This window comes from Zosterops lateralis (assembly GCF_965231275.1).
Source record: "Zosterops lateralis genome assembly, chromosome: 2".
Classification (NCBI taxonomy): Eukaryota; Metazoa; Chordata; class Aves; order Passeriformes; family Zosteropidae; genus Zosterops; species Zosterops lateralis.
Genome location: NC_139763.1, coordinates 5514761 through 5631913, shown reverse-complemented (window position 1 = coordinate 5631913; position 117153 = coordinate 5514761). Strand labels below are relative to the sequence as shown.

General features: G+C 45.0%; 3 protein-coding genes across 10 annotated transcripts; 1 reads left to right on the top strand and 2 right to left on the bottom strand.

The window, feature by feature from the left end:
- Positions 1-14777: 14777 nt before the first annotated feature.
- NDUFV3 (NADH:ubiquinone oxidoreductase subunit V3) lies at positions 14778-23082 on the bottom strand. Of its 2 annotated transcripts, XM_083855712.1 has the most exons (4): positions 23000-23082; positions 22829-22895; positions 18731-19612; positions 14778-15046 (listed from the first exon to the last, which is right to left on the bottom strand). In XM_083855712.1, exons 1-4 carry the CDS (start codon positions 23048-23050, stop codon positions 14886-14888), a joined length of 1161 nt encoding a protein of 386 aa, XP_083711838.1. In that variant the 5' UTR covers positions 23051-23082; the 3' UTR covers positions 14778-14885. The 2 variants fall into 2 exon arrangements, with proteins under 2 accessions (XP_083711838.1, XP_083711839.1); XM_083855713.1 differs by lacking the exons at positions 22829-22895; positions 23000-23082 and adding an exon at positions 20910-21035.
- Positions 23083-23143: 61 nt separating this feature from the next.
- On the top strand, positions 23144-43653 carry WDR4 (WDR4 tRNA N7-guanosine methyltransferase non-catalytic subunit). Its single transcript, XM_083855711.1, has 11 exons — positions 23144-23286; positions 24983-25045; positions 25784-25930; positions 28189-28345; positions 28903-29015; positions 31508-31568; positions 32529-32627; positions 37625-37689; positions 38335-38518; positions 39403-39472; positions 42514-43653. The coding sequence occupies exons 1-11, from the start codon at positions 23159-23161 to the stop codon at positions 42693-42695; spliced, it is 1269 nt and encodes a 422-aa protein (XP_083711837.1). The 5' UTR covers positions 23144-23158; the 3' UTR covers positions 42696-43653.
- Positions 43654-61556: 17903 nt separating this feature from the next.
- PDE9A (phosphodiesterase 9A) lies at positions 61557-113544 on the bottom strand. 7 transcript variants are annotated; one of them, XM_083855420.1, is made up of 18 exons: positions 113359-113544; positions 99122-99192; positions 97216-97293; positions 96308-96351; positions 89581-89635; positions 88660-88730; positions 84262-84346; positions 80019-80100; positions 77780-77854; positions 74643-74729; positions 71605-71709; positions 70425-70507; positions 67699-67855; positions 66464-66577; positions 65719-65823; positions 64857-64985; positions 64016-64111; positions 61557-62455 (listed from the first exon to the last, which is right to left on the bottom strand). In XM_083855420.1, the coding sequence occupies exons 1-18, from the start codon at positions 113425-113427 to the stop codon at positions 62405-62407; spliced, it is 1557 nt and encodes a 518-aa protein (XP_083711546.1). In that variant the 5' UTR covers positions 113428-113544; the 3' UTR covers positions 61557-62404. The 7 variants fall into 7 exon arrangements, with proteins under 7 accessions (XP_083711546.1, XP_083711549.1, XP_083711547.1 ...); XM_083855423.1 differs by lacking the exons at positions 96308-96351; positions 97216-97293; positions 99122-99192; positions 113359-113544 and adding an exon at positions 91258-91658 and having other exon boundaries at positions 88656-88730; XM_083855421.1 differs by lacking the exons at positions 96308-96351; positions 97216-97293; positions 99122-99192; positions 113359-113544 and adding an exon at positions 91258-91657.
- Between the last annotated feature and the right edge of the window lie 3609 nt (positions 113545-117153).

Here is a 117153-nt window from a genome sequence, read left to right as displayed (position 1 = left end):
ATGCTGTTGCCCAAAAGTTCCTGCTGCAGATTTTTCCATGATTCAGGGAGAACATGATACATCCTCCCTGCTCCACAACTTATTTTCATGAAAGTCACAGGAACTAAATTATTCTGTCAGCTTTAATCCTGTCTGGAGTAAGCCAGTAGATTCAAACATTATTAAACAACATGGATATACCCTCAGATATACCTCTACCTACATGACATGACCATGTAAACCTCATTCCCACAAGAAAGTAACCTAAAAATAATTCCTGATCAAACTCGTGACTTCCAGCTCACTAAAAACTCTGATCCCACTCCCTGTCAAGAGGTCCTTTCTTTTCAGTTTGTCTTCAGTCATCTCTGATACAGCTTCTGCAGGCTTAATTTTTAAAGCTTAAGCTTAATTTTTTTTAAATATCACAGCTGAAATGGCTCCGGGAGATGAAGATTTAAGAAAAGCCCTAAAAATCACAGGACCCTTGAGAGAAGCCAGCAACTTGGAAAACAGGAGCATCAGGGGAAAAGAATGAAGAAGTAACTGAGATGAATGATCCAAAGGAAAACAACAAAAAATCCCAACAAAGCGAAACAGAGAGAGAAAGGACAGGTGCCTTTTCTTTCTGTTTCTGATTGTCCAAACAGTTTTGCAAAAGAACAAGAATCCTATCCATAGGATGGAAGACAGCACTCCTGAGGAAATTCTCCATACTACAAATCTTATAAGGGTTATTACACAGCTGATGAGGTTTTATGCTCTGAGCTCCCATTGGTATGGGTGCACTCGCTCCAATGCAGTGGTGAGAGGACTGCTTTTCTTTCTAAAAAAGCAAAAGTTACATGCCAGGGTGAATGCAATGTCACTTTAATACTTTGTAATAGCAAATTGCAAATACATAAAAATGGAGTTTGACAGTCTTCAGGCAAATAACAGAATGCTCAGAGTCTTTAACTTTTGTTACCTTTTTCACATTGTACATATTAAATAAAATTATTAAGTATTATAAAGTATTATAAGTATTATTATTTAAAGCATGCCCAGATAGGTTTGTGGGGTTAGGACCTTACTTGACTACTTAGAACAGTCCTCAATATATAAGAGCACTCCTCACAGCTGGCAGAAATAATTGCAGACACTGAACTATTGAGGTCCTGCCTCATCAAATGAGACAAGCACTTTCCCAAATCTCTTCTCTGAAATACACTTTCAGCATCAATTTAGGCACAGTAGGATTGTGTAAGTGTATTGGGGGGCAAAACTCCATCCTACATACATCTGCTAGAGGAATTAAGCTTACTCTAACATCCTGCAGCAATTACCACGTTATGAATATTACAACTGTGTGCAAAACATAACATTCACCTGCATTTAACCTGTTCAGATCACTTCTCCTGCCTCTTGATTATGTACGTGACAACTCTTTCATAATGAAGCTTTCAAAGGCAGCATTTACATAGGGATGAAGGGATGGGCTTCCATGCAGGTGGCAGTAATCTGTACTCATAACTTGTGAAATAAAGCCTGTAATTGCAGTGATAAGGCTGGAATAATCTAAAGAGAACAGGGTTTCCCCCAGATTTCCATAAAATCAGGTGAGTTTTTAAGTGTTGATCTCCTAACAATGGGAGGCCTCTGCAGAAAACCAGTTTCTCCTTTCATCACTCCAGAGGGAATAAAAAGGATGTAGTAAGACATGTCAACAACTTAGATGTCCTCTGGCTGTTTGGAGAGCATTCCCAAGAGCAGCCTTGGTGTGCCCTGTTTGCAGGCACAGCACATTCACATCTGCAACATTCACAACTTTACGCGGTACAGGAGGAGCCTGGAAAAAACGTGTGATTTACTTTACAGCTTTTAAGATTTTAAAGCTGAAATTAATGAGTTAACTCAGTCTAAATAAATGCTAAGCTTTGCTTGAACTAGATCATGGAGATCTGCGTAACTGGCTGGGAACACTCCCACTGGAGAAATTAGGAGCTCGTGTCCCACAGCAGGACTTGGGCTTCAGACCAAGAGCTGGCACTGCAGTGCAGCACTACTGCAAGGAGTTTCTGTGCAGGGACCAGAGATGCCATCCTTTGAATCAAGCCCTTATTGGCTTATGTTTTTCTACTCTCTCTGTTCGGTAGAAAAACCAACCTACTTAAAGCTTCCTTAAACAAAAGGAAAAACTCGAAATGTCTTATTCAATATTTCTCCTGATGTCAAATCAAATTTGAATTTTCCAGAGCTGTACATTAGCTGAATCACTGGCTGCACGCTACTCAGTCCATCTGTTTATATGGTTGAGTCACTGCATTACCAATATTTTAACACGTTACTTGGAAAGAATTTTGGGCGATCTGGAGGACAACCCCCCAGAGCTCTGTAAGATAATGTTCCTTTCTCAGTGTTCTGTAGCACCATACTCTACTCATTGCTCCCTTTGTGCTCCCAGAAAGATGTTAATTGGAACAAACAGCTATTTTAGGAATAAAAGCACAGCTTCCTCTTAAAAGCTGAAGATTGAGCTGTGATGTAGAAATCCACTGTCACCTCCCTGTGTGCCATGGCTTGCCCTGGGAACTGTGCAAGGAGTTCCATGGTGATGGAACAAACATCTTTCACAACCTAGCATATCTTTTTTCCACTTGAGATACTACAAACAGGTTATTGAGATACTACAAAAAGGTTATTTTCTGTCTGCCTCTAACAATCTCAAAAGCTGAGGGTATTTTACTGTTCAAAGCTTCTTTAAAAATGTGCTATATGTAAAAAGAAATTTTTATTTACCTCCATGTAGAATGTCAGGAGGGTGGAAGGGGGGAAAAACGGTGGAAGAACAGAGTCAGAAGGACAGAGGTGGAATTGCTGATACACATTTTTATTTTATGAAAAACATTAAAAGAGAAAATTTTGTATGTCACCATGGAGGACTATGAATGCATTCATGTTATTCTGGGAGTTGAGAAGCAGAAAGTGAAACCAACTGAAATAAAAGAAAACCAGTGAGACTAGTTTTCCTTTTCAGACTAGAGGTTGGATCCAACTCTCGCAGAAGTCGGTGGAACAATTCCCACCGGCTTGAGCGGGATTTGGATTCAGCAGAGTGAAATGCAGAAAAAATAACCAGGAAGCACTAATGAAAGGTTCTCAAACACTGGCCTACAGAACACTTTCTTCAGTCCACAGAGACGTGACTTCCCTCTCCATTACTCATTTACTTCCAGCTGCTTTTATGGGTTTCTGCATTTGGGAGCCATGAAGGACTGAGAGGTGTTGGTAACCAGGAACGAGAATGGCCGGCCAGCAGAGCTGGCTCCTTTGGAGATGGAAGAGGAAAGAATTCTGATTAAATAGGGAAGGAATAAAGAAGGGACTATCTGAAGGAGCAGAAGGCCATTAAGCTGAGAGGATTAGATGGCCTTCAGTGAGGATTAGGTGCTTTGCTGCCTAATGCAACTGTCTAGCCAGGCACCTGAGCTCCCAGCACAAAGCAGGAGCAAAGCTGAGCCCCACACAGCCATCTGCACAGAGCTAAAAGCAAATAGGAAATGCCAAGGGCAGAAGCCTTCCACAAACATTCCCCTTCTCGTCTCTGCCAAGGTGGGATTTGTGGAAACTACCAAGCACCCCCAGCCTGGAGTGAAGGTGGCCAAGCCCATCTCTGATGGTTCACACTGCAGCACATCACCATCTCCTCCAGGCCCACATCCACACTGACATCCCAGAGCTGACACACATTCCTACCACCACATCTGGCTGAAGCCCACATCTTTGGAGCTGTCAGACTGCTGGATCAGCTGATGGGTTATATTTGGGGCAGCATTCCCATTAATGCTTTCAGGCTTTTCCTCAACACAAGGGGCTGCTGTCATCTGAGTGCAAGGACAACACATGCATTTAGGTTGGAAAAGATCTCCCAGATCATCAAGTTCCACCTTTATGGATCTCCATCTTTGTCAGCCAGAGCAAAGCACTGAGTGCCACATCCAGATGTTTCTTGAACACCTCCAGGGATGAGGACTTTAACACCTCCCTGGGCAGCCCCTTTCAATGCTTGTCAGCCCTTTCCATGAAGAAATTCTCCCTGATGTCCAACCTGAACCTCCCCCTGGCACAGCTTGCACCTTTCTGAATCAGAAGTTGCAACCAGACCATCATATTCAATGGCCACCGGCAGACTTCTTCTCCATTAATTCCTTTATTCCCATTTTTTAACAGATTGCAATTCTGTAATGTCCTTTTGCCTGCCAATAAGTCTCTCCTGGAGTCAGATTACCCAAGCTAGCCTTTCCCCACAAGAAAGAAGAGATACAAGAGACTTTCTAGACAGTTTTTCTAAGATTTACTGATAAGAAAACATTCTAGGAAAGAAAGGCTGTGTCAACACCTTGCAGAGCAGTAAGGTACAGAGATCCCCATACTAGCTCTGCATGAAATAGCTTTGGATTTGGAACAGCTTTGGACCTGGAAGCAGCAGAAGAAATACCAACTTTACACTGTGCCTGGGTTAGCTGGTGGGCTGGGAGGCAAACTGGCTTGAGACTGAATGCTCTGCCAGCAAGGCAGTGCTTCCTCTGGGATCCAGACTTGTATCTCTGCCAAGCTCTGCTTCTTCCTCTGAGGAAGACTGGCCCATTCAGCCCTGGGCTGGGGAAGGGCAGCACAGTGATGCTTTGTGCATGGCATTCTCCCAAAGCTCTGCAATGCCTCCAGCTACAGACCCACCTCCCCCATGGATCACCAAACCGGGCAGTGCAAACTTCCAGCCCTTTTCCGTTTGCAACATCCTGTTTATTTCCCAGGGCAGGTGCAGATTCCCAGGGAGGGACTCAAGCCTCCTCCCACAGAAGGGGTGCACAAAACCCCACAGACCACACAGCACATAATATCACTGTAGGGCCTCGTGGGACAGGGGCTGTGCCCATCCAGCACTGGGATTCTTCCTCAGCACACACAATATTTATTCATTGACCAGCACAGAAAACAATGGAACAATGCTCAGTTAGGGGGAGGTTTAGGTTGGATATCAGGAAAAAGCTTTTCACCCAGAGAGTGGCTGGGCACTGGAACAGGCTCCTCTGGGCAGTGGCTACAGCCCCAAGCCTGACAGAGCTCAAGAAGCCTTTGGACAATGCTCTCAGGGCCATGGTGGGATTCTTGGTGTCCCATCTCACAGCTCCTACCAACAGCCAGTGCAGCCCTGGAGAAGAGAGCTGTTAGCAACTCATTCCCTTTTACTCATGTAAGGAATAAATCACATCAGTAAGATTTTTCTTTTTTAAATCTAGTAAGTGAAGTTCATGTACACTGCATGTCTTTTTTTAATTATCTGTATATTTTCAAAGAAACAAAGAATCCCAGAATGGTGTGAGTTGGAAGAGACCTCAAAGATCCTCTTGTTTCACTCCCCTGCCATGGGCAGGGACACCTTCCACCATCCCAGGTTGCTCAGAGCTCCATCAAATCTGGTCTTGAACACTTTCAGAGATGGGGCAGCCACAGCTTCTCTGGACAACCTGTGCCAGGGCCTCAGCAACCTCACAGGGGAGAAATTCTTCCTAATATCCAGTCTAAACCTACTCTCTGTCAGTCTGAAGCCATTCCCCCTAGTCCTGTCATTCCAGGCCCTTGTGAAAAGTCCCTCTCCAGCTCTCTTGTAGGCTCCCTTCAGGTACTGAAAAGCCACAATTAGGTCACCCAGCATATTATGATAGCTTTACTGTCATAAATACAGTATTGATCATGGGCAGAGAAAACACACTGGAATCAGCAGAGACCCTTCAAAAGGTGCCACAAACAATACTGCTTCTGGCTTTGTAGGTTCATAGAGCAGGAGCAGCTCTGCAGTCCATTTCATGACTAAACCCTGCTCTCCATAAGTGGTTTAAAGTAACAGAAAAGGCAGCAATGAAATCTGCTCTTCATTGAGAGGTGACTCTTGCTCTGCTCCCTCCCCATTTCAGGGATTTACAGTTCAGCTGCCTCCAGGGTTTGATTCCCTCAGTTCTGCTTTCTGACAACTATCACCAAAGCCGGTCAAAATTGTGCTTTTGTTTTGCACTGCCTTCTCCAATTCTCTTCTAAAAATGGTCATGCTTTTGCTTTTCCAGTCACACAGGAATCAAAAAGCTGTTTCAAACCCAGCATGTTTGTCTCAGTACAACATCCCACGAATAAAACGTGTGCCTACTTTGCATGTCAGTCTTCATTATTTTCTTTGCAGATACAGGGGAAACAATCATGAGACACTTAGAGGATTTTTTTTTCCTCAGTGCTTTTTCAGGATGCTGGCATTCCTTTGGCTGCCAAGGAAGATATTCCCTGACTCCACAGTCTCCACAGGCAGCAAGCAGCCAAGCTCCCATGCTGCACAGTTTGTGCAACAGACTACACAGTGAGATTCAATCCTGCCTGCTTTTAGGGACATCCTTTCTTTTTGAGAACTTGGGAATGAAGTTTTACATTATCAAAGGTTTGGTGGTTTTTTTTTGTTTTTTTTTTTTTTTGTTTTTTTTTTTTTTTTTTTTTTTTTTTTTTTTTTGTTTTGTTTTTTTTTTTTTTTTTTTTTTTTTTTTTGTTTTGTTTTGTTTTGTTTTGTTTTTTTTGTTTTGTTTTTTTTTTTTTTGTTTTTTTTTTTTTGTTTTTTTTTTTTGGTTTTTTTTTTGTTTTTTTTGTTTTTTTTTTGTTTTTTTTTTTGTTTTTTTTTTTTTTTTGTTAGTGTAACACAAGCTGCATGTAGCCAGAATCTGTGGTGACTATAAATTCCAGCTCCTTCCCTGGTCAGTGCAGTGATAGGATGCTGCCGAGGCAGTTAAACATGGAAAAATGGAAGCTTTCAGAACCTCCATTTTCCTGTCATACTCAGAGCCAGCCTTGCCCCTTTCTCATCCTTCTGTTCCGTTTTGTATCACCACCTCCACTGCTGACAGTCCTTTTTTCAATGGGAATATCACAGCTGCAGCCACTGCCAGAATCTCTTGGCAAAGGAGCTGCTCTCTGAGTCAGAGCCTAATGCCATTACAAGGTCTGCAACAGCTGCAGCAGTCAGACATCTGCAAGTCATTTGAACATTTTATGATGAATAAAAACTATCCATTACATAGACCTATACATTATATATTAACCCTAATACTTATTCAGTTACACTAACAATAACCTTTTCCCTCTGCATGCTGTAAACTTCTTTGGCTGCAGCACATGGTAACAGAGATACTCAGAGCTCCAGTCTGGTGGAGCAGTCCCTGTGTACATATTACCTAACTTTTCTACCTATTTAACCATGAAATGATGGAAAGAAAGAAAGAAAATTAATGCAAAGCTATAAAAACGCATACCATGCATAAGGAAACAATTTTTATATAATTACATGAGTCTGCATACAAATGGAGAGGATACAAAACAATGAGAAATGCAGAAGAAAAATGAGAACATGGACTCAAAATGTATTGTGAAGAGATCTGATTGTGATATACACAGATCTCAGACCCATCCAGATGTTTCCAGCCATCAACCTGATCCTCAACACCACAGCTAAACCATTTGAAATCTAAAAAAATCAAAATACCAAAGACAGGGGAGCGAGGCTTATGGAAAAAGAAACTGGAGTTGTGAGTAGTTAAAATCCTTTAAAATAGTAACGACAATAAAGAAACATCAGTGTGGTTTCATGAAGGAAATATATCCACAGCCACAAATTATGAAGTCAGCCCTCCAGGACATTACATTCCTCATGCAACCTGCTGAGCCCACTGCACATAAAGAGGTGTAAAATACACTCACCGGCTGGGTGACTTCAGGGATGGAGCCCCATGTGTGATTCCCTGACACTGAGTCCTCCACATATGTACACTTTACAACTCTAGATGCAAACTGGGCAAGACATACCTCTCCCTCAGTTTCACCAGAAGAGTTTTAAAGAGACAAGGCGAAAGTCTGGCATGACAGAAATTACCATAAATTCTCCATGAGGTGAATCCAGAGCCAGAATTTTCCTAGCAGTCCATATGCATGTCAATGTGATTTCATGTTTGTTCATTTGTATCATTTGCAAACTCTTTGGATTCTCAGAATTGCACCCCTACTGCTTCCCATTCACTTTTACTCTGTATTTCATGTGGGAGTTTGGTGCCCATCATAATACCAGGATTGCTTTGGAGGCAGAATGTCAATTAACTTCCACTTTCACACCAAGTTAAATGCGTGGATTAATAAACTGGAGAACAGTGTAGGCTTAAGTAAGAAACAGCCTTTAGAATTGCCTTACAGTTAGAAAAGTGACTTTCAGGAAATGTTCTCTTGACTTGATCTGCTTCCTTTGTGCAGTCAGAGGCCAAACTGTTTATTTTACTGGCAATCCATCTTTATTGCTTGTGTTGGCTTTAATGTTTCCATTCAGACAATCCACACATTAAATATGAGAAAGGTCCTAATATCCTAAACTCCTAATAAGTTTACAAACCACTCATTTAAAGGGGATTCAAATGGAGCCCAGCAAAATTCTTTTTTTTTTTTTTTTTTAAAGCATTACATTTCAAGGATGAAAACCCACTTTGCCTCTGACAGATGGGACGCTTCACTCGACGTCACCAAATCTCCACCATCAATTTGTGGAGCAACTACCTCCCACAAAATTAAAAAAAAAAAAAAAAAAAAAAAAAAGGGAAAATGAAAATCCTGGCCCTTCTGATGGCAAAGATAACTTACCCAGCGTGACGTGACGCAATGATGCCTTTCTAAGTCAGCAGCCAGCCAGCTGTCTCCCTGCTGCTGCTCCTGCTTTTCCCATGCTCTGGAGGAGAGGGGCTGGAGCAGCCAGGCCACTTGCACAGCCGCTGTCAAGTCAAAGGGCAAGAGCAAAGCTTAGAATAAACACGTTGTTTTCACCCGCTCGCTTGAAGTGCTGCCAAATCTCTGAACATCAGCGCACATAAATCGAGGAGGATCACGGAGCCCGAGGCCCGAGCAGCAGCTGGAATCCTGGAGCTGTTACCTGGGATCCTAACATCCCAATAAACAGCTTCCCCATTCCTTGGGGCTACGTGGAAAAATCTCAAAAAAACCCCACAATCATCAAAGTGCAGCCAACACCAAGGAAAAGAACCCCCGATTATTTCTTTCTTCGGTTCTGGTTTTTTACAGTCATCTCAAATTTGCAGCGATGGAAGCAGAGGGGGGAGGAGTGGGGTGTTCTTTCTGAGATCTTTAAAGATGCTGGTTTTCCAAGACTGTGCAGAAGAAAGCAGCCATTGATTCTAGAGATAAATACTGAAGTTATTCAGAGGGGAAGAAGACTATGAAGATAAGCAGCTCTGGGCCCAGCAGTAAAACCCAAACAGCAGGAGCTGAGCAGCTGCAGGAAGGCTGGACTGCTCGATTTTTCTCAGTCCAATGGTGACCTTCAAGAGGCAGGAATGGGGCAGAGCAGTGAAGTTCCTTCCCTGAACTCCAAAATTCAACAGGCTTTGAAATGGTTCTTCAGCAAGGACTTGAGAGAAAAAGCTCCTTCTCCACATCCAGCTGCCAAGAGAAAAGGAGTTGAAAAACACCGATTTCTTATGGCTAACGGGAGGGTGATATAAAAGATGGAGTCCATTGACTGGTGTCCAGAGACAACAACCTGGTATGAATTCCAGCACCATTCCACTTCCCAGCAGCTGGATTTCTCACCAGGGTGGATTGCTGGTTTTGGACACCTCCCCATTTTTTCCTGTCTGTTAACAGTCTTCCACTAGTAAGTATTTGGAACAGTTGTAAAGCTTTTTTTGTATCTCAACGGCCTTGCCATTGCCTGAATGCAGTTTCAAAATCTCTGGCATTTCTGCCCAGCCTATCTGAAGTGTATTTTTGTCACGCTGTTAATAAGCACTGCATCTCCAGGGAGAACCTCAGCTAGCTCAGAGCTCTTAAATGATGTGTGCCTCCAGGACAGAAGTTGTAAGGAAAAAAATCTTTCTCATTTTTTACTCATTTTTATTCTGCTTAAATAGATGTGATGTACAAAGAGAAAGCTGGGACCACTAACTCCTCATCTACAAAGTAGGGATGAGAGCCTAAGGAATTATGCAACTTGCCAGGCAGCCAGAGGTCTCACAAATGATCCAGTCCAACACCTGAGTTGTAAGAACCATCCTTGCTCTCAGTTCCTCCATTTTCCTCCTGTATTTTGAGTTTCTTTCCAGCTCCCCTCACATTTCTCCCAGTCCTTAAACTATAGGATGGAGCTCACTTTTAGGAATACCCCAGGAGAGTTTGGGAAACATCCATGCACTTCAGAATGGCCTTGTCTGGCATGAATTTAAGCTAAATTAAAAAAAGCATGGGAGATGCCTTTTGGAAAAGGAGCACCTGGAAATGACGAAAGGGAACATGGAGGGGTGGTGCTCCCAAGTCCCTTTCCAGGTCTCCAGGGAAGAGTAACTCTTGCTCCCTTCTTTGGGGCATGACATGAACATTTGTGTAGTACAAGGTGTGGCATGGTTTTTATGTTCCCTCTCCCCTGACAGAGAGATGCTGTCACACATTTTAGAAACCAAGTGTATCCCCATGGCCAAATGGAATAGCAAGAGCACCTCACTATCATGGACAGACGTGAGAGAGAAACAGAAAACAAAGCGAAATTTCAACTAACAAAAACAAAAAAAGCAAGTATAAATAATCTACATTAGCTCATTTTTTACATGACTGCTTTAGGAAGTGTCTGTTTGGGAAAGGGCGCTGCCATTTGAACCACATTTCAGTCTGGAGTAACAAAAACAACCCCAGTAAGAATTGTAGGTGTTGATTTTAACAAAGACTCGTGGCATGGGTTCTGTGAGTGTTAGAAGTTAAAATGCAGAATGTATTCTGTGATGCTACAGATTTACTGAAACATGTTCCTGTCAGTCTATTTTGCAGTTAAAAGTTTGTAAATAGCGGAGAAGAGACCAAAATAAATTTTGAGAGTTGACCCACTGAGCCAAAGTTTTTGGGATATTTCATTATAAATACATGCACTTAGAGTTTAATGTCTCTAACTATGCATTAATACATTCTACCCCAAAACTGCCACATATCCAAGACTTCCAGATGTGGGTGTGAATTTCCAAGTGTAATTGAATGTGTAGGCAAAAATAAAAAAAAAGGAGCTCAAAAATATTTGTAGATTGTATTAGGAGTGATCCTGAACTGAACACTGAGGATAATATCTAAGCACTGAAACCACAGAATCATAGAAAAAAGTATTTACAATTCCATTAAAAAGAGGAGAAGACAAGGATGATCTGAAAATTTTGTGGGATATTTTGTTTCAAATCCTAAGAGTTTAATTAATGTTACTCAGAGTTGAGAGGATCTCTGGTAATGGAATTAATCACTCTGGTGTTACAGAAGTGATCTGGTCTGAAGGGGAGAATAAGGGGGATTCCTACCTTTAATCACCTCCTTGGAGTGTGCAGAAAGGACAAAGCCAGGCTTGTCAGAAATGTGGAGTAAGGATCAGCATCAGGAAACAAAAAAAATTCCAATTAGACAATAGGTAAAGGGGTTTTTTTTGTCTTTTAAATCACAAGAGTGCCCAAATGCTGGAGAAGGTGAGCAGAGAGCCTGTAGGATCTCCATCCTTGAACTCAGAACTCAACTGGACAAGGTCCAGGACAACCTGATCTAATTGCAGCTTCTGCAGAGCAGAGGACTGATCATCTCAGGGCTTCCAACCTCAGTTTGCACAATCCTGATGTTATGATGATACACAGGATACTGGGAGTGTATTTTCTTCTCCCTCACTGCACATCAGCCACTGACTGGACCCACCAGGAATTCAAACTGTTTAAAACGGACAAGCAATGGCATCTCTTGTGGTGAGAGAAAAGACCTGGGGCAGGTTTTTAGGGCTGAGTGTTCTGATTGTTGAACACTAGGGATGTACTGTGGAAGATCTGTCAGTGCACTCAGTGAAAAGTCTCATTCCCCAGTTTGAAAGAAAACTTGAAGATATTCTTATAATTTCAGTTCTCATTGCAACTGGAGGCCACAGGAAGCACCAGAAGGACCAAAAAAAGTCTTGAACTTGTAATACCTAAAGCTGTAATACTACAGGCTGTGTTTGCAGTACCACTTCTGGACCTTGGATTAGTGGGTTTCCAATGGCTGTCCAGAACCTTCTGGGTTCCAAGTCAATTTTAAAAAAATCTAAGTGTGAGAAAATTGTGAAAAGCAATTTTGCTAGCAGTTTATAAAAAAAAAAGTTCACACTTATTTAAAAAAAAAAAAAGGGATGTAAAGTTTCAAACCCATTCCCTTTGATAAGGGAAGTGGTTGCTTCATCTTTTCAATGAGAGGTTTCAATGAGAGGAAAGTGAATTCCACTTTCCAGATTTTCTTGTACTCCCCCAGTAATGCAATTTCCATGAAAAACCCCACTTCTGAAGTCTGTGCTGGGCCTGAACAGCTGGTTTTCACAGTAACTAAGCTGAGACTTAATTTCTTTCACATTTGAGGTTTTCCAGGAATTATTTTAGTATCCTGGATTATACATTCTTCCAAACAAGATCCCTGACTTATCAGACAAGTGCCTAGCACAGCAAGACAAAGTTACTAACGTTACAGAATTTAAGCAGATTGTGTCACATCCTGCTTGAAATTTAAATGTTACCCTATGACTCAGCATAGCAACATCTGATAATAACCAAGGACAAAAACATGAAGCCTTTTTCATTGAAGTACAGGAAAACACAACAGTGGGAAAAAAGCCTTGGTGCCTTCCTTGCATTATCTGCCCTTCCCAGAGCAGACTGGTTCACTGAGCAGGGCAAAACTAAGACATGCACCACAAGAGTTATGAGGTTATTTGACTTCCAGCTTCATTTTAGAGGTGCAGAAAGATCACCAGAAGACACCAAGGCAGAAAATGGATAGAAAATGCATCCACCATTAATTTTTGCTGCGATCATGAAACAATGGTAGGAAAATGCCTGTCCCAGAACGAGATTAGAATCTTTTTAGTTAGAAATGTAGCTGAGCAGAAGGTGGGAGTTGAGTGAAAGCAAGATACATTTCTACCTCAATCCACTCCTCCTGGGCTGATTCAGTCCCTGTTTAGAACACCAAACCCTCCTGAGAAATAAAAAAGGCACGAGGTGAGCAAGTCTGACTCCCAACAGCCCCCAGTGACAGCTACCGTGGGCAGGCTGAGTAAATACACATCTCACTTTTACTGCGGAGAGTCTGACAATGTGCAGCCTCCTCCTGCAGCCACAGAGCAGCTCAGAGCACAGCTCAGCACCAGCTCTGAGCTCCGGGGCTCAGGTTACTCCGTGCAGCCTCAGGTAATAACAAACCACAGCTGAGTTACTGGGGCCCTCCCGTGGGCCTTTCACAAAGGAAGACCCCGACTCTTTCATGTTTTTAATGCTGGCAGCAAATTTCTCTCCCTTTTACAAGTGCAGAGTACATGGGACCATTGGTGTCTCCAAGTGACTTTCTGCTCTTTATTCCTCACCACGTGGATTTATACACCAACAGATTTCTAAATTTCAGTTGGAGTCACTAACATGCTCTTTTTATTTTTTTACAGGACAATAAAATTGCTTGCCAGGGGTTTCTGACTTAAAATTCTACACAGCAAATTGATGTAGGCCTCTTGATCCTTCTCACCACATTTTTGCCAAGTTACAGTATAAAATATCTGCTCTACTAATTGCACCCAGGGATTCACATCCAATATCCAGATAGACTCCTAAAGCTGACTCTGTTTTCCCTTTGATCTTGCCTGGTCTGTTGCTTGAAAGAATACAGACAGGTGATGGAAAATGCTGGAGTTATTGCAAGAACTGCTTAAAGGCCAATTAACTCCAAAAAAGCCCAAAATGAAGGAGAAGCCAAAATGGAACTAAACCCACAACAGCTGGTGGCCATCAAGGCGATTTTCCCAGAAGGCAGAAGACTGTTACTAATAGGATGGAAATACAAAATTTACTGAGACCAACTGGAACTGCTGATAACGTGTATTGAGAAGTGCCTCATGGCTCACATTTTCTGCAGAGCAAGACTGAGGCTGGACAGCAATTTTAAGTTTTAGTGTAGGGAAAAAAAAGAAGTGGGAAATTAAATATACTCCCAACAATTAGTACCAGGAGCTGTTTTTATCCTTATGGTATTTTCATCACATTTAAAAATATCCATTCAAGTGTTTCTAGCCATAGAAATAGGTTTTTTTCTTCAAAGTTTAATCAACACAGTAAAAGTCTATTAGCAACTGCCCACTGAGATTCTCTTACATTTTAAATTATTTCAATTACTGCAGAACCTGAATGCTGGAGCCCCCAGCAGATGATTAAATAAAGTTGTATGTTCTGTTCTCCCTTTACAAGAGCACAGGTTTTGAGATGTTTCAATCACATTACATAAACTTGCATTCCTCCACTAACACAAAACATTCACTCTTGCCACAGGAGACAAATACTTCTTGTGCTGCTCCCAGCCAATGATTTTAACTCCCAAATCCAGAGTAAACATTACCTCTTCAGAGCTGGGAACATGTTTGCAAGGAGCACAGCCCACTGCACTACAGATACAACACCACCAAATTAAACATGGCACAAACTCCACAGGCAGTTGAATCCCACAGGATTCTTTGATGTGGTCCCATAAAAATGGTCAGTATCAAAAATTTGGAGACACTGAAAAGTCAGGACTTTTTTTTACACTACCACCAAATAATATTTATGGAGAGGTAGAAAATATATTTTTATTCAGTGATGATTCATTTGCAGTTCACTCACAGAAGTCAAGAAGTGAGGGACTCCAAGAGCCAAGAAGAACTGTCCAAAAGGCCAGGTTATTATGTCTTTATTATTTATTATCTGATTTCAATTACACAGGTGAAGCAACAGTGCTAGACAGAACAATTCATCATAGTGCCTGGGTGTTGTGTGGCTCTCTCAGTGCCTTGGTGATGGTCTCCCAGAGGAGGGCTGAGGCTGCCTGTACTTTGCCAGGACGGCGATGTAATCGTGGAAGGTGAAGGTGTGATACTCGTGGTGCTGCAGGTTCTTGTAGGTGGAATTGTCAAACTCCTCTGGAGCAGGCTGAGCTGTGGGCTCTGTGAAAACAAAACAGCAACTGGTGACTATGAGGATGCTACACCAGAGGACAATGTTTTTAAGCACTGACTCAGCTTTCATAAGCTGTCAGATCCCTCATCCAGTCAACTTTGGAAAGGAAAAAAAAAAGCAACTTTAACACAAGGAGAAGTTCACTAAGCCCAGCTGGTGCCTTGTCTGGCCCTAAAGCAGCACAGGACTGTGCAGTGGGAAACAGGGATCAGCACAAGACACCTCACACAGCACAGGTTTTAAACCCAAACCACCACCTAATGCTGGGGGTGGACAGGGCAGAACATTCCATTTCTCCCTGGAAGACATATGTCTGCATTTCCTGGCTTTCTCAGAGTTGCCTGGGTTTTCATTCCAGCCAGAACAGCAGGTGACATTCCTGGCAAACCAGGAGGGGCAAAGGAGCAGTACAAATGATGTATCATCCTGTCAGACCACGAGATACAGCTCTTAGAGCTACTTTACAGATTGAATTTTTGCCATGGGGACAAGTGATGGAATTAGCAAGATCTCCACCATTTAATTTCAAATGTGCTTATAACAAACAGTAATCTATCAAGAGCCTTTGATGTAAATTCATTTTCTTGTAAATATAATCTTCTAACAATTGTATTAGCTTTCCTTCAAAAAAGGAATAACCCAACAAAGTTATTTAGAACTCCTTACTTCCTGTTAAAGCCAACATTAATTCTTATGCTTATAGAATATTATGCAAATCTAGGCAGTATCATTTACATAAAAGGTTCCTGTTACATGCTGATTTTACAACCAAGCAAATTGCAAGAAATAAAACTTTACTCCCAATATTAATTTATTGTTGTGCATCCAGAGTTTTAACAATAGAAGAAGACACAGAGTGTAGTGAAAAGCTTTGTCATATAAATTTGTTTGTGGTGGTTCAGGTTAAATTGTATTAAGCCCTTATTTTAACAGGTCCATCTACAATAAAAACACAAGAACTTGAACACCAGGATTTCCCTTATGACATAATTACTGCAGTGTGCAGCTATCAGATTAAGAGAAATATCCATAGCATTTAGCAAAGCTTGCTCATAAAACTCAAAGTATTAAGTCATGGTTTCAGCAAAACACGAGAGGAAATATCCCTGTGCCCAGTGCTCAGTTCCTCCTGACACAGCTCATAGGAGATGACACTCCAGAGAGAAAAGCCAGATGTTCTTTGCTGCAAAGAGCCCCAAGAACAGGCAAGGGGAGGCAAGAGAACAGGCAAACCTGCAAGAGCCAGTTCTGAATTTGGAGCCAGATGTGCAGGAAGGAAAGCAGATGGAGCCCCATTTCTCTTACCCAAATACAGTGCACTTGGCTTCTCCAAGGAAAAATTTATTCCTGAATTCACCCTCCCCACAGTTCATCCTTCATCTCTGCTTTGTCTCTTAAGGAGAAAGCACTTCACGGGATGTTCTTCCGAAATGAATCACGGGCCTATTTCTGAGTTACCAGCTACAACTTTGCTCCTCACTCAGCAGTTCAAGGCAGCAGCTTTTGCTGACTGCTCTGCAAAGGGATGACATCACCTCAACACCCAGGTTTGCATTGAGAAAAATTCTTTTGACATCTTTTGTGCGGCTGCTGCAGAGTTTGCAGACAAAAGGGCACAGGGGCAGGGCAGGAGGAGGAATTACAGGTGGTGCAGTCAGCTGGGAATGTTAAACAAGAAAAAGCAGTGGCTGTTCTTAAAGAAGGAAGAGAGAACAAGATACATCTGGAAACACAAGAAAAAATGATGTTTGAGCATCTGGAACTCCACTGTGGATGAATGGTGAGAAAATGGATGAATGGTGGTTTTATCTGTAGATAAAAACAAAGAGCTCTTCCCAAATTTTTTTTTTGTATTTAAAAGAAAGCTTATGCTGTTGACTACAAGAAGGAACAAACAAATCAAAATCTCACTTGCAAACAGAACTGCATTTTGGTTTTTAAATTGCAGAATTATTTAGGTTGGAAAAAAGACCTCCAAGATGGAGTCCAACCTTTGGCTGATGACTACCTTGTCAACTGGACCACAGCACAGAGTGTCACTACCAGTCACCCGAGATACCATCAAGGCAGAAGGTAAGGAAACAGATGGAATTATGAGCCAACTAAGCCCTCAAAGAGAAGACAGGCCTTTTATCAGCCCCATCTCCTGGAAGCTGACACACAAATGCAGTTATTTTGCCTCTTAACCTGGTCAGGCACTTCAGAGTCACAGAATGGCTGAGGTTGGAAGGCACCTCTGCAGGTCAGCTGGTCCAACCCCAAATGCTCAGGCAGGGTCAGCCACAGCAGGAGGCCCAGGGCCCTGTCCAGACAGTGTCCCCAAGGATGGAGACCCCACCACCTCCCTGTACAACCTGTGCTCCATCACTTACAGTAAAAAAAGTGTTTACTGATGTTCAGGCAAAACCCTGCGTGTCAGTTTGTACCCACTGCTTCTTGTCCCATCACTGTGGACCACTGAAAAGCCTTGCCTGTCTTCTTTGCACTCTCCTGCTATTTCCACACATTTCTCTTTTCTGGGCTGGACAGTCCCAGCTCTCTCTGGAGATATACTCCAGTCCCTCCATCATTTCAGTGCTGCTTTGCTGGTCTCTGTCCAGCAGCCCCACACCTCCCTTGCACTGAGGAGCCCCAAACTGAACTGCACTCCCAGGGAACATCAGCAGAGAGGAGCTGCAGCTCCCTCAGCCTGCTCCTCCCTTGGTGGCCTTTGCTGCAAGGGCACACTGCTGGCCAATTTCAATTTGCTGTTTCCTTGGCCCCCAGGGCCTTTCCTGAAGGATGATACCCAAATAACCTTCCAATTAATGCTGCTTTTACTTCCAAACAGGCAAATTCTTTAATTCAATGAGAAGGGTCTCAAGAATGGCAGATTTGTACTGCCTAAGATGAAAGGCAGAATCTCAACAGATCAGGACAGAGAGACATCTGCTGCTGAGATATACAAAATGAGATCAGCAGGACCATTAATTAACAGGATGGCAGTAAATAAGAAGGGTAGGTCAGATAGGGAAGCACAGCTGAGGAGATGATTACATGATGCATGATGGTCTTTCCTGAAAACACATCACTGTCTCCTCCCCAGCTCTCTACAAAACTGACTCACTACTTCCACACGAGCTGCTTGCAACCTTCCAGTCACAGAATCAACAACTCTTGTTTCTGGCACTGCAGTGTGATTTCTCAAAGTCTTCTGAAATCTGAAACACTGACAGATTGAAAATAACACCATCAAAACAAAAACCAAAAAAAACCCCCAAAACAAAACCAGAAAGATGGCAGGGTTTAAGCAACAATGGCATCAAATTTGACTCATGAGAATGGCAGCTACCAAATCCTTCCAAGAAAAGAGAAGAATGAAAACAAGTGTTGTCATATAAACCCCATGGTTTTGCTCACAGTGGAAACAATCTTGTTTCCATTTTATAAGTGACTGTTTTATGAAACTATAAATATAGAGAAATGAAACAGTTTCCTTCCACAGCATAGCTGGGGACTGAGTATTACTGACAGCTTAGAACAATTAGCAATGAACAATTTATCTTCCAGAAAGTCACTGCCACTCTGCCAGTTTCAGTACAAAGATCAGAGAAGATGTGGAAACCTTCTAAAAAAAAAGTCAAACCCTAGCCCAGATGAATCAATACAGTTCAAACAATTTAAAGCTGTACCCTCTGTTGTGCTGCCTTCTCCAGCCTGGACTCCTGCTGCCTGCGTGGTCTCCTCCTTTGCTGTGGTGCCCATCACCAACATTGTGCTTCCAGAAGTTTTTTCCACTTTTGGAGCAGTTACTCCTTTTGCTTTCAACTCCTGTGCCTTCTTCACTTCTTCCTTCTCTCCTGCTGCTCCCTGGGTTCCAATGGACTTTTCCTCCCCACGGTCAGATTTACGAGTGATGTCGGTCAGGTCCAGACTTCTCACCACACGTGGTTCGACCGACTTCTGCCCTTTTGGGCTGGGTTTTACTTTGGGGTCTCTTGCTTTGGACTTCGATGTTTCCTGGCCGACTGATGTTTTAGAAAATTTCCCCTGCTTTACAGGAGACACGTTAATTTCTGGTTTGCGTGGCAGCTTCTTAATTCCATAGTCCTTGAGAGATTTCTGGGACAATTGCTGTTTTGCCACCATAGAGGCTGCCACTGCTATGTTCTCATAAAAGACGGGATCTCGTCTGGGAAACTCAACTTTTGTTTTAGGGGCAACTTTTGAAACGTTTTCATCCTCAGAATCTGAGCTAGACTCTGAGCTGGATGAAGATGAAGTCTCTCTCTCAGCTAACTCTTTCCTCAGGCCTCTTCCTGCTGCAGGTGTGCTGAGGTTTTCCTCCTCACGGGAGGAAACGGCTCCTCGCTGAGGAAACGCAACCACGGTTTTTCTTGCCACGGGCGTCCCCGTGTCTTCAGCAGGTTTTGCAGCTTCCTTGAGGTTGGTACTAGATGTGCTCTCACCTTTGTCTGCAGACAGCAGGAGAGAGCTAGAAGACAACATTTTACGAGATTCAACTGGTGCCTTCATGGCAAGCAGCTTGGTGCTTCCCTGTCGTGCCACTACATCTGGGAAACGGCATAAAGAGGATTATCATCATTGTATCTGACACGGCTGTTACTGATCATACTAACACAGTTTTAACTCTCAGAAATAATCTGCTACAAAAATAAACTGCAGGTAATTATAATGCTAAATACAGGCGCTGCTAAGCAGAAAGTTTTTAGAGTTTTTTAATTTAAGGAAGCTGGAGTTCTAGTAGCACGTAACAGTTTTTGCTGCTGCCATGCCAACATTGAAGAGATAAACGCTCATGTTCCTCACTCTGCCAGACTCCTCCAAGAGTGGGTTTTCCCTGTGCTTCAACTCTACATCACTGGAAAAGGTTTGCAGACACTTCCCTACTTCAAGTGAGCTTTAGGATGGCCTGTTAGCCAAGCTCTTCAAACACTGGTCTGTGACCAAGCCAGCAAAGCAGAGACAGTGAAGAGACACAGCCACAGCTGCTGGCAAGAGCTACCCTGGAAGCAGAAGGGAGGGAGTACTCCCAAAAGACAAAGCAGCAGAGAAAGAGATACCTGAGGCCATCCAGGAAAGGATTACTTGTTCATTGCCCATCTGAGCTGTGTCCCCACAGTTCAGCACTATTTCCCCAAGACCTCATCTCCTCCAGCCCTCATTTCCTATTTCTGCTCTGAGACCTCTTTGTTAAAGAAGTCTTACAAGATCTCCTGATGCTTCACATTTCTTTCTGTCTCTGTTTCTTCTCCCCCGTGGATACCTGCATTAACCTAAACTCTCCAGACAAGGAACCAACAGCTGAAAGAGAAGGCAGCAATTTTCAGGTCCTTTCAGGGAACACATAACACCCCTTGGATGCTTATCATCATCCTCAAGAGGCTGAGCAACAGCAAATACTGTTGTGGTCACAGAAAACAGGATGTCAAGGAGCACTGGGAGCACATCAGGAAGATTCACCATGGCTGAAATTTGCTATAGCAAAGCCAACTCCATTATGAGTTGCACCACTTCCAACCAGCAGCAAAATCCAACAGATTTCCAGCCCATTATGCAGATTTTTTCTGCAGAGTTTGGAAATCCAGATCTACTTTATATGCCCACAAATCAGACACAGCTTTCCCCTCACTGGTACTTTATGGTACCACCTTGTATGACTCAAGGAGTTATTACCATTAGCTCTGAACAGAAGCAAGTTTTTAGCAATGAAAACATCACAGAAGAGACAAGAAAATGAAAGCAAAGTATTTAAGAAAGAAAGACAAAGTTTTTACCACAACAAAATACAATGAAAAAGAAAAGGTATCAAGTTTACAGGTAGTATTTTGAGTAATTTCAAGCACATACTTCTCTCTGCCAGATGGAAGGTGCAGGATTGGGAAGGAAAGGCAGGGGGAGGCAGGAGGATGGGCAGCTCCCTTTGGAAGAGGTCTGACTCCCAAAGTCACAGAATGGCCCAGCCAAGCAGCAGCCTGGAGAAACTAACAGGTGAGGAGGAAGTGTCACTCAGGATGGAAGAGAAGAGGTTAAACTAAGACAAGAATGGCCAAAGGGAGGACAGACAAGGGAAAAGCTGAGCAAAACCTGAAGAAGTACTAATGTTAAAACATCCTAAGGAACCAAGAAGGCAAGGAAAATTCAACTTGACCATTAGTTACTGGAATAATGCTTTAAACAGTTCAGTTTGGATAAGTGAGAGAGATAAGACTTTATGATTAAAAGCTGAAACATCCAATACAAGCGACAGACTTTAATTAGAGAACTTCAAACTTTGCACCAGCTAATCTGTACCTGCATCACTTTACCAAAATAACAACACATCCAAATCAGTCACAGAAATATCATTCCCAGATGTGTTTGTTCTTCCTGAAGCCTGGAACACCAGCATCATTCCCAGCATGTATTTATTTAAAGCCTGTTCACACTCAGAGAGGTGACAGGCAGAAATTACAGGTCTATTTCCCATCACTGGCTCTGTATGTAAACACCAGCATTTTATCAAAGCAAGGAAAATTTGCACATCCTGTTTCCAGCCACAATCTGGCAAAGGGAGCTGCATCCCACAAATCTTAATTAACCTGGAGTGTTTGCAGGGGGAGCAGCTGCCTGAGAGGGCTCCTGACACAAATCAGAGCTGCAGGACACTGAATCCAGAAACCAATATTAAAGCACACCTCAAACACACTTAGTGCAAAAAAAATAAATCATAATAAAGAGCAATTTGCTGTCCAATCAATCAGTGCAGTGAAGGTTTTCTTAATGGAACAGCCAGGCTTTTATTTGCTTTGGCATTTAAGAAGGTGGCAGAAGTCTGCCTTCAGCTGCTCTTTCAGTGATCTTTTCAACAGCAGTCAACAAGTCTGATCACTCCTACATATGGCTCCATGGAGCTTTCCTGTTTCAGCACCTGGATCTCCAATTTGGGACAGGAAACCTCACTGAACCACGGAGCCTCCAGTTACACAAACAAGGCATCAGGCCTTGAAATTGGTATTCCTGTTTTGACTGAGGTCAGGGACAAAAGGGGTTCAAATACTCCTCAATGCAGGAGGCAGGGCAGCATCCAAACCAAGGTCTGGGCTTCCAAATCTATGGGGCAAGACGAATTATGACCAAAATTAACACAGCAGGGCCATGGCAGCTTCTTACACCGCTGCCTGGAGCTGCTATTGGGCATATTTGGATCTTGGAAGTCTTTCTCTAAGCCTTTCTATTCTTTAACCTTGACAGCACAAACATTTCAAATAACAAGGGCGAATATCTAAAGTTAAAAACTAATTTTGAACCTCATTAAAAACATTTCCAGGGATGGGGCATCCACAGCTTCTCTGAGCAACCTGTGCCAGGGCCTCACCACCCTCACACTAAACTATTTTCCCCTGATATGTAATCTAACCCTACTTTCTTTCAGTTTGAAGCCATTCACCCTCCTCCTACACCCTGAACAGTCTGACACTGGCCCCATCCAGCCTGGCCTTGAATATTAATGTGAAGGGAAACAGGAAAGAAGCGACAAGCTTATAAATATAATCCTATATATATATGTGGTCTATAAATATATTCCACACAGCCAGACCTTTATACTTTTACTTTTATTACCACACGGTACACCTTATCAGAAACCCTGGTTTACACAGCGGTGACCTTTCAGTCCTTGTTTTTCCCCAGCTCATGCAGCGCCTCTCCCGAGGCGTGACCCTTCCCCAGCTCCCCTCACCCCTTCGTTTTATCGACACCCCGACATTTCTCACAAACCACCCTCTTACTCTTTGGCGGCGCCGTCCCGCTGCCCACCGGCTTCGTGCAAAGCCCCCGCGCCTCCAGCTGCAACACCTGCACGGCACAACACGACAAAGAGTTAACAGAGGGGGAGGAAATCCCGACAGCTGAGAGGGTGGGCTGTATGGGCAGTAAATCTCCCCGAGGAGCCGCTTTACCTCGCGGGTCACCGCCCGCCCGCCGCCCCTCAGCGCCGCGGCCGCCGCCATCTTGCCCGGAACCCTCCCGGCAACGTCCTGGCGGTGGGCGGGGCTGAGCGGGGTGACGTCACGCGGGGGGCGCGGTGACGCCATCGCGCACGTGGCGGCGCGGGGCGCATGGCGGGCGGCGATGGCGGCGGGCGCAGTCCCGGGGCCCGCCCGGCGCTGTCGCTGTCGCTGCGGGGGGCCGCGGCCGTGGCGAGCGGCGGGGGGCGGCTGCTGGCGGCGCGGCGCGGCCACGGAGGGTCAGTGTAGGACGGGAGGGCTCGGGGCACGGCGGGGGATGGCGGGTGGAGCGGTGGAGGCCGCCCGGTGCTGCCTGAGGGGGATCGCGGGGGCCCGGGGAGGTGGTGGGGCGGTGCGGGAGCCGCTGGCCCGGCTGAGGTTTGTGCCTTTCTGTGCTCCTTGTCAGCGTTTTCTGTTACAGCAAAATCACTTTTAAACTTTCTGCCCTTGGCGGTTTTCTGTCACGGTTGTGCTCCCCGAGTTGGACTATATATAGCATAGAAAAAAAATACACACACATATATATGCACGTATACGTGTGTGTAAAATGTGTACACACATATGTACTCATATATGTTTATATATATATAACATACGTGTTTTATGTATATAAAAGTATATCTATAAATATATATAGTATATATACTATATATAGTGTATATGTATTATATATATGTAGTATATATATAGTATATATACTATATAGTACATATTATATAGTATATACAATGTCTATATAGTGTGTATCTATAGTATATATACTATATAGTACATATACTATATGCTATATGCTACGTATACTTATATATGTAGTATATATATACTGTATATATGTACATAACTTATAAAAGACATGTATCTATATGTAACATGTGTATATATTTAACATATATATAGCACATGTATTACATGTATATGTATAATGTTATATGTAAAACTAAATACGTAGAACATGTAGAATATTATTTTATGTATATACCCATACATACATAGGTGATAATGGTTTATTTTTTGTCTATAAGGAAGGTGCATATAAATAACTCCAAGGTGGGTGCCAAGAGGATGGTCCCAGATTCTTTTCAACTCCTGTTGCCCAGTGACAGGAGGAGGAGCAGTGGCCATAAAATAAAACACAAGAAGTTGCACCTCAACACAAGGAAGAATTTCTTTATGTTGAGAGTGGCAGGGCTCTGGAGCAGTGCCCAGGGAGAGTGTGGAGTGTTCCTCTCTACAGACATTCCAGACCCACCTGGATGTGTTCCTGTGTCACTGTTCCAGTTGACCCTGCCTGGGCTGAGTGATCTCCAGAGATATTATCCAGCCCAAATGATCCTGAGGTTCTGTGTGGTGTCTGCAGGGAGGTGTCAGAGGATGGGCCGGGCTCTGCTCAGTGCTGCCCAGCAATGGGGCAGAAACTGATGCTCAGGAAGTTCCACCTGAGCATGAGGAAGAACTGAACCGAGCACTGGATCAGATTGTCCAGAGAGGGTGAGGAGTCTCCCTCACTGGAGATATTCCAGAACCATCTGGTCACAATCCTGTGCCATGTGTGCTCTGGGATGTCCCTGCTTTTGAGCAGGGAGGTGGGACCAGATAACCCACTGTGGGTTCAGCCTGACCCATCCTGTGATTCTGTGGCTGGGTAAATGCTGCTGACTCATCTGCTGAGTCTGACAGAAGTAAAGTTTATGCAAAATACAGGGTTACTTCACCAGCAGAGGAGGATTTCCTCTTTGACATGTGCACACAGTCCAAAGTTATAAATTCCTATAACACTTGGGGAGCCCACTTGGGCAGAGGTGGTTCCTCAGGATGGGGGACAGCTGTGCCAATAATTTTGAAATAAGAGCATCTTACAGAAGAGTTGCCACTCTTCATAGTTAAGCTCCTGGTTGTTCTGGTCCCACTAATTTTGGGTTTGTGTTTCCCTTGCAGTGATGAGAGTCTCTTCGTGTACGACTGCAGCAGTGCAGAAAAGCAGCCCCTAGGAGAGAAAGGGTGAGAAAATCTGCTCTTTTCCTGGAGGGTGAATCTCTGAGCTTGTGTGGCAGTGAAGGCAATAAAAGAAAGCCACAGGATAACTCCTTGAGCAGGTGAAGGGTTGGTTTTGCTAACCCTGATGGATATATATGGATCTATATTTCTTTTTCTATTTCATCCAGAGTTTCATTCCACTGTGCACCTTTTTCTCTCTCTTTTTTTTTTAGAGAAACAGCAGAGACAAAATCAATAATTCTCTCTCTCATCAGTCAAGATATTTGTGGAAAAGTCCTGCATTTTTTGTTAGACATCTAAGACCAAAAAACTCACAAAGCACTTACATAAGTTTTCCTCAAGATCTGTTCTTTAAGTCATGAGAGTTCAAAACACACACACACACACATACACACACACACACACACACACACAAAAAAAGTATTTTTCTTAGCTTAGATTCAACCACTGGCCCTTGTTTTACTTGTAGCCAAACAGGAAACATTCTACTGTTTTCCTCATAATTTATATCAAGATGTGCCGGCACAAACTTGTTTTCTAAAAACGTTTTGATACAGGTTTAGACCTTCTGTCAGTTTCCTTTGCCTTGGCTTATTTCTTCATGTTGGCTCAACATTTTAAGCAGAAATAAAACCTTTTTAAAGTTTTACTTTGTTCCTCATGCTCCTGGTGGTTTGGGATCAACCTCCTCAGGAAATGTAGTAGCTCTCAGGTTGTGAACTGTTGGTATCTCTCTATTAGACAGGATGGAAAAGGGACAGATAAAGGAAGTGATGACATCCTGGCTTTTGCCTTCTCCCCATCAGGAGATTATTTTGTCCTGACAGATGACAACAAACGCCTGATCCTGTTCCGTACAAAGCCTTCCTGGGAATGTGTCAGTGTCAGGTAAGGAAAGCAGGATGGTGCATGCTGGTCTGGAGTTATGGCTGATGGATTTAGGCTTCTAAAATGGGAGGATTTGGGATGTTGATAGTTGTTTTTGCTTAGCTTCCTTATTTATTTATTTATTTATTTATTTATAATTCCCTTGCTCAAACAAATTTAATGTTTTTGGGAATTCAGAGTATTTGTCAAGAATTGATGTGTGGTCTTCCCCTCCCTAAGAATGGGAGTGCAAATGTTCAATATCACTGTCCAAGAAAGGATAATCTCTCCTTATTCCAAACCCAGTGTTTTTTATCTTTAAGAACTAAAACTTTACCCACTCCTGGTACACTGGGGTTGGGCCTGTAAGAGTGATGCCAGGCAGTTCAGCGAGTGCATTCTCTGTTCTTCTGATCTTGAGGGGTTTTGGGGAGTTTGTGAACTTTCTAAAAAGTTGTGATCTTTTCAAAAAGCACATCTTTAGAGATGCTGCAGCTGCTTTTCTTCAGTACATTCCTCTTGAGGGAGCAGCCTGTAGCTGTCCACCAGAGGTCCTCCAGTTCCAAGTTTTCTGCTGCTGCTGGTGACAATTCTCTGTAGAAAAACCAGGATCATGAAGGGCTTCCTGAGAAAGTGCCTGAGCATGTGACATCTCTGCTTCTGTTGGTCTCTGACAAATGTGAGACTCTGGTTGCAAAAAAAAATCAAGTGTCTGTAGCTTGACTCTGTGTGTAGGATACAGGATGGACCAGTGGGGTTAACAGTGTTGTAGTGAGGAAATGGGGATGGCACAAAGCTGTGCCAGGGGATGTTTAGGTTGGATATTAGGAAAAGGTGTTTCACCCAGAGTGGTTGAGCACTGGAGCAGCTCCCCAGGGAATGGTCACAGCACCAGGGCTGGCAGAGCTCAAGAAGGGTTTGGACAACACTCTCAGGCAACAATTTGGGGTGTTCTTTGCAAGACCAGGAGTTGGACTCAATGATCCTTGTGGGTCCCATCCAACTCAGGGTGTTCTGTGTCAAAACCAGAAATGCCCAATTCTGTTCATTCTGCCTTCCCTGCTGCCCTGCCTTGTGTGTCTTACCTGTGACATGCCATTGGATGTTTGGTGTTTTAGTTTCTGCTGAAAGTTTAACTAGGACCACAACTGGATTTTTTACGAATGTCATTACCTCATATTGGGAAACTAGGAGGCAAAAGGCTTTTCTGCATGGATAACAATGCCAAACTTTGAGCTGTGTGACTTGTGTTGGTATTTTTGGCGAGCTGTTTAAAGGTCTCACACAGTGATGGCCTTTGTAGTCAGCTTGTGTCAGACAGAGGGGAATTTTGAATATTTGTGCTCAGGATCACAAGTGGTACAATGAACTTGGAGCAAGACTTTCTGATTGGCAAAGTAACCTTTTCTGGAACTGTGTTGTCTGTTGTTTATGGTATTGCTTTAAACAGCCACTAAAACGTCTGGGAATTTCTCTCTTCCTACTCGAAGCACAGTGTATTGTCCTCTTGCCTCCACATGGCCACTCAGTTTCAGAGTAGGTGAACATAAATATCCATTTCCTATGATCCTTGGTGCCCACAGTCCTGTGCAACACACGGGATGTGTTTTCTGGCTTCTCTGGTCCTTATGTTTATCTCAGTAGTTGTAAGAAAACTATTACCTGTTACACTGGCAACTGGAACTATGAGGTGATGGCAGATGATGAGAGAAACTCAGAGTTCAGGTTCAGAGCTTTGTGTGGACCAGGAACATGGAGCCTGTGGCTCTGTGACTTGGGATATGAGGAGAAAAGAGCTCCAAGGCTCTCCATGAAGCCTTTACAATACAGAGTGGTGACTGGAGGAGTAGTTCCGACACAGTTTTTTAAAGGTGTTGCTGCAAAGGACTCCTAATAGGACAAATCCTGCCTTGTCTTTTCTATGTGTTTAACTCATGTTTTTATGATGTAGAATGCAAGGAAGTCTCCCAGCCTTCATTAGAGTCCTGGCATGCTGCCTGGGTGAGGTGCTCAGTGGAGAAAATACCAAAGCAAAATGCAGTCATGCAGCTTTTAATGGTCTCCTGTTCCTCTCCCCACCCCAGGTGTTTGCTATTACATAATTCACTCATTTACTAGACTCAAAAGTGCCATTTCAGCCCCATAATGTTACTCTCATCACTGCCATTTCTGTAATGTTACATCTGAGAACTTTCTGCCCGGCCTCTTGGTCTGTTCAGCTTCCAGACTCGCTGAAGCTGCCATGCAGAGCTGTTCAAGCTGTGCCATTTGTCTTTCAGGTTTGTGAACAGGAGATGCACATCCCTGGTTATCACAGCTGCAGAGGATAAGATTTTTGTTGCAGACAAGTCTGGTGATGTCTATTCTTACTCAATAACAGAACCTAAGGCAGATGGAAAACTTGAGCTGGGTCATGTCTCTCTGCTGTTGGATGTGGTAAGTGTCTGCCTCTGTGTATTTACAAACCTGCTTGGGTCTCTCATTGTTGCTCTTGTCCCAGATTTGTGGTTTCCTTCCTTTTTTTTTTTTTTTTCTTTTTTCTTTCTTTTTTTTTTTTTTAATTATATGAATGAAATGTGGTCCCGATTTCTTGCTACTGAGTTTGTGTTGGCAGAGTTTGGTAAGGAAACAAGCTTATGAGTGTTGAAAAAGCCTTTATGTTGCAATCACAGAAGTCTTGGGGGACAGAGTGTCCATGGCAGTTCAGCCACTGCCATGAGAGCTGAGCTCTTCAATGTGATAAGATTTTTTTAAAGATCTTCCAGCTGTACTGTTGGGGCTCAGTGGCTTTCACTGGACCTGCAAGTCAGTGTTGCTCATCTTAGTGAGTAAGAAAGTTACTGTCACAAAGATTCAGGCTTCCCTTGTTGGTGGAAAAGACTGGCTTAGTGTTTGTACCTGCCTTTTGAGGTGAGGAGATACTTTTTTTCTTAGTTAAGAAGAATTTTGAGCCTTGAACTGCTGGGCACTAAAGGTCTCCCTTTTCCCCACAGGCCCTGAGTCCTGATGACCAGTACATCCTCACTGCAGACAGGGATGAGAAGATCAGAGTCAGCTTGACCAAGGCTCCCTACAGCATTGTGTCCTACTGCATGGGGCACAGAGAGTGAGTGCCCTGTGTGCCAGAGCCACTCCCTGCACAGCCACCTTCATCCACTGAAATCCTCTCCTCAAATCACAGTAAACAGCAGCTTGGTCTGTGATAGAACCATGGAATGGCCTGAGTGGAAAAAAACCTTTAAAGGTCATCCAGTGCAACATCCCTGCCATGAGTAGGGACAACTTCAGTGAGATCTTGTTGCTTAGAGCCCTGTCCAAGTTGGCCTTGAATGTTTCCAGAGATCGGGCTCTACCACGTCTCTGTGTTTCACTAGCCTCGTTCTAAAAAAAAATTCCTTCCTTATATCTAGTCTGAGTCTACAGTGAGTTTAAAGCTGTTACCACTCCTCCTATTGCAAGAAGTCCTTCTTAAAAAGTCTGTCTCCATTTTGTGAGAAATGGATTTGTACACAATTCTTAAAGCCTGACAGAAGGCTCACACAGTCTTGTGCATCTGTATGCAAACTCTGAGATAAAGTATGATGACTTAGAAAGGCCAAGGAATAGGACAGACATTTTTGAGAGAGAAACTGAACTAAAAACAAGTTTCAAATGGTGATCTTGCAAATAGACCAGATATTTTGGAGAAATAGAACTATGAAAGATGTATTGTACCAAACCCACGTGAGGTATTTTTATAGATGACTGGCTTAGCAGCATTAGCAGCATTGTGTGGCAAAAGCTGATAGGCCAAAAAACACTAAAATGCATTGTAATTAAGAAATAGTTTGGCTTCTGATTGTGATGGTGTGAATTGTAACATCTGTACCATCTCACCCTTCTCGTGAGACTGAAAATGGATTAAAAGTCTTTAAAACATCTCTCAGGAGCCCCATCTCTAGCTCAGAAAAAGGGTTTTTCTGACACCATCTTTTATAAGACCCCTTTAAGAACTGGAAGGCTGTAGGAAGGTCTGTCCAGAGCCTTCTCTTCTTCAGGCTGAACAACCCCCAGTTCTCTCAGCCTTTGCTCACATCAGAGGTGCTCCTGCACACTACTTGTTTTTCTGGCCTCCTCTGGACCTGCTCCAACAGCTCCATGTCCTTCTTGTACCAGGACTCCAGAGCTGGACACAACCTCCTCTGGGGCCTCACCAGAGCAGAGCAGAGGAGCAAAATCATCTGCCTCCACTTGCTGCTCACAAGAAGCTCCAGAAACTTAGCTCAGGATGGAGCCTGCCTCAGTCTTAGGAAGGGAAGTCTTAGCAACTGTCTTTTGAGTTTTCAACATATGCTAATTAAATTAATGTCATCTCAGTGCAGAATTCAGACTTGTTGGTTCTGTGGTAATACAAAAATAACCCTGTCTGTGTCACCAGGATGGATAGAGCTTGCCTGCCTGGACACCAGACTGCAGTGTGCTGGAGCCTGCACTATAAAATACTCAAGGAAGGGAGCCTACAAGGAAAATAGAGAAATTCTGTAAGAGCTTGCAGTGACAGGACGAGGGGGAATGGCTTTGAACTGACAGTGAGGAGGATTAGATTAGATATTAGGAAAAAATTCTTTATTGTAAGGGTGGTGAGGCACTGGCACAGGTTGCCCAGAGAAGTTGTGGCTGCCCGTGGATCCCTGGAAGCATCCAAGATGTTCATTAGTGGTGGCAAAGTGAAAAGCAGTGTAAATTAATTGAAATATATTCAAAAGTTGAAATCTTAAATTAGAAATTAATTTTTAAAGGGTTACATAAAACAATAATTGTCTCATTTCACAGTCCTGGATTTTCTTCTCTCAGTGAGGCTCATGATGATTCTTGCTGGATCTCTTGTGCCTGCTTTGTCCTGGAAGAATGTATTGCAATGACCAAATCTCTTCTTTTATTTTTTCACTCTGTGGCTTTAAGGCTAAGCCTGTTTTCAAAGGCAAGACTGTCCCATTCAGGTCAGGTCACTGTATTTGAGATTGGTGAGCTCCGAGGTAATGATGATCCCCGGAAATTCAGGTCTTCATTGCTCACCAAAGACAAAGCAGGATCACCAGCTTCTGGAAAACAGAACTTCTGGCTGAATGTAGACACTGGTAAACTGCCACATTAAAAATTCTGTAAAGATTGCTTTTAAATGATCTCCCAAGTGTGGCTGGAGAGATGTGGCACTCTGGAGGCTGAGCCATCACTTATGTGCTTTAAAGGACCTGTTGATTCATGTTTTGAATGAGAACTCTCATCATAAACTGAGAAAGGGAAATGTGCTACCTGAGTAAATCTGTCTCCATTGGCGTTTTTTGATCTAAATGACAATGTTCTCAGCTGGGAGGAAGTCAGTAGAATTCCCTGAGTGCAAATGGGGAAATGTAGCTCTTTATTAAGTAGAAGGTGAATAATTTGTGTAGTGCATATTTAACTGATGACATTTTCTTCTTCCTCCCAATTATCTTGATGTGGAAAATCTGTTTGTTTATTGTAAAGTTCTCTTTAAACCTGCTGTTTTCTCTTACTCTGTGTGTTTAAAGACCAGGGTGTCAAGCAAGAAAGTTCAACTTTTGACTGTTTTTCCTTTAGGTTTGTAAGCAAAATACTTGTAATACCCAACTGTCCTGACCTGCTGTTGTCAGCTTCTGGGGTATGTATCGCAATTTCTTCCAAAAAAGTGTTGGTTTTTTGTATGTTTGGGAGTTTTTATTATTATTTATACTTGTGTTTTGGCCAAATTCCTTGGTATGCTTGGAATAATCTCTCATGGTTTATAGCATGGTCTCCCTCCTCCTGCTGCCCCCTTTTTCTTGGTTCTGTTCTCAGCCCTTCTGTTGCTGGATCACCTAAGAACCTTTTACTGTGCTTATAGTAAAAGGCATCTTTGGAATGGTGAAATTACCATTAACTCTTGCTCTGGGGCATAGACTTTGTCTGCTTGGATGAGAACTGTAGAAATAAATGTTCCTTCCCTCCCCAACCCTTTTCCTGAACTGATGGCATCTTCAGACTACCAAAACTGCACAAGAAACAAATTATGTTTCTCGTGAAGATGTGAGGATCACAGTATCTCCTGTCATTTGGTTTCAGCTGCTGTTCTTGCTTCCCTTTATCTTGTCCCTCTAATTATTGAAGCAGTTCTTGTGCTAGTGCTGCACATGGCTGTATTTCACTCTTGGCAAATGCTCTTGGCTTTGTTTTTCCAGAGAGGTGTTTAACCTCTCCTCAGGAGGTTGCTAAATCAAATGAGAATTTGGTTGATGACAAGAGCATGGGGCAGAGAAGGGCAGCCTGAAAGAAGTGCCATTAAAATGCTGAGCACACGTGTGACTGTGCTGTTGGAGACAGGCTTAAAATACCCTCCTCCAGCTACCCAATTTCCACTTCAAAAGGAGAATTAAAATTAGCATGATTGAATAATTTAGAATGCAGGGGGAAATTATGTTAATTAAAATGCTTTATCTGCAATTTGAGGTCTTAACTAAGTGACTATTTAGCAGCTTCTGTGGGGAGCTTTTCAGGGAAACAGGGTTTAGCTGAAGGCCAGGAGTGGCCTCTCTTTGCTTGAGTGCTGGAAGTAATAGATTTGTGTCCACTTCCATCTGTCCAGGACTCCACTCTGAGGCTTTGGGAGTATAAAAGTGGAGAAGAGGTGCACTGCTGTCAGCTGGGTGCCATCTGTGGGCCTCAGGCAACCAAACCAGACCAGGTATGTCCGTGTGTGCCAGGACTTTTGCTGTGCTCCTCATCCTTAGGACTGCCAAACCTGTTGGATACATTTTGTTAGCAGTGCTTCCCTTCTGTCACTGGTTTTAGACCTTAAAAAACTGCTGCAATAGTCTGGGGTTTTGGGAAGACAGTCCCTGAAATCCATTCCTGTGTTTTGTGTGAATTTCTAAAATGTGCCAAGCAGTGACCAAAAGAAGCTGCTTCTAATTCTTCCCAAGTTTAAGTTCTGCACAGGGGACAGAGTCTTCACTTGATTTTTTTTTTTCCCCCAAACCACAGGTGTTGTAGTCCCCTAGGCGGAAAACCTCCTGTGACACTGGGAAGATCTAAACATTCACCCATTTTTAAAAAAATGCTTGGACTTTCAAGTGTTAAAGTTGAATTTTCCCTGAGCAAAAAGAAGCTTTGCAATATTTTTAGCCAGTGACCTGCAGTCACTGACCCTGTGGAGTCAAAATGATGGGCTTGTTATTTTAGGTTTTCTTGCAACTGGACAGTGTCCAAAATTTAAATGTACGAGTCGTACAGAAAAACTGAACACCCCAGGAGCTCTCCTGAGGCTCCAGCTTGTACATCAGCAGTCTCACACACACAAATTTGGGGTGCTGCTGTGATTTGAGATGCTCACCTGATGTGAGCAGTCCTTCTGCTAGTGCTTGAAATCTAGTTTTGTTTTTTGTTTATTTCCTTGCCTTTTAATGTGCCATAAGACCAATTAGCAGTGAAATAGCACTTGTCTTTGTCCCTGCTGCGTGCATGGAATTGAACCTCCTACTCATCTGCTGGGTTATTTGAGTTCACCTCACCACCCATCCTGCTGTGTGAGATTTTTCATGTGCATCTCTAAAAAACACTTCTTTCCCTGCAGACCGCAGCTGCCTCCCACTTTTCAGGTGACTAGGAAGCTTCTTGAGGCAAATCCACTGTGGAATCCATATCCAGGCAGAAACTGAATTGAAAACTTCTGCCTTCCCTCCTCTGTGCTGTGGTTTTGGCAGTAGGAGTGTGTTGTGCTTCACCTCCCTGCAGTTGGGGAGCCACTTTTATCACAGTTTTCCCATTTAGATACTGGAAATCTTGGGTTTGGCCTAGAGTTCCTGTCAGCAGGAATTCAGGGTGATAGCCATGTGGACAATTTAACCTGCTCCTTGGACTTGAGAGTCTTCTTGAAAACACACCTGAGCCACACACAATCACCAGGTCTCTGCCTCATTTCAGCTTGATGTCAGTGTTTGAAATCTTTGAAAAAGCTGTTCTTGGGGTTTTTGACAAGTGGAAAAGGTACAAGATTGAGTGACAAGCCCACCTAACTGGTGTCCACTGATACTCTGGCTGCAGCAGGATTTGAGCATTTGTTTTAGAGGGAATAATGGGTTTATTTTAAAACACTTTGCCTTCTGGATTTATAGGATCACTGAGGACAAGTAAATAACTGAAGTGGGGAATTCTATGATTAATACTAAAAATGCTGTTGGTTGCTTAGACTGGCTTAGCATTATTAAGATGGCTTGTGTGTAAATTAGCAGTGCTTGGTCTGACACTGAACCCTAATTCCACTGATTACAAACAAGTTAATCAAAAATAATATTAAACTATATAATAAACCCTTGAATGTAGCACTGGATAAACTAACAAATGTCAAAAAGCTTGTTGCTGCAGGTAGGAACTGATCTAAGAAAACCTCTCCAACTCTCTTAGAATGTTTTTAAATGTAATCTAATAATACTTATCTTGTCTCCTAATAAAATCCCTTCTATGAGATATTCTTCATGCTGATGTAGCCTCAGGAGAAATTGCAGGTGCCCTTTGCTTGAGGAGTCTCCATTTGGCTTCTTCACCTCAGTGTGAGTAAGCAAAGACAGAAAGGGAAAGCCCACAGACTGTGGGTTAATAAATAGAACACAGCAATTAACTGATAAACCTTATTCCTACAGTGCTTTGCAGATCCACTGCCACATGTGGTGGTGTTGGAAGCCACATGAGACTTGAATCAGTGAAATCCTGGATGCTGCTCACTCTCACAGGTGTTCTGCAGTGAAAGGGACACTTGTGTTCTGCTGCCATCACAGTGCTAGAAATGCCAGAGGTGGCATCTGGTGACAGTGTTTAGTCATGCTCTGCATCCAGGGATGTCACAGATCATCTCCACAACCCAGAGTGACATTTGTGGTCTGAATTTAAGGACACAATCTCTTGATTCAGCACTTTGGAGCTTGTAACAAGCACAGGGATCAGATGGGGACATAAATGCTTTTTTTTTTTTTTTTTTTTGTATTGTTACATTTCATTTGTACCATTGATAGCCAGTGTGAATGCACTGGAGCTTTAAACACAGCTTGGAGCTCAATGAGGATGGAATAATCACTAATGGTGGGTCGTGTGAGCACAAAAATGTGGGCTTATTTTGCTTGGCAGATGATGAATATGTGTCTGTTTGGGGAATGTAGGAGTGTTTGGAGCAGTGAGGCATTGGTTTCAGCTGATGGCTTACAGATCCTCAGTTCATTTTCCCACTAGAATGGGAGTAATTCTCTTAATTCCATAGTGCTATATAAATATTTTCCTGCTTCAGAGCTTTCACCTCATCTGATCCTCTTGACAGCAGAAGCTTGTTTAAAGTCCAGGACATGAATTGCACAACTCTACCCCAATGCACCAGTACATTAATTTTTTATAGGGTCACTTCTTCTCACAGATGACATCAAAAGTTAATTTTAAGGTGTTGGCAGGCTGATAACAGTGTCATATAAACACTGACTTGAGTTCAGAGAGTATCAAGTGAACATCTGTTTATCACAGAATGTTCTTGTAGCCCTTCCTTAACTGATTTCATAGCCTTGCCCTTGACCACGATACTGCTGTGGGTCTTGCATTCATTTTGCTGATTTTTTTAACTTACCCACACATGCAAAGAACTTGGAAAGAAGATGCATTTTCCTGTCTCTTTCCAGCTGTGAATAAAACTTGGTTTAAATCAAAACAGCCTCCTCCTCCCTCCTCCAGTGGGGTTGGGAGAGAGCTGGTGCCTAATTGAAGTTCACAGAACCCTTTGTCTCTCTAACAAAGCACTTGGCTGTGTAGGTGGGCACTTCCCTGCATGTTTGTCAGGCAACAGGCAGAGAGGCAGAGCTTTGTTATTAGAAATAAATAGCACAGCTTTCAGCTTTTAAATATATATATATGTATATATATGTATGTATGTATCTTGGCTTGTTCCTTTAAGTGTCTGAAGAACCCACTCATGGCTCACAGTAAATAGGAGCTGTCAGTTGTACTCCAGAGCTGTGGTGTAAGTGGCTCCATCCTGCAGAAACAGCTTTTAGCCACAGAGAACCTTTCTAGTTCAGCCCACTCATCCTACCTGGTACTTGGAACCATCTTTTAGGTCTGTGTGAAACAGGGGTCCTGGGTCCCAGGGCTAAATATGGATTAATAACTTCATATTTCTGCAGAGTAGCAGGAGATCAGTCCCATCTGTTCCCAGGAGCTTTGAGCCTTATCAGTCCTTCTGATAATGTTTTTTATTAAGTGCTCCTCTTCTGTCCAAACAGGTGGTTGAGATGAGTGAGAAGTCGTTCATGCCGTTCTTGCTTCCCCCTATGAAATCATTTCACACCGTTTTTCTCATGTGCTGGAGGAAAAAAAAATTGTTTTCAGCTCTGTTATACCATGAATTAATTTTCTTTCCCACAGTTGGTTTATCTCTTAGTGGTTGCATCATGTGCTGTTGACAAAATAGTTAGCTTCTGGTGTTAAACTTGCTGACTTGGATTTTTGGAAGCTGTACAGCTTGTTTTGCTTTCCTACATGGATTGCAAAACTGTGAAACAAGCACCCTGACAATGCCTATACATCAGCTGGTAGCTGCAAGGGTAAAATCCTGTGGTAACTCCCAAATTTACCCTGACTTAATGAACCAGAGGTTCTGTCCAGTCACCACTGTCATGTTAGGGAAAGAGGTGGAGGTTAAAATAAAGAATACTTGAGGATACATCAGAATTCTGCCAGCAGAGTGTCAAAAAGATGTATTTTCCCTGCCCTGAAGGAAATAACTCTCTGCTTCTCTTCTTGGAAGGTTTTAGTCATCAGCAGGGTTGGTGTTGTCGCTGCTTATAAAATACACATGAGAACCAGCCTTTTGCTGTTGCAGTTTTGCCATTCACATTATATAATAGATACTTTTGAAAAAGCACCCCAGGACATCATTTTGCAGTTTCTCTGTTCCTTCCAAGTTCTTCCCACTCCAGGAGGCTCAAATCCAGTTGTTTTATATTTCAAGTAGAATTATTTGTGCAGCAAAGGTGCTGCTTCTCTTCTAGATAAAATGTGCAACTTCTAAATTAGGAGTGTGATGTGGTTTTTTTTTTGTTGTTGTTGTTCTGTTGGTTTTGTTGGGTTCTTTTTTAATGAGGAAAATGGCCTCAGGCAGGCCTTCCTTGTTGTTGAGAACACATTTTCTGTGGAGCAGGATGGCTTCACCCCAGACTCAGGTTGAAATAGAGGCAGCACAGCAGGGATATTAGGGATATTAGCTATGCATCACTATCTTTGTTTTTTAACAAACAGAGCAGCAGCTAATGGCTTGTGTTTGTAATATCTGAGCTGCTGGAGTGATATTCTGCCTGAGCAGGCTTAATGTCAATGTTTTTGCCATTAGCATGGCAGGAGAGAATGTTTGAAGGTTGTGTATTTTCCTTCAGCTGTTGGTTTGTCTGCTAAGAGTAGTTCATCCAAACCTTTACATTTGATCTCTGGACAGTGTGGAAGCGAGAAGTGTGGAAAACTTCATAAAACAGCAAACACTGATACAAAAATAACCTTGACTGCAGTTAGAAGGCAATTAAGTTGCTTAACTTGCTGTAAATTAAGACATCTGCTAAATTTTAAAGGCTCATAGTGAAATGGAATGTGAATTTTCTGCCCATAAATGGTCTAAACTTACAAGGATGTGTTGTTTTTTTTTTCTATTCCTCACAGAAATACACCGTGTCAAGAATAACCTACTGCTGTCAAGGTGGTTATGTTGCCATTCTGTGTGACAGGTAAGAATAGATGGAATAAGGCCTAAAATCATCCCAGCTGCTGCAAAGGCATGAACAGCTTTCCCTTCTGGCTGTCCTGGCTTTCCCTGAGCCTGGAGTTCTTGGTACTGTGGATTTCCAGATGTCCACGAATGCCTGTGGCCTCTCAGAGAGCCTCTGTGCAGAGGGAAGTGCAAGGCTTACCTGGCTGAGTTAATTTTTGTAGAGTTTGTGATGCCTTTCCCTCAGTGGAGGAAACAAAAGGCTGGGCTGTACCAGAGCTAGGTGATGTTTTATTTTGGCTGGTGCTCAGCTGTATATTCCTTCAAGTGCAGCCCTGTAGGCCAGTGTGTCACAGTGCAACACTCCTCATAAAAGTCCTTAGTAATCCTCATGAAATTCCCTTTACTACCCTTTCTTTTAAAGAGGAGGCAGCACTGTCTGCTTTTTCTTTCACATAACACTTGAAAAGCTGTTTGGCACTTGGGGTATTTACAGCGTGTGACTCAGATCATGTAAGCAAACAGCATTTGAAGTGCTCATCCTAACTAACCACTTGGCTTTGGCTCTGTTTGGAGTTAGAGTGGGTGTTTGTAGTGTGCTTGTACAAGTGATGTCTGTAGGTGGATTTGGTAATAATGGTAATTAAGTTTTTCCTCTTAAAAGTATTCCCACAGTCTACATCTTTCAGCTGGACATCACTGCCCGGCAGCTGGTTTACAAACAGCAAATCCCTCTGCAACACAAAGGCTGGGACATTGCATTAGAGGAAACAGGAGACCTGTGGATTTTGCAGGAAGACAAGGAAGCTCCTCTTCTTCTGTACAGAGCATGTGATGGACAGTGGAAGGTATTTTTAATGCTGGAAATCCTGAGTGTTTGGTGATATTTTGAGGCCACAGCAGAAGTGGAGTTTGCTGTTCCATGAAAGCTAAAAAGGCACCTTTCTCTCTGTCTTGAGATGGAGTGAAAGCCATAGATACACATCTCATTCTTCTTCTCACCTGTGTATGGTGCAAAGGTGTCAAGAGCTTCTTCTGAACACCAGTGTCTGTTCCCAGCTAAAGGTGCCATCTGGCACAGCAGGATCAGAGTCAGCACTCAGGACTTCAAACCATTGCCTGAGCTTTCTGTGGGCTACACTTGATGATTTTAAGAAAAACGAAACCACAAACCAACAAATCCCCTTGAGTTTGCTCAGGAATGCTTTCCACACAGCTTTCCTTCTGCCTGCCTCTGAGGGATCCTTTGCAGGACAAGGCATTCTGGGAGCAGTAAGGGAATTACTTTCTTTTCAGTGAGAACAGGGAATCAAATTTGGGGTATGTGCTATCAAGTTCTCTTTTATTGCCTATTAAACAACTCAACTCATTTGTTATCCCTGTAAGTCCCCAGCTAATTATGGTCTGGTTGTGAAATGGTTTTAAATGAAACTTCTGAGTGTGTTCTTTGACCCTAATGTGTTCCCTGGGATATTTCTTTTCCTCACGGATTAGTAAGTGGGAATCAATTTCTTTGTTCAAATTGCAAAGCTTTCCTAGCAGAACTTGAGCTCTCAGGCCAGATTTCAATAACAGTTCTAGAAAAAAGGAGCCTGGAGGAGATCATGGAAGTTTTACACTTACTCTGTTTCACTACACTCCTTCTGAGAGCTGTTGCATTTTTCAGCATGCTGTGAAACACTAAATTGTCTATTAATCCCAAAATAATGTGCAGCCTTTCTTCTTTTCCCAGCCTGTAACTGATGACAAAGGATTACAGAAGATGACAAAACACATTCAAGACAACTGGACAGTGTTTGAAGGTGAGAAATTTGGCCTAAAGATTTAGAGAATGCAGTTTTTACAGCTGAAGCACAATATGTAGAACATGATTAGGGTTCAGGTCAGTTCAGATGGCTGTTGAAGTCACTCAGTCTTTTCTCAGATTCATCACTGTCTGGTCTGGAAGTCAGTGCAGATAATGAAGTGTGTTCAGGTCACTGTTATCACAGAACCATGTAGGTATTTAAAGCTGAATTGCAGCCTTATGACTTTTCCATGGACACCTTATCACAGGGATGCATCCAAACAGCCTCAGGCAGAGCTGCTGGAGTCTGTCTTACTGCTGTGGTATCAAATCCTGGTGTTTGTTGTCTTGTCTCCTGCCTGGGTGTGAGACTTTTATCACAGGTCCAGTGGAGACAGTCAGGATGGAACAGCTGTGGGAGCAGCAGCTCTGTTATTAAGATGGACTGTTGTGTCCACCTTGGCAGGGCAGATAAAGTGGAGCCTGCTGTGGCTGGAAGGTGTGACCCTGGATGGGACAACAGATGACATTGCTTCGTGTCAGGGCTGGCTGGTTTAGTTCTTGCTTCCTGCCCCACTCCCAGTCTCTGTCAGAAAAATAATGCCTGGTTTCCTCATTCAGAAGTGTCCTGTGTTTCCAGGATTTTTTGTATTATTAAAAAAAAAAAACAGCTGAAGTTATAGCAGTGGTTGTGGCTGCAGGGTAGAGAAGGGCTGTGGCATGTGCTAAAACCTCAATTATGTATTGAAACTTCATTCATAGAAATTTCTGTCCTGTACTTTGCTGGGAGACTGGAATCTTCCTTAAAACATGTTATAGTTCCCACCAGTCCTATGGTCTGTTCATGGTGGCCATATATAAAGGTGGAAGAGCTGCAGAAATGCTCAGTCTGGTGTAAAGTCTCCTTAATATCTGCTACTGGATGATTTAGCATGTAACTGTCATTAAGTTGGTCATTAAAGTGTAATTAAGGTGCTGCAGTCTTTGCAAGTCAGGTGTTCCTTTGGAAGGGAGATGTTTGCAGGGAGATATTGCAGACTCCATAGTTACAGCCAGGCAGATAATTAGGGGGATGAGGTGTGAGTGAAAATGAGCTCAGAGAAGGAAAGGGAGCAGGCAGGGGGAGAGGTTCTGGGCATAATTAGCCCGTGGAACAAACAAGTGTGAAACCAGTCGCGGGCTCATCTGCAGCTGGGAAAGGATCAGGGCTCACATGACAGGCTTCATTATCCTTAATTAGTCAGGGGAGGCTCACTTGAGGAGCACTTACTCCAGTGCATAATTAGTGCTTCAAAGGTAGTTCCATCTTCTGAAACAAGTGATCATTACATTGTTTGAATCCAGTCCTAATCCCTGCACATTGTCCTTTATAAACTTTTCTCACCTGGGGTTTCTGTAGGATTTAAGGTGCAATCGTCAATCCAGAAGTATCATAGAACCCTAGGATGGTTTGGGTTGAAAGGAACCTTAAAGACAACCCAATTCCAACCCTCTGCTGTGGGCAGGGACATGTTCCACTAGTCCAGGTTGGCCAGAGCCTCATCCAGCATGGCCTTGAACACTTCCAGGGATGGTACATCCACAGCTTCTCTGGGCAACCTGTTCCAAGTGCCTCACCACCCTCACAAGGGAGAATTTCTTCCTAATATTGAATATAAACCCACTCTCAGTTTGAAGCCATTCCCCCTTGTACACATTAAACAGTTTGACATTGTGCTGTAAGTGATGCCAGAACAGGATTTAGTGCAGACTGATCCCTGGAGAGCAGCATGGCTATTCAAACTGGCAGCATGCAATTTCTCCCAGGGCCAATGGCCAATAAAGCCTCTATGAGTGCAACACCCCTGAAAGTGAAAGCTTCTGCTTTGCTGTGGGTACCACAGAGAGAAATTTGCCTTGTTTGCCTGCCAAGAAACAGGGGGGTGCTGTGTGTTCCTGTTGGAGCAGCACACTTAGTTTCAGGACCAAACCTCAGCAGGTGCTGGATTTCTCTTCATTTGTCCTTTAAAGATTGTGAATTTTGGTAAGTGGGCAAAGGTGAGAACTGGAGATGACTGGCTTTGGCAGGTGCCATTCCAACAATGTTTTAGAAACATGGACTGAGGCAGTTGGTCTCATTCTGTGTTCTCTACAGAAACAATCTGATTAGGGATTTTTGGATAGCAGTTAGTTCCCTGCTAGACTCATCTGAACCTGCAGTCTTGGGGATGCTGTGAGGAATACTGCCCTGAATTCACAGAAGCTGTAACAAAGCCATTCAAACAAATGCTTAGCAATCTGTGTGCTGTAAACATGACCATTTGAAGCCTACTCCTTTATCCTTCTTTTAAGTTAATACTTTAGGAGAAAAGCCAACTAACATCATTAGGTGGCAACTCCCTTTGTAGTGCTTGGGTCTCAGGGAACAACTTTAGTGGTTCAAAAGCAGAAGCCCTAAAGTTTGCAAGTGTCCAGTGTGTGAGGAGAGCTGTGTCTTCTCTTTGCTTCCCTGTGAGGTGCTTAACTCTGTGTGAATTTTTTAGCCTAAAAATGGAGGCTATGCCTGGCTGTTGAAAGCTGAACAAGTGTTTGCCAACACAAATCAGGCTTACACAGTGTAAATGTTGATATTTAATCACAGAGTGGTTTGGGTTGGAAGGGACATTAAAGATGATCTCATTCCATTCCCCTGCCATGGGCAGAGACACCTTCCACTGCTCCAAGCCCCATCCAGCCCGGCCTAGGACACTGCCAGGGATCCAGGGACAGCCACAGTTTCTCTGGGGAGCCTGTGTCAGGGCGTCCCCACCCTCACAGTCAAGAATTTCTTCCCAATATTTAATCTAAATCTGCCCACCTTTACCTTAAGACCATCCCCTCTTATCCTGTCACTACATGCTTTTGTGAAAATCCTTCTCCAGCTCTCCTGAAGCCCCCTGAGGTATTGGAAGGCTGACACAGTGGATAGGAACACAGTAAATGAATTGGAATGCCACTATCTAAAATTACAGTGCAGGAAGTAATCAATGAGACCTCTGAGGGAATTAACTCCTGTGTTCTTGCTTTGCCCAACTACAGGTTTTGTTGGTGCAGGGAGCTACTACAGCCACCTCTACAAGGCCTCCTTTGATAACATGGATGAGTACCTGCAGAGGAAGGAGGAAAGGTTGCAGCAGCAGAAGAAGAAAAAGCAGGATCTGCAGCATGGTTCCAGTGGACAAGCAAAAAAAAAGATGAAGACTGAAGAGCCATCCCTGTGACTGCTGTGAGCTTGTGACCTTTGCCTTGAGGGAAGGAAGTGATCCAACTGTGGATTGTTTTTTACATAAAAAGTGAATTATGCAAAAGGACTGGTTCAAAATTTTATTCAGGTTTTCAGGCAGGCTGATATGACAATATCCTGTTTGCAGCAAATAATGCATTTACAACATACCTAAACTTTTTAGCAGAGTACAGTGTTAGTGGCTCAGTCCTGGGAATCTCTGATGCATGTTATATGAATATTGGAGATGGTATTTTCCTTGAAACAGGATTTTCTTTTTGCCTACTATGTTCAGGCTTTCTTTTTCAGGTGTAAACACACCGATTAAAGTGGATGCAACTTCGTTTTAATTACTTTTGGGTTGTTTTGGGGGTTTTTTTAAAACTTTTTTTAAAAACTCTGGTAATTAATGTAACTAACTTGGTGTACCTGGGTATGGGAAAGGGAATGCAGAAAAAATCCTTGCTGGGTATGAGAGGTTTAAGCTGAGACTTTGCCTTTTCTGTTTTTATCCTTTAACTTGGGTACATATGGTTGGGATTTTGCCTAGCTTCTAATCCATTACTTCTTACTTGTGGAATATCTCTGCAGGAAGAAGTGCAAAAGTTAATTTTGTATGCTGCAAAGTAAAAGCAAAACGTGTCAGTCAACATTGTGTTATTGGAAGCTCCTTCCATTGCAATATGATCCTGCTGGTGTCTGTGAAAATCATTCCAGAGGCCTGGGAGCAAAATTTGGAGTGCATCCTGCTTTTTTTTCATCGAGAACTTTTCCATACTTTAATTATCCAAGAGATCCATCTTCTTGAGAAGTTATCAGTAAGAGCCTTATGGGGCCACTTGCTGCTGCATCACGGGGCAGAAAATGTGTTCATCTGCCAGGTGGTATCATGTTCACATGGAATACAATGTCCTGCACAAAACCAGGTGTGGAAATCTGTACAGTCCATTAAAAGTACTCAGAATTAACCTGTGCACTGTGAGTGGTTCTCTCTGGAGTATCTGGACACGTGAAATTTTTGCAGGTGTGTGATCCAGCTGCTTGGTTTACTGGCAGCTTCTCTCCTCCCTTTCTCTCAAAGAAGATGCTGGATGTCAATAACAGAGCTCAGCAACGGGTAAATCTTGGCAGATCACCTAAATCCCATGCTGATGGGAAGCTGGGATGAAAAACCCCTGTAATTTCAGTCTTCTGAAGGAACATGTGGGGTGAAAACCTGGGCTGTACCTGGAGCAGCCAGTACAGTGGTACAACACTGGTGATGAGTATTTTTCTTGGTTCTCAGGAAAGGGTGAGAAGCTGCCACCTGAAGTGCTTTGTTATTAGGTGGTTTGGACACTGAGGCACCTGTGGTGTGATGGTGACTTTTAAAACTTTGTAGTTCTTGTGTTCATTTCATTGAAGAGACGCTCTAGGGAAAGCAGTTTGGGAAGCATTTAAGGAAGCTCAGCCTCAGAGTGTAGCTTTTATTTAAGAGTAGAGTTTGCTGGTGTGCAGATTCTGTCAAATACCACCAGAAACAGGATTGTTATTCGCACTGTGTGTGAACCAGACAGGACAGGAGGAAAAGGTTCTGACCAGATCTTTTGTGATTAGCTGTGAAAAAGAAATGATCCCATGATGAGGCTTGCAGACACCATGCAAACTCCAAAATTTTACAACAAATTTGTATCTGCAGCAGGAGCCTGTATTGGGTCACTTCCAATCCATTTTCTCACTGGAGGAAAATCTGAGGAGGACACAGGTAACTGCCTTCAGTGGCTGGTTGCAGATCCTGTATGTCAGTATTGTTAAACTCCTAAAGGATCAGAGCCTGCCATGGCAATTCCTCTTCCTGAGGGATATTTTTCCTCAGCACAAGATAGACCTTGACAGTGATCTCCACTGGCTGGAGGCACTCCTGTGATCCTCACCCTGCTGCTCTCCTGGAAGAAATCCACATTTTCCTCCAACACTTGAACTCATGACAGATTGCAGTGTGTGGGAGTGACATGAGATGTGATATCTGGCAGATGGCTCAGGCCTTTTTGTTCTTCTTGCAAGTTCTCCTTTCCTATTCCATTTCTTGTTTCCTTTTCTGCACACAGCAGTTCCTGAGCTTCAGTTGTGAGACCACGTGTGCCTGTGCATTGCTTTGAAGGGCTCTGTGCAGAGTGATCAGAGAAAATCTTTGCTGCAAGGTCTAAATCCTTCCTTTAGATGTTTTCCAGTCTGCCTTGTCTAACTGAAAAACACACAAATCATTTAAAAGGAGTGGATGCCACTGCTGCAGAGAGGAACAAAACACTCCTCTCCCTGGTATTTGAACTATTTATTTCTGGTGGTTAAACCTGATGTCACTTGCTTGTGTTTATTTTCTGAACTTGAACCAGGGCCTGTCCATGTGTCTGGCAGAAGGGGGTGGGTCACTGAGGGTGTAGTTTTATAGCAGGACTGGAAACCCTCAAACCATTCCAGGAATATTTGTAGGCCACATAAGTTCACCCCACTCTGCACTGCAGCTTTTTGTGGCGATTGTGCAACTCCCCTGCTTCTCTCCAGAGAACTGACAATCCAAGGAGCTTTTTAAAATGCAGGTAGGGGAAAAAGGTGTTTCTTTTCCTCAGTATTTCAAACCAAAACATACCCTTCCTTGGGGATTTCACAAAACCCCCCTTCAGCAGCACATAGTTGAACAGAGTGACCTTTTATCTGTCATAGCAGGAAGGAACCCTAATCAAATGCAGCCCAGAACTATGCTTTGGAACAGTCCTTACATTTTCAAGAAAACTTTGAAAACAAGCTTGTTCTATAAACAAAAATGTCTGTAAACAAGGATGTTCCTTTCTTTAAAAAGAAAAAAAAACCCAATACAATGTAGTTGCTTTATCTCCAGGCTAATAAAAAGTTGCTGCCAATTTCAGTGCATTCCAAAATCTGCTTCAGTTTTCTTTGCTGAGCTGTTTTGTGTGGAGTGTTTTGATCTGAGGGGGAAACACCCTGTGGGTTTAACTCTTACTGGTTGTCCCTGCTGGCATCAGTCCTGGTGACGTGATGTTAAAGCAGACCAGGGTCACTTGGAGTGTGGTGAGGGAAAGCACAAGGTGATTTGTCAGTAGTTGTGGATGCAGAGGCTAGAAAGCCAATTAAATGTTGATTTTAAATGTATTTGCACAGGTTATTCTCCACTACTGCACACCCAATACTTCTTTCAATATTCTATTTTTTCCCTTCTTTTCTATTAATGGATGTGTTTTTCTATTAATGGACGTGTTTTTCTATTAATTGATGTGTTTGCACAGATAGATGAGCCCATGGGCATGACTTGAACATCCAGAGGAATCCCTGCCCCTCATTTCCTAACCAGCGCTTACAGCCTGGACTTGGAACAGCTTTTGGGAAATTTATCAGTCAGTGCCCAATAGAAATGGGTGCTGTTGGTTGCTTAATTCAACATTGAATCCAAACAGCTCTTTATAGCTGGGTGGAGATATTAACTCCAGAGAATCAGCACCAAGCAAATACAGGCAGAAGCAAATGAAACTCAGCCAGGGAACCTCCCCTGCTTCTGTCAACATCAAGGTTCCATCTGTCCATGGAAAAGCTTTGTGCAATTACTCACCTGTCTGAGATTCATCAGATTTACACCTGCAGCCAGGATGTAATATTTCTGCATGTTGCCCATGAGGATAATAAGAGTTTAATAATCTTACCTGGCATGGAAATTCTGATTTTGGACTGTCAGACCTAATAATATAAATATATGTATATATGTGTATGTATGTATGTATATACACACATACAGATAGAAAAATATACATATATACACATATAGAAATAAATATGTATTGAAATATATATTGATAAATATATATATGCATAAATATTTATGAATATATGTATAAAACTTTTTTCTTAAATACATGTCTTTCTTATATATAAGTATTTTTATACATATATCCCTATGTATCCAGAGGGATATATGTATATATGTATATACTAAATATATATATATATATATATAATATATATGTAAGAAATCCCCCACCAAACAAAAGAAAACCCCAACTATTCATAGACCCAAACTCCTTTCTAACACAAAATAAGGAGATCCTCACCATGTGTTGTATCTTGCTATTGTATCATCCTTTGGCTTAAGCTTCATTTGTACATGGGAAAGGAATTCTAGTGCATTCTGCACGTGGCCCTCACTTCTTCAGCCTCTATGGGAGAAAGAGACAACCTCAGTCCTGTGAAATGTCCAGGGAGCAGCACAGGTTGGCACTTTTTCCATGTTTTCCATGTTTTCCATGCCTTGTGTTAAAGAAAATACGGTATAAACAAGTAGCTGTGCTGTTAATCCTTTCTGAAGTGACTATTCGAGGGAGGCAGTTATGAAACACAATATTCAACATGAAAAGACAATTAAAGCATCCATTTTTGGCATTCCATCTGTGCAGGTTTTCAGGCTTGCAGCTTAATTCACTGCCTTTACAGCTGTGCTGCAACCCAACAGCTTTTTGTGCTTTTAAATAAGAGCTGTGTTACTGGGTTTTCTCATCAGCATGTCAAGATGGCAGCATCCCATATAAATTCTGGTTAGTTTTTTGCAGTGCTGGATGTCTTGGACGTCTCCACTGACATTTCCCCTTTATCACTGCAATATTTCACATGGCAGTGCTCTCTTTGCTTTGTAGTATTTCAAAGCTCAAGAAAGGCAGAATGTGACACACTAGCTATATCAAATTATTAACATTACTCTGATTTTTTTCCTGTTTCCTGGCCTGTGGAAGAATTCATATTATTATCTACATGCATTTAGTTTTACCTGAAGTAATAACTCATCATTGCCTCTAAAGCTAACAGTACTCAGCAAATAAACCAGCAATTTGAAAGTGAAAGCTTCTTATTTCCAAGGAAATTATGATTGTACTAATTAGTCACTAAGATTTGCATGTGCTGTGTTTCTGGAATGCTTTACTGGGAAATTCCTTTAGTAAACAAGGCAGAACTCTTCTGTGTCAGGCAACTTCTAGTAAGAGAAATATAAATCAACTGGCACTTCTCAGCTTCCCTGAAATCTGTGAGAGTCTCTTTAGGGAAAAGAGCAGCTTTTACCTGCTTGTTTTAATACAGAGGCACAGGGACTTTGATCATCACATCATAAAATTGAATTTTAAGCCTTTTCCCTCTCTTGCCACTGCCTTCATTAAAAGCCAAAAAAGCTCTCCAAAACCCCAAAGTAACCAAACAAAACCCCCAAATGGCAAATTAGAACAAAAACTCCAGTTATCCCTCTACTCAGTGCAAAGCCACCTAAGTAAGATTTTAACTTTTTTAGTCAAAAGAAGTAATCAAATCAAGCTCTGTCCTTTCTTTCCTCTCCATGGTGCAGCCAGGAGGAAGTTTCAGTCACTGCTGGTTTTGCTTCAGCACAGGTACAATCTACAATAAAAAGAAAAAAAAGTAAATAAAATAAAATAAAATAAAATAAAACAAAATATAGTGTTTCACCTTTGCAGCTGCAGAGACCCCTGAACACTCACAGCAGCTCCGTTTGGATGTGTCAGGCACCAGCACGGAAAAGCTGCTGCTGCATTTTCATTTCCTGTAAATAAGCAGTGGGTATATCCAGGAAGGCACTGCAAAGGAGTTGCCTAAAATCAAAAAGCAAGAGGTTCTTTTCACCCTCTCAGCTTTTAGCTGTGCTTGCTGGGAAGCCCAGCAGCGTTGTTGAGGTAGCAAAAGGGGAATCCAGGCATGAATTAAGCACAGCTGCTGTGGTTCTTAGGAGGTTCCCAGGACACTTCTTGCCCTGTGCCCTCACAAGTGGCTTTTCTGCCACCACAGAGGCAATGCCCTGTCTCACTCCTTGCCTGCCCTGTGCCACCCTGCCCTGGCTCCTGGATTGTCCCCCAGACAGAGGTTGAGGGATGCTCTCTGTGCCTGGGGTTTGTGCTGCTCCCCTTTTTGGGGAGACAAGGCATGGCAAGAGCTGCTCTCTTCACTGCCTGGGTGTGTGTGATGGTTCTAATTTCTTTTTTCTTCTGCTAAGGTCAGGATCAATATTACCTGGGAAATGTAGATGTTGAGTTTGGAGTTGTTTATTTATTATGCCTTATCTATTTACAGACTCATGAGCAGTGAGCTTAACTAGCAAGCTAGAAAAATGAGGTAAAATGGAGTGCTTTTAACTCTTTCTAAGGTTATTTAAGTGATAATCCTCTAATAATGAGGTGACATGTGTATTATTTATATTTTTGACCCAATAATGACCACCCAAGGCCTGCAATGTGGACCTTTTTCACCCAATTACAGAAAACCACCCAAACCCATGAAGAAGACTCAGACAATGCCTAAAGTCCTCCATCTTGAGCCCCATGTATCACTGTACACTAAAATCTTAAATATAAGTTTTACACCCTGTGAGATCACACAATACTATTCAAACTACACACCCATAACCCCAGTGTTATCACTTAATCTCCTGTCCTAAGGCCTCAAGTCAAATCTGGTGCTTGCTTGAGGGTCAGCACCTTTTAGCACAGAAAGCCTGAAATTTTCAGCCTCCAGGGTTCCAATAGATGTGGAAAAGAGGCTCCAGTGCCTGCTGAGGGATGTGTGAGCCATCAGAATCCTACACTCAGCTCTCCCCTGTGGTTTGATGTGTCTTCTCTCCCCAATTCCCCTCACTACATCCCCCCTGTGCTCTGACACCGTGCCCAGTGCTCCTGCCTCAGCCTGGCTTCTGGCACCTTGTGTCACACTGACAGGAGTGACAAGTGCCAGGCTCTCTCTCTCCACAAGTGTCACTGGCATGACTGCACCAAATGGTTCAGTGATGAGGAACAGAGAAGCTGCTCTCCTGACAGGGCTCTCCAGGAGCTACAGCTGCCTCTTCTTTCCCACACCCATCCGTCATCACTCCCTGAGAGATGCCACCTCTTTTTTCTGCAGGTGTGGGCAGGTCCATGGACTCTGTGTGCATGGGCAGATAGAGGGAAGAAATTCCTCCCTGTGAGGGTGCTGAGGCACTGGAACAGGTTGCCCAGACAAGTTGTGGATGCCTCAACCCTGGAAGTGTTCAGAGCCAGGCTGGATGGGGCTTGGAGCAACCTGGTCAGAAGGTGTCTTTGCTCATGGCAGAGGGTTGGGAAGAGATGATTGTGGGGATTCACGAGAGTGAGACAGACTTAATTAGCATATCTAGTCTGGTGACTAGGATGCCTAAGAGAGGACAAACAGAACTTTGAGCTCATGAGAAGATGGAATTAGAAACCTGCTTAAAGAAGAAAATTCAATCAACCCCCTACGATGAAGATGTTGAAAAATGCATGAGTTATTTGTATGATCTTTTAACCTAATTATTGTAGTAGAAATTATTAACCTTACTGAAATGGTATATAAGTTCTTGGAAAACCTGAGTAAAATCAGATTCTAATCATGGTCAGTCTTCCCGTCTCTCCTTCAATTGCCGATAGATGATCTTTAAAGTTCCTTCCAACCCAAACCATGTGCGATTCCTTTTTTTAATATAGATCACATCAAAGTTGCAAGAGATGAAGAAAGGGTCAGAAAATGGTAAGCAAAGAGCTCTGCTGCCTTTATTCCTGACTGGCAGATATTAGGGATGAGAAGGTATTTCACCACTTGGACATTCAGTCCTTGGTGCTGCCCTGGGGAATGGGCTGGCAGGGAGAGAGCTCCCTACCCACTGCCCTTGCTGATCAGCTCCCCTTGGTCACAGCAGGTCTGTGGGAGTGAGCCTGGCAAAGACAAACACATGGGGACAGGAGAGTGGCAGGCTGGGGCAGCTGGACACATACTGCAGGAAGTGTGGCTGTGTCCCTAACTCACTGCAGACATATTTTTACAGGACTTTTTAAAATGGGCATGAAGTGATAGGTCAAGGGATAATGGGTTTAAAGTGAAAGAGGGAGGGGTTAGATTAGGTTTTAGGAAGAAATGCTTTAATGTGAGGCACAGTGAGGTGGAGAGGCCCTGGTGCAGGATGCCCAGAGAAGCTGTGGTTCATCCCTGGAAGGGTCCAAGGCCAGGCTGGATGGGGCTCTGAGCAACCTGGGGTAGTGCAAGGTGTCCCTGTCCATAGCAGGGGTGTTTAAAATGAGTTTTAAAATCCTTTCCAGCTCAAACTCTTCTGTGATTCTGTGATGTTTTCCTGCCCCTGGGCAGGAGGCAGAGGGACAGGTGGTGTCACTGAGGCTGGGAGCTGATCCTACCCTGGCCAGCTCTAAGCCACAGAGAACATTTGCAGAAGCAGATGCCAGAGAAGCCAACCTGCCCTCGGGCTTTGCTGGCAGAGCTGGGGGAACACTGTGTTTGCAGCACTCAGAACATGCACAGCCACTGCCCACACCCACCTCACCCTGGCTGGGCTCTGTATGGGACAGAGAAAGCTCCTGTCCACCTGCAACACATCACACACACCCATCCCCGTCTGCTCTGGCTCAATCAGGTCCTTCAGAGCCTCCAAACAAAGGGGATTGATCCATAGTGAGCACCCACTGCTCATTTTTAGCCTTGACAGGAGGAAAGCCAGCCCCTCTTGGAAAAGACACCACCCCTGTGGTGGGCACTGCTTTACCAGCCCTCACTCACCCAGGAGAGGGTGAGGTGAGTGTGACCTGTGAGGGCATTCTGCTCTGCTCCTGAGGCAGCACTGGGCACTGATTTCCAGAGAAATCATATGTGGTGAGTAAAGTACAGCCCATGGAAAGGAAAAGCCTTTCCTGGAATGGCAGATGCTGCCTGGTCCTGCCCCAGCATTCTTTGCTTTGTGCCCATGAGTTCAATGGGCTCTTTGCACTCAGCGGGGCTGAGCACGGTGTTCCCAACTCAGCTCATCCACTCACAATAAAATGACTAATTCATGAGGAAATCATATCTAAATTATCCTGGTTTAAATCCATCAGAGGAGCTGGACATGTGGGGGAACACAGAGATCTAGGGCAGGAAGGGAAAGTCTTCCTGGAGCTGAGGTTTCAGCCAAGCTCCCCTGGGAAGTGAGCAGATCCCCTCTGCAGAGTTTCCAAGCAGGTTTCTGTCTGTGGAGGAGCTGCAGCAGTTCCTGCACACTCTGCCATGGGCAAGAGTTGTGCAATCAGTGAATCATTCCTGAACTACATCTGGAGAAACTGTGGCCATCACTGCCCCTGCCACAAGCCAAGAAAGAAAATTCAGCTGAAAAAGAAAAAAAAAAAAGTGCAAATGGGTTTGCACTGGCAGCTTCTTTCTGGAGGAATGTAATTAGTGTTTTACTGGTTGGGTTCTGCATGCCAATGACTTTCCTGGCTTCTCTCTCAGATGATCTTGGTGACCAGAGGTGGCACCAGCACTATGCTCACACAGAGGTTCAGAGCAGGACCTGCAGAAGGAATTGAGGTGGGAGGAGGAGTTTGTGTCCCTGCAGGACATTCAGCACCAGCACTGGCATAATCTGCTGACTTACCCTAGGGCATGCAGTGCGTCACTGGAATTCATGAATGTCCCATTAAGGGTTATGTGGTCAGCTCCTCGGGGCAGGAACTGTGCTTCACTTAACACTTGCAGACTGCCCAGCAGTTTGGAGCTGCCATGGTGTGAAGCCTTCTCCCAGAGAAAGTAACATGCAGGATTAGAAGTGGAAAGAAAATTAAAGACATCTGCTCGAAGGAGGAAATTGTCCTTCTCCCTCCTTCTCCAAGGAAAAGGAGGCACCCATTCCCATCTTATCCTGACAGATCTGTCTCCTGGTGGATGAATTTTAAACTGAGAAGTTCCCAGTGCAATGTGACAGTTTTATGTACCCATGTGGATAAGCACTGTGGAAGTGTTATTAGAGCTGGACTGGAGAAGCAGTGTTTAGATTTGAGAGATTTAGTCCAAGATTTGAGGTCAAAGTTGCAACTTGAGCCAAACCCATTTGGGATGATTCACATCAGAGACCCTCACTGGGATCTGTGATTATTGTAAAATTGCCAACTGGTAAATCTCAGCTTGATATGGAGGAAGAAAATCCTGGAAAAACTTCATGGTAAACTCAGTGTTGAGAGGGTAAGCTCTGGCTCGACTTCAGCTGTTGTGGTTTTAGGGGCTTGTTTTTCTTTCTGGTGGCTGTGCCTGTGGGAACACTCAGGGCTGGATGGCTGATGTACATTTCCTCTGGATTCATATTCCTGGCAGAGGTGTTTGAAGTGATCAGTGGCTTTTGATAGTTGCAACATTTACTGCCAGCACCATGTAATCACTGAGAAAAGTGGCTTTTATCCTCTCCACCCTGCTGACTCCTTGAGGATAAAAAAAATAATCTAAAATTTTTGTGTAATTTTCTTCTTTGATCCTCCCTTGGCAATTCTTTAGAACAGTGGTTGTGCAGCTGGGAGTGGGGAGACTGATGTGGGTGTCATGTGAAGGATCTCAATGTGTTTTGTGAAGGGATAATGAAAGAGGCCTCAAAGATGGGGAGTCCTTTCAAATGATTAGTCCCCTTCACCTGTGTAAAGACAGACATCAGTAATATTCTTCTGGGACTTTGTGAACAGTATGTACCAGCATGAAAAGAAACTTCAGCCTCTTATACGTGTCCTTATTACTATGCTGCTTTTCCTTACATGAGAATAGATTTAGATGGGCTAAAATGAGGCTCACAATAGACTGGAGTAGCTAGTGCCATAATGCTGAAAAAATGAGATTGTGGAGAAGATAAAATGTTCCAGCTTTGGGCAGTGTGGGACATGGCTGGAGCTGATGCCAGCTGATGAATCTGTGTTTGGGCAGAAGGAGGAATAATCCTGCCTGATGTAAATGCTGCAGGAATACACCTGTTAGGCCTCTTTCATCCACGAATAACTGGAATTTTGTCTGATGAGCCTGGTCTGCAAATCTGTGTGCAAATGGAACTGCCAAACCTACCTTGTTAAAGGTTGTATTGCAACTTGAGAGACACACCAGCAGTGTCATGGAGACATTTCACTGGTGTCCAGGTGACCTTATCCTAGTATTGGCAGCAGTGCCTGGCACTTGCTCCTAGCTAAAGCCAGCCCAGCCCTCAGTTTTATCCTTTACACACAGGTCCAGGTGAGGAGTGTCAGTGTCCTGTGTCCCTGTGTCCCAGCTCCTGCCTCTGCTGCCCTGGGGGCTGCACCTTGCATGGACCCCCTGCAGCAGGAGGGACCCCAGTGCCCTTCTCCAGCCTAAAACACAATCCCAGCATGGTTTGGGTTGGAGGGAACCCTTAAGATTGTCTTGTCCCACTCCCCGGCCATGAGCAGGGACACCCTGGACTATCCCAGGCTGCTCCAAGCCTCAGTGTCCAACCTGGCCTTGGACACTCCCAGGGGTGGATCAGCCACAGCTTCTCTGGGCACCCTGTTCCCATATTAGGAAAGGATTTGAGTTTCACCCCTTGTCTTACTTAGAAGGTCAAACCCAGAGATTTGGATGTTTTATGTGACCTTGTGGCAAGGCAAAGACACCTATTGGATCCTTGAATCTGCCCCTCAAGACCTGTAGGTATTCTCTATTGAGCAAGATGCCAAAAACCTCTCCTAGATCGTTACATACTTCAAGGAGAGCAGGGAAACTCTCCCTGCATTTTCTGGGGAGTCTTAGCAGGTGTAAGGGATCTCGTTGCACCTTGCATGATTTATTCTCATTTGTTGTGTATAGTTTGTTATTTTTGTCTTAATTAAAATCTTCTGCTTTTCCAAATACCTCTGATCATGCCATCTCACTGTTTTTATAAGCCATTTTATGAGGCTGCGGCAACCCTCATGTGGTGATGCACCTTTGTGGGGCTAACAACATTCTCACCCTGCTGTGCCAGGGCCTCAGCACCCTCACAGGAACACAGGGAATAATTTCTTTCCAATATCTAATCTAAACCTGTTCCATTCTGGTTTGAAGCCACTTCTCCCTTGTCCTGTCACTCTCTAAAGGGACTGGCCTTGCTGGAAGTGCAGATTGGAGCATGAGCTCCCTGTCCTGGAGGTCAAAATTCTCCTGTTGTACACCCAGGGAAATGGCAGAAGGATTTGGCTACAGATCTTCTGTGAGTCCTCCTCCTCCGAAGGGAAGGGAAGGGAAGGGAAGGGAAGGGAAGGGAAGGGAAGGGAAGGGAAGGGAAGGGAAGGGAAGGGAAGGGAAGGGAAGGGAAGGGAAGGGAAGGGAAGGGAAGGGAAGGGAAGGGAAGGGAAGGGAAGGGAAGGGAAGGGAAGAGGATCCCCACAGCATGGAGCATCCGTGGCTGTGCTGCCAGGCAATAGAGGAATAGCAGCAGCTGGGATAGGGGAGGAAGGGCAGCATGTGCCACAAACCCAGAGCTAATCCAGGCACTTTCATCTGCCTTGGTGTGTTTACAGAGAAGCTCATGCTCATTTTCCAGGCAGTTTGTTGGAGGCACTAGCCTGCAGCTTTAGGAATTCTGCCCTGTGTAAATGCACGTTCAGAGGTGCAGTGTGTTCTGATCTGACTCAGGGTGATGAAATGAACTTTTTGCTGAGCTCTGAAGAATACAGGGCTCAAAATAAAATTTAAAAACCTCAGGCAAACCCCATCTGGTAAGCAGGCTTTGATTTTGACTCCACTGTATGGAGTAATAAATTCATCCATGAAGCACAGGACAGGATTCAGTTCTTTTCTGAAAGAATGTCCCAGGGGTTGTTATTCACTTTTACGGTCTGCAAACACCATTTCTCACTCTGCAAACTCTGAGTTCCTCCTGCAAGTCACGCCATGGAACCCCTCTCCATGTACAGTGTGTCTTTCAGAGTGATTACTGTCTCCCTAGTTAAATGTTAATGACTGGGATGAGAAAAGACCTTTGTCCCAGAGATAAATTCAGAGGTGTTACAAGGTTGTTGCCCTGGAAATAATGGACTTGATCTCAGCATTGAAAGTAGTAAACACTCTGAGCTGCCTTGCATAGTTCATGTCTGAAAGAAGGAGTTGTACCATACTAATTGGTACAAGCTTTTAATACTAATCAGCTTGTAACCCTTTCAGTTTAATTTTAGGTATTTTCATGCAAAAGATGCCTGAATCTGTAGGACACCTACGTGAAGCCATGTGAATGTCTATAATTCAGTGCAGTTGAAAGCTGTGGGAGCTGCTGAGTGTTCACAATTTTCTCCTCAGTAGAAACAGCTAGATAAATACATACATACAAATGTAGGCTCAGAAATACATTTTTTTCCCTGCCTTTTGCATGTAGTTGCCAGTGGATGAAGCTGGGTGACCTGTCCTAGCTCAGTTTTATGATGCTTCCTGCATGGGTGGGAAAAGCAGCCTGAAGCACAGGTCAGGGAATAAATAAATCACCATGCAGGGTGCAGGAATGACACAGCTGGTAGGATAAAATGGAGCACTGCAAATAAAAGAGGAGATTCCTGTACTTTTTGTCCACTGCAAGCCAGGATCTCCCTGGCTCTGGATGGTGCAGCCTTGGCTCAACAACCCTAAAATGGGTGATGTGCCCTCTGCAAGAGCTGGGAAGTGTCACTGCCCCTGGAGATCTGCCCTTGGCAACACTCACAGCAGGCAAGAGGAGGAGGAGGATCAAAGTTTTGAGTGAGACGGGGAAAAATTTACAGCTTGGAGGAAATGAAATTGTCCTTTATGACACACACGTTGCCCCAGTGAGCTGTCAGGAGTAATAGTTGTCAGGCTGTAATAGTTTTGTCAGCATCTAAATATGTCAGTATCTAAAAATGACCTCTGATAGGTGCCTGTCCCTTCCACAGGAAATTAACAAGTCCTGACAGGGCAGAACTCTTCTTTAACCAAAACAAAGCTATGCTGACCCATGACAACAGTGTTTTACACCTGTCACCCCATAACCTTTAACATATTTACAATATAACATATTTCTTCAGCTCTTCCCCACAATAAGAAATCCCCTCCCTGCAGCCAGTCCTGGAGGCACCAGTGAGTCCAGTTGCCCTGGGGAGTGGTGGGAGAGGAGGAACCACTGGGGAAACACCAAATTCCCAATGTGAGAATGGTTTGGTGGGTTCTTAACCTGCTGCCTGCACAGCTCCCTGTGCCTTATCCATGTCTTTGCTGCCCACCACACCCCACAGGACCCAAGGGATCCCAGCCACAACCATGACTTTCCATGGCTGTTTCAAAGCCTGGCAAGGAAAAGTGGTGGAAAACACTTCTAAAAGGCATGTTGGGGGTTTGTTTTTTTAATATAACTCTGCCTGAAATGAATAATTTTTGGTTTTGGAAGAGAAGTAATAGCTCAAACACATAAGCACTGCTCTGAATGCTCATTTCATTTAGCTAAATTAAGAAAATGAATTTTCGAGCTTTCAAGTTTTTACTGTTTTTTGGGGGTTTTTTGGTGGGGAAAGGGAAATCTTTCCACCTTCCTTGGTTAGTGCCTCAAGCCTGTTGGTGCTCAAGATGTGTTTTGTCAATGCCCTGAGAAACAAGCTGTAATTTTGGCCAGCCCTGAAGTGGTAGCACCAGCCCTGAGGGACAAATTGGCCTCCAGGGCTTACTCAGGGCAGCTGCTCACTGGGCATTCCAGAAGGCATGGCTTGGGCACACAAATTTCAGGAGGATTTCTATGTTTTTGTGTTGATTTTCTCACGCCATTTTCCAGCCTGGAGCGTGTCCCAGCTGTCCTGAGCCCAGAACACCATCAGTGGGCTGAGAAGAAGGGGATTTTTTTCTGTATTAAATGACAGAGCTGCTCCAAGTCCCTGTCAGTTTGGAGCTTTAGGGCAGAGGATCTGCTGGCTCTGCCAGCCAGGCTGTAACTGTGCTTCCACACAGTTTGGAAAACAGAGATTTTTTTTCCTCAGAGACTTTATAGCAAACGTTGGCTGTGACAACACAGGTTTGCACTTTCCAAACCCTCCTGGTTCTGAGTTTGTCTTGCAACAGAGCCAAGAGTGGTGTTACAAAAATGTCTACAGATAGCTGCTTTATGTGTGTGCTGGTGCCTGAGTACACCTGTGATTCCTGATTAGGTGCCAAAATAGCCAGAAAGCTTTTTTTGTCTGTGTGAGTTTGACTTCTCACTAACCAAGAGCCAGGTCTGCTGCACCACAATGTCTGACCTGTTGGTTACAGCCCCTTCATTTATGAGGACTTCTAATAAGTGGGTTTGGCCAGACATTTTTTTATTTTCTGGTAATGGGAACTGTTGGTTTTTGCATCCAAAAAACCACAAGGTGCTTTACAAAATGTGGGTCTCCCTGTTTGAAAGGAGAGGGAAGCCCTGGCTTGCTGGCTCGATCTAGAAGGGATTTGAAACCAGTGGCAGATTATTAAGTTTATTATTGTGAGTTATTGGGTTTTTTTGTGCTATCACAGCATTCACACACAGACCTCCAATGTCCCATTTTTTCAGAGCCCAAACTAAATCTCTGCCCTGGAGAGCTGAGAGAAAGGAGAGGTCACCTGCTGCTCTGCCATCTAGAAAAGGAGCACCCAAGCTCTTTGATTTTCAACACACTTCAGAAAGTTCTTGCTGTATTTTTCTGGTACTGAACCATCCTGTTGACAAGGGAGCTGTGTGGAAGAGGGTGGTGCATACACAAGGGTGGCTCAGGAGGTCTCAGAACAACCTCTTTGACAGTAATTTTTTTGAGTTGGTAGCAGCAGCTGGATGGTCCTACATGAGGCTCCTTTCACATAAACTCTTCCTGTGGGCTGGGGGTTGAGTGCTGCTCATCCCTGGCAGGCATATTCCTTTCTTTTATAGCCACAGATAAGCCAAGGAGATGGGAAACAGACAAATAAAGGGAGATTTTGCATTAGTGGGGTAGAGGATTTGCCCACTCTGTTTGCTCTCTCACAGAAATTTTTACAGTGTGACAGGAGAATAAAAGCAGTGTATGTGCTCTTAATCCCACGGACCAGGCACGAAGGTAAGACTTGTTCTTCTGGTGGTTTTAGGGAGAAGTTTGCAGCAAAAACCTTTAAAAAAGCTGTTTAAAATGGGAAAATCCAACAGTGCATGAGAGTGCTTCTCCTGACAGGCTCCAGCTCCCACATGGAGTAGCTGCTGTTGTTATTTCTGCTCAGAGGCAGCTCTGAGATGAACAATTTCCATGTACAGGTACTCCTGTGTCATTACATGACTCCTGTATTAACAGACACTAAACTTCCCTTGTTGTAAATTGTTGTAAATTGGCTGCTCTGGGGGTACTCACATTTTTAAAAAGCTGTTTCTCTCCCAGGACATGCAGACCCAGTTTGATCTGATTATCAAACCACACTGAAAAAACAGAGTAATGAGCTGTGGGATCTCACAGCTTAAAAAAAAAAAAAAAAAAAAAAAAAAAAAAAAAAAAAAAAAAAAAAAGAAGGAGTAAAATCCCAGAGCTCATCATTAGTTTCCCAGGCTAACTGGTGTGGAATTGTTATAACCCATTTCATGTTCAGCTTTGATCAGAAGTGTGGGATAGCAATGCAAGGCTGGGCTGAACCTGGCACTGTCATGATGCTGAAAGAAAATTCTCTGTTAGACACCTACTGTAAACTGGAACAACATTGAGGCACAATACCCACCCTTATTCATTGGTATAGGGGGAAAAAAGATTAACTCACACTCGAGAGACATCTGTCTCCCTGCCACAAAAAAAATTCATTCTCATGCTAAGTCTGGTTTTAAAATGTCACCTTGAAAATGTGTGACATTTTAATGGGCTGATTGCCGAGATTCTCAAATCCTTTAATTAGCATATGAATCACAATGTTAAATATTGTGGGAAAAGCATAAGAAACTAGAATTATGAGAGAATGCCTTGCATTTCCCTTGGTTAAACACATCTTGGGAGGACTGTCTCATAGAAATCTAATATTACAAAGATAAATGAGATTTAAAAAAATACTGTGGTATTCCCATTAATACCATTAGCTGGTGGTGATTGCTTGGTTTGGTTGGGTTTTTTTTATTTTACAGCTGCCTGTGAAAGCAGGCTGGGTGTTGCCTGTTCTTTTAATAACCCTCAGCACATTACAGCATCACTGCAGTCACTACTGCAGCCTTGAGGATGGGTTGCATTCCCTTTTTCCACCTTTCTCATCCATCTCCAAAAAAATTCAGCAGGATTTCATTAATCCCTTTTGTTCCTCTCTCTCCAGTAAACAGCTTTTTGGTTGCTCCTAAAAATGGTGGAGGCCAAAACAAACCATCAATTCCCAAAAATCCTTCATTTAGAGAAAGCCAAGGAGCAAAAAGCTGCTTTGTGCCAGGGTCCATGGCTAGGCTGGCTGGAGTTGAGTACATGGATAAATACTTGCTGGATCAGGGTTTGTGGTTAGAGAAAATCCTTCCAGCTGAAACAAAACTTCCTGTAAGGATCTAACTCTTGGGAAGTTTTAGTGGGAGGAGGCTGCAGTCAAGTCTGTACAGCAGGTTTTCTCATCTAAAGTGAGTAGCTCAGTGCAGGAGCTGGCAAGGCCCAAGCAATTGTTCATGACTCATCTGCTCTGGGAGCTGATTTGTGACGGAAATCCGCTTGAATGGAGACAGTGAAATCGATTTACTTGTGCCAAAGTAGTGAAGAATTCCACAGAGGAACAATCCGTGTCGCAACGTACTTTGGACAATAAGATTCAGTAAAGGAAAAGGGGCACAAACCATGTAATTCAAATTCAGCTTTCAAGCATCAGAAGTTTGAGGTTAATTGAAACTAGGCTGTAGTTCATCCATTCATGAAGATGTCTCTGTGGGTTGGAGCTGACCCTATGCTTGGATCTTTCCATTTCCCTTGGGATCTGCTCAAATCCAGGGATCAGAGCCCTTTCCAGTTTGCAGCACAAAGCCCAAAACCACACACAAAAAGCTGCTTAAAGGAGGAGGCACCAGCAGACAGAACTAGCTGTGAGTCTATCCTGGGTCTCTGGAAACTTCCAGGTAGGAACAGAGCAGAGGGATGGAAGTTTTGAGGTAATTTGGATCTCCCTGAGAGATTGGAGAGTAACTGAAATAATAGTTTTGTGCTAATGAAAGAAACCAAACATGGGAAATGGCACTGGGGGAGAAATGAGAGTTAAATTCAGGATTAATGTGCAGAAACAACAGGAGAATGAATCTGAATTTCATTGGTATAGGGGGAGAAAAGATTAAATCACACTCAAGACATCTTTCTCCCTGCCTCAAAAAAGCAGGACGATGAGCAGGAGGCAGGATTTGCTGTTCAGGGTTGGTACTGGAGACCTGCCAGAGAGGCTGAGCTGCCTAAAGTGTTATTTGGGCCATGGGGGGAAAGGTTGGGCCCCTCCTGCTCATCCTTCTGACAAACCAGCTGCAGCTTTGGGCTTTGCAGAGCTGGGGAGACAAGAGGAATCTGAGCAACATCCATGCCTGTCACTGCCAGTGTGGGTGATGCCAGCACACCTGGGTGCATGGAACCCCTGTCCCAGCAGCCACACCATGATGGGGCCTGAAACCCTCAGGGACGACGACCTTTCCCAGCTGGGGGAAACCAGGTGAGCAGCATGGCTGTGGCTTGATTCTGGTGGGGGGATTTATCCCAGCCTTCCCTTTGGTGAGGTGGTGCACAGGAATTAATCCCAGCACTGTCTGTTCACACAGCTGCAACACCCGGATAGAGCTTGGCTCCCAACCATCACAAAGCCATCAATGGAACTGAAGCTCTTCATGATGTACCACAGGAATCATTCTAAGGCTTCTCCTACAAGGAAAACCATCCCTCCCCTCTCCTTCCCTTGCATTCAACAGCCCAACAGCCCCTTCCCTTGCATTCATTATGGGACATTAGTCTTTAGGAACATGGGCAGTTCTCATGTCAACACATACACAAAATGAAACAATAACACCCATTTCTGTAGAAGAATATATTATTTAGCAGATCAGTTTAAAAGTAATAATAATAATAATAAAAAAAAATCTGTACATCTTTGAAGGTGTCTCTTGTTGGGTTTTTTTTTTGCATCAACAAGGATAAAAACGTGTTTGCACCATCGTTTTTTCAGCTTTGTGCTCCCTTCTCTGCTTGTGCTGAAGGATCCCATGGTGTCCATCTGTACCAGGTCACAAAGTGACCCTGCAAACTCACTAAGGTTTCTTCTGATTTCTTCTAGTGTAGAAAAAAAAAAGAAAATTGCATCCACTATGCTGGGCTTCTGAATGTACTGTGAACACTATAAAATTCAGGGAATAACGAGGAGAAATGTGTCATTAGAGCCTACCAGGCAAACAAAAAATGTATGCCAGGAACCCTTGTCAGTGTATAAGCATCTGGTGAGCTATGCTGCCATTAGCATACTGCTGTACACATAGAGAGAGTGTCTTGACTAAAACAACTCCTGGTGCCAGTGCATCATTTCCCAGAAAAGGCTCCTGAGCTAAATTCTGCTTTGTCTCTACAGGCTGCAGGCAGCTGGGTCGCCAAGAAGGCAGATCTGCTGAAGGTTGGAGTGTCCACAGGGAGAATCCTGCTGGGAGGCTGTTGTGGGAATGCTGGAGCCTGGGAAATCCTGCCAGGAGGCTGTGGAAGGAATTCTGGAGCGTGGGGAGTCCTGCCAGGAGGCTGTGCAGGGAATGGCAGAGGCTGGGGAGTGCGCAGTGTCCGACGGCAGCAGCACCTCTGTGGGGAGGCTGTGGATCCATCCCTGCCACCTCTCCCTGTATGGCTCCACTTGGATTTTGACGTAGCCACCACGTCTGCCTGGCTAATACAGTGTTTCTCAAACCAGAGTAGAGCCTCCAGGCTTGTGGTTGATTTGTTCAAAGGCTGTTTGGTCTCACTTTTCAGTGCTGCCGGTCGTCAAACCTTCACTTTTCTGTTTCTGCATCTGGAAAGAGGAGCAGAGCAGGATTAATCCCCCCTGACTCACACTCACAGTGCTGCTGTGAGTCCCACGCTCAGCTCTCCACAAGGCATGTGCAACATTTCCTGGGAAATAATAGGCAGCAGCTTGGAATATCACAGGCATTGTTCCAGCCAAACAGCTCTGGATGAATGTCCTGGGCAAACAGAACTCAATCTTTCTCATCAGCAATTGTACTAGGCTCTCAGATTATTAATTAAGTCCTCTTGTTTCAGAATATTTCTGAATTCAAGCACCTCCTATTTTTTTTTTTAAGACTTCTTCTGCCAATACACTGTAATTAAAGCTCCATCAGTTTGTATAAAAATGCTGTTTTGACAGCTTCTGTAAACCAGAAGTAAAATCTCAGCTCAACTTGAAAGATGAGTAAGACTCAGAAAGTCTGGCAGTCAGATTTGAGTTCTTTTGCCCTCGTTTGAGAAATGCTCCTGTCTAAATGGAAAAACGCCTAAAAGACTTTGTTCTCTTTTAAAATTTACTGCCCTCAGAGCCTGAGCTCTTTGATCAACAAGCCTCAGTACTTGAGCCGCTGAGGGGCTTTTCCTCCAAAGAACTTGGGAGGAGATGGGAGCTACAGCAAAGCTCCCGTTCCAGTCAATGGATGATCAAGTGAAGGAACCTTCATTACCCACATATCAAACAATATCAGCACAATTGGTGCTCCAGGGCACTTCCCAACTCATTTTAATGATGGAGTGGCTCACACTACCCTGCCTGCATGATGAATTTCTTCATGTCAGAAAACTCCCTACTCTGTGATTTACATTAGGACAAGTTTTGTCACAGATCTTGGCAGGGAAAAGAGGCACTGGGAGAGATGTGCAAGAAAGGAGTGCAGGGCAATTGTTACAGGCTGCAGGGAGCTGGACCAGCACTGATGCTGCCCTGGGCACTGCTCTCTGCCCTGCCAGGCTCCCGAGGCAACGCAGACATGCTGAGACAGCAAATGTGGGTACCTGGAACTCCCACCTCTCCTGAGCCTTAAAAAATGAGAGATGCTCTGTACATAGAAGTCCTCAATGAGCAACAAAAGGGCTTCACTGGTCATGTGTTTAATCCTCTTGGGTGCTTTGCCATAACAGAGTGATTCCTCATAAAATGCCAAGCACATCCTTGATAACACACACGTGGCTGAAGTTCCATCCCAGAAAATAAACTCCTGCACTGGTGCTGCAGAGCCTCAAACTGCCCAGCCCCAGAACATTTTGCTGCATTGTAACCCAGACAAGCTCCTTCCCAAAGGAGGGCAGATCCCTCCAGGGGGTTATCCTTGGGGTCTGTGCCTTGCAAGCAGCTCCTTTCCCATGTCCATACTCGTGTGGTTCCTGGTGGACTCTGCAAGGACAAGTTTTTACTGCTTGTGGCACACACCCCTCTCCAGCCAGGTGTAATGAATGTGTTTCTCAGGATAATGATTACACCACAAGCATTCCCACTGTTTCAGAATTAAGCTGCTGCTTAATTAAAATGTTTGGCTTATTCAATTATAATGTTCGCTGTATCAAGGAGATAACTGGAGTTTACCTCTTTCATAGCATCATCTATCTGTTTTAACCCCTCGTAGTGGTCCCTGGATTCCCACAGGGGCTGGAGCATCACCTCCTCCACTTCTGGGAATAGCTAGGTGGAAACAAGAGAGAGAATATCAGCATTTCCTCTTGAATTCCTTAACCTGCTGCATCATTTAGCAGTGCACACCGAAAACGGGCTGGCAGGTGGGGTGTGGAAGGGACACCCCCATTTCTCTGGGTAACCAAACACCTGGTGGGGCAAACACTGAAGCTCTGCTGTAACAGTGGGTCTTTACTGGAGTGCAGCTAGGGGCTCTCTATATCCCAGTCAGCCTCTCCAGTAGAGAAACTGCTTGAGGAGAACTCAGGCAGCAAATCAAGCTCACACATCCGCACACATTATAAGGCTGGCTCAGCAGAGAGGCAGAAGGCTCTCAGCCCCAGCTCAATTTCCAGTAAGTGTTTATTCCATGTGCTGAAGGTGGATCCCAGAGGCCGAAGAGGGGGACCATGTGGTTTTCCTCAGTTATATACAGTCTCAGGTTTGTAGGTGGTACAGGGGGCAGGGCAGGGGGCAAGCGACCATAGGGAAGAGAGGAACAGGACACCAGGCCCCATAGCCAGTGGGGAAACAGGGAAAGGGGATACCATAGGAGGAGTGATGGACTTGCCAAACTCAAAGAGAAGATTGCACAATGTCTGCAAGGATTCATGGGGGAGAAGCCTTTTTTACACCTGGGGTATCTTTAATCTTCGCTTTCCCAGGGCAGGGCAGTTGGAAATTCCTTTAATGGCACAAGGCACTCCACACTCTGCTGTCCCCCTCTTTGGTTTCTGGCCCTGGGTGGATTTACCTTTGTCACTGTTTCAAACATGGGGATGAGGACGAACTTGAGGAACCCGATCTGTGCCGTGGGTTTGGTCACTTTGTCACGGTCCATGAACGGGGCCACCGGGAGCCCCTCGGATTTTTCTCGATCACTCTGGAACAAACCCAGAGACACCAAAGGTTAATCCTGTCTAGGAGGCTGCCAGGTGCTCCAAGCAGATCAGCAGCCCCTCAGATACAGATCACAGAGGTGTTTGAAGATAGCACAGAATAGGGATGTGCTTCCCTCAGGCCAATGTCTGTGCTTTGTGGAGAACAACATCTGAATAAAGAGAATTCTGTTCAGTTATTTCTGCTCAGCACCAGCATCAAAGTGTTCACCTCCAGGCTTACAGGGCAGCTGATTCCCTTTGCAAACCCACTGGACTTGTGAGGTAAAATATATCAGAGCATCCAGAAAGCTGGTAATGGCTCTTGCTGCTCTCAAAGAAAAGGAATAATTCTGTGGTTTCCTCATCATTCTCCAGAGAGTAATTATTTTCAGGTATTCAACCAGAAATTATATCTTCTTCTTTACTAATGATTAAAAGAAAAAATCTGTTGCATCCACTTGCTTACTGAGCAGGTTCTTTTGCTGGCATCCTTCTCCAACTTTCTGTAGTAGAAGCTTTCATAGAATTTTTTTAGGTTGGAAAGGACCTTAAAGATGGAAAGGACCTTAAAGATCACCCAGTTCCAACCTCCTGCCATGGGCAGGGAAACTTCCATTAAACCAGGTAGTTCAGAGCTAGAACCAGACTGGGCTCTCAGATAGTGAAGCACGTGTGGGATTTGAAAATAGCAGAAAATGGTGAAATTGTGCAATTGCACCTCTCCCTCACTCTTACCTGCATAAAATACTCCTCCAGCAAACAATCTACCCAGGGCTCTGCTACTTCCATTGGGCGGACTTCGTTGGAGATGTCACAGCATTTTATCAGTACCATCTTCAGCTGAAAGAGGAAAGAGCATTAAAGTATGCTGCAGCCCTAAAGCCAGTGGGAGGCAATGCTTTCAACCAGGAAGGGCAATTTCAGGATTAAACCAGGGGTCTTAGATGATCTGGATCCTTTTCCCCTCTCTCAGCTGCTCTGTGTAAATCACTTATCCCCTCTCTGCCTTGGTTTCCCCCTCTGCAGCACTGGGATGTGTCACAGTGGGACTTGCACTTATCTGCTGCATGAAGAGATCCAGCCACAAGTGACCATTAAGTTTTTTGTGGAGCACTCAGTGGCAGCTGGGAAGAGATTTCTCTGGAAATTAAAGACAACTGCATTGGGAAATAGAGGAAACTAGAGGTTTTACTCTTACGGAATTTTTTTTGCCCCACAGTAAAGGATAATAAGAATTTTTAGCCTAATAGAGTAAATTTTTTTATTTTCCTGATGGGACTTCAGGATTTCTAAAGCTGGAATAATCTATTTAATATAGAGCACTTCCAAATTCTGATTATTCTTTGGTGGGGCAGAGAATATAGGGAGGATTCTTTTTTTTGATAATATATATTAAATCTCAGTTTTTAAACAAACAAATGTTAATCTATAAGCTTCCACTCCATGCACAGAAAAATAACAATCCACAAAACCGCCTTACACAGGTCATGTGTTCTTCATTTGTGTAATCGAAGTTTTCCATTTTTTCCTTGAAAGAATCCAGTATTTCTGCGTGTCTCGCCATGTCTGTAGCCAGGATTAACGTAATTATCCCCTAGCAAAGAAAACATGTTCACATATTAACTTGACATTCCTGACAAAGTCTGCTAATGCAAAGCCAAGTAGGGTCTGTCTTGCACACAAAATGCCTCAGATGCACTGAATTGTTCATGCTGGAAGGGGAAGTTTCTGAGCTGGCAAGGAAATGGGAAGAGGGTTATAAAGAGTTTGTGGTACATGAGGATCATGGTTTTCTGTGGTGTTCCAGAGACACTGAGGTTTTTCCTTTCTGATTGACTAATTGTAGAAAAGCAAACTGTACAACAGGATGTTAAGAGCCACACTCTGGCTGCCAAGATCCACTTTCATCTCCTTGGAAGGCACTGTGGGTTTTGCTGCTGACTCTTAGTGGCCCTGAGACAAAAATCACGGTGTGGATGCCAGCTGTGCCCATCCTCTTTGGATTAAGGGCTTTGAAACACTGACATGTGGACAAGGAGTTCTGTATCCTCCTTCTGTGCAGAGGTTACGATGGGAAAACATGTGGTTAATTTAAAGTTGTGGGTTTTCATACAGAATAGTCCATTTTGGGCCCGTGCCAGTTTCCCATACACTGGCAGAATCAGGAACCCCAACCAGCCCTTATACTGCTTTTTCTCTCAGTGTGTAAGGAAGGTGTAAGATGGAAATTAAGACTGAATTTTGGCCCTTAGAGCCCTAATGGGAATTGTAACATTGTTCAGTGCCTCAGAGATAACTGTGATGACTCCCAGTGCACCAGGGCCTCTTCCAGCAGTACAAAGTGATCTGCTGTTGCAAATCTTTTCGCACTTTGAAGCCCCTCTTAAAATTAATGCAGTGTTCCCTTAAAGCATAAACTTCTGCCATGAAAGCTTAATCCTTCCCCAGTCAGAGCTAATTGGCTCCTCCAACAATATAAATATCTCATCCCCAAAATGTCATAGGCTTTATTAGTCAGGATGTGCTCATTATTCCTCAGCAGCGCATTCCAGGGAGTGCTGCTGTGGAAATTTTCCAAGAATCCCTCTTGGATCTTTCCAGTGTGAGGGGCTTTTTCATCCCTGCCCTCCAGGGAGAATGAATCACCCTCATTGTGGGACAGAGATGGGTGTTTATAACCTCAGGAACAGTGTGTGCAGGAGCAGCATTCCTCACCTGCCTTATCTGCTTGAACTGCTCCTGGTCCACGTTGGAGAAGATGTTGAACTCAGGCTGGGAGATGATCTGGAAGGCCACGGCGCAGTGGTGGTTCTCCAGCGGGGAGATGTCGTTGTAGCGCACGGCCAGCTCCGTCCGCGCATTGATCTGGTACCTGAGGGCAGGGAAAGCAGTGAGGGGAAAATAACCTCCTGAAGATGTTGTAATTTTCTAGGAGAATGGTTTCTCCCTTCTGACTCCCTGGAATTCCTTACCATTTAGAGTGACCCTTCCTTCCTTCTTTGACCCCATTGGCTGTGGTCCAGCTATCTCTTCCCTGACCAGGAGGCTATAAATTGTCTCCCCTTCCTTTGTTCTACCTCTTTCCCCCTTGGAATTTCAGAGAATAAATGCCTGGGATAAAGGTCCCGGGGAAAGGGCCTCTTCTGAAATCTTACCTTGTCCTTGGTATAATTCTCTCCAAATCCTCCTAATAACTGAGCTAGCTAAAGCCCTCGGGAGGAGGGCAGGAGAGTGAATTATACATGCAGACACCCTCCTGTTGGGACACTCTTCAATACTACTGCTCCTTTATGGGGGTGTGACACAGTCCCCCAGGGCCCAGTGTGTTCCAGGCAGTCACAGGTGGATGAGGATAAAGAATGCGGGATGAGCCTCCCTTGCAACTCTGAGATTTGTTTATTACAAAAGCATAACATAAAACACAACCTAACTCAAAGACAGAGCACAAGCTAGGACCTTAAAAATCTCTAAACGAAAGTGAAAGAAAAAGTTCTCTCTAAAAGAAAAATGAAAGGAAAAGTCTTTCCCTCAGGGCAGGACAGTGAGTTTTAAGGGACTCCTCTGGGGGCTGAGTTCAGGGTAAGGATCCAATAGGGAGAGGGGAACATGGCAGGGATTTCAGTACTGAAACCAATGAAGAAGCACAGAGGGACAGGAACAATCTAATAAGGCATCAAAAATCGGGAGATTCATAGGGAACATTCTGGAAGAAAAGGCAGGGTTAGGGAAGGATTGATAGCTACATAGGTGAATGCAATCTAGACAGTACTAACAGTACAGGGAAGGGAGGTGGTACAATTTAGGACTAAATTATTAATATAAGAGACAGCAAAACAACCCATTTAACATAAAACCATACTGCAACAGCCGCCAGCTGCTCCAAACTGTGGATTCCCTTGGAACCTTTTGGGGGAATTCCCAGAGTCTTGCCTTGGAAGGACCTACCATGGAGTTTCCCTGTGTAGGCTGAAAGAGGATTTCCCACATGGTGCCCTGCAGAACTACTGCCAGTCTACCTTGGATTGCTTCTCCCTTTGGCCACTTAACCCTGCCCACTCCAATTGTTCATCCATCATCCCCTCTACAGGTCACTGACCTTTGCCTTGCCCTTTGTACTGCCCCCATGCCCTTAGACCATTGGTCCCTTGCAATGGCTTTGGCTTCTTTTTTTCCCTTGCCAAGATCAGGATGAATAACATGGGAAATGTAGATGTTGAGTTTGGACTTGGAATGTTTATTATCTCTTATCTATTTACAGTATTTACAGACTCACGTGCCCTGAGCTCCAACCAGCATGCTAAGAAAACGAGGTAAAATGGAGAGCTTCTCCATCTCTACCAGGTCTTTTCAAGGACAACCTGTCCAATTATGAAATGCCACCTAAATTATTTTTATTTTAAACCAAATAACTAACTACTTGAAGTCTGCAATGCAGACTCCATCAACCAATTACAGAAAAACACCTAAACCCATGAAGAAGGAAGAAGGTGAAGAGGAAGGACCTAAACACCCAAATCCCTCCATATTAACTCACATATATTAATACATACTAAAATCTTAAATCTAAGTTTCTAGCATTCCAACAGTCCCTGACCCCAATTTAGGCCTGTGCACACCCCATGGCCAGATCTTGGTGTCCCTGATCCATTCAGCTTGCTGGAATAAACCTCACTGGAATTTATCATCCAAAAAGGCCCTTGCAGCTTTGGGTGGTTTTGGTTGTTCGTATTAAATTGGATTTTCAGAGAAAATGGATATCATTTTAATATAATCTCAGGCATTGATTTCCCTCAGTGGATGAACATTTACACAAAAGGGTGGTTTTTTTCCTTCTTTAAATTTTTCCACATTTCTAGTTTAAAATGACACAGAACAAAACCAGAAGGAACTCTTCATGTCTAATTCAATCCCCACTAATGGCAAATGCAGAGATTCTCACCGATCCCAGTCAGAACTGGGTTCAGCTCTCATTTAATGAATAGTTACAAATAAATGAGATTCTTTCACATGGACACAAAAGTGTCTGTGGGCCAACGGCAATAATTCCCTCACATGAAAATAAATAAAGTACACTTCATGATTTATAATTATGAAATAAAGTGTAAACTAAAATCCCCCTTTGCATTTTAGTGTAATTATTCCATTATAATAATTGATAGCTCTATTATCAGCTGTAAAGTATTTCACCTTCTTTTCTCAGGAGTTGGGGGGAAAAGTGTTGGAATAGAAATCTGAAAAAATAATTTTCCTAACAGAACCAAGAACAGCTGGCAAACCCCAACCCAGACCTGAGCTCTGCTTTGGCCCACGTGTGAGTGACCAGCAGAGCCTTGGGAAAAGGTCAGGCTGTGAGAAGGAAAATCTGATCTACCAAAAAATGCCAACCAGTGTTACCTTCCCAATAAACTTTAAGGGAAGAGAAAGCAAGAGAAGGGACTCACGTATTGTTATAGCCAGGATGGTCCAAGTCGTGGCACACTGCTGCAGTCATGAGAATCAAAATGTCAATTTGGGAAAATTTCTCCTGTAAAATACAAAACATGAGCATAGTATTACGGTTTCTACTTCCTGTATCCCTGTAAATTAAAAGAAATAAAGAAACCAGATATATCTATTTCTTAGAGAAGCGTAAATCTGAGGAAAATGAAGCATTTTTCCTTAGATGAATTTACTTCAGTCAAGAAGGAGAAATCTGCCTTCCCTTCCAGTAAAAATGACTCAGATTTGCCTTTGTTGCATTAAGTAACAGCAGCTCAGAGGAGGCAATTTCCTTGAAACTCGCTATTACTGCAGAGATCATATAAAAGCACTGAGACATTAGTACAGTCTCTTACACGTCATTTGAGCACCCTGATTAGTTAAAGGGAGGACTGGAGGGTGGCTCCGTTGCCATTGCATCTTGCATTAACTAAAGTTAGGAAAAGAGTGAGAAAAATCAAATGTTGTGTTCCCACAGCTTTTGAATAGCATGGACTTACATTAAAGAAAGTTTTTCTTCATACTGCTACTGGCAAGAAAACAGACTTAGGCCAGTAACTGATATGTGTAACTATGGAGGAAAAAAGGGCCTTTTTTAAGTGAAAAAAAAAGCAGTTTTGTAAATAAATAAAATGAATATATGAGTACAGATTATCCAGGGAGTGAAATTATTTGATGCCTACAGTTTTGGACAAAACAAAGGTCAAATGTGTGTCTTGCAAACAATACATGCCAGGCTACAGGACAAGCACAGGTGAAAACACACATTTGGAGAAAAACCTCCTGTGGGAACATTTTGTGTCCCAAATAAAGAACATACCCACAGGCCACAATTCAGTAAGAGTTTGGCTGTCATTCCTAAATGTTTCACTCCACCACAGTACAAACTGTGGACATCCAAGAGGTGAAATTACCTTCCAAGCAGCCTCAGAAAGGTGTGCAGGTGCTTGGGGTCAGGAATGGGATGTCTGAGTGAGCAGCCAGAGGTGGAAATGCAACACCTCTCCTTGTGTGCCCAGGGACTGAGCAAGTGCAGCCCTCTCAAAGGCCACTGTTTGCCAGCAGGCTGGTGGCCCATTTTGCAGGAGAGGTGGCTGAGGTTTCAGGATGGAAATGGATTGGAGCCATGGAGGGGGGTGGTACCTGGAGACTGCAGAGGGAGATCATGCTGTACATCATCTGGGTCACGCAGAAGCAGTGCCGGAAATTGTGGAAGGGGTTGTTTCTGTAGTTGTCGTGAATACACAGCTGCAGAGAGAGGGAATGGAGCTGTCAGAGGTGGCAGAGCTGTTTTACCAAGCCCTGTGTATCTTTAAAGGAGTCCTAAGGGGCCCAGGATTATTCTCTGCTAGGACAGAGTGACAGCACAGGGCCTCTGACACTTTCTGCCTTCCTGAGTGAGATTTCTGTGTTCTAAGAATTCACCAGCAGGTAAAGCTCACAGAAAATCCCCTCTCATATCAGCCAGCAATGGGCAAACATCCCAGCACAGCTGCATCTCATTCCTGAAGAGAGGACTCTGTGGTCTCATGCTGAATTTCTGTTTCAAACCTTGCAGTGACTAAATGGTGACCTTGGGGACTGTAAAGGGCTCAGAGCCCAGCCCTGTCTCCTTCTCCTGCTGAATACAAACTGCAGCTCTGATACCTTGGGGGCTGAAATGTGGCTGTCATTCCATTTGCCAATGCTCAGAGGTGGCACTTTGGGATGTGCTGCTTGGCAAAGAAAAGATGTGAATGGACACCAGGCTGGAGCACACCTGGGTGGGTTTTCTACACCAGTCAGCCTTGGGAGAGATGGAGCTGTCCTGGGCTCACAGGAGCCATTGTTGTGTGGTTTAACTTTCTACAGATGCTGGCTTGGTTGCCCTCATTCCACAGGCAGGATAAAGCCAGGCTGGCTGAGGGAGGCTGGCACAGCTGGGTTGGCACATGCCATGGTCATTATTCCAATGCTCCTCTGATTTCCTGTCCCTCACAAAGCAGCCAAGAGTCAGCAGCACTGCTGGACCCTTCTGCAGAATCCTCCTCCATAGCCTGGACCCCAGAGAGCCTTCATGCACATGCCTCAGTTACTGAGCCTGAATTAATGACATGGACAGAATTCCTGTCCCCTTCCCCAGCTAAATCAGGATTTTACTTCAGGAGTCCTCACACCCCATCAGGATCAAACACTTTAACCCATCACCTGACTTCTAGGCAACCTCAAAGCTTCAGATGAGGTCAAGAGAAATGTGGTACTTCAATGCTTATTCAATATCAGTGGGTTTCATTGCAAGAGCTGCACAGATTATTCTGCAGCAAGGACTTTAGAAACACATTTCATTATTTTAAAATGACGTAGGAATGGCACAATGTGGTTGTCATCCAGGCTCACAGGTGGTATTTCACAACCTACACACGGACACCTGTGGCACTGCACAAACCTGCATGGATGTAATGCTCACATCCAGCACTGCAGCCCAGAGCATCCCAGGGGACTCCTACTCAGAGCACTGAAGAGATGGAGTGAATGCATTGCATTAATCACTCTTTCCTCCTCTTTCTAGAAGACTTCTGTAGCCAGTGGATGTGGGAGCAAGAAAGGCAGGATAAGCATGAGGTGGCTTTTTCTCTCCCACTTGAGTTCAAAGTGATGTCCATATTGTATCTGGGGAGGTATCCCACTTTGGAGCAGAGCCCTTGAGGCTTTTATAATTAATCTTTCTTTCTGCAAGAAGATAGGAGACCTCACCCTGTCTCACCTTTGTAGAAAATACACAACAACCTCCCCTTTTGTTGCTCAGAGTAAGGCTGCCTTAAATGTTAGTGGTGACAAATTGCTTGGAGACACAAGCTGGGGGAAGCTGCCTGCAGCAGTGTGTGTGGGTGGGCTGTTGGTGTGTGTTGACATATCACCTTGCTTCCCATGTTTTTGGGCTGTGAAACAGGAGGAGGAGGAGATCTTCTGGTTTATCTACCCTCTGTTCCCCTTGTTTGTGTTGGGTGTCATCCCACCCCTTGTCTTCAGCTGCTTTGTGAGGTCGACACCACCCAGCTCTTCATTTGCCTTCTTCAGAGAGAAAGTTTTACCAGCTTTTGATCATTTTTGGTGCCTCTTTTAATGCAGTCATATTATTTTTCTTAAAAAGGCTCCACCAGTGCTTGGAGTAAATTTCAGGTGAGCCTTCTGTGGTGACATTTTATCCCTTATTCCAGGCTTTGCTCAGCCTTGTGCCTCGTTCTCTCCCTCCTGCAGCAGGACACCAGCAGTGACAGCCCCATGTGCCTCCTGCCATTGCTGTACTGTGATGTACCCAGTCCTTTCTTTGTATTTTCCAGTTTTGGAACATTTTTAGGAGTCTACATCCATTTAAAACAGTGCCCTCTACACTCTGCAAGCTCCTCAGGGAATTAGAAGAGATTATTGAGATGTAAGTCTTTAGTACAGGAATTCTATGAAGCATCTGTATGAGGTTTTAAATTATTAATCAATTTGTGAGACGCAGAGGTAAGTTTTTGCTAGTTATAATTCCTCAGACTATCCCTAGATGCTTTTTAAACAATGGTTAAAATATTTACTGCTCTACAGTTCTCTAGGAACATGATGGGCTTTTTCTAAGAAAGCCAATATATTCCTCAGCTTTTTAGCAAACACTTTCCTATACTTTTCCTTGGACCTTCAAACTCATTGCTTTTTAAATATTCAAGTGTTTCTTCCTTAGACATCTCACTTTTGGTATGATCTCAGCTTTCTCACATTTTGCATCTCTGCAACATTCTCACATCAAAGACTGAAGCAAAGAAAGTTACCTTCTCAGCAATTCCTTTTCCTTCCTGACTTGCTCTTTTCTCTACTCCCTGTGATTTAGTACATTGAATGATCATTGCACATATTGGCACTTTTTAGCTATATCTGAAGGCACTTGTCTTTGCCTCCATTTACAGTAGGTATCAAGAGCATTCAGCAGGAATGAACTGCTTTCAGTAACCGAAACCTCAGCAAATGAATGCAAAAACAGTTAAAAAGAGTCATTTGTGACCACAAGAATGCAAACATTTTCTGAAGTACTTAAATTTTAGGAATTTTTATAGACTGACTGCATTCATTGAGATTACTCATGTTAACTCTATGACTAAATGCCTTGTTTATTGATTTTTGAATGTGAAAAATTGCAAACACCAGTAACTTGAAACACTCACCAGCCACCTCTTCAGCGTGATAGGATTGATGTTGAAGTCTTTTACCAGCCCAAGGTCATGGTACATGTGCTCCAAACAGCTCAGCATCTGCAGCCAGGAACAGGCAGGTTATTGTTGGCTCTGTAAATATCCCTTGAGGACACCCTGTGAAGTGAATTTCCCTCTTGCAATCATCAAATAATTGCAGAGCCCTCTTTAGATGAAAGAAAAATGTTCAAAGATTGCATGATTAAAGACAGTGCAAGAGGGGAGACAGGAGAGAGTCTGAAAGCTTTTTGAAGCAGCCACGCTGCTGTTGGCTTCACAGGTTTTGTGCAGGGCTTTGAATATCACACCAGCACTCTTCAGTAATTGTGATTCGTGTGTGTCACAGCAATTCCTGCTCGCAAAAAAAAAAAAAAAAAAAAAAAAAAAAAGAAAAGAAAAGAAAAAAAAAAAGTATTGCCATTTTTCCAGTTCAGCTGGGATGTGTCCTATAGCTCAGTGAAACCAGTGGGAGCTTTTCCCTGGCTGTGCAGAAGTGGATCAGGCTCTAGCTGAATAGAAAATGACAGCAGAAAAGAAGAGATCCCTAAAGAAACATTTATTTCAGACATTTGTCAATGCCTTCTTTCTTTATGACTTCTTGTGTGCTCCCAACTCCACTATCTTAGCTCATATTTCTTGTTTAAAAGATTTCCCATTATAACCCTACAAAATTGCAGCAGTTTTGTGATTATCCCTCTTATGGAGACTGTAACTATGAGTGCCAATAGCTGAAATGCAAGGACAGGCACCTCTTTTGAGACAACACCTGCTCTGCAGTGGCAAGGGGAATGCAGGTCATTTAACATCACTCCTCACATCTAATCATCCCTCATATTTAATCATTTGGGCTTGAAAGAATTGAAACCAAAAGGTATTGATAACCTCAAGTGTCTGGGTGCTCAACAGCTTCCACCAGTTCCTCCATGAACAGGTTTCCTGGAGTTCAGGAGTTTATGTGTACCTGCATTCCCATTTCTGAAGGGCAGATCTGCAGAGGGATGGAATGTGGCCATTGTGTTAGAAAATGCAGCTCTCAGACTGTAAAGCCATCCAGGGGTTTCAACAAGATGAGTATAATGTCATAAATACAATCCTGGAGGCATTTATAGCTAATTTTCTGTTATTTAAGAAATCATAGAATCTCACCAGAAAAATAATTTAATCTAATGAAACTTTATATTTATCCAGGGAATAAATATAAGTCATGGAGTAACAACAGGGCTGATTTTGAATAATCCAAACAGGAAGAGACTTTCCTGCAAGACCTGAGGGACAATGCCATGTGCTGAATGCTGCTCAGATCACATAGACAGCATTTTGCTGAATATCCCCTTGTCCTGCTAGAATATATGTTTTGTAATAGTCCCATAAAAGACTTTCCAAGACAATAAACTTTATCCAGAAGTGCTGCATTACCCTTAGAAATGCAGCTGTTGCCAAGAGAGCTTTGGGTGAGTGATGAGGCAACTCTCAGTCCCAAATTTCCTGCCCCTGAACACAGGAGAATCTCAGTTTTCACTTTTAGCTTTCCTGGTCAGCAGCAAAAGCTTGAACATGGGGCTCTTGTAAGGCTAGAAAAGTGAGGGGGCATTTGAGAAGGAGGATCCAGGCTTGCAGCAAAGCTGTGTTTACTGAGATGCAGCAGAGCACATTATTCATTTGCTCGCAGATGACCGAGGTCTGTGACCTGCCTGTCCCACACTGAGCACTGAGTGGGCAAACACTCAGTGCTAAACAAGCACTGACAGAATTGAAATATTCTCTGTAAACATAAAGCAGAGCTAAGAGGGCGAGATAAACCCATATGGTGCTCAGCTCACCACAGCTTGTGTGGAATCTCATTTCTGAGCAGACTCCTCCTCGCAGGGCAAGTTTAATCTCCACACCCTCCTGTTTGCCTTGTTCATGCCACCACATAAATGTTTCCTAAGCCCTCTGAGTGAGTTACTGTGCTAAAGCACTGTCCCCCAGCCCACTGGAAACCGTGGATAATGGGTTTTGTCTCTCCTCATTCTTTCTTAATAGTCAGAACAACAATAATCCAGCAGCATTATGGTGCACCTGTCAGACTGTAATTCCCTCTTGCTGCCAAGACCTGACAGGCACTTATGGCCATGGAACAGAGAAAAGGGGCTGCAGAGGGAGCAGTGGCTGCAGAAGGGAAGCTCTGCCAGCTTCAGTGAATGGGAGATGGACCCAAAGCCACCAGAGAGCCCTTCTGCTGCTCTTCCAGACACAGGAAATATCCTGAAGGGAATGTGCTGTTCCTGTGGATGTGGAATGGGGTGTTTTTCCTTGTCATGCTGAGCCAGAATTACTCTCTGTGCACAACCTCTGAGAAGGTAATTAGGGTGATTGCTGCTGGGGGTGCTGCCAAGAACCACCCAAGCCTTCGCTTAGGAAGAAACCAGCATTAAACCTCTGGTTTAGTCCTGCCCTCCATTATGTTTTTCTTAAGTGAGATTTGCAAGTATCTGGTTTTGCATTATATTATAAGCTGTCCATTCTTAGCATCCTTCTCCTTCATACTTCCAGAGGTTTACACATAGACCTTCCAGAACCTTCTGCAGTACAAGTGATGAACCACGAATAACACTAATAGCAGTAAGAAAAAGAAGAAAATGAAGCCATAAGGAGATACTAATTGGCTGTGAATGCAGCCTTGCAACCTCTCCAGAACAAACTGAAGAAAAAAACCCCTTCAGTTGAAGGGGTGTGAATCGATGCCTGCACCTCTGCCTGCTGCTTTATTGATTTGAGTGGAGTTATTGATGATGTGCTTAAGCACACACTTCACTGGGGATTGATTTGTTCAGATTAAATGGTATGGGGGAACTCATGTGGCAGTAATGACAGTGCACCAGTTGAGGGACTTTACCAGGAAGGGATTAAACAGCAAATACAGAGGAGCCAGGATAGGATAAGCAGCATAATCTACCTGGCATCTGCTAGGAAGAAGCACTGCACTTATGGTGTGGTATGGAAATAATAATAAAAAAAAATAGAGTAAGGGGCAGAAAAGGAGGAAAACCCTTCAGACTTTCTCAAAGGGCTCTCCTGGCTTTATTGGCTCTCAGAAAGTGCCAAGTCACCTAAAGTGACATCCTCACCTCGTTGGGCTCCCACAGCCAGACATCAAAGGTTGGTTTCCTCAGGGCCTCGATGGTCTCCTGGGACAGCATGTACTGCAGACAGAAAGGCAGGAGGTGTAAACAAGGGTGTTCCTGCCATGGCAATGCCATTGGCACATCCTTGGGGCTCCCAGAGTTCCATTCACGAGGGGTTTAGCCACTTTTTCCAAGGAGACAACAAATGATCTCTCCCTCTTGCCACCCAACCTTCCTCACCCTTCCCACCAGCTGCTCATTGGGGCAGATCCTTGTGGAGCAGAACTTGGGAGAAAAGGGAGAGTGGAGGTGTTAAGTAGAGGGTCGTGGCTAAATCCAACACAGGGAATCAAAGGCACAGGGCACAGCCCCATCCCTGGCTGCACTGGTTCTGCTGCCTGCAGAGCATCAGTGGCACTCAAAGCTGCCAGTTAGGGAGGGGTGGTGTGAAGTGTCTCTGCTTACAGTGCTAAATTAGCTGGTGGGGATGATATGTTTATTTTCAGATGATTTATGCTCTCATTTCAAGTGTTTTTTTCAAGAGTGCCCACAGTTTCAAATTGGTTGTCAGCCTGCAAGATTCAAGTGATTTTTTATCATTATGCTCAGAAGCCCAAAACAAAATCAAGCTCATTCACAGTTATGGTTGTATACAAAATGAAAAGAGAAGGAATGTGCAGGGTTAAAAGTCATGGGGGTATCAGGACTCTGCAGATTCATCTCTTTAGGATCCTATTCATCAGTGGTTTTGGGACTCAAACCCCTTGCGGCTTCAATTTGCCCATTTACCATGGCTGTCTCTAGTTTGGGTTTACTCTCCTGAGCAGGTGAATGACAATTTCTGAACCATCAAATTGTTTGAGACTTAATCCAAGGAGAAACAGCACAGAAGATTAATTTTTCTCCTTCAGAAGGCATGCAGTTTTGTATTTGCATACACAATGCATATTTAGTGTGACTTTCTGCTAGAAAACTGTGAATTAGCAGTGCAGATTTGGTGTTGCAGTGACATCTTCCTTCAGCCTCACTGACACTGGGCAAATCCAGCACCTGATAACTGATAACAGTTTTTTCAAATCTCCAAAACTCCAAGTTCTCATGAAATTTGGTCTAGGAATAATGCAGAAATACAAACTACCAGTTTACTCTGCAGTGGGTCAGTGCAACTCTTTGTAGCCTTTATTCTTAATTCAAGATCCTAATGCAGCAATCCATCAAAGTTAATCTGACATATATACTTACTAAGGGGAAAAAAACTGGCTTTGAACTGATGTGTTCTGTGAAATCATGTGTTAGAGTCAGGAGCACAAGCCTCCTGGGCAAAAGTTAATTAAAAGAAATGGAAGTCCCACAGTCTCTGCTTCAGTGGAGGTCACTTTTACCAGGCAGAGCAGAACAAACAGAATTTACTGCTCTGCTGGGCTCTGAAGACAAATGTGCACAGAGCCATGTCCATGTCATGTACCTGCATCACACAGGACTGTGAGGATTCAGGGGGGCTGAGCCAGCTTTGGTGTGTGCAAGGAGATGTTCGTGGCCAAATCGTGATTTGCAAATGTGTGAGCTGGTGTTTTGTCAAGGTCTGAGCTGGGCACTGGGCAGGCATAACCAGGCAGCTTTTAATAATTCTTGTGGGCAAAGACTGCCAGTTCTGGGACTATAGACCCCATGGTCTTCATGGTTTCAGCCTCATTCATCACTGTGGATTTGTACTTGTACTTGCCAGGGAGACATTTTTCTTCCAGCATTACTGTTTTCTCTAGCAAATACACTAACTCATTTTCACAGGGACAATGAATCATTTTGGAGAGAATCCAATGTCACATTTTCTCTTTGTTTCCCTAGGTGCAGCATCCCCATAAATTACTTTTTAAATTAAAAAAAAATAATCTATTAGGAGGAGACAGGCAGCAGCACTAGTTTCAATCAGAACCCAGCATTACAGGGTGTTTTTGATTGTTGCTACGAGCGTGGAGAATAAACAAATATAACTAGACAAAAGAGCGTTAAATGTTGATGAATGCACAATGCTCATTAACATTTCAAACACTAATGAGCTTTCAAGTATTAAAGACTACCGAGAATTAAACTTCAAGTCACCGTGGGCAACTGACAGCTTTTTCCATTGGCTGGCAGGAGTTTTGGATCAGACCCTGGGTTTAGAACAACCGGGAATTAATGGCTCTTGTCAGGGTGGCAGCCACGCAGTGGGAATGTGGGAAGAGCAAGGATCGCGCGGTACCTTGGGGTAGGATGGCACATCCCGTCGGGGAGCTGGCCTCTTGTTTTCATCCAAAAAGCTGTACTTGCAGGGACAGTTAGTCCTGAAATTAAATATTCATCTCTTAGCATTGAGGGAACAGAAGTGCAGTGCCTCAAAAAGTGCCAGAAGTGCTCTGGTCTCCCAGTAGCCACCCCTCAGAGAACCACCCCACTCACAACCACTCTCTTCCCAATGCGGTGTTGTTCAAAACTCTGTGGAAGTGTGACCCCCCCCACTTAGGATTTTCCCCCCTTGTGCAACAGCCCTGTTGCCCTTTCTGGGTCTATTTGCATTCAAGAGAGAAGGATCTGAGTTCAGGCATGTATCCATGGATACCCAACCACTTCTCCTTAAACCAAGTAACTTCCAGTGAGCAGCTCACTGTCCATGGCAGGCATCCCTCTCCAGGGCTGCCAGGGACCACGCTGGCTATGGGCACAGGCACATCTGTCCTCATTTACCCTCTGAGCCTTGCTGCAGCCCATGAGAACTTCCACATTGATGGTGTGACCTCCTTGGCTGCTGCCCCTCATGTGGGACAACAGCAGAGAGGCATGGACTTGGCAGACAGCTCTGCTTGGCTCCCAGATCCTGGAGAAAGGGAGCCACTGCCAGCAATTACAGGTAATTAACACTTGCCTGGTTATTAACACCACCAGTTATCTACTCTTGTTTCCTCTGCATATGGAAAAGCCAGGCTGATGTTTTCCATCTGAGCAGAGGCCCAGGGGGGATCTTATCACTCTCTACAATTCCTTGATGAATAACTGATGATAACTGATGGGGTTGCAGCCAGGTGAGGGTCAGGCTGTCCTCCCAAATGACCTCAAACTGTGCCAGGGCAGGGACAGGCTGGACATCAGGGAGAATTCCTTCACTGAAAGAGTGGGCAGGCATTGGAAGGGGCTGCCCAGGGATGTGGTGGAGTCCCAATCCCTGGAGGGGTTTAAGGAAGGCCTGGACATGGCATTCCATGTCCTTGGGCTGGGTGACACAAGGTGGGGATCAGTCACAGGTTGGACTCCATGGCCTTGCAGGGCTTTTCCCAGGTCACTGTCCACATGGACTTTATTAACTCTCATGTGAGGCTGATCTTCTTGCATTTTGCATTAATTGAGTCACGGAATGGTTTGGGTTGGAAGGGACCTTAAAATCCATCCAGCTCCCCCCACCCTGCCATGGGCAAGGATGCTGCTCACTAGGTCAGGTTGCTCAGGGCCCCATCCAATCTGGCCTTGAGCACTTCCAGGGATTTATCCCTGGAGTCCTAACATTTGGATTATCCTCTCTGAGTTTTCAAGCCCCCTGCCAAAGGAAGCAAAAAGAAACCTCCCAAAAGAAGCCAAGCAAAGCATTCCATTAACTCGGTTTGTGCATTTTTGATTATTATATTTTGTACTGTATCTCTTTTGAATGATTCTCTTCTCTGTTGGGAATTAGTCCGGGTCTCTTTTCTCCTCTTAACGTTGATGTCTGCTGTCAATTCTGGTGGCAGTGTCTGAATCCTGTGAAAGTTATGTCATTTTACAGCTCATGGTGCTCAGCTGACTTCAACCAGCTGCCTTTTCCTGCCCTGTTTAAGGGGATTCTCAGTTGATGAAAAGCTGTCTTAATAGTTTCTAAAGCTGTTTCCTCAAAACTCCACGGTGTGGGGTATTAGTAGGATAAAAATAGTGAGATTGGGGCATTCCTTGCCCTAGTTGGAGCTGACTGCCAGGGTTAGCTGAGGGTCAGCCAGCTATCTCTAATTCCCAGCTGCAGTGGGATATTGAAGCCTTCATCCCAGCACACTGGGGAACACACCAGAGCCAGGACGCATCAGACCTTCACAAATGTGAAACTGTGTCTGCAAATGATCATGATTTTAAATGACACCATAATGCTATTAGCATCTGCCAGTGGTGAGTGCAAAAAGCAGACAAGCAAAAAAAAAAGCAATTTGAGGAGGATGCAAATGGAGCTGGTTTGCTATTCTGAACAGAGATGCACAATGAACTGTGCTTTTATAAACCTGGCTGCCCAGCCTTACTCCCTCATTTGGTAATGCAAAAGCAAATATAAGAATAGGTAAACATGCATACAGCTGTGTACACTGTGATCTCATTGAAGGAATACAGGCACTCACACCTATTTATGTACATTAATTACATTTAGGTGGGATCCCTAATTGCAGCCACAATGCATTATCTAGCAAATGACACTGCACAATGGATGACAGCTCTAAATGAGAGCAAACACATTTCCACTTCCCTGGGATGCCTCTGTTCCAGCACATACCTCATGCCAACGGGAGAGGGCTTGCTCAGCCACCCTGGAGTGAAGCATCCCTAGGCTGGGGTCACCTCAGGCTGCTGACCTGGCTGCCTTGGGGCTTTGGTGGCTTGGGAATAAGGAACTTCAGTTCATTCCTCAGCAGCTCCTGATGGGAGCCGCTGAGGAGCATCCTTGTATCCACATCTAGCTGCTGCTTTGGGTCCCAAACCCACACAGGTGCAGATAATCATGGCAGAATTTTGGGCAAGCAGGAGGAGCTTTTGAGCAGCTGGGAGGAGGGAGATGCAGCTCAAGGTAAGCTGCATCTTAAGATGATCTTAAGAGGAGCCGTGACAGAGGCAGATGGATGCAGCACCAAAGTGATGCTGAGCAGAGCAAGTCCCACTTCTGCTCTAGCCAGAGCAGCTGAGAGTGTGAGCTCAGAGCAAGGCAGGGTGGGTGTCTGTGCCCAGCTGAGCCCCACACCCACCTTTACACACAGCTTTCCAGCCTCACACTCCGTGCTGGTGTCTGGATTTGGAGCCTGTCCCATGTCACCACGAGCCCTGGGTGAAGGTGACACCCCAGCTGGAGCTGGCTGAGCAGATGGAACACCCCCCACTCTGGCTTGTCTTGTTTACAGGTTGTTGTTTAGACCACAAAATACAGATTGGAAGCTGACAGGATCTGGGATTAGAACTAGTCATGGCTTGCTGGGACAGTCTTGTGCTTCCTGATGTGGTGTGGTGGCAACTGATGGAACACAAACTTGCCAGGACTTCTTTTTTTTGGACCTAATTCCCTGTCCACCTGTGCCTCACTGTTCAGCTCTGCCAGCTCCCTATCACAGCTGAAGGAAAGACACATGGGCATACACGTTTCTCACCTCACACCCAGCACAAAGCAGCACACATGCTCTCAACATTTGCTGCCAGCCTGGGCTTGGAGTTTTCTAATGAGATTTCTCCACACAGCCCCAACAAGAAATGATGCAAGTCACAGGGCAAGCTGCATTCCACCCTGCTGGGATAAGTCTGAGGCACACATCTGAGGTTAATAATGTTACTCTGCGTTTATGCAAATGTGACAGCTGAACTTGGCCTTGGACTTCATGGGATTGAATTATCATTGTGCTTCCTGACATCTTGGGGTGGCAACATTTATAAAAGCTGGTGATTATAAAGCCCGAATCTTATAGCACATCTCCCATTGCCCTCAGTGGGAAACAGTTTTGATTAAAGGTCAGACAATTTGACCCCGAGACTGTCAGGACAGAGTAAGAGAAAAATCCCCTTCACCCACATTTTGAGCAGCATGGCATATTCCTCTCCAGCAACCTTCCCAGAGGTATTCCAACCTCACAAGGATGATTTGTTTGTCCTGGTGGGGCACTTCAGTGGCACAGGGGGCATTTTCCAGCTGAGACTGCGCACCGTGCAAAATGCAATTCTTCCTGCTGGTGTTTTAATTACAGCAAAACTGAGCTCCAACATCACAATGAGCCCTTGCATTAGAAAGTAAGTTCCCAATTTCTTGTTGAATTTGAAACGGATGATTTATAATAGCATGAGATCATAATTAGAGGAGCTGCTACATATTTATTTGGTAATTTCCCAGAATATATTGGAGCTGATTCGAGTGCTAACTGATTCCCAACCGAAGGCTGCACTGTGCAGAAGTTATTTTCTCATTCTCTCTCTCTCCCAGTAAATCTGGATAAAGAATTCTCCATTTTGTATGGTGACAGATAACTCCCAAGACCTTTTTCTGTATTCCCATGGCCCAAGCTAATTTAACTGGTGAACGGCTATAAATCTTCAAATGGTAAATTAAAACCACTGCCCTTGATGGTTATTGGTTTCCTTGCTCTTTCACTTCTAAGCCCAGGAGATAACTCTGTGGAAACGTTGCATTAGGGGTTTGAAACCAGACACTTTCTCCTGTGGTCAAGGTCCCGAGCAGAACTTACCTGCTGCTTCTTGCTGCCATTTCCTCCCTCATCTTTTTAATGTCGCGCTTGCATTTCTCAATCTCCACCACTTTCAGGCCTTCCACTGCCAACAAAGGGAAACAACAAGAGGTGTTACCATGGCGAGAAGTCGCAGGATCCTCGTTTCACGGAGAGCTCTGCCAAGTGGGGTTATCCAGCTCCCACGGGCAGGTGCTGCCAAAGCCAGAGATCCTGGGGAACCCACGGGAATTCTCTGCTGCCAATGCAGATAACAACCACAGCACATTAAATTCACCGAATGGCTTTAACACCTCGGCTTTTCCACCAGCTCTCCTGGTGTCTTCACTTCTGGGCTTGTAGAGCACGAATCGGAGGAAATCCTGAGCAGGAAAGAAAAACCAACCCACTCCCGTGATGGGATGATAAGCGCGGCTCTGCAAACACGTCCCGGTAGGATTAGAATTCCCATTAAGATAAAAGGTTTTAATTCAGAAGGAGTTCCTGCAGAGCGTTAAGGAGCTCTGAGAGACATTGCTGGATAACAGAAAAACCGAAGTGAGAATGCAGGAGGGAGAGAAAAATGTTGAAAATTCGAGTCTAATGATAGATTTTTAAATTTTTTTTTAATCTATTGAAATCCTGTCACTTCTTTCTGCCGATCAATTCTGTAATCAAAAGTTATTTCTACATGCAGAGCACAGAAAATCCTATATTTCCCTTCTGCATGTAATTGCGAGGGCCACGAGGCAAAAAAGTTTGATTGCCTTTTTGTTTTTAATGCAGCAGGGCATTTTATTCCCAGTAGCCGAGTGAGAATAATTCTCCCTTTTCTTTCCCCCTCGTTGAACTCTCAGCCTGATCAAGGACACAGCGCCATTTATTACCCCCGTGTCATTCCCACGCGATGATTTCACAGCTCATTTGTTTACCAAGCTCGTTGTTTGCATGGATGAGCCCTGGCTCAAGGGAAGGTGCAATGGGAAAAATCAGCATTCAGCAACTTTCTTAGAAAATCGGTCTGGATCGCGCTTATCTGGAGAGCAGCGTGTAAGAGATAAAACCCTGCCTTGAAGGGCACTGCTCTGGAGATAAGCAGAGACCTGGGGTTTGTTTTCCTTTAGGAGAGTAACAACAAACATTGCAGCTGGAACTGGGAGAAGGGAAAAGAGGTGTGTGTGAACTAAGCCCAGAATGCCACATATTAGGAGAGGAAAGGGAAAAGGGGTTGGTTTATGTTTCTTTACAGGGATGCCCTCCTCTTAAAAATCCCATTTAGACATTCACATTTCTTTTACCTGTCATTGTTACAGGGAATTTCTTTGGGTGCTCACAACGTGGTGATGCAGGCAAGCTGCTGCTTACTGGATACCTTTGTCCTGGATACCTGCCTACACTCTTTTGGATGCTTTACTCAACAGCTGATGATCAGCTCCAGCTGCTGTGCTATACCTGTGCTGCTATGTACCACACTGGTACATTCAGCTGGGAGAAATTCCTGGCTAAGCCCATCTGCCAAGATGTCTAATTGGTGGCCAGTGCCTATTTGAAGCAGTGGGAGCCAAGCAAAGTTATCAGAGAGACAGGAGAAGTGGGACAGGCAGCTGCAGGGAGGAGTTCTGGAGCAAAATGACAGCCCTGAGCGTTGTTCTGTGCTTCATCTCTTTGGTTTTCAGCCCAAATCTCTCTGGGAGAGCAGAGAATTTGCACAATTATTTTCTTAAGGTAGATGTGAAGCACTTACAAATTGCAAAGGGCTTTTTGCCAAGCTTCCCTTGTTCTTGTGTGGGCTGCTGTGCAGAGTAAATCAAGCCACGGGACAAAGCATTCCCAATGCTTGCTCTGCATGGATTCCATTTTCCAAGGGGAAGTGACAAGCTTTAGCTGCGATTTAAAAATCAGCTACAAGATTTGGCTCCCTGAAAACACATCTCTGGTGTGGTCTCCAGGCAGGAATGGGAAGGAAGCTGAGAACATTCCATGTGAGGTGCAGATGTAGCCCTGTCACCAGCACTTATCCCCACACACACATCCCCTCTGGGGGAGAAATCCTGGAGAGCACATGTGAGAAGTGGTGGAAAAAGGGAATCTCTGAAGGAGGCAGGAGAAAAGGCAAAATAAAAGCACAATTCTTTCCACATTTGGCTTGCAAATGATAAATGGCCATGTCATGGGCACTGATTGAGAGCCTATTACATTATTCCACAGCGAGAAATACCTCCTGAAAAGACCCTGTGCTGTCTAAAGAAATCCTTGGGCTGGATCCAGCAGTGAAACATGGCTATTAGAGCAACCTCTGGGAGCCCAGCTCAAGCAGGGAGGTTGGACACTCCCTCTCTCCCACGGTTTTCCTTCTTAAACATGACAGCCCGGGGAATTATTTCAGAATGCTGCAGACTGGGCTCTGTTGCAAACTCTGCAAGTCTGACTTCCAGCAGATGGGTGCACTTGCAGACAGGCAGCCCAGGGAGCCCCTTCCCACAGATTGCTCCCTCAGCTGCTGGTTCCATCAGCAGTGTGACACACTCAGGGAGAGAACCCTCCTCTGGGCAGGTTGCCTTCCCTAAACCAGCAATAAAGTGCTGGAGTGAGCAGATGCTCAACTTTTTTCCTGCCAGGAATGGCACGAATGCCTTGGTTATCTCCCTCCTGTGCTGTGAGCTGCCAGTGTTGAGAGGCAGAGTGTGTGCCAGGGATGCCAGGGGTTCACCAGAGGCCAAAAGCAGCCCCTGGCTGGCTGGGATAGTTGCTTGCTTGAGCTGCCGAGGGGATACAAAGACCCACAGCTTACCTCATTTGCTCTAATCCATGGCATTTAGCCCTGAGGAGTGGAGTTGGACAGAAGTTTCACTGAAAATGCAAAGCGACTGAGCTCATTTTTCTTTTCTCTCTATTTCTTGGGTGAAAGAATAAACCAGCAGAGCCTTGGGAGAAGCAGCAGCCAAACAGATAGAGAGGAATTAATACCTGGCTTCTTTTCTGGGGGGTAGGCAAGCTGTAGGTTGCCCCCTCCATGGACATCCCTCAGCACCAGGAGCCTGAGGCTGGAGTGGCCACAGGGAGAGGTTTCCCTGCAGCTGCTCTTCAAATAAGGACATTTCTTCCTCTCCCTGCTGACAACGGGATCAGTCTCCCCAAGCAGCTGTAGGGTCAAGGTACCTTCTGATCAGGGGAAGTTTCAGGAAAACAACTTCTTTCATGAACCATGAAACTCTTCCTTTTCTTTTTTTTTTTTTCCCCAGCCAGCTCTAGTGGGAAAGTTCTTTCTGCAGCTGTAGTGCTGGGAAAAGCTCTCTCTGCTCCTGACTTCAGCACTGAGCACCCTCAAGGATGTGGCCTTTGGAGGCACAACTGGATGGTAGCAGCTTGTTCATACCCCTTCCCTGCCTCTCTGGGACCTGTGTTCTGCATAATGTACTGAAACAACTCAGAAGCTGCACATGAGGAAACAAAGCAACCCAAAAAACCAGAAAAGGAGCTCATTGACCGTGTGAATTTAATTTGGCTGTTGCACTGTAACAATGTGGTTTTGTTATGGTGCAAGGAACCACTGAGGGAGCTGGGGTTTGGAGAAAAGGAGACTCAGAGGTGACTTTATCACTCTCTACAGCTCCCTGAAGGGTGGTTGTAGTCAGGTGGGGTTGGTCTCTTTCTCCAGGCAGCACTGACAGAATGAGAGGACACAACCTCAGGCTGCACCAGAGGAAATATAGGCTGGATATTAGGAAAAAGTTTTTTACAGAAAGGGTGATAAAATATTGGAATGGTCTGCCCAGAGAGGTGCTGGAGTCACCATCCCTGGATGTGTTTAAACAAAGACTGGATGTGGCATTCAGTGCCATGGCTTAGTTGAGGTGTTTGGGCTGGGATGGACTCAATGATCTCTTCCAACCCAGTGATTCTCTGATTCTGTGAAGGAAGGTGATACCCCTGGAATTACAAACCAAACACCCCAGTGAAGGTGGGATCAGGTTCCCCAGTGTTAGATGATCAGGGAGTGCAGAGGGATGGGAGGTCACTGCTGGGTGCAGGGAGGTGACAGAACCCTGGGCCATGGGGGACAATGAAGGGCTGGCCAGAGGCTGGGAGGTGGAGATGGGGAGGGGGGTGCTGGAGACCCTCTGCCACAGGGGCATGGGAACAGGAGGATGTGGCCCCAGGCCCCAAAGCTCAGAGGGGCTCAGCAGCCCCTCAAAGGGAGGACAGCAGGAGCTCTGGATGCTGCCAGCCCACCCTGGTCCCCACACCAGTGCCACCACAGGCTCCCACCATCCCCACACCTCACCATGGGCTGACCTGTAGCTCAAAGCTGGCCAAATTACAAGGGATTAGAGAAAGTGGAGAGGCTGAGAGGAGCAGGAGAGGCCAGAGGTCACAAGGCACCAGTTCCCAGTGTGATAGGAATAAAGAGACACTCACATTCAACTTTCTTCTCCAGCATTGCCAAGTGATTCGTTACTTCCGTTTTCAGCTCATTGATTTTAAACACCCTGGAAAGAAAACCCTCAATGTATTAATGTTATATACATTTAATGCTCCACCTACCCTAGGTGCCAAGAACTTCTACTAGAAGTGTCCATATTTGTGTCCCTATGATTTGATCTGCCCAGCCATGTTTGTCATAAGGAAAATCAATTTTTCCATGGAAATGCTAACATAGGGGCAGAAAATATACCCAGGTTTAATTTTCAGACAAAATTAACAAGTGATATTTTTATTTATTGCCCTGGGAATGTGTTGTGGCTCTACAACACTTCATCTCTCCCTCTTTCATCAGTGACTTGCTACTCTATCCCCCCACCCAGGGAAGCAAAATTAAACTGATAATTGTTAAATTGATAATTCATAATTGTTCAAGAGCAGCGCCTTGGTGTCTGCACACTCTGGAACCTCCTCCCCTCCTGTCGAGTTACTCTGGTGATTTGCTGGGCTGTGGTGGGACTGATCTGTCTTATTGAAACCAGCTGGGATTAAAAAAGCAGCAACACAGATGTTGAGAAATCCTCTCGAAGGAGAGACATTTTTGGGTGATAAAGGGGAAAATGAAACAAATCTGATGATTTGATTGTTCAATGAAGAAGCATTTCTTTTGCTTCCTAAGAGGGAAGGAGCATTTACTACTTGATCTCCTTTTTAGATCAGAGATAATCACTGAAATTGCTTTTGGTTTAAGCTACTGTGTTGCTGTCAGCAGGAAATAACTTGTCCCAGACCTAAATTTGGCATACAGAGTGGGATTTGAAAGATCTCTTTAATGCCCCTCTGCCTCCTGTGAAAATTTCACTTCAGGCTGATAAAAGGAGTAGCATTTTAAATTAATAATGCTGTGCAATTTCTTACCTCGAGAACTGCTCAGCAATCTGCCCCAATAAATTCTGGAACAATTCTTCTTTCTCTGAAAAAAAAAAAAAAAAATAGAATGGAGACATGATAGAGAAAGAAAAAAAAAAAAAAAAAAAAAAAAAAAGGAAAGAAGACACCCTCAACCCTTCTGCAAAGTTGTGTCCCCAGGCTTCCAGTTCTGATGGTGAGGCCAAAAAATTGTGTTGGTCCTTTGAAGAGTGACAGGGTTTGGGAATGATTCCTTGGCTTACCTGCCTTCCTCTTCCTGCAGATTACAGACAGGTTTCTCAGAAGTTTTAGTTTAAGTCTCTGAGAGGTGGCCTGTTTTAAGGCAGCACTTTCTGGAGAGGAGACCCCTTTCACAGATCTTGGATAGGATACCCAGAATCTCAACTGGCTTTTGACAGTTCCTGCTCCCAGTTAGTGTCCTTACACCACTAGCACACAGTGACAGAGTGCCCATGAACACACACACACTACAGCTCAGGAACACAAAACAAAACCCAACTTGCCTTTCAGCTTTATCCTGGACACCAATATTTCTGGTGCAAATGCCTGAGGACTGTGCTGCCTTGCATAAACTCTGGGCAAACATGAAATGACAAAGTGCTGTCCCTGCAGAGTGAGGTCTGCCCTTCCTGGTCTGTGGGATGGACACAGCAGGGTACAAGTTTCCCAGCCCCTTTTCCCTTGAGGACACAGCTTGGATGGAGCTGCCACAGGGATCCTGTCAAGATCCCATTGTTCCCTGAGTTCCTGCAGCAGTGGCCACACTGGGAGCCCTCGTGGCAGCAGCTCCCCAGCTCTGGATCTCAGGATCTTCTGCAGGCTCAGGAAAGTCAGCCTGATGGAGCCCCAGCCTCTTCCCAAGGTAATCACAGGATTGCAATCACCAACACAGGGAAAAGCAAACAATCCCTCAAAGCAGGACCCTAGATTTCGAGGGACAGCACACTTTGGAAGGAAGAAGAATGATAACAATGTTTTCCCATTTTTTAGCATGACCACACAGAAAGGGGAAGCACAAATCACTAAACCCTGAGATGCTGGTTTAGGATTGTTCCCTCTTTCCCCCACCAGCTGATGAAAACTGCCCCGAAGTGCTGCAGTGATTCCTGCACTGGGGGTATGCTCAAGGAAAGGAAACATTGAATTCACTCATAAACACACTGCAGATCACAGAGCACCTATTTATACCCCACACAGAAACACCCTGGTGGGATTTCTGCAGATTCTTTTTGTCCTTCCCCGAGGGAACACGATGCCTCACGAGTGCAATCACCCAGGCAAAACACATCAGACAGAAATACAGCCCAGCATTTACCATTCACTTCTAAATAACAGCTCTTGTACCTATGGAAAGGGTTTGCAACTCCTCAGGTATTAGAGAGGTCAGCAATACTTGTCAAGAGCATTCACACCGCTGGTCAAAACAATTTGGCTGTTACCCCCTGTGTCTCAAAACTGGAGCAAGCATTCTGTGCTCTCAAAGTCTCAGATCTAATTCCTTTTTTTTCTTCTCTTTTTTCCACCCCCCAGCTCCCAGTGGAGCGGCTCGCAGAGAAAACAGATTTGTTCTTCTCACGGAGACCCATTTTCCAGTTTTCTCACAAAACCCCAAGCGCTGAAACAAAGCAAATGCTGCGTCCTATTTAATAGAGGAGGAGAACTTACCGTGGGCAGCACCTGGGGTAGCACAGAGTCCAACAGTGAAAATAAGCAGAGAAAGCAGAGAAGCCTGTGTCCTTTCCCTTCAGTGCTGCTCAGCCCTCTGACAGTGGCTGGAGCGTGCCAGAGACTGACAAGTTCCCTATAAACACTGTTCCAGTAAAAAAAAAAAAAAAATCCCAACAATCTTACTTTCACTCCCTCCCCCTGTCAAAACTCACTCAGAGTACTAGGAAATTCTCATCCAGGGAACAGTCAGCTGCAATCTGATGTTTATGGATGTAATAAAAGACTTTCAAAATGAAGATGTATGTTTTTATAACCCTAGGGTGCAGTAAAGATATATGACTAAGAGTGGCAGTTCGCCTCATCTTAAAGAGACAAAGATCCATTTCTCTGCCCTGTTCCTTTCCGAGGAGAAGACCTCTGGTAACCCCTGTTTCTGAAGAAAATGAGACATTGCTCTGACATGATTTAGTCTTGCTTGTCCCCTTCTTTGTAGGACAGGAAGGTTTAAGTGTGTTTTTGCTCCCTTCATTACCCTCTGCCTTCTTTTTTTTCATACCTCTGGGCAGGGCTGAAGCCCCAGGTGCACACAGGCACCTCTTCCCTCAGATTGCTTCATTTGTTTTGCTGTGATTCCCTCTCTGCAAAGGAAATCCTAGTGCAGGCAGCACTGGCAGCAGCTCTGGGCACTTTGCTGAGGGTCCTGCTGCAGCATCCCTGAAAAACCCCCTTTTTTCTCCCCTTACCTTCCACTGTGAATGTGCAACGTTTACAAATGCAGGTGTTGAGCAAGTCAGGTTTTTGCACAACACTCTGGGTGTTTTCCAGCTGACAGATGACAATTAGAACCGTCACCCCCTCCCTGCAGAAGATGCTGCAATGGTTAATGCTGGGCGGGGGCCAGGCCAGCTCAGGCTTCCCCAGGCTCCCCATGGCTCATTCCCCTGCTCTCTGCAGGCACAGGGACTCCTGCTCTTTGCCCTATGGCCTTTGCCAAGCCCAGCAGGGAGCTTGGCCAGGGCACCGTGGAGAAAGGAGCAGTCCTGCCTCGTCTCCAGCAGGTTCTGGGGAGGAAGCAGGTGCGGGGGGAATGTGGCAGCAGCGTTTTTTCCCTGTGGCCGGGTGGGAGGTTGGCAGGGGGAGCTCCCCTTCCCTGCCAGACTGGCACCAGGTGCACTCTGAGCAGCTCAGCTCAGAGCCTGACCCTGCACTGGCACAGATGGTTTATTACCCACTGGCAGGCACCCTCTGCCTTGCACCACCCTGCTCAGCAGTGCCTCTTCCTCCACCCTCTGACCCTCTGGGATCAGGGCCAGGGAGCCACCTCCATCCTCCCACTCTCCCTGGCTCCCTTTGCCACCCTGGCAGCCTCAACAGGCTGAGGGCAGGGAGTCCGTGGGGTTGGGAGGAGTGGCTTGGCTTCCCTCTGTCTTTTCTGCTTTGGCCAAGCAAGGCTGGGAGGGCATGGGCATCTCCCTTTCCATGCCAGCATCAGGCTGGTGAATCCCTGCCCTGTTTCTCACAAATGCTTTTTCTGCCTCTGCCTCAGGCTTCTGTCTGCATTTCACTTTCTGTGGTTTGCTTGTATGAAGGCAGGCAGAGCAATTAAAAAAACCCACAAGCAGCCAGGTGGACAAAAGCCTCGGGAAGGGGTAAATTTCAAACCCAAGCCCATGAATCTGCCATACTGAGCCCCAGATTCATGTAATTCACAGCTCAGGTTAATTTGGGCTGTTGCATGCAAATTGCCCAACAGGTGAGCAACCTCCAAGTCACATCCCAATGCACTCATCCATGTGGGATGCACGCAAGGAGCAGCATGTGGGAGGAGGATTTTTCTCTCCCAGTCTCTCCCTCCTCAGTCTTGCCTGAGCTGTGAGCATGAACAAGAAAGGAGAGGGGAGATATGCCAGAAGAAGAAGATTTAGGCACAGTGACAAGCTTCTGTCGTTTCACCAATACCAAACTGGCACAAGATCTCGGGTATGAAATCATCCAGGGGGAAAATCATCCCTGCAGATCTCCAGTGCAGCCACTGCTGGTCTTTGCTGTCTTGACTTTGGAGCAGAAGGAAAGTCCCTGTTGAATGTTTTCCTGGCCTTTCAGGACCACAGTGGGTCAGGCTGACTTGACCTCCACAACAGCTCCTTTCTCTGCACTATAAGGAATTAAACAGACTTTAATTTTATCCCTCGAGAGGGTGTTGCTAATAGGGTTTGTTCATTTAATTGTCACCTCTGCCAAATCTATAGGTGCCTGAACCCTGCTAATTAGAGCAACAACAAAACCATCAATTTGTGAGTTTTGAGCCAGTTTCACCAGGAAGACACAGACCAGAGCCCTTCTGCTGTTGGGAGGGAGAGGATGCTCACTCAATGGGTTTGCAAATTTAAAAACCATTCAGAAAAGGGTTTGCCACAGGGGGTTTGATGCTTTGCTTGAATAGCCAAGTGTCTTCTGGTCCAGGGCCATAGGAGGAGGGACAGGCTGTGATCCAGCAGCTTCACAGGCTCAGAGCCAGACAGCTCAGGCCTTCCCTAACCCTAACCTTGACCCAAACCCTGACCCTAACCCTGACCCTAACCCTCACACTTGCAGACAACTGACCCCAACACATCGATTGCTCCTGCATCCAACACTCTCTGGAATAATATTTTTTTTTTTTATTTCCAACCCTCTCCCATGCCTATGGGCAGGAAATGAAGAACTGTTCCTTAGCAGGACTCCAGTGGATATCTCCTCTGCTGGATAGAAGCCACTGCTTATATTTTTCCTCCCGAAGGATTATATTTCCCAGTCCCACCTTTTACAGCCTCTGTTCCCTGTCTCATTCTTCTGCAGCTGCCTGGGAGAGTGCTGAAAAGAGGTGCATTACCTCCCACCACTGTGAAAATTGGAGTGACCCCCTTTTTGGCACATATTTGGATGAGTTGTCTTGGGAAGCAGAATCATGCAGACAGAGTTGTCTGAGAAGTGAAGAATAGAACAGAGCTGGGTTGGTGTGTTGCTTTTTTTTTTTTTTTTTTTTCTTTTTTTTTTTTTTTTTTTAATGAAGAGGAACAATTTCCCACTCTGTTTATTCTTCCTACTGTCAGCAAAATGTCAGAAATGCTTAAGATTAATGACAAGCCATGTGAAAGAGAAAAAGATACCAAGGAACATTAGTTCCATCACACTCAGCTCAACTTTCTCCCTCTTTCCATAGCAGACTCTGTCTTATGTTTTGACAATCTATGGCCAGAATTTTTCTTGCCCTTTTCAGCTCAGAACTTTGGAAATCCTTGTTTTATGAAATGCAGGGAGTGAAGAGAGATCTTGCTGACACAGTGAGCTGTGCTCTGCACAAAGCAGAGCCATGTGCTGTCAGCTGGGGATGAAAAATGAGGGCCTTGGGAGAGTGTGAAAAGTCATCCACGGTCCTATAAAAATATACTGTTAGCTTCGTGTTAGGGGAATAAAAAAAAGACATTCAAAAAGGAGTCCATTTTCTAGAAAGCCCCTCAATCAGCTTCCCTGCTGGTATAACTCAGTGGCATTCCCTGGTGGAGCCCTGCTGGCCCCATTTCTCTGTCGTGGGGCAGTTGGAGGCTGGTTGCTCACACCAGCTGGGACACAGAGCCTGGGGCTCCACCCCACCTTTTCTCAGGTGATAAGGCAAACAGTGTACTCCCAGCCCAGGAGAGCCATGCTGCTGCACCAGGGGTTGCCACAATAAGGAAATCGTTTGGCAGCTTCTTCTCCTTCTCAGCCACGTGTCCCTTGGCTGTGACTACCTCCTTCTGGCAATCACTGACCTGTTTATGGCTTCTTACAAGTCTTACTGTGGGGAGGTTCATCCCTGCTCTCTACCCTCTGTGTTCTCTTTGCTCTCTGCTCACCTTTGCTCCCTGTACACACAGTCTCCCTGCTGTTGCCTCTGTGTCTTCCCCACATCCTCCTTTCCAGATGTTTCTGCCAACACAGATGTCTCAGAGAACAGCCTCAGTTCTCTGTGCCTCCCCTTCTAGAAGAGGACACTGCTGTCAGAAATTCTGTTTTCATACATAATTCAGCACCCTGAGCCAGAAGATGAGGTGGGACCACCAAAACATCATCTCTCCTATCCCAACAAACTCACCCACTCCTGCACACTGCCTTTTCCAGCCCCAGGCTTTCTGTCTCACTCCTGTCCTGCCTGTGCACTCTGTGTTTCCAGCACAACCATAACCTCTTGCCCTTTGTCTCTCCTATCTTCCCATTTGGCTGCTCCAAGGAGTGTCCCCAGCTGATGTCTCCTCTCCTGCTGCAGCTCCTGTGGCTCCAGAATGTTCAGGCTGCCCTGATATGGGTGGCAGGAGAAGCTGCAGCTGCACAGATGAGGGAAACCATGAGCCAGATGCTCACAGGAATTGCCCCAAGGCAAAGTTCTGCTCCACTGTCTGAGCTACCAGCCTGAGCATGAGCATGAGACTGGCAGGCAAGGAGAAGTGGGAGGAGTGGCACTTCAGCCCTGCCTGTGGCTTGGAAATGTGCTCCAGATGTGTTCTTTCACCCAGGCCCTCCTTCATCTTGTCAGGTGAATTTAAATATTTATCACACTTCGAGCTACCATGCCCACGACAGAAATTATGTTCTCTCCTCAGCCATCTGGAAATAACACGAGGCTCAGATGTTGTGTTCAGCTTCCCAGCAGAGCTTTGCTGAGGAATGGGCAGGTTTAACAAAACACTGCAGGACAAGCTTTCATTTGTCTTGACTGAAAAACCCCCACTGCTCCATGCAAGACTTTCCCCAGGGCATCAGGAGTGCTGAGTCAGACCAGAGCCAGGCACTGGGAAAGTCCCCTGGACTCAGCCATTCACCTGATCCTCAAATCCGTTGAAATTTGGGCACATTTTTTAAGCTTTCCTACAGAACACCATGACCAAACTCTTCTTATTCTGCTGCAGCTACAACCATGACACTGACATCTTTGGGTTTTTGCATCACGTAATTTCCACATGCAGATGTTTGCAAATTCAGTTTTAGTTAATTCAGCTTTATTAGATTCAGTTCAAAAGGGTAATTTTACCTGAGAGCTGCTCAGTCACAACTGGTATCACTTTGTATGGAGACCTGGAAGAGTCAGAGAGGGTTGATGTGAGCAACACTCCAAATGCAGTTTGTATTTCACATCTGTACTCCCTGAGAAATTGGAAGAAATATCTGAATATATTCTAAGATCTCTTAAAAACCTGTGATTTTGAATAAGCAATGGGCACTTTTTCTGAACACACAACCCAGTGATTTACTAGAAACAGATTCTAGAACCATAGAATGGTTTGGGGTGGAAAGGCCTTTAAAAATCATCCAGTTCCAGCCCCTTGCCATGGGTAGGGACATCTTCCACCATCCCAGGTTTCTCTGAGTCCCATCCAACCTTGAACACTTGGCCTTGAACACTTCCAGGGATCCAGGGGCAGCCACAACATCTTTTTGCTCTGTGTTCATACACTGTCCTGTGCAGGAGCTCCCTCCCAGCTGGGGCTCCACCACATGGTGTCAATAAGAGCAATGGCAGTGATAAGTCATAATGAATGCTGGGCCAAAGCCAGCAATGAAGAGACCTAAACTCATCATAGGCTTTGAGTTTGCTTTTCAAGTAAACTGCTGGTTGTGCCCTAGCAGAGCAATCAGGAGTGGGAGAACAACAGAGCTTTAACAGCAAACAGGGAAGGAAGGGAGCAGAAGTTCTACACTTAACACCTAAAAGCATTTTTATTTTTTTTTCCCTCAGACAATTGCTCCTGCTTTAACAAGTAAAAATCTTCCAAACCAGCACTCGTGTTATAGGCCAGCAGACATTTCTTACTGCCATCCCCTTCCTTCTGGGGAGCTGCTCACCTCCCAGTGCATAAAAAAAAGGCTTCTGCAGGCAACCATCTCCCTTGCCCCAGGGCATGAGCCTGTTTAGGAGGAGCAGGTGGCAGCAGGATTTACCTCTCTGTGTTTGTTGGCATTGTGGGATCAATGGACACCATGCAGTTGTCTGCTGTCAAGAGGGAGATGGTCGTGTTCCTGAAAAGCAAGTCCCAAAGAGGATTATTTGACCTAGAAATGCCAGCTGGAATTCTGTGCTGCTGCACAGCCATCTTCTCTCCTGCAGATGAATCTTGTCTCCTTGCTCTAGGCCTGGCACCTCTGTTACCTCAGAGCAGAAAGAGTCAAAGCCCAGGACAGGGTAGGCTTGATGCTTCACCCATGTGAAATGTGAAGTGTGATCATTTTTGATCTCAGAGCAGACCTTGCTCCCTGCTACTTCATTTATTCTCTTGGCTCATTGAATTTTAATTTCTATTAAAAAGCTGTATTTTGTGATGCATTGACTCAGCAGCTACATATTGACTCATACCATATAAATGACTTTTGGTGCTATGAATGTCTTGAAATTATTTAGTTACTCATTTACCAAAACAAACAAAACAAATATCTTGCTGAATATAGGGTAGAAAAAAATTTCCTTTTAAAATACTGTGTTAAGGGTGATCTCATAGACTTACATGTAAACCTTGGAGGTTTACTTTGGCTCCAGGATCCTGGTTGAAATGCAATTTTCCTTTGAAAATCTTATGATGAAAATAAAATGCCAAATATGCAGTGAACACCCTGATTATGAATGATTAAAACTGCTGTACAAAGTTTCCTGGGTGATGGAGTGGAAGTATTTGACATCATAGGGAAATGAGAGTTATTAACCTCTCTAATGTCAAAGGGGAGGAAATAGAACAAACAGCAAAGGGCATTAATTCTGCCCAGCAGTTTATGCAAATTCAGTTTTATCTTTCAATCCCCAGAGCTGGTGTCATGCAATAAAACCACTATTAAAAGACTGGCTTATTTTTCTCCTGCACTTCTCCAGTATTGCAAAGTTGTGTGTGCAGAGATAAAGACTTTGCCTTTCTGCATCCAGCCTGTGCTGCTCGAGGTCCTTATGCAGACAGCAAATTCCCCCTTCTAGAGGTGATTAAGGGTTCTAGAGATGATTTTGGGGCTTCCTCCCTCTGCTCCACTGCCTGGAGGTGTTGAAGGGGTGGATGGATGGATGGATGGATGGATGGATGGATGGATGGGTGGATGGACTGATGCATAGGTGGATGGATGTTACACTGTGCCACCCTGCACCACATCCCAGCCTCTCCCACACACCCATCCATGACCCTGGACCCCTCTCAACACTGAGATTCCACTTGGACACTGTTCTTAAGGTAGAAGGGAACAAATACTATTTGGATTTTTCCCAAATGGAAAATTACAGCAGGAGGGATACATGGACTTTGCAAGACAACATAGATTAGGAAATATGTGTTCTGGGCAATGGATTTGGAGATATTTATGGTCTATAAAATGGTTCAGATGGGGTGCTTTGTGTTTGGCAATCCCACAATCCCATACCTGGGATTAGATTTTAAAACACCTAAGGATAAAGCTTATTTCCTAGTGGCAATGCTTCTTGTTGGCTCCATTTTCCCCCTAAAAACCAGGTTCCAAACATGTGGTTGCATTTCACTCAAGATGGGCAAAAATGTAGTACAGAGATAGAAGTGGTAGGTGTGCCCAACCTGTGTGTACTCAGGGCTGGGCTTCTTCACTTGCTTTTAATTTAGATTATTTCTCCTCTCTTCTACTCTCTCCCACTCTGTTCCTCACGTGCAGCCAACACCAGTTTGGCTCAATTCCCTGCCTCCACACTTTTCCAGCTCTTGATTGCCCCAGTTTCTTCTTCCAGCAGGCTGCAACGAGAGACAAGCCTGAAGAGCAGCTAAATAAATCATTTGGGGCCTGTCTTTAAATTGTTCTCAAAGGAAAGAGACAAAAGTGAAATGAATGTCACAAATGACAGACCTACCTGGGTAATCCTGTTGCGATGCAGAAAAGGTCCATAATATCTTTGGAATTGCAGTATTTACTGAAGATCACCTTCCAAAGGAAACAGCAGCAGCAGAGGAGAAAAATGAAGAAAAAGAGATAGGATGGTTAGTCCCCAATGAGATATGAATCCTGTTCAGGCGTGCACTGGGCTAATTTTAAGGCACAGTCTGTGATTTCAATTATCTGATTTGATTTGTGAGCTGGAATATTTCTCTACTCCTGTGTAATACCTCTGTCTTTGTTGATAAAGAAAGCAAGCTCTGGAGACCCAAGTGCTGTTCAGAAGTGGAGTAATAACGTGTGTGAGCTGAGAGCATGGGGTTTCTCAAAATGCTGTGTTGCTACAGGATGACAACAACTGTAAATTTAAGAGTGTAAGAGCCTGGATTTAGGAAGAAAACTGGCCAGATTTGGGCAGGTTCTGGGATGGTATAAAAGGGCACTGCTTTTTGGACTATAGCAGCTTATACTACATTTAAAGTGAGCAGAGCTTGTGCCAAAATTCCTACTGACTGTCAGATGTTTTAGGTCAGAAGCCAGACCTGGAATTACAGACTTTGCCACTGTTACCTTTCCATCTCCCCAAACACCTCTTCATCCCCCCACCTTTCCACACCACACCAGGAATCCTCAATGCAGAGAAGACTGAGCAGCACACGCCCTAATCCTATTTTTCTATTCCTGCTATTCCTGTGCCTTCAGTGACACAATCCCATGCCACAATTTTTCCCAAGACTCCTGTGTCCATCATGGACTTGTAGGTCATGGTCCTCCCAGCTTCTTCTACAGTGCAAAAACACTTTAATAATACCATTATAGTGCTTCCCATCAGTCTCACTATGCCCTTGTGCAGTATTTAAACTCTGTAATCTGAAGCTTGTTTATGTTAAATTACTTGCCCTGTATCTTATCACGGGTGAGTGGCGGCCCAGAAACAGAACCCAGGAGTCCAGATTTAATGTCTTGTTGGATTCAGAGGCAGCACACTGCCTCTGAAAGAAGAACAGTCAAGAATTCAACAGCAGCATTCTGCATGAGGACTGTCCCATTTCAATAAATGCAGTATTTATAGGATGTCTGTCCTTGTGACTGAGGTCCCTGAGGTTGCTTCCAATCCAAACCCACATCTCCTCTGTTGGGTGCATGTTGCACTAACAAATCTTCCAGTGCTCTAAATCAAAATCTTGTTCCTAGTGGATTTATTGGGGAAAACATAGCCATTGAAAAGTATCTCTGCTGCCAGTGACAAAAGCAAGCGTGGGTGGAATAAAAAGAAAGTATAGACATGATAATAAAAGTTTGGGTTTGAATGCCTCTGCCAGTGTTGTGCCCCTTTTCTCAGAGCAACTCTGAGTTCCTTTGAGTGACTGTGGTGGAGGCTTTGAACCTGCCATAGAAATTAAATGCCTCATTGCAGCCAGACTCTCCTTCTTAAAGCCAGGAACAGCAACAAGCAGTGGGGATGGTTTGTCCAGAGGCTGCTGGTGTTGATGGGCTGCAGGGGCTGGCAGTGGGGGAGCAGTGATGTGCAGAGGGGCAGCTTCCCTGCCCAGCACTGCAGCCCTCTCCTCTCACATCCCACAAGGAAGAGCCACAGAGCCTCTGGTTCAGGATGCAGCAGCTCGAAGGCACTTGTGGGGATTGACCTAATGGCAGAACGCAGGAGGAACAAGAAACTTGCATTTTTGCAGATGAACAAGGACATCAAGTTCAAAATTCTCCTCTCCTCGCAAATGTTGGAAATGTGATTTTCTGTCCCCCACAACCACCCCATATTCTCAGGCAGGGTTTCTGTTGCCACTCATCACAGGCATGAGGGATGTGCATGTCCACAGATCAGCCTCGAGGCTGGTGGCCCAGGAAATAGGGAATGTGTGAGCTGGGATGACAGCTGGGAGGAGGCAAGGGGGGCTGCAGCCGTGTTCAGTGAGGCGAGGACCACGCTGGGGAAAAATAACAAGTCATCATCTAATTAAAGACTCCTCTGAAAGGTGTAGGTGCCAGGAGCTAATTAAGCCTGCAGCCTCACTCTGTCAGCCTTGACTTCCAAGTGCTTTAATTCCTAGATTGTCATAGCACTGGTGTGACAGGGTTCCTCCAAGGTGCCTGTCAGAGTGCAGGGGAAATCCCTCCTTGGCTGGAGGTGTCACAAGGTGCCAGCCAGACCTCTGCCCCAGAACTGGGGAAGTCATGGGTGATCCCAGGGTGTGCTGTGCTGCCAGTCTGCTCAGAGGTCAGGGCATGGGAGCCTGAAGGACCAGAACAGTCTGAACAGCACAACAAGTCCTGGCCAGGCTGGTTTGCCCTGGTGGTGCACTGACACTTCAGCAAAGCTCCAGCCTTCAGTTTCCACTGGTGGGGAGGAGCCTTCTTACTCTTGAGGGGTTTTGTGGCAGAGAAGAGGATGAAGAAGATCACTTCAAGAAGTGGGTGTGACCCACACCTACACTCACATCCACCTTCCTTGTGCTCTGTCCCACATGAAATTACTCCAGGCAATATCTACACAAAACCCAATTGCTGGGGCAGGTAGTCACTGCTTCTGGGGAAATGGGTGTGTTTTGAAAGTCTCTGTTGCCCAGTCATTGACCCTTGGTTATTAAAGCACAGAAGCAATCAAAGCAATAAAACATAGCCAATGGAGTTCAGGGAGGGCTGAAATCTTGCTCCCAGCAGAACCCAGCATCCTGACAGACTGAGAGCTGCTAAAATTGGCTGGCAGAATATTGGAGAGTAAAACGTGCAGTAACTGGGCAGATGATGTTAATTGTGGCTGAACAGAGGCTGAAGGCTTGTGATCTGCCAGAAGTGCTATTTCAGGTATTGAGGTTTCTTATTCTGGAAATCAATTGTTATTGACCAGGACAGACAAGAGAGGAAAAAGATAAAAAAATTATTAGCCAACATTAAAGGTAAGCAAGGTGGCCTGACTCAGAAAGCAGTAGGAGCTTTCAACGCACTGAGGATGAATTTTAATGTTTCCTTTTACTCCATGCAGTAGTGAAAGAGTGGGAAGAGAAACAAAGGCTGTGATACTAGATCATGAGCCATCTCCATACATGCTTTTCAGTTTTCCATACTTGGCATTTTTACTTATGTTTGCTAAAACTGGACTTGTGAATCACCCACTGCAGTTTTGTACTCATCTCAGGATGCTTGTCCTCAGCTGGTTGGGTTTTTTTTTTTAATCAAAAAGCACATGCTATTAAAGTTTCCGTCTTTTGCAGCCCACTGAGCTTTTCTGAGCATCTCCCTTCTGCTCCAAAACACAGCAGCCAGCCTCAGATGTTCTGTAGCCACGTGCAATTGTTCCTGTTATTGTCCACAGGTTCGTGTTCCCAGCAAAGTCGATGCCAGTTGTGCTGATGGAACACAATTGGGATGTGCTTTAGAGGATGGGAGGACAGCACTGAGTACTATTGATGGCTCCAGCACAGTATAGGAATCCTATTTGCCCAGAGTCCATTAGCACTGGGGGCACATCAGCAGCAGGAAGGCAACGTGGGGACACTGGGCTGGTGGCCACACTTTGGGGCACGTGGGCTCTCCTGTGACCTGAAGCTTTGGGGACAGGCAGCCTGGGCTCTGGCTGCAGGACAGAACATCTCACCCAGCCCTGTGGAGATGTCCCTGCTTGGGCAGGTGTCCCAAAACCTTTGCTGCTCAGCCTGAGTCTCTGTGATCATACATTTCTGGCACTGTCTGGGGGTCTGATCCACAAATTTCATCTCCCTTCAGACCTGTCTCAGCTGTCTCTGACCCACAGAAATCTTGCTTAGGTCCCTGTGGGTGAGAAATCACTGCTGAGATGTGTCTCCCAGCATTTCAGCCCCTGCATTAATGCCTCCTGCTGTAAAATATCCTTGCTTAGGAGAAGATTGAGATCTTGCACCCAAAGTCAGGAGACCACAGCAGTTCTGACAGCTGGGGTTAAGATTGTGCATGTAAAGTGTTTCCTGTAATGAAATTCCAGGTTTCCTCACAATACACATTTAAAAAGTGCATAGGCATGCAAGTCGGCCCAAAAAACCCCAGGGATGAAGCTTCAAGGATGAGGAAAAAGAGGATACAGGGATTCTGATATTGCCTGGTGGCACAAAAGTCTCCTGCAAGACCAGTCAACACAAGACACTCAATTTCTGAAAGCAAAGGCAGAACTGAAATCATGTCTGAGCAGAGTCACAGCAGTGACAAACCACGTGGGAAAAGGGAAACAGAGGCCTCTGCTTCAGCTTGCAGACTGATGACTAATTGCCAAGGAGAAAATCAGCCACATATAAACCCTGTTAACTGCATTTCCCTTGGATTTGTGCCAGGAGGAAAAGGCTGTATTCCTGAAAAGTCATGCAGCATCTGCAAACAGATTTTCTTTTCCCCCTGAGACTTAACATGATTTCATATGTCTGTCCTTGCTGTTGTTATCAAAACCTCTGAGATGGTGGATGGTCCATCCATGGGAACATTCAAGGCCAGGCTGGATGAGTCTCTGAGAGACCTGATCGATTTAAAAATGTCTCTGCTCATTGCAGAGGGTTGACCTGGACCCTTAAGGGTCCCTTGCAACCCAATTCTGTGATTCTACCATGTGTAGAGAAAAAATGACAGGAAAAAAATGAAAAAAATGACAGCCTTCTCTGAAACTTTAACTTGTTTGTGTCAAGGAATTTCCATCAAGATCAAGGAGCAGCCGTTTCAATTTAAGTGGGCAATGTTCTGTCTGCCTTGGAAAGCAACGTGACGCAAATGGGGGAAAGGCAGAATGAATAATAACTGAGGCTTTTTGGAGTGGAAATAACATTTTGATGAGGCATGCAGGGACTGCAAAGTAGGACAGCATGGCTCGATGGGGATGCCTGGTTCCTGGCCTGACTCTGTGGGACTGGTTTCCTTCCTGGAAACAGTTCTGCATTTTTTTAAAACATTTTCTTCTGAAATAAGAAGCCATTGTCTCTTAATCCACAATACCCACCTCTGGCCTAGGACAAGGATTAAGAAAACCCTTTTGGGAAGAGCAGGGATTAAGAGCAGCTCTGGGCTGGCTTTCCCATTTGGAGAGGAGTTTAGATTAAGGACTGTGATGGAGATTTTACTAAAGGACCATTGTGTACAGACTCTGCAGCCTACCAGTTTACAACTAATCACATTATATTTTGCTTTCAGATAGGATAGGTAAAAACACAGCTTACAAATCCAATTTCTGTTCTATATTTGATCCTCAGAACAGCTAATCCTCTCTGTAAACAGCAAACTCTGTCCAGAACATTACCATGTTCTGATCTGCTGTCTGTAATTGGATATTCTTCCAAGACTAACTTCTGTTTGATTATTTTTATTTTGCTCTAGTAAAATTCCTAAATAAATAATGTAAAAACATTTTTGAAGCCAGTGTACCCTCAGTTTCCCATTCTACTTCCTTTCTTCTGGTTTCAACCTACTGTCTTCAATACTTTAGCAATTGGTCATGTCTTTCATTCAGCTCAGTGAGCAATGTTCAGAGTCAGGGCTGAAATTGCAGAGTTTTAACAATCTAAATTACAATCTTTCACTAATGAGAATGAGGGATGCTCTGTTAGAAAAGATTCTAGTAAAACTCAGTCTTGTATCTTGCATGGACTGGTAAAAATTGTTGCTGTTTCTGTAAGAGCAGCTTTCATGGAGGATTTCTGAACTATTCGGGCAGACGGTTCATGTGAAATTTTCATTGTGATTTTTCCCTGTCTTTCCAGAGGTGTTTGTTGTCAATAACAAAATGAAGAACAATCCAGAAATCTAAGGTATCCCTCTGTAGGGATCACCAGAAGGAATTCATATCTCTTGACATGTAATTAAATTGGTCTTCCTCAAAAAAATCCATAAATGTCCTCTTTGTCACAGTCCCCAATATCCAAAACACACTTTTCCTAAAATCCCATATTTAAAAATATTCCTGCTTTCCCATTCTTTAAACTGGGATACAAACATAGTATCAGCCCAACTATACCCAAACTCCTTTTTTTATTTCTCACACTAATTAACAGCTGATATTCAGAAAACTACTCATTTATCTGAGCCTCGAATGTTAGGCAGCATTAAAAATAGTCTGCCAGATTTGCCATCTGTTTGATACAGTGGGAGCTTCTCTCAGAGAAGAACAGAAACCCAGTGCATGTGTGCATGTCCATGTGTGGGGGAGAAAACACGAGAGCCCTCAGCCTGAGGAGGGTCTGAGCAAAAAATGAAAACTCCCCCGAACTCCTCAAACACTGATAGAGGATGAGAAGTGTGGCAGATCTGTTATCCCAAAAGCCACAGCTCTGTAATCCTACTGATTCACACAGTTTTGGGCAGGGACGTGGCTTGGGAATGTTCATTTCAACACGAAATGTAAGTGTGGGGTTTGCCTGACGTGATTTTAACCATCCACAGGCTCAGCATCTCTCCAGTGTCTCTCTCTGCCAGGTGCCCTCTGTTGCCAGCAGAAAAGGAGGACAATGTCCAAATTAGCCCACATGTCTCCAAAACCCCCTTTAGGATGGGATGAATCATCCCCTGGAGGTGCCACCCGCCTCCCCAGTGACTGCAGGGGAACCTGCATGACTCTGCTGGAGCAGTCATCACTCCTTTTGGGATGCCTCTGGTCAACTGGGGTGAATCCCATTCGTTTCCTGATCACACACATTGCCCTAAATTAAGGAACAGGAGCTGCCAGACAGAGCTGACGTACCAGGATCCCGAGGCATGAGGCATGTGGTAAGTCACAATTCCCACCTCTGTAACATCCCTGAAAAGAGAGCTGTGGGAAAAGGAGATTTTTCCTCTCTTCAGGAAAGAAAGATGTCTTCTCATGGATGTGTGAGGCCAGGACAGTCTTGCAGGTTGTCCACTGAGAGGAGCAGCATGACAGCTCTTTTACTGTGAGCAAAGAAGGATCTCAGTCATTTTTAGAGTCATTAGGGCTCATAGAAAAAGGGAGATTACATTCAAGAGAGACTTGTGCAACCTACTGACTATACTGAGGGGCATATTGCAAATATTCCATCTGTCAGGACTAATTATTAATGGCAGAACACAACCAGGAACCAGCAAGGCTGATTGTGAGGGGTCAGGCTGGAAGTTTCCTATCCTCTGCAGCAGAAATACAAACATTTCATAATACTATTTTCACCTTTAACAACAACACCAATGTCTATATTCTGGCTTTTCTTAACACAAGAAGGGCACATATTTTCTGCTAATGGAGTACCAAGTGCAATTAATCCTGAAGCACATGAATGCAGGAGGCTTGAAATGTTTTGTAAACTGGATAATAAGGATGCTTTAGCACCAAGCAAGTTCTCAGTGGTTGTGAGTGGAGCTGTTGTTTCCAAGCTGCTCACACGATTAAAATCTGACACTGGAACTGGCTTGGTAATAGAGGACTGTTAGAAGGAAAATGTTAATTAATGGAGTGAGGAAAAGCAGGTTTGAGGAGACACCAGTGAAAGTATTTATCTATCTATCTATCTATCTATCTATCTGTCTATCTATCTAAATATATCTCTACATATCTATATCTCTATATATCTATATCTTTATATAGATATATATAAAATCTATATAAGCAAGTTCATGAGGAAGGTTCTGATGCCTTGAGAGGCCATCTAGAACAGAGGCTAGACAGTGATAAAGGAATAAAGTAGGTATTTATTAAAAAGGCTTTCAAAGGATACACCTTGGGCAGTACAAGAGCCTGGCAGAGGTAACACCCAAGATGAAGGATGGGTCATGATATAAGTTTTGGTTCATTTACATGTTGTGGTTAATTTGTCCAATTACAGCTTCAGGTTATGAAGTCCCATCCTCCCTAATTCCTCTCCTCAATTCACTGATTATACTTTTTGGGCCTGAATCTGCATCAATGTCCTGGTTCTTGGGCTGGAAAAGGACTTTTTTGTCTGACTAAGCTGTGAGGAGAACTTGCTAACACTCTGTATGAAGTTCAGAGTTACACACCCATGCAGTACAGAATCTGGAAAATACGAAAGCTAAAACTGAAGGCATCAGTTCTAGAAACAGGATGATTCTATCTTGTTTGTGAGGAGCCAGAAGAGTTGTATATGAGGAGAATAAACTATATTTGGCTGGTCTGAACCCATAGGTAACGCCAGAGTTACCTGGGAGGAAAGTGTTAGGCTGAGAGTGTTAAACTTACACTTTGTCTGGACTAGTGTGAACATAAACTGTAATAAATATAATACACTGAGTGTGACTTCACAAAGATAAACAGCAGTAAACAAGCCTTGCTGGGTGATGGGAATGGAAGAATTTTGGCTGGAATTACAGAGCTGTGCTGGGATTATGGTTTGGCCCCCTAAATGCTCTGAGGAGCCCCCAGTGGGGAGAATGGAGAAAGGAGAGTAGGGGAGAGAGAAGCCCATGTGTGACATTATCTTTCATGTTTTTAAAAGCATGGGTTACAGGCATTTTTACTCCTTAAAATATTTATGTGCTGCAATGTGACAGAGTTCAAGGAACCTGCTGCTCATTTTGTGCTGCTTTACAACAACAAGGAGCAGCCACCTCGAGCTCACCAGGGCCAGCTAAAGTGAGAAAGCCAAGCTTAGCCGAGACCTGGCCAGACTCAGGCTGTGCCACCTTTTACCCTCCCACAGCCACAGAGTCTGCCAGCACTAAGAAAATGGCCTTGATCCCACAAAAACATTCCTCTGCCTCACTGTGCTAAAGCAGGATGTGGCACAGAGCAGCCCACAGAGGTGTCCATGCCTGACTGCCATGAACACCCATCCTGTGCACCCCTTTGGTGTCTGGCAGCTGAAAGGGTGTTCCCCTAAATCCTCAGTCCAAGCAGACACAGGATGGGGTCCATGGGCTTGCCTTGCTCTGTTGAAAAGAGTCATCGGGATGCAAAAATACTTCATCGCCTTGAAGGGAACATCACGCCATTATTTTTTTCTGCTGTGTTTTGTTTTTTCATATGAATCCAGTTTTGCAGGTTAAAAATAGCCTGGTGAGCCTTGGAAAAATCTGTTGGCTTTGCTGGAATCGGGGCATTTATACCACAGATGCTGCTGCTGTAATTGAAAAGAAAAGCTCAAGTGACAGAAGCGACTCCTGCGCGTTGATGTTTTGATGCAACAACCACAGCACCAAAGCTCATTCTGAGCCTTGTCCCATTTGTTGGGGACCTCAGGCCAAGGGGAGCAATGGCTGTGGATGGCTCAGTGTCCTCCAACATGAGTCAGATCAGTAGGCACCCAGAAAGTTTGAACTCAATGCATTTCTTTGAGGGGAAAAAAAAAAAAAAAAAAAAAAAAAAAGAAAAAAAAAAAAAAAGGCAAATTTTCTCCTTAACATCCAGAATGACTCAATAAACCAGCAAAATGACTCCAGAATTCTTTACTCGCTTTCTGAGGAAAATACCACTGAGTGATTTCATATGATTTCATAGAGTCCTTGACAAAGGCAACACTCCTCTTCTTTTTTTCCACTTACTTCAGGCTCTGTAGCCCTCTGATTTTCCATACTTGTTACAAATATGATGTTGATTAAGACACTGGAAACTGAAATACTCCTGAAACAAGCGTTTTTCTCAGAGGAACTCCTTAAAACTCTACAAGCAAAGTCACTACCCTGTGACATTTGAAAAGGAGAGCTGTGAAGCCATCCTGCTGGGAACAAGGCCACTGGCTGGTTCTGCTCTGCTACCATTTAAATCTCAAAGGTCAAAAGAAAATGTTCCCAGTAGTTTCTCCATGGAAAAAAAGATTGGGCATGAGCTGGGGAACGTTTTGGGTTTTTTTTTTCCTGGTGGATTTTTAATTCAAAACAGACTCAACAGGATTTTTTTTCATCAAAATGCAGCCAAGGGGTTAATGAAGGAAAATGAAGGAAAATAAGGCTCCAGATCCGGCTTGTTTGGCACCTCTCCACTGATGTTGGGGGTTTGGGTGCTTGACCCCATCTAGTGGCACTCCAGGAACTAGGAGAAACCCCAGTCCATGCTGGTTTGTGGAGATCACCTCATCCTACATGAAACACAGCCACGGCTTCCCCTTGCCTTGCTGTAGGCAGGGACAAGGAACTCTGCACACCTGAGATATTCTAGAAACATGTGGTTTTATTGCAAGGGTTGTGGGTAAAAAGGGCTTTGCCTTCAGCCACCAGCCTGGGCTGAAGGGAAGTCCCAAAAGAGAAAAGGGGGAGAGAGAGGGTGTGAGGTGAGGGAGGTAAAAAAGCTAACAGGGGTAAGAGGGGTAGAAGAGATAGAAGAGAGCTAAGGGGTAGAAGCCAGGTAAGAGAGAGTTAAGAGCGAGGTAAGAGCGAGGACCTTGTTACAATACATTAAATCTCTTTTTGTATTGAATATTCTAATTTACAGTGACCAACTGGCACAAGATACAAAACCTACAAACTTTGCATGCAGCCTATGAGAACTGCTATATTACCATATCATCCTATATTCTAAACTCTAAAGACTACTTTTCTTATCTACCTTTTTTTTCCTGATGCCTCGGCAGGGTGGAGAGGGGCTACATCCTTGAGTCCTTTTGTTTTCTGTCCTTCAACCCATCTCCAGCTAATCACCATCTTCCTGCCTGCCATGATCACATCTCAAAGCTGGCTTTCATTTCTATTTCACTCACAGGTTTTACATCTCCAGTATTTCTTACCAGACAATCATATCCATAAGTCCTTCCTGTCCCATCTTTCCCAACACGCTGCTGTCTTCTCCTGTGCCTGGCAGCAGAGCAAGCTGTGGCAGGGCTGGCACACCCAGGTGTTTTCCCTGTGTGCTCAGCCCCAGGGTGCTCCTGAGGTGTGTGTCCAAGCCAAGTGGGTGATGGACTCCTGGCTAAGAAGCTCCTTTAGAAATAAATAAACTGAGCAGCACTTGTTTCCCCCAGGTGTGCATCCCTTTACGTGTGTGCTGGATAGGAAGAGTTACACTGGAATTTTGTTTTTCACTCAGCTCCAAGAGCAAGTGACCTCTTTGAAGCTGGTTTGTGCAGAGCCCTGGATCTGGAGTGTGGCTGTAATCCCACAACCTTTGACCTTTCCCTTCCCGTAAGTCCTGCATGACTCTGCCAGCTTGGAGTCCCACAGGTGGAGTCTGCTGGGCTGGTCCCTCCTAAAGCTACCCCAGCTTGGAGAGGTGTTCAGCCAACTCTGCCCACTGGAGGAGAGCCCAACACTGTGGTCAGCTTTGGTGAAGCCAATTTTGTGCCTCTGGAAGGGCAGTTTACCTCAGTCTCCCCTTCTCCAGTCCAAATAGACCAAGGCGCCTCAGCTGCTCCTCATACAGCTTCCCCTCAAGGCTATTCACCATTCTCATGGTCTTTCCTGGGACACTCTAATAGTTTAATGACTTTTTAATGCTGTGGTGGCCAAAACTGTCCCCAGAACTCAAGGGGAGGCTGTCCCAGCCCAGAACAGAGCAGGACAATCCCTTCCCTTGCCTGGCTGGCCATACTGGGCCTGATGTCCCCCAGGATAGGGATGTCCCTCCTGGCTGCCAGGGCACTGCTGATTCATATTCAAATTTCTATCAATCAGGACTCCCAGGTCCCTTTTATGGGTGCTGATCTTCAGTCTCCAGTCTATGCACACAGCCAGGGTTATCCCATCCCAGCTGTAGAATCATTCATTCTCTCATATTGAATTTCATACATCTGGTGATTGCCCAGCCCTCAAATTCATCAAGGTCTCTCTGCAGGGCCTCTCTGGCCTTGAGGGAGCCAACAGCTCCTCCCAGTTCAGTGTGATCAGCAAACTTATTTAGTATTCATTAGAGTCCTGTGTCCAGGTTGTTGATGAGGGTGTTGAACAGCACAGGAGCCCTCCAGAACCCCACCAGTGACCAGCCTGATGTCACCCCATCCACCACATCTCTTTGTGCCTGCCCTGTGAGCCAGCTGCTCATCCATCACTCCACACAGTTCTCCAGCTGTGGGCTGGACACTTTGTCCAGAAGGAAATTGTGAGAGACAGATATGGACCTCAGCCCTTCCTCTGGGATGTGCTGGCACCAGCCTGGTCCTGCTTGTAACTGGGCTGAGGGTGCCTCCTTTATTTTTATAACTCCTGGGAAGGATTTCAAAGCCAGCCAACTCTTCTTTCGTAAGCACCAGGTCCCTCTAGCCCTCCCTGCTGTGCCCCTCTGGAGCTGCCAACACACAAACCTACTTAGTTTAATTCCACTCTCCTGCTGCAGAGCACTTTGCTCATCTGCAGGGCGCAGGGTCCCTGGGCTGGGTCTGTCCCTTCCTTCACCCCAGCGCCGAGGTGAAACAACTTCTCCCAAAGTCAACAGCACACCCTGCGGCTGCACCGGTGGAAATTCAGGGTGAGGCCATGGAGACACAAAAAATTGCCTCTGCACAGCCGCAGCCAGAAGCGGTGCTGGGGTGGGATGCCCAGTTCTATCGCAGGGCCAGTTCCCGTTGGAGCTGAGCCCTTTCAAACTCAACAAGCGCTGTTAAAATGAAGCTGTACCTCTTTATTGGCTGACAAGAAGCTTAGCATTGATTTAATGAGTTCCCTTTAGAAGCCTCCATTGCTGCATTCCTTGGAAGATTAAGGGCTGCTGCTTTTTCTTACCCCCCCTCCCTTCTGCTTCTTTCTAATGATGTTCTGAGAAGGCAGGAGAATCTGAGCTATGCCCTGCTTACCGCTGGGTGAACCCCATTTACATGGCTTTTTTTTCACTTCAGGAATCCTTCCAAACATTACACAGGCAAGATTTTACATCTGACAAAAGAAACAGATAACATTTACCGAGATTAAACGCCCTTAATGCTGCCCGAGTTTGAATTTTCTTGCTGGAATGACTGTGCCTCTCCTGTGCCTTTAGTGTTGAAAGTATTCTCCAGAGGCTGGCTGGAGAAATACTGTATTTTTTGTGTTTTTTAATCCAGCATAGATGACAAACACTGTGCATTGCCGACATCTATAGAAACACTCAGCATCCTTTAGAAATACCAAAAGATACTTTTTTTGTACTGAACTGTACAGGGTACCAGGAGTCTCCAGTCAATACAAGCTTTGGGGGGACCACCAGGCAACCAGTTTATTAAACCCTGGAACAGGAGAATCAGTGCCCTCAGCTCAGCAGAGCCCGCAGCAGCAGAGGGACCATCATCATCACGACTAAGCTACGAATACGGTGGATCAAAGGGAGCAGCTTTCTCTGGGGAACCCGGCCCAGATCTGGATTCTCCTCGTTCCCCAGGACACGACTTTGAGCGCTCACCGCGGGTCCCCGGGGCAGGGATGGAGGGGATTGGAGGCGTGTGCGGTGGGATGGGACTGTCACCTCCATTCACCCCTCACACGGCACAGGGCAGGGCAAGGACACCGTGTCTTCGCTGTTTCTTTACAAAGAAGCAACAAAAAGCGAGGCTTTGGAGCTGGAAGGCGAGAGAGATTTGAATTTTTTTGCAAATCAGAGTTTACTTGCTCTGGAGCCTCGCACAGCTCTGTGTTATAGAAAAGGCATTTGGTTTGCGGCCAAGGAGCTGCTGACAAAGAGAAGGGGAGAGGAAAAATAAAAGACTTGCAGAAAGACTGTTGTCGGCATTGTTTCTGCCTAAAAGCAGCGGGCTGTCAGCTCGGCGGGCTCTCCCTTTAGCCAGGACACATCTCTCCCGCAGCTCTCCCTGCGCTCTGAGCCGTGATTAACCCAGCCCGGCAGGCGGACGGCGCCCCAAGTTCTAATTATCGGCATTTCCCGGCAATTCGGGCGGAGCTGGGGGGATCTCCCCGCATCCCCCGCCGGGCACAAAGGGCCGGGCACCTCCCTGACCTTCGGCTCGGCCGGAGGGAGATGCCCAGGGCCGGAATCCTGGGGCAAACAGCCCCCGGGGAGCTCGGCTGTGCATCCCCCGCTCCCATTGCCTCGGGGGGGAAAAGCCCCGCTAAACTTTGTAAACACAGCGCGACGCCGCTCCGGGAGCGGGAGCCAAAACCGAGGGATCCCCAACGCCGGCAGGGAGAGCTGGCAGAGACCCAGTGTTGGCAGCGCCCAGCCCTCCCCTCTGCCAGCCTCCCCTTCCCCTTTCAATAAACATCCGTGTGCAAAGCAGGAGGCAGGCAGGAATCCCCCCGTTTCCCCTGGAAAAGGGATGCGGAGCCCGCTCTGCCCCCGGTCCCGGGGATGGGTCGGGCCAGCACCGCCCGCAGCCGCCTCCGGAGACGCCACTTGGTGAAAAAAAAACCAAAAAACAACAGCAAAAGTACCTTTTGAATTCTTCCATCAATGTCCAAATAAATACATTTGGGCCGGTAAGTCGAGGAGGCAGATCCCATCTTGCTACAGCTGGGCTCTCTCCCCGGACTTGTTTCCAGTGTCAATCAGAGCGGAAAAATCAGGTTTATCCCACCCAGCCGAGCCACCGCTGGCTGCCAGTTTGGTGTCCCCGCTCTTCTGTATCCCACTGTACTCTCATTCTGGGAAGGTCCCTCCTCTAACATACATGCATTTTGCTGTGCCTCTGTCTCTCTCTCTCTCTGCCACCTCCTTTTAGTTTTGCTTCCCTCCAAATCCAGCTGCCTCGGGCTGGGAAAGGCACAGGCTCCAGATGCTGCCTGCGAGCCCCCTCTCCATTCCCATAGCAACAACCCCTCTCGGCTTTGAGGCTCAGTGGGAGCTGCTGGGCATCCGCATTCGGGCTCTGGCCCCGGGACTGACCAGCTCCTCTTATGCACAAGATCAAGTGGCTTTTGTCCCTCCTGGGGGGCTGCGGAGGAGAAAAACCCTCCTTCATCGGGGTGGTGAGAGATATAATTTGATTTTACGCTGAAATAGGACTGTAATTATTAGTTAGTGCCTCTCCTGGTGAGCTGCTCGCACAGTGACCGGCTCCCGGCTGGAAGTGCCCTGTGCTGGAATTGTCCTTCCAGACACCACGGCTTGGACCGTCTCAATCCAAACTCGGCAGCTCCATTTCCACATCCCTCCCGTCATCATTACAAGGACAGAACGGGAAAAACAACAGAAGCTCTTTTTTTCTCCCCGCTGTAAGCTCTATCAGCACCAAGAAAGCACAAAGCCCATCTCTCGCCCACCGCCATCCGCGCCGCCCCCGGGGAGAGAAGGGATTTGTTATTTAGGGGAGAGCGAGGAGAAGTCTCCTGGCAAAGGCGTCTCCCATGGGGAGGCAGCGAAGCCCCGGCGGTGCTCCCGGAGCAGATGCCGGTTCCATCTGTCCTGCCCGGGCTGTGCCGTGCCCCGGGGAGCAGCGAGGCTCTTGCACGGCGGGGACGGAGTTTGGGGACAGCAGAGGACACACAGCCCGTCCTGCCAGCCTGAACTCTCTGCCTTTTCCGGGGCTTTTGATGGATGGATTGCAAAAGCATTTATTGGCCTCTGCTCGCCCTGCCCACCCCAAATCTGACAAAGCTGACCCCAGCAGAGGCCAAAGGGGCTTGGCTGTGGCTTGTCCTTGGCTGTGGTTTGTTCCCAGCTGTGGTTTGTCCTTGGCTGCCCCTGGGAGTGCAGACAGGGCTCTGCTGCTCTGCAAAAAGGGGATTTGTAGGGGCTGGTCTGGTCCCAGAGCTGCCCAGGGGTCAGAGCTGGGCTGACCTTCCAGGATGAAGGCAGTGGAACTCCTAAAGCTCTCAGAGGCAGCAGCAAGGGGGTTCTTTTGGGGAGTGCAAGTCTTTGTTTCACATCTCTCCTCTGCCAGCTTGGGGCAGGCACTGGAAGCCTTTCAGGAGAGAGCCCTTGGCACTGCAGGGGTATCCTGGGGGTCAGTTATTCTGGGGGTCAGTTATCCTGGGGGCTGGGCTGCAGCCCATCCCATATCCCACTATCCACTCGCCTGTCCTCTAGGCTGTGTTGCAGTCTGTCCCACAGACTGTCCTGTGAACTATCCCAGAGCCCAATCCCTCAGATTACTCCACAGGGGATCCCCATGGCCATTCTGAGCTACAGCTTCTCCCACTTCACCAGCCCTTCCACACCAACCCACTGCTCCTGTGCTCCAGTCAGGACCTCAGTGACCCATCACTCCATACCCTGCTCTGCTGAGCACTCCCTTAATCCTGTTTGGCTGTGATTCAGTCCTGAGTGACTTGTTTGCCTCAGCAGGTCCCTGAGGAAGGTGGTCATCACCACAAAAATGCAGCCATTTGGAAAGGGACAACAAGGACACTCACTCTGGGGGATGCACATGGGACCTTTGGGATTGTAGAGGAGGATACTGAGCTCTCCCAGTGTGATCACCCACTCCAGGAGTGGTCAGACAATGTCACAGGTGCATTTCAGGATTTGATCTCACTGAGATATCCAATGATCACAGTCTCACTACTTTTCGATTTATTTTTTTTTATGTGATCAGTTTTTCCAGCCAGCAGAAAGACAAGCTCTGAAATCCATGTGATAATCCTAGTCCTGCCTCTCCACTGTCCTTATCCTATCTATTCCCTGTGTATTTAAATTTCTCTCTTAAGCACCAGCATACATCCCCCTCTCCCTAATTACATTAATACTTGTTGGAAAAACTGCTTTCCTGTAAAACTGCTGACTATTGCTCTTTTTCAAGAACTTCATGCAGAAGTGAATCTTCAAAAGCTGAGCACTCAGAAATGACAAAAGCCTGATGCAATCGAAGGCTCAGTTCAAGCCCATGCCTGAAAGGAGATAACACTCATCAAAGAGAATGTGCAGCCCCAGCAGATCACTGCCTTGAGTTGGTTTAACCTTCCAGAGTCTCCTTATTTCAATATACAATGGGCAACGTTGGGCAAAACTTATTGGGAAGCATCTTCCTATCTCATCAAATCCTTCAAACCCAAGACCAAATCCAAGCTTTTCAGTGCCAGACAATGATTTTCCATCATTTGCCTTAGAGGAATGTTTTGCCCAGCTCAGGGCAGCACCAGGCTCCTGTGCCCCTGACCACAGGGAGCACACCAAGGGTTTCACAGCTCTGCTTTGCCTCTCCTGAGCTCTTCGCTGAGGCCAACACTCTTCACTCCATACACTCAAACCTGGAATGTGCCTTTTAGAGACCAGCAGGGTCCAGGGACCTGGCAGTGCCCCAGTGAGATGTTACTTACCTCGGAGGGTGCTACAAGGGAGTGAAAAAGGCACTTCAGCCTCCCAGCCCTGGCCTCAGGTGTGTGTGTGGCTCAGAGGCAGCTTCATTACTGTTCCCAAGGTGTAACTGGAGGATGCTCAGATTCCACACTGCCCTCGGAGCCGCTGCTGTGGAGGCACAGCTCAGCCAGGCTGGCTTTGCACGGGCTGAGATCTCCCCCTGCTGCAAACCCTGCTCAGAGGGCCAGGGAAAAGCTTTAAGGATGGAAAGGGCAGCTCAAGTCACTCTCCATGCTGGCCTGGGCTTGGAGTGGCATCATCCCTGTTCCCTCCCCATGTCTTTCTCTAGCCCAGAGGTCACTGTGCTGACACGGGGAGAGCACAACCCTCAGCCTCTCTGAAATCTTTTTTTCTTGCTGCAGTCAAGAAATCCGGTGTTCCTTGCAGCCTGCTGTCTGCACATCCAGACCTGGGCAGTGCACAGCAGAGATCTTCAGAGGGATTGAGATGGGGGGAAAGAGACAGAAAGTGTAAAAAAATCAGTGAAAGATTTTGCACTTTGAAAAAAGTTTGCCTAGAAATAAAACCAGATAATATTATTTCTTTGAAATCAACTTTTTTTTTCCTTACCTATTCTAAATCTAAGCCTTCAAGTGCTTTATTTCCCCATTAATCCCTTGTCTTGCAGTCCCATCCATCTGCTGCAGGTGCCTTGTGTGTATCTGTCTCCACGTCCTCACAGGGCCCTGACCTGCTGCTTTACCTCTGCCAAAATGCCAGATTGGCCCTGGAGCTGGGAAGGTTTCCCTTCACCTCCCACAGCTCCTCTTCTCCCTACTTCTCTGAGCCTTCTCTCCCTCTTTTCACCCTCTTTGGTGTTTTGCCATTTTTGCTTCTAGGTGGTTTTTTTTTTTTTTTCCCTGAAGTCATGCAGATTTTCTGCAGGAATTAACTTTATGCTGTTAAAAGCCAAATGGTGGCTGTGGCAGTGG

Excerpts from the sequence above, each read along its gene's own strand:
- WDR4 (XM_083855711.1), top strand. The coding sequence starts at position 23,159 with ATGGCGGGCGGCGATGGCGGCGGGCGCAGTCCCGGGGCCCGCCCGGCG. Across the intron at positions 25,046-25,783 it reads CAGCCCCTAGGAGAGAAAGG|ACAGGATGGAAAAGGGACAG; the intron begins GTGAGAAAATCT and ends TCTCTCTATTAG. Across the intron at positions 25,931-28,188 it reads TGGGAATGTGTCAGTGTCAG|GTTTGTGAACAGGAGATGCA; the intron begins GTAAGGAAAGCA and ends TTTGTCTTTCAG.
- NDUFV3 (XM_083855712.1), bottom strand. The coding sequence starts at position 23,050 with ATGGCGGCGGCCGCGGCGCTGAGGGGCGGCGGGCGGGCGGTGACCCGC. Across the intron at positions 19,613-22,828 it reads CGGGACGGCGCCGCCAAAGA|ATGTAGTGGCACGACAGGGA; the intron begins GTAAGAGGGTGG and ends GCCGTTTCCCAG. Across the intron at positions 15,047-18,730 it reads AGAAGGCAGCACAACAGAGG|AGCCCACAGCTCAGCCTGCT; the intron begins GTACAGCTTTAA and ends TTGTTTTCACAG.
- PDE9A (XM_083855420.1), bottom strand. The coding sequence starts at position 113,427 with ATGGGATCTGCCTCCTCGACTTACCGGCCCAAATGTATTTATTTGGAC. Across the intron at positions 99,193-113,358 it reads TTGATGGAAGAATTCAAAAG|GTGATCTTCAGTAAATACTG; the intron begins GTACTTTTGCTG and ends TTCCTTTGGAAG. Across the intron at positions 97,294-99,121 it reads ATCGCAACAGGATTACCCAG|GAACACGACCATCTCCCTCT; the intron begins GTAGGTCTGTCA and ends CTTGCTTTTCAG.